General features: G+C 36.2%; 1 pseudogene; it reads right to left on the reverse strand.

Annotated features, from left to right (window-relative positions):
• Positions 1 to 55,902: 55,902 nt before the first annotated feature.
• On the reverse strand, positions 55,903 to 57,887 carry LOC118847194 (annotated as a pseudogene).
• Positions 57,888 to 144,179: the final 86,292 nt, after the last annotated feature.

Below are 144,179 nucleotides of genomic sequence, written 5' to 3' on the forward strand. Positions count from 1 at the left end.
TCTGGGCCTCATCTCCAGCTGATCGCTGTATATCTCTACTTGGATGCATCACAAGTTTCTTAAATTCAACATGTACAATATAGAATATATTATTCCTCATCCTGTTCAACCCAACCTTCCTCCCAAATTCCTGAGTCTTGTTGAAGATACCAAAATTCTTCTACAATGGTTAACAACCAAGGAATGTAAATTCCTTGAGTGTGGGGACTCAGCTCTTAGTATAACACCTAACACAAAGCAGGTACTAACTATGTGCTTGTTCATTGATTATTCCTGAAATAAAAAGAGTTCATCACTGATGCAGTCTAGGGGTGCTAGGAACCCCACAATGCAAAGGTGTGGGACTGGAGTCTACCTCAAAAAATTTGACCACTCAAGCCTTCTTTCAGTTAGAGACAATGTTTATTGTGTCACCAATAGAAGAAGGTGGGATTCTAAGAATATGCCCATTTGAGGAGGATGGGACCCATAATTTTAAACAGAAAAAAAGAAAAACTGTGGGAAGATCTGGATGGGATTAAGGAATGGCAAGTAGCCTGGGGAGGGGGCAGGTGCAGACCAGAGAAGGAATTAAGTGGCCAGTGAGCCACAGTGAAAGGCAGTGAGAAGGAGTATTGACTGGGATAAGCCTCATGCCTCAGGCAAATGGCAGAATAACAAAAGACATAGTCTTTTCCTTTTAGGAACTTAGATCCCATCTCTATCATCACCAAATTTATATACAAAGCTTCTTCACTAGAGTACTGTTTTTCAGTTCTTGGCCTTCCCTAACATAACTTTTAAGAATTAGAGAAACTTCCACAATCTGATACATCAGAAAAAGATATTAGTCAACAATTTTTAACAAGAAATTTTTACTCTTTGGAATCTGTCGAGTCAAGTTTCAGAGTCATAGATGGATTTGACTTAGCAAATTTGTTGGATTTTTCACTTTATCTGGGATCCACTTTCTTTCCTTTCCCCAATAGGTGCTCTAGATATCACACAACCCCTGACACAGAAATGCTAAAGGGCAGGGAGTGATTCAGAAGTAACTTTTAAGAACAAAGCACTGCTGGTGCTGTAATTGACCTATCTTATTGAAATCCTCTTGATATTTGTCCTGTTAAGTGAGCTCAGGCATTCCAACAAGAGAAACAAGTTATCACCATCTCTTCTGGAATGACTAAATAGTAGATAAGAATTGGAACAAAAGATGGTCTAATTTACCATCACAAAAATATCAGTCTGAGAGGAAAAGGCCTTCCAAATTTCTGGCCAAAACAGAAAACAATTACTATTTACATTCATTCTAAGACATCACAAACTAAACAATCAGCTACTGAGGCTTAGGCTGAGGGCTATTATTAGCCATTCAATGAAATTCAGAGTGATTTAGATTTAAAGGCTTAGTCAAGTAGGGCCATTTTGAGAGGTTATGGAACCATATGTTTTAGGGGTGCTCAAGACCCCAAAATACCAACACACCAGCTCCTGCTTGAATGAGTTTGATACAAAGTTTATTACAGATTCATCATAATGGGGCACCATTGGGGCAGCTAGGTGGCACAGTGAGTAGAGGACCAGTCCTGGAGTCAGAAGGACTTGAGATACTTGACATACTTACTAGCTGTGTGACCTTGGGGAAGTCACTTAACCCCAATTGCCTTGCCTTCCCCCTTCCAAAAAAAAATTAATATCTCACCATTTGTGATGCTCATTTTCACAAGCAGACCAGATTCAATCTGAGGCAGATTGAATCTAAGAACATTGATAGAGCCAAGATGAAACTTATATACAGAAAGATTGTGGGAGGGATCTAGGTTGGCCCTGGGGTGATGGGAAGAGGGGGTTAGGGAAGGTCTGGAGGTAGAGTCTAAGGAGGAGCATGATGGGACTGGGGTGAGGTCAGACTACAGGAACCAAAAGAATGGGATTAAGGGTGAGAAGTGTCTGAAGGCTACCTGGAGATGATAGAAAATTGAGGGCTAGGGTAAAAGACTTGGGTATAGATATTTTGATAGGATGAAGGGTGGGAAGTAGCTGGACAATGGAGTCTAGGCTAGGTTAAGAGTAACCCAGAGATTTTGGCCTAGTGATAATGAAAGACTTATGGTGTCATGAAGTGGGAAGATTCAAGGAGTTCCAGGAGAATTCAAGGGGACTCCCAGATCTTATACCCCATCAATTTAAAAACAATGGGCTTTTTAAAAGCCTGCTTTTCATAGCTATGTTTCAATAAATCATAAATTAAAACTGTACAGAACAAAAATAAATTGCCCCAGCTTTTTAATAATGATAATAAAAACAAAAAACCTAGCCCCCAAACCCCAAAATGTGTCACAAAATATAACTGAATAAAAATTATATTCCTACAGAAAGAACACCTGCATTTAAGGATATAGTGCCCCAAGTAGAGAAGAGGAGAGAGAGCAGGAGGAGGAGTAGGAGGAAAAGGAGAAGAAGGAAGGAAGAGGAGAAGGAGTTAGGGGAGGAGAAGGAGACAGAGAAGAAGTAGTAAACAAAAAAATAGCAGCATTCCCCAACTTCTGCTCTAATTGGCAGGTTGGGTCAAATATTCAGGCTATTTATGAGTCCCCATGCTTTGCTAAGAATGGCAAGTACTTCACACAGTCAACTCTGTCATGTAATTCAAAAGCTACATTTAACCTCCAAAGGAAGACTCCCAAGTATTTTATAGATTCAGTAGTGATTTTAAATGGAATTTCTTTTTCCATCTTTTCATCCTGAGTTTTATTGGTATTATATAGAAATGGTGATATTTTGTATTGATTTATTTTCTATTCTGCAACTTTTCTGAAGTTACTGTTTCAATTAATTTTAGTGGACTAAGATTCCTTAAGCATACAACCATATTATCTAAAAAAATGATAATTTTGTTTATCACTAGTTATTCCTTCCATTTATTTTTCTTGTTTTGCTACTATAGCCAGCATTTCTAGTACTTGGTCAAATAAAATTGTTGACAGTGGATATCTTTGTCTCATTCTAATTTTATGGGAAAGACTTATTTTATTCCAATTTTTGTAATGCTTTATCTTGGTTTTAGATAGACCACATACTATTTACGCTGTTCAGTAAAGTTTTGTTTATTTCTATTTTCTAATGTTTTAACAGAAATGGGCAATACCATTTGTCAAAATCTTTTTTCAAAATTTATTGTTAAAATCATTTTTTTGTTTTTGTTATGCGTATGGTTATTTCTAATGTTTTCTTAATACTAAACACCTCAGAAGTCTTAGTATAAATATACCTTAGTCACAGCATATAATATTTAGGATACGTTCTTGTAGCAGATAATATTTTACTTAAAAAATTTGCATCAATATTCATTAGTCAAATAGGTTATAGTTTTCTTTGGGTTGGTTTGCTACCCAAATCAAAATGGCCCCGAGTTCGGGTAAAGAAGTGGCTTGTATAGAAAATACGGGGTACAGTGGTGAATCATCTCTTGGAATTTTACAGGCCAGGTCACAGGGTGGTGGGTGGTCCCGGGGAACAGGAACAAAGGTCCTGACAGATCAAAAGATCCTGACAGGTTATCATTAAGTGGGATAATCTTATCTATTGACATTCCTTGGAGGAGTCACTGAGTCCCAGGGACTTTGGTAAACCAAAAAAGGTCTGAGTGCATTCTTTATTATGCAAACTGGGGTTTTAGTTAGGGGCTGGGGTCGGGGTTCTCCTTAGCAATAACTGATTTTTCCAGTACCACATATGTATGTATGTTTAATTAAAGTGAGATTGTTAACCCCTTAAAGTTGCTTTCCTTAGAAAAGCAGATCAAAGCACCTGTGCTAGGAGCCTTCCTGTATGCTTTTGTTGTTGGTCTTTCACCCCCACAACAGTTGCTAGCAACATTGTTGTTACACCATTCAACACCAGAATAATAAAACAATTCTGTGCTCCAACCACTGATACCAGAGACTTAAGTTGGTAAATCCTAAGAAGATCTATTGTTGAGGTCAGGGAACCATATGTTGAGGTTAGGGTTTCTAGGGGCCCCAAAACACCAATGAACCAGGTCCTGCCAAATGAGTTTAACCCAAGACTTCTTACAGCCAAAGAGAAAATCAAAGTTTATTAAAGATTCACCATATTGGGTAGAGTCTTAAGAAATCTCACCATTTTCAGATGCTTCTGTTGACAAGCTGGCCAGAACAATCTGCTGAGCTAGATTAAATCTGAACACCTTCATGGAAGCAAGATGAGAAGTATATACAGAAAGATTGTAAGAGGGATCTAGGGTGTTCAAATAGTCTGGGGTGATGAGAGGAGGGGGCAGAAGGAGGATCTTGGTGGGAATGGAGTGACTGGGGGACTGGGGTGAGGTCAGACTCCAGGAATGGGGATAAGGGTAGGGAAATAGCTGAAGGCTACCTGGAGATGACAGACAACAGAGATCTAGGGTAACAGACTTGGGTATAGATATTTTGATTGGATCAAGGGTGGGAAATGGCTGGAGGCAATTCAGAGGTAACCAGACAATGGAGGTGGCAGACAATGAGATCAAGGCATGAAAAGCCAAATCAAGTGGGAAGAATTCAGGGAGAGCTCAAAGGGGTTCCCACAGTTTATACCCCATCACCCATCACTATGACATCTAATAGAAATATCATCAAAAAAGATGTCAAATTTATTATAGATGATTAGATTTCTAAAGTAAGTAACCAAAAGGTAATTATAACGATAGGCAAGTTTGGCCTTGTAGTACAAAATGAAGCAGGGCAGAGACTAATAGGATGTTGTCAAGAAAACTAACTGGTCATAGTAAACACTCTTTTTCAGTAAAGCAAAAGGTGACTCTATTCTTGGACTTCACCATATGATCAATATAAAATAAGATTGACTATACATTTTGTAGCCCAAGAGTTAAAACAAGACCTAAAGTTGACTCTGGCTCAGATCATGAGCTTGTTATTGCAAAATTCAGACTTAAATTGAAGAAAGTAAGGAAAATTTTCTACCATATAAGTATTACCTAAATAACATCCATTATGAATATGCAGTGGAAGTGAGGAATAGATTTAAGAGATCAGACTTTGTAATAAGAGTGTCTTAAGAACTATTAACAGAAGTTCCCAATATTGCTCAGCAGACAGCAATAACAAAAATGACAATAAACTATTCCAAATAAAAAGAAAAGCAAGAAAGCAAAATGACTGTCTGATAAGGCTTAACAAATGGCTGAGGAAAGAAGGAAAGCAAAAGGTAAAGGAGGAAGGGAAAGATATATTCGTTTGAAAGGAAAATTCCAGAGAATATCAGGGAAAGATAAGATGGATTTCTTAAATGTACAATGCAAAGAAATAGAAGAAAATAATAGAATTGGAAAGATGAGATCTCTTCATGAAAATTAAAGATTTCAAAGAAACATTTGATTCAAAAATGGGCATGACAAAAGACAAAAATGGTATTATTGAGGTTTGGGGTAGAGGGGTGCTCAAGACTCCAAAATACTGACATGCCAGGTCCTGCTTGAATGAATTTGACTCAAGAATTCTCAGCCAAAGAAAAACAAAGTTTATTAAAGATTTGCCATTTTGGGTTGACTCTTAGGGTGCCTGAGCATTTGTGATGCTAATGCAAGCGGGTCAGATTAATCTGAGCTGAGCTAGATTGAATCAGAGCACTTCATGGAGGCAAGATGAAGTTTACATACAGAAAGATTGTGGGAAGGATCTAGGGAGATCAAGTAGTCTGGCCAATAACACCAGCACACAGGAGGGCTACTTGCACAGGTTCTTTGATCTCCTTTTCTAAGGAAAGCAACTTTAAGTGTCTCCAATCTCACTTTAATCAAACATACATATATCATTCACTTAGTTCAAGGGGGAAAACCAGCACCCTGAACTTCAGAGTAACTACAAACAGAAATTACAGACAGAGAAAATACAAAGAAAATAATACAAATCAACAGACAAGCATCTAGCTATACCAAAAGCAGTACATGCACAGTTACCAGAGAGAAAAGCACCAACATCTGGGTTTTCAAAGCCAGAGGGCTTCTTAGCAGCTACTCAGAGTCTCCATATCAACACTCTTCTAATGGATAAGCCCCAAACAAAATGCTAACCAAAGAGTATATATACACTTCTTCAGGGTCAGAGTGTTTCACACCTTTTGAGAGTTTCATATCTCTTGAGGGTTTCACACCCTTTATGACCTAACTAGCAAAAGGGTGTGGGCCTTCCTACAAACAAAGGCAAGACTCAATCAAAGGCATTTGATTGCCTTAGTGCTGAGAAGCACTTCAAAACAAAAGACAAAAAAGTCCCACTTTGCTTGCCCTTACACTGGGGTGACTAGGGTGAGGTTAGACTTCAGGGTGAGACATAGCTGAAGGCTACCTGGAGGTGACAGACAATAGAAGGCTAGGGTAACAGAGTTGAGTATAGATATATCTATATGATCAAGGGTGGGAAACATTCTGAAGGCAATCTGGAGGTAATCAGACAATGGAAGGCTAGGCTAGGGTTCGCAGCCAAGATGGCATCTGGAAAGCAGGGACTTGCTTAAGCTCTCCCCCAAATCCCTCCAAACACCTGTAAAAAGTGTCTCTAAACAAATTCTAGAGTTGCAGAACCCACAAAATAGCAGAGGGAAACAGGTCTCCAGCCCAGGAGAGCCTGGATGGTCACCAGGAAGTGTCTATAACACAGTGCTGGGAGCAGAGGGCAGCACACTGTGGGCCATGTCAGGACAGACCAGACCGGGAGTGGAAGAGGCTTTAGGGCCATGAATCATTGAGCTGTGGCAGTTACCAGACTTCTCAACCCACAAATGCCAAAGAGCTGGTTAGTGGGAAACTGAGGGATTGAGTTGAGAGAGGTCCAGCCACGACCCTGGGCGTGGCAGTAGCAGGAAACTCCTGAGGCTGCTTCCAGAGCTCAAGTGTCAGCTGCTTCTTCCTGAGTCCCTGGCTAACATGGAGGGATGAATCTAGCAGCAGATCAGTGTGGGAGTGCAAGGAGCACTTTGTGGGCACAAAGGCAGGTTCTCTTTGCCCTGCTTGGATCTGGATTGTGGTTCTGGGTGGTGGTTCTTGGGGGAGGAGGAGCACTGCTGTGACAGTGGAATAGAAGTAGCTCTGAAAACAGCAGCGCATGGACCCTAAAGATTGGGACAAAGTAGTCTCCACTCTACAAGTAGTCACACCCTGACAAAAAGCTCAAGGGTCAAGTAGTTGGCTGGGAGCATGAACAGGCAAAAAAATGAATTCAGACTCAAACTCAAACTCTATATTCCTTTTTTGGTGACAAAGAAGATCCAAATACACAGCCAGAAGAAGTCAACAAAGTCAAAGAGGCTACATCGAAAGCCTCCAAGAAAAATATGAATTGGTCTCAGGCCATGGAAGAGCACAGAAAGGATTAGCAAAAGCAAGTAAGAGAAGTAGAGGAAAAAATGTGAAGAGAAATGAGAGTGATGCAAAAAAAACCATGAAAAACAAGTCAATGATTTGCTGAAGGAGACCCAAAAAAATACTCAAGAAAATAACACCTTAAAAATAGATTAACCCAAATGGAAAAAGAGCTCCAAAATCCAATGAGGAGAAGAATGCCTGAAAGGCAGAATTAGCCAAATGGAAAAGGAGGTCCAAAAGACCACTGAAGAAAATACCACCTTAAAAATTGGATTTGAGCAAGTGGAAGCTAGTGACTTTATGAGAAATCAGAATATTATAAAACAGAACCAAAGGAATGAAAAAATGGAAGACAATGTGAAATATCTCATTGGAAAAACCACTGACCTGGAAAATATACCCAGGAGAGATAATGTAAAAATTATTGGTCCACCTGAAAGCCATGATTGAAAAAGGAGCCTGTGCATCATCTTTCTAGAGGTTGTCAAGGAAAACTGCCCTGATGTTCTAGAACCAGAGGGTAAAATGGAAATTGAAGGAATCCACCAATCAGCTCCTGAAAAATATCCCAAAAAGAAAACTCCTAGAAATATTGTCACCAAATTTCAGAGTTTCCAGGTCAAGGAGAAAATGCTGCAGGCAGCTAGAAAGAAACAATTTGAATATTGTGGAAACACAATCAGAATAACACAAGTTCTCACAGCTTCTACGTTGAGGGATTGAAGGGCTTGGAATGTGATGTTCTGGAGGTCAGGGGAGCTGGGATTGAAACCAAAAACACCTGCACATCAAAACCGAGTATAATGCTCCAATGCAAAATATGGATTTTCAATAAAATAGAGGAGTTTCAAGCTTTCTCAATGGAAAGACCAGAGCTGAATAGAAAATTTGACTTTCAAATACAGGAATCAAGAGAAGCATGAAAAGGTAAACAAGAAAGAGAATTCATAAGTGACTTACTAAAGTTGAACTGTTTTGTTTACATTCCCACATGGAAAGATGATGTGTGTAATTCATGAGATGTTTCTCAGTATTAGCATAGTTGAAGGGAATATATATATATATATATATATATATATATATATATATATATATATGTGTGTGTGTGTGTGTGTGTGTGTGTGTGTGTGTGTACATATATATATATATATATATATATATATGCACATATATATGTAGATGGATAGATAGAGGGCACAGGGTGAGTTGAATATGGAGGGATGATATCTAGAAAAATAAAACAAATTTAGGGGGTGAGAGAGGAATATATTGAGAAAGGAAGAAAGGGTGAGATAGAATGGGGTAAATTATCTCACATCAAAGTGTCAAGAAAAAGCAGTTTTGTAGGAAGGGAAGAGGGGGCAGGTGAGGGGGAATGAGTGAATCTTGCTCTCATCAGTTTCAACTTGAGGAGGGAATAATATACACACTCAACTGGGTATCTTACTCCACAGGAAAGTAAAGGGAAGGGGATAAAAAAGAGGGGATGATAGAAGGGAGGGCAGCTGGGGGAGGAGGTAATCAAAACCAAACACTTCTGAAAAAGGACAGGTTCAAGGGAGAAAATGGAATAAAGGGGGACAGGATAGGATGGAAGGAAATATAATTAACCTTCCACAACATGAGTATTGTGGAAGTGTTTTACATAACGATACATTTTGTGACCTACATTGAATTGCTTGCCTTCCTAGGGAGGGTGGGTGGGAAGGTACGAGGGGAGAGAATTTGGAATTCAAAGTTTTACAAGCAGATGCTCACAAAAAGTTGTTTTTATGTGCAGCTGGTGAAGAAGATATATATGGAATGGGGCATAGAAATCTATCCTTCCCTACAGGAAATTAAGGGGAAAGGGGATGGGTGGGGAGTGGGGTGATAGGGAGGGCTGACTGGGGAACGAGGCAATCAGAATATATATCATCTTGGAATGGGGGAGGGTAAAAATGGGGAGAAAATTTGAAGTAAAAAAATAGGAAGGCTAAGCTAGATTATTTGGCCATGAAAAGCCAGATCAAGTGGGAAGATTCAGGGTAGGGTTCATGTGGGTTCCCACAGTCTAAACCCCATCAGTTTAATGGATTAAGGCAATGTTGCAAGAATATACAGAAGAACTATACTAGGGAGATCTTAACATCACTGATGACCATGATAGTGTGGTTCCTGATCTAGAGCCAGACATCCTGGAAAATGAAATTAAGTGGGCTTTAGGAAGCATTGCTAACAATAAGGCTAGTAAAAGTCATGAAATTCCAGCTAAATTATGTAAAGTCCTAAAACATAATGCTGCTAAAATGCTGCCCTCAACATGTTAGCAAATTTAGAAAACTCAATAATGGCCACTGGATTGGAAAAGTTCAGTGTTTGACTCATCCCGAAAGAAGAGCAAGGCCAAAAATATGTTCAAATTATTAAAGAATTGCACTCATTTCACATGCCAGCAAGGTTACACTTAAATTTCTGCAACCTTTTGTCATTGTTCAGTTGTTTCAGTCATATCTGAATCTTTGTGACTTCATTTGGGGTTTTTTTTGGTAAAGATACTTCAGTGCTTTGCCACTTCCTTCTAAAGCTCATTTTACAGTTGAGGACCTGAGGAAAACAAGGTTAAATAATTTGTCCATGGTCACATAGCTAGTATGTGTTTGAGGCCAGATTTGAGAAGACTGCACCCATTGGAAAGGACTCTGATGTTGAGAAAGTTTGAAGACAAAAGGAGAAGGGGATGACATAGGATGAGATTTATACGTAGTATCATGGAAGTAACAAACATGCACTTGGACAGATTTTGGGAAATAGTAGAGAATGGGAGGGCCTTGTGTGCTATGGTCCATGGTATCACAAAGAGTCAGACACCACTGAAAAATAATAACAAAATCCATTCAGCTTTTGCTTTAAGAAATTAGGTGTTATACCATTTGCTGCATATATTTCAAGAGAAATGTAGTTTCTTTTAACAACTACTCTTTTTGTTGTTGTCGTTGCCTTGTCTGAAATCTTACCCCCACCTACTCTGTGATCCAGTGGCACTGTCCTCCTTACTATTCCCTGCAAAAGACACTTCAATCACTGACTGGGCACTCTCACTGGCCATCTACATGCCTGGAATTCTCTCTCTCCTCATCTCCTGGTTTCCTTCAAGTCTCAATTAAAATCCTTCTACAAACCTACAAGAAGCCTTTCTTGATTCTCTATAATTCTAGTCTTTTTTCTGCTGATTATCTCACTTCTTTCTGGGGATCAGACTGAGTTAAGATCTTTTTTCTTCACCCTGCAACCAATTGCAAAATATCCTCTTTTTCTTTCTTATTTTTTTTTATTTTGAAATGCTAGAACAAGCTATGTAGCTCATTAACTCCCAGAAGTGTGCTCCCCTCTGTGACAATAGGTTGTTCTCATTTGGTCAGTCAAATTTAATTTGCTTTATTAGAAATGGATATCTACTACAGTGACTTAGTTGGAAAAGAGGTACAAAAGATCCCTCCAAAAGAATGTGATTCAGTCTTTCAGAAGTCTAAGAATCCAAGAGAAAATGAGCTCAGTTTTAGAGAGACATATGGCCAATGGGTAATCCACAACTCTTAGAAGATTTTGTTGGAGTCCCCAAGATTATCCCCATGGATATGGTATGGCTTTGTTTTATTTTGCTTTTGTTTTTGAAAGAGTCTTTGTGGAACCTTGAATCTGTTTTCCTCTTTGCATCCACTCTCACTTTGGCTGTTGATATGGACACTACTATCAGATATTATAGGAAATCTTCTTGTTGCCTGAGGGTGAGGTCCCTAGAATAGATAGAAAGGAGGTAGCTTCTGGTGAGGGAGGCTTTAGCCCCCCAGGCCCTGGGCAGACAGGGATGTCCACTTCCAAGGTTCATTTCTGCACCCCCACCCTGCCCCAGGTACCTTCCAATAACATCATGACAGTGTCCATAGCCTAGAGCCAAATGGTCATGAAACCTTGGCCGGGTATAATGTCCATTGTAACACTCTCATGCCAGGCTCCCTGCTGCTGCCATTGCTCCAATACCCACTTTTTCCAGGAACCGGCCAGCATTTCGACCCTCTCCTGGCCCTACGGATCCTCTTTTCAACTAGAGTTACAAATAGCCCTTTCTACAAAGTCAAGATCCTTTCCTTCAACTGGAGGCCTTTTCATCAATTCTAAGATAGCCCCTTCTTCTGGATGAGATTCTGTTGATGACCTTTCCTTGGCCCCAGGGGGTTTTTCTTTGCACTGAGGCTCTGTTCTTTTAGGTAGCAGTTCTTAGCCTTCTCACCCTCCCCTACCTTTTTTTTTTTAAGTTGATCTTGCTGATGTTTTTTTCTCCTGAGCTGTCAACTGTGCTGAGGCATTTTTCCTCATCCTGGTAGTTGAATCTGAGGCCCTTCCCTTCTCTGGGTCTACATCAGAGGTTTGGAGGTTTGGCTTTGAGTCATATAGTAAATTAGAGAGAGGTGAGCTGTATTGCTTTATAAAGGGTTGCTTACTGAGAATGCATTGCAAGAATAGAAAATAAAAAGCATATCCCTAACACCAGAAGTACCCTTCTAACTCTACCACATCAGTCCCTAGAAGGAGTGGACTCAGTTAAATTTGCTCCTACAAAGCATTCATTCAAAAAAGTTTATTTCTAAATGTAGTACCCTCTGGATGAATGGCTTTCCTGCTTTAGCACCAAATCTTATTATTATCCCAGATCAAAGAGGTCCCTCCTTACCAGTCAGGCTACATTGTGGGCAACCTCTGGCATGGACTTCTATCATGGGACTTCGGATGCTTCAGATTTTCAGAGTATCACAAGGGCTCTGTTCTACAGGAAAGAAGATACAAACAGGAGCTGGCCCATTCCAGACAGAGGCCTACCTAAGAGGCCATGAATTCACATTCTTCACTCAATTCTAGGTGAGAAAAGGTCTCAGGGCTTTCTTTTCCAGACCTAAAGTCTCATAGCATTTCTCCTCAATCAAATGCAATCAGTCAGGAAAAGAGACTGATTTGGCTGGTCAGTGCCTTTTGTATGCATACCAAGGTTTGTCTTAATAACCAATCTAAATATACCTCTTTGCTACTCAGTAAGCTGGTAGCCAAGTCTTAGAATACTTGGTATGATTCAAAGCCCATATGGGTAATTGCATCAAATCACGAATCTCGTAAATGTTCATAAGGAATTAGTTTTCATTGGCCAGTCCACATTTTACATAAATACAATGTAATTCTGGGCAGGGGAGAAAGGAATTAGCCCCTTTTGCCATCAGGAATACAGTCTTGCATGAGATAGCTTTTGAGTTGAGTTTTGGAGGAAGCTAGTCTTTCAAGGATTATGAAACAAACAAAAATAATAAAAAAAATTCTATGCTCAAAACTGACATTCTTCATTCTCAGAGATCACATGGAAGCTTATTTTGAGAGGAGAGGGGAGCGGTAATCTAATTTTAGCCATATGTGACTCAGTGCCAAGTGTTGTGTACTGTGACATGTGACAAAAACTCACTTATTGGCTACAGAGACTAAGGAAAAGTCTGTGGATGTCCAAGAGCAACCGGCAGACACTGCATTTCTCTCTTACTTTTTACCTACTAGTTGCGGGAGTCTTGAGACCTTTTAAGGGAAAACTTGCCTAGTCTATGAGGAGGGATCTTCATAGATGTTTCTCCTAGCACAGTAGTCCAGGAAGATGAGAACTGAGAAATAGCCATTAGAGTTTACAATTGAGATAATTTGTAACTTTGGGGAGAGCATAGTTCATTGAGAAATAACATTTAAAGTAAGACTCTTAAAGCCTGAAAAGGGAGTGAAAAGACAAGGAGTGGAAGTAACAAATATGGATATCTTTTCTAAAAGTTTAGCTGTGAAAAACATTGAGTATCCAGGTAGATAAAGCTAATTGTTACTTGATGAGAGCCTGAGGGTGAGGTTGGTACAAGTCAGTGTCTTTTAAAAGATGAGGCTGCCTTAGATTCACTGCTATGATGGATCAAAGAGTTTATCCTTGAGCATATCTATAGGCAGCATAAAAGTAACTAGAATATAGGAAGAGGAGGGGAGGGAAAGAGCCTTACTCTTTCATGAAACTCCATGTTCTATTTATGAAAGTTGTTTCTATTTTTCTTCCATTCTCCTTTGAACTCCCTTTTAGTTAGAACTGACTGGTTGCCTGAAGTCAGTTTCCCACTCATATAGTAACAGACGGTTCAGCTCCAAGTGGTGAATTTGTGTCTATGACTTATGGCCCAAAACTAACCTGAGGGTCATGTTCTCTCTAAAGCCTGTCTATGCTAGGGACTATAGAAAAACATGTGGCCCTAAAATAATGACACAGTCTTCCCATCCCCAAGATTGTTTCATTCTGTTCAATTATCATGTCTCTAATTAGACTTGTAAAGTTTTTATCCAAATGCATGACGGAAAATTAAAAATCTCACTACCATTTGGTTCTTTTCTTTGTCTCATATGTGGCTGATAAGAGCTCTAATAATAATGATAGGGGTACAGTCTCTGGGAACCCCCTTGAACTCTCCTTGAATCTTCCCATTTGTTCTGGCCCTCCCCTGAGGCCATAAGCCTTCCCCAGTCACTAGGCCCTAATCTTTGTTACCCTTAAACTAGCCTAGCCCTGTATTGTCTGTTATCTCCAGGTGGCCTTTAGGTATTTCCTACCCTTACTCTTACTCCTGGAGTCTGACCTCTAGTCACTGGAGTCCCATCAAGATCCTCCTTAGACTCCTCCTCAAGACCCTCCCTAAACTCCTCCTCTAGTCACCCCAGACTACATGACCACCCATAGATCCCTCTCACAGTCTTTCTGTATATAAGTCTCATCTTGCCTCCATGGAGGCACTCAAATTCAATCTAGCTCAGCTCAGATTGATCTGGCCTGCTGGCATAAGCATCACAAATGCTTAGGCTCCCTAAGCGTCTACCTAATATGACAAATCTTTAATAAACTTTGTTTGTCTTTGGCTGAGAAGGCTTGAGTTGAATTCATTCAGCAGGACTCAGTGCATTGTTACTTTGGGGTCTGGAGCACCCCTCCACCCCAAACCCCAATGGCCCCATAATTATTTAACCAATAAAATAGCATCCTAGATTTGAGACATCTCTAGAGATTGTACCTTAGCCTAATAAAGGGTTTTGTTTTGTTTTTAATTTTGACATCCCCTTGGAGAAAACATAATTTTTTCTATTTCCTTTTATCTTCGCTTAACCATATATTTATATGTGTGTGTATAGATATATATACACATATATATGTATGTGTGCGCATATATGTGTGTACATACACACACACACACACACACACACACACATAGTGCTATGTGGGGTTTCTGAGTGGAAAATATATGTACAGAAACATTTTAACATATGGGCAAACAGAACCTGCACTATTGAATCTAGTTTTGCACAGTGGGAAAAAGCAAAATAAAACCACTGCATTTGGACTGAAATATCTGTCTTGTTTGACTAAAAAGGGTCAGAATTCCTTCTTAAATGGGGGTGGAGCTAGTACAATCTATCTTACACTTTGAAGGGAGTTCAATTTGTGAGGTCAGAAATAAAGACATAGCCCATCATCCCAGGATTTAGTACTCAAATGGACCTTAGCAATCATACATTCCAACCATATTTTTTAAAGAAAGAAAGATGAAGTTCAACAAAATTAAGGTTACACTAATAAACATCAGGGCCAGGAACCAAGCCCACGTTCTTTTAGTTCACCTGAAACATATGACATGTAGCATGAATTCCTTATCTCTCTACTGAACTCTGTCCCCTACTACCAGCTGCCTACTGTATATCCACACCTGGACACACCATAGACATTTCAAACTCAACATGTCCAAGAGAGTACTCTTATCTTCCCCCTGAAACTTTTCTGTCTTCCTGATTTCCCTAAATCTGCTGAGGGAGTCAACATCCTTTTAATCACTAAAGCTACCAGTTTCTGAGTTCCTCTATATTTTCCCTCCCTCACCACCTCTAGTCAGTTGCTAAATATTATCTGTTCTACTTCCCATATCTCTTACAAATATTTTCTTCTCTCCACACACGACCACCACTTTAGTTCAAGTCTTCATCATGTCTTGTTAGGTCTATTGTAGTGGCTTCCTAAGATAATCATTCTAAGACACGTGCCTGGCTATGTCACTTCTTGATGTAAAAATGTCTGGTGGCTTCTGCTTGCCTTTAGGGTAAATAGACTCCTTGGTTTCCACTTAAAGTTCTCCAGAGTATGGCATCAATATTTCTTTCTATAAATATTTTAAGCCAAATTAGTCAATTAGCTGATCCCCAAACCTGGAATTTTATCTAACATCTACGTGGCTTCTGCCTGGTTGCTCTCCCTGCCAGACCATTGTACCCCACTCCCTGGAATGAATTTCTCTCTCTGTTGCTGCTCTTTAGAATACTTTCCTCAAAGGGTTACCTGAAATGCTACCTTCAACACAAAATCCTTCCAAGGTGCCTTAGTTATTAATATTCTCTCCATCCTCGGATTATTTTTTACGTTTTTAATTCAAGTATTATAGTAACCACCCCCCATGATGGTCCTGCTGTGCTACATTAAAAGTCACATTCACAGTTGAACTCACTGCACAAGACACAGCAAAACCTACTCAACCTTTGGGTTGGTTCACACCTTCAAGCCTGCTCTCTCCTAGATAGGGCAAGATTCTCAGAGATAGACTACTACCACATAATTACATTCAAATTTTATCAGGATCTGTAACAACAGTGTTGCTTGCAGCTGCTGTGGAGGCATAAGACCAATAATACCAGCACACAGAAGGGCTGCTAGTACAGGTTCTTTGATATGCTGTTCTAAGGAAAGCAACTTTAAAGGGTTAACAATCTCACTTTAATCAAACATACATGTATCATTCACTTAGTTCAGGGGGAAAAGTCAGCACCCTGAACTTCAGAGCAAACACAAACAGAAATTACAAAGAGAGATAATATAAACACAGCAAACACACACAATTATCAACAGACAGGCCTCTAGCTGTCTGACCAAAGAATTACATGGTTACCAGAGAGAGAGGCACCAACATCTGGATTTTCAAAGCCTGGGAGCTCCAGTGGCTACCTAGAGTATCATCTGGTCAAATCACATGACACTCTTCCAGTGAGTGAGAGCCCCAAACAAAAGCTAACTTTTGAGTTTATATAGCTTGTTCAGGGTCAAAGGGTATCATAACCAAGAGACTCAAACCAAGTGAACTAAGCTTTTTTTGTTTCATAAGCAGGTTAAAGACTCTTGATTCAATCAAAGACTCTTGATGGAAACAAATGACTCAATCAAAGGCAGTGCTCCAAAAGAGAAAACAGTAAAAAAGTCCCACCTTAATTACCATTATGGGGTCCAAAGATATGACCTCGTTGAACAAAAATATACTTTCCCTATTCGCCATGCTTGCTCTTAAGTATTAACTGATGTATTTTTATTTATATAACACACCACATACAATGCAATATACCTTCTTGGTGTCTGATATTTCTAGAACCAACCACTCACACTAACACTTCTACATCTTAAAAATGCTACTTTAAAATAAGGCAAAGGAAATAATATCATATATGCATAACAAAGCAAAGACTTTTTTTAAAATCATCTACACATAAACTTGGGTCACATTCCTCCAACAATGTACTAAGTACCTATTGGGGAGAGTTGTCATATTGTTAGGGAAGCACACAATATTTTTCTTGGAAGCTTTTGATGTAGGCTCTTTGACTTTGTTGATTTCTTCTGGCTGTATGTTTTGATCTTCTTTGTCACCAAAAAAGGAATCTAGGGTTTGAGTTTGAATCTGAGTTTGAGTCTGAGTTCATTTTCGCTGCCTGTTCATTTTCCCAGCCAACTACTGGACCCTTGAGCTTTTTGTTAGGATATGACTGCTTGTAGAGTAGAGGGTACTTTTCCCAATCTTTAGGGTCCAAGCCCTGCTGTTTTCAGAGTTACTTCTACTCCACTGTCACCCCAGGGTCTGTCACAGTAGCACTCCTCCTCCCCCAAGTACTGCCACCCAGGACCACAATCCATATCCAAGCAGGGCACAGCAAGAGAACCTGCCTTTGTGCCCACAAAGTGCTCCTTGCACTCCCACTCTGATGTGCTGCTAGATTCCTCCCACCATGTGAGCCAGGGACTCAGGAAGCAGCTGACACTGGAGCTCTGGAAGCAGCCTCAGGACCTTCCTGCTGCTGCCACCGCCACCTCTGCACCACCTCTGCCACCCCTAGAGCTGGTGGCTGGACCTCTCTCAACTCGATACTGCAGTTTCCCCCTAACCTGCTCTTTGGAATCTGTGGGTTGAGAAGTCTAACTGGCACAGCTCAATGATTCATGGCCTGAAGTCTTGTTCCAGCTGGGTATCTCCCAGTGTGGTCTGTCCTGTCATGGCCCACACTGGGCTGTGCTCCACTCCCAGCATTGTGTGATAGACCCTTCCTGGTGACCATCCAGGCTGTCCTGGGATGGAGACCTGTTTCCCTCTGCTATTTTGTGGGTTCTGCAGCTCTAGAATTTGTTCAGAGCTATTTTTACAGGTGTTTGGAGGGATTTGGGGGAGAGCTTAAGCAAGTCCCTGCTTTCCAGATGCCATCTTGGCTCCGCACTAAAAACACACAATAGATGAGACAGAGAGAGAGAGAGAGAGAGAGAGAGAGAGAGAGAGAGAGAGAGAGAGAGAGAGAGAGAGAGAGAGAGAGAGAGAGAACAAGAAGAAGAAGGTAGATTGAATATATATTCATTATGTACTGTGTGCTAGGCACTATGCTAAATGCTAAATGCTAGAATTATAAGTACGAGCAAAGAAAAAAAGCTAGATTCTAACTTCAATGACAGAAGACAACATATAATGAGCATCTAGAACAAACCTGCACAATTTGGCAGTAGGCAGGGGCCAAAATTAAAATAGGTTAAACTTCTTCAGGCCACAGATAGGTTTTTAGCAGCTCACGTTCCATGTAAAGATATAATTAATGATTAAACTATTTTGCCATAAACCACATAAAAAGGGAAATTTTAATTAATATGAATTAATTACTTATTATTTAAGCTTTCTATTTACCGTGAAATCACAATAATGTTTAAAAAACTACTTTGCTAAGCAGTAGAAATATGAATGCATTTTCAGGTTTCCTTCCTGTTAATATTTAGTTGATGGGATGTATCATACTTCTTGTCAGCAATCACTTTATTGTACTCTGGAATCATGTTTGAAATCGATTTCTTTAGAAATCTAAAAACTAACCTTAGTAGCTGCCTCATTTTCTGAGTTTACTTTCTTAAAAGAACAAAAACAAAAACAAAAACTTTGTTCTCCAGTGAAATTTTACAACAATTTGGACGCTTTAATTTTTTTTTCCACTGGTGTCAAATTTGCTTAAGTCAGAATATTTTGATTCAAAATGGTGACAAAGATTGTATTCCTTCAGAATGACTCTTCTTGGCAAACAAAGCATGATATTTTGTCTCTCATGTAAGTAAAACAAGTATCTGTTTGTCCACGCAGGAGTAAACACTCTATGTTCTGATTTGATCTTCCTTTGCTTTTTATCACCCGTTTTACAGTCACCCCCAAAACTTCAATGTTAGCACCAAAAAATCTCCACAGGAACTGCTCACATGCAAAGATATACTGAACTGGGTGTCTGAACTTGGAGAGAGTGTCAGACACTCATGTAACTTGGAGGGCAGCCACACAGCAAGGGAGGTGAAGAAGCCCTTGCATTGTTGCTGCTCGTTGCATAGCAGATGCCAGCTGCTTTGACACAAGGCTGCACTCACTTTGTGCCTGTTCAGTGCCAGTAAGGATTCAATATGCAGCCAAAAAATAGGACTCTTGCTTCTCTCAGACTTGAGCCATACTGATGATCATTGGTTGCTGTAGGTCACATGACAAACAGGAGAGGGAGAGAGTGCAGTGGCAATGCACTTGCCAAGCTACATGATGGGCATAATAGTGACTAGTGGAAGGCAGGTTAAGCAGGGCATGGACAAAGCACTCATTAAATCTTTACTTTCTTTTTGCATCCTCTACATTCTTCACGGGCTGCCCAAAATACTTTGGTGGGCCACGAGCCTTCTTCATGCCATATGTTGTGCAGGCCTGATCTAGAAAGTCAGGATCTGAGGAGAAGGTATGCCTAGTAGGGAAGAGGTGAAAATGTTTAGAGAGTGGGGAGTGGAGCTAGGAGTGAAATAACCATGTCCTGAACTCATCATAAATCTGTCTGAGCCAGAAAATCATGAATCAAAAGATAGAGCTACAGAGTGGAAGCTGCTGGGGTGGAGATACAAGGTGTGGAGTGGCTCCAAGAGTGAATTGAGTATAACCTGTGCTCCTCATGAAATGGTAACCCAGGACAGAACCCAACAATACTAGGGGAGAAAATTCCAAGTGCTTGGGATCACATACCTCTGGACTACAGGCTTTGATGTTATTGCTCTATTCAAGAACATATACAGCATACAAAACTGCTTTTTGGATTGCTTACTATTTGTCGGTTAACTGGCAATTGGGAAAATCCCATTTCCTTCTCTGTTCAAACATTGGATATACAAGCACTTTCAATTAACAAATACTCTTATAAAGGCATTTATAAAGTCTTACCTATTGATATGAAGAGTAAATCTCTTTAAACTGGATATCTGGTAAACTCATCAGAAAGTTTCTATTCTGTACAAACTAGCCTAGACAGACACTCACTTATCTAGATTCAGTGATGTCCAATCAAAACAGAGGACACATTAACAAAGCACAGATAGATACACCAAGATACCAAAGAGCTGCAAAGCCTCCTCAGCTTTTCCTATGACACCAGAGTGCATGGAGGACAGGAGAGGGGGTACAAATTTCAGATACACTGCTCCATCTATAGAATGAGAGGATTGAACTCCGTAATAACTAAAATTCCTTAGCTTTAAATCTACGGTCCTCTGTAACAAAAGTTATATAACCATTATCTTTCTTTACATTTAAGAAAATTCTACTTTTTTAAGGAACCAAAGATTCCTTTAGGTAGGACACTAAGCTTTCCCCAAATAAGCTGGAATTTGACATACACCCCACTGTTTTATTGCTTAAATTTATTGCTGGCTCATTGACTCCTCAATAATTGAGCCTGTCTTTATCAATAACTCAAATGATATAAATCACTAAGTCTAAAACTGTCCTTTTTCTCTAGACTTGTTTTAATCACTTAGACTTCTGGTTATGAAATAGGAATTCACGATTTCACTTCTCAGATTTTTCATTATATGAAATTCAGTGTACTGGAAGATAAGGTTGCATTTTTTTATACTCTTCTATCCATATGGATGTATGCCTGAAATAAATTGGCTCAACTACTTTTACTATGTGTTATACATACAATACAAAAAAGCCTTTTTGCCCTGAAGAAAATAGCAAAGTTGTATAACTTATAGCACTGTTGTTCATGCTTCCTTCTTCACTAGACTGACCACCAGTCCAACCCCACTCTAACTTTACAATCTAAATCACCACAGTATCACCACATCCACCTTATTTTTTTCTCATTTGTTCCAGCCCCAGTGGAAGAGATGATTCTTCTCCTTGTAAAATACAAGCCCTCCAATTTGACTTGATCCCACCACTCCTCTGCTTCATTTTCAATTTCCTCTAACCTAATAGTCACTTCCATAGTTGTGAAATATTTAATATTAAGGACATACTGCTGGACCCTCCTCCACTAAGGGGTCCCTCTGCAGTAGTAAAAAGTACAGGGTCTGGAGTACTTAAAGAGCCTGACCTCTAATGAAATGGGTGAGGAAAAGGACTAGGCTCCATTTCCTGCTTAGCTCCCTAGAGGAAGATTTACTTATTGCTTAGGCTGTGTTTGGCTTATGTCTAGGGCCTTCCTAAGTTGGGGGGAGGAAAAAGCTACTTGATGTACAGTATGGAACAGGTATTTATTTCCTACCCACAAAAGAAATGATAAAATACACAAGGCAAGCTTTGATAGAGCAACTTTCTCAGTTCAAATATGACTTTAGACATTTACTAACTGTGTGACCCTGGGAAAGTCACTTAACTCTGTTTGCTGGAGGAAATGGAAACCCATTCTAGTATCTTTGCCAAGAAAACCCCAAATGAGGTCACAAAGTGTCAGAGATGACTGAAAATGACTGAACTGAAATATGGTCTAGCTGGCTCAAAGACAAGGAGATGGGAGATGGGAAATGTTGAAGAGGGAAAAGACAGGCAGCTAAGTGAGGCAGTTATATGAGTGTGGAATCCTGACATGGGAAGACAAGTTCAAATCCTACCTCAGACACTGAGGTTTACTATAATCTCGGTGACGTTGGGCAAGTCAATTAATTTTTTTCAGTCTCAGTAGCTTCATCTCTAAAATGGAGATGATAAAAATACCACCTAGCTTCCAGGGAGTTATGAGGATAAAATATTTTAAAAGCCTTTTTTAAACCTGAAAGTACTTTTTAAATGTTACTATTATTATTATAATGCTAATTTGGCTGATTTACAGAGTATAGAAGAGGAGTAATGATCAATGAGTCTAAAGAGATAGGCTGGGGCCAGGATATGAAGGAATTTTAAAGTTAAACAGTAGAGTTTATATTTTATCTTATAGGCAATAGAAAGTGACTGGAATTAATTAAATATGAGAGCTTCATAACCAGATCTGTGCCAAAGAATAATTACTTTAACAACAGTATGTAGAATGATCTGTAATGGTGAGAGACTTGAGGCAGGAAGACAAATTAGGGAGTTATTGAAATAATCTAAGATAGTGGTTATGAGAGCCTTAACTAAGTTGGTAGCAGTGGGACTGGAGCAAAGGGTTGTATTTAAATGATGTTGTGGAGGTTGAAATGGCAAGATTCATCAACTGATTGGACATATGGAGGGAGGAAGAGTTAGAAATCAATGATAATGCTGAGATCATAAACCTAGAAGAGTTGAAACATTGTGATGCCTTCTACAGAAATAGGGAAATTTGGAAGAGGTGGGATTTCAGGGGACAGTTGATGAGTACAATTTTGGGCTTATTGAGTTTAAGTGAAGCCTAGGATAAAACATGTGGAATTCCCATATTTATGGGACATGATATGAAGCAAGTAAAAGGGATGGTGATGGAATTGTTAGAAAGATAGGTGAACCAGGAGAAGTGTAGTGTCATGAAAACCCAGAGAGACAAGAGCATCTAAGAGGAGAAAGTGGAGAGAGTCTAAGAGAAGAGAGGAGAAAGGAGAAGAGGGAGGACTGAGAAGAAAAGAAAAGTCAGATTTAGCAATTAAGATAGTATTAAGATAGCAGAGGAGTTTCAGTTAAATAACTGGGTCAGAAACAAGATTGCAAAGGGTTGAGGAGTAAATGAGGGGAAACTCAGACATTGATCAGCAACTGTAGGAAGTTGTTTTTGTTTGTTTTTAAGGAGTTTGATAAAAGAAGAGCTATAAAATGATAACTTGAAAAAAATGGTGGGGTCTAGTGAAGGAATTTTGTTGTTTGCTTTATCCTTTAAAGGCTGGAGGAGACTTGGGAATGTCAGAAGGTAGTAGGGAAGGAAAAAGTAGAAAGGGAATGGTTGAAGTTTATATATAAAGAAAGGAGATAATCTAGTGAGGGACCTCAGAGGCTTCTTAGTTTAGCTCTCTCATTTTACAGATGAAAAACCTAAGACCCTAAGAAATTAATTAATTTGTCTAGTTATATAGGAAGTTATCATCTGTCAATCAATAAATATTTATTCAGTGACTACTATGGAGCAGCTAGGTGGCATAGCAGACAGAGTGCCATGCCTGGAGTCAGAAAGACTCATTTTCCTGAGTTCAAATCTAGCTTCCCGCACTTACTAGCTATGTGACCCTTTGCCTTAATCCAGTTTGCCTTAGTTTCCTCACCTGTAAAATAAGCTGGAGAAGGAAATGGCAAACCCCTCTAATATCTTTGCTAAGAAAACCCCAAATGAGGTCATGAAGAGTCGGACACAATTGAAACAACTGAACGACAACAAAAACAACTACGTACCTAGCACTGTGCTAGGCATTAAGGATATATGTTCACAAAACATCCCTGATGAACAATGAATTTATGGTGCATTGAGTAGGCAAGTATTACAGCATACATATAAAGTAAATAAATACAAGTAGATGCAAAATTGCTTAAATACAAAATAGCATGTGAGGGAGTGTTCCAATATTTGAAGGATCAGAGAAGGCTTCATGAAGAAGGTGCTTGAGCTGCATTTTAAGGGAAGAAAGGACTTGATGGAGTAGAAGTCTTTTCATTCCCACAGCCAGTATTCTTCATATATGTCGTTGTTGACAATCTACTCCTCTTAGACACTATGATTCCTGGGTTTTTATAACATTGCTTTTTTTCTCCAACAACTTTGTATGTTCCTTCTTGATCTGCTTTGCTCGTTCCAACATCTAAGAGTCAATAAACTCAAGGGCTTTGTCACAGACCCTCTTGAATTTTCTCTCCTTGATAGTTCTCTCCTTTTGTGATCTTATCAGATATCATATTTAATTATCACCTGGATGGATTGTTATTGTTTCTAGAGTACATTCTATCTCCTCTTTCCTTGCCTTTCTACATGCTATTCTCTATTCTTGGAAAATGTTGAATTCTCACCTCCACTTCTTAGAAGTCCTTACTTCATTTAAGACTAGGATCAAATGCCACCTGGCCCCCTCTCATCAGACATTACTAATTTATATTTTGTATTTGATTCCCCTGTATGTATTGTTTTTTAAAATGGAATGTAAACTCCTTGAGTGTAGGACCAACTTTGGTTTTAGTTTTGTACCCCCTATACTTACCATAGTACCTACTCTCTGTAATAAATGCTTAATGACTGAATAAATGAACGTTTGGGTGAATAGGTGGATGAATGCATTAAAAAGGATAGAAAGATGGATGAATGGGTATAGTAAATCAAAGGCAGAATAAAATGACCAAAAATGAAGGTAACCACCTGAAGTATTCACTTCATTTTTTTCCCTTTTAAACTCTAATCTTACTGGGCAATTGCTTGAATTAGAAATGGAATAGATTTTCTCTTATTGAACAATAACCAGGGTTTTCAAACGTAAATGGAAAATAGAAAATTATTCATAACCTGAGACATTAATTATCCCTGCAATCCTACCCCTATGATAAATGGATAGGTCATTGATAACCAAGACAATAACTTATTCAACAAAATGTACAATTAGCAAATCAGGATGACAATACCAATGACTTTTTCATGAATCAACATATAAAATTATACATACATATATACCTATACATGTGTGACATGCACACATACACAAATACATACATGTGTATGACACACAAACATATATACACACACACATGCTAGGCATGTGTATGTAAGTGCAGCAGTAGTAGTAGTAGTACGTAGTAGTAATAGTACTAGTTGTAGTAGTAGCAGCAGACATATTGCAGATTCTTTGCCTATTTCCTAGAGTCCTATGGCAGATCCTGGTGCTTTCTAACTGATAAACATTCTTTGAGAATCTTCTTTCCTCCTATTTTCCATGGATAACAGATATGTAACTTATCATATTTCTTAATAATAATAATACCTATCAAGTACTTTGTCTGGAGAAGCATTTTATTTTTGCTAATTCTTTGGGTTGTCACAACAGCTCTGTGAAGCATGTCCCAATTTAGAAATAAGGAAACAGAAAGGTTAAATGTCTGAGACAAAATTTGAACTTGAGTGCAAGTCCATCAGTCTTCTGTGTGTCTAAGTCAAGCAGTTTTCTGTGTCTGTAACACGTATTACTTACAATGTAGAATTCAAGATCCTTGAACTCAGCTATTATTTTTCTCTGTTTTTGTATCCCCAAATACATGTATTTTGTAAATAGTAGGAGCTTCGAAATGTCTGTCGAATTGAGTTGATGAACAAAATAAGAGGCAGAAATAAGATGGACAAAATGAAAAAGTCATTTTGGTGAAAAATTGCTAAAAGTAGCTACTAAAAGACAGACTAAACATAATGGGATGTAGCTATTAAATGCTGACAAACATCGTTTAAAAGTTGGAAGCTAAAAGAGCATCTCTGAAAACTATTAAAATTGATGGCATTAGTGTTAACAGAGATTGGAGTTATTTACCAGTAGAAAATACTTGAAAAGATAAAACAGAACACCTGTGAGTTTGGGAACAGTTAGTCAACAAATTAGATGATGCTGACAGAACTGGCTTTAGAATCTGCACAATATTCATGTCCAAGGTAGGTTCTGAGGATAGGATTTTCATTTTCCCAAGATCACAAATTTCCTTTTCCACATGTTCCCATAAATCTTATTTAGATCTAGAATTATATCCTCAACAAAATGAGGCTCTCTATCTTTGGCCAACAGGCATTAATACATAAGAATTCAGCAGAAATCCAACTGATGGGCAGATGGTCTTACATAGAAATAGACAAGAACTTTTCAGTGTTTTAGAGATTTGATCAAATACTGTTCAGCTAACATGAGATTATATTAACCCTGGAGAAAAGTTAATGGCATCACATTTTTAGGAATGTAACGCTATGACACAGTTTAGTAAAATAACATTTACTGACTTTCCATTCCACCTTGAGTATTCCACTAGGGGTTACAGGGGAAAAAATGATTAGGATATAAGTCCTCTACCCTCAAGTAGTTTCCTATCTAGTAGTAATATAAAGATTCAAAAGTCAATACTTACAAAGCAACATAAAAATGAATTTGCTGGAAATAGAAGACGTATATTTTGAAAGAATAGGGGCATAAAAGGTAGGAGTTTAATATTAAATGAAGGAAACCTAGATTGGGACTGTGTGCACAAAGGAACAGAGTGCAGAAATGCATGTTATATATGGAGAGTATCATCAATTTTTCAGGGCTCATAAAGAGAACACAATTTGGGTAGTAGTAAAAAAGAGTATTAGTGAAGATTAAAGATGAAAGATATTTTCTATTTAAGGGGGAAAACACAAGACAGTGAGAATAGAACCTGGGAGTAATGGGTCTTCCTGTTTATTGAATTTTGGAGAGGCAACTTTTATAAAATAATGAACATGAAATTTTAGTAACCAAATTGGGAAATTTTAATTTGATTATTCACATTTGAAAAAAAAATACTAGACCATCCATACATTCTCTTTGGAATATGCCACGTTTCTCTTCTGATTATGCCATTTCTCTTTTCCTTCTATATCTTAGCCAGTACCAGAAATTTTTGACAATTACTGCTTTATAATACAGCTTAAGATCTGGTACTGCTAAATCTCCTTCCTTTTCATTTTTTATTAGTCCTTTGATATTCTTGACCTTTGATTCTCACAAATGAAATTTATTATTATTTTTTTCATCTCAGTAAAATAATTTTTGGTAATTTAATTGAGATGACATTGAATATATAGAATAATTTTGGTAAAATTGTGGTTTATATTGGCCCTACCTATCCATGAATAATTAATGTTTCTCCACTTACTTAAATCTGATTTTATTTGTGTACAAAGTTTTTTATAGTTTTGTTTTAGTAGATGTATTCCCAGGGTAGGGGAGTCTAGAGTTATTTTAAGTGGGGTGTCTGTAGATTTCTCTTCCTTCAGGATCCTCTTGGTGACATATTGGAGTGTTGATGATTTATGTGGGTTTACTTTATATCCTGCTACTTTTCTGAAATTATTATTTCAATTAACTTTTTAGTTGAATCTTTAAGTTTTCCAAGTAGATCATCATATCATTTCTAAAAAGGAGATAGTTTTATTACCTCATTCCCTATTCTGATTCCTTCTATTTCTTCTCTTATTGCTATTGCAAGGTTTCCACTGAAATATTGAATAATATTGGTGACAGTGGGCATCCTTGTTTCATACCTGATCTTGCTGTGAAGGATTCTAACTTATCCTCATTGCAAAAAAAAAATGCTTGCTAATGGTTTTAGGTAAATGCTTCTTATCAATTTAAGGAAAAATTCGCATATGGCTATATTTTGGAGTGTTTTTAATAGAAATGAATGGTGCACTTCATCAAATGGTTTTTCTGCATTTGATATTATCATATGACTTTTGTTAGTTTTATTATTGATACAATTAATTATATTAATAGTTTTCCTTATCTCAAATTAATATTCCTAAAACATAGATCTTACCATTCACTCCCTTTATCAGAAGGGAAGTTGTTCCTTATTGTTTTTAAGCTAAAATGCACACTTCTCTACTTATCATTCAAGGCCCTTTACAACTTGCCCCAAACCGGCATGTCCAGATTTTTCACTTACCTTCATGCACTCTCTGATCTCGCCTTTCTGGTTCCCTACCTGCTGTTCCTTCCAAAGAAACATTTTATCTCTTTTTTCCATGACTTACTACAGGCTATTCCCCATGGGTAGAATGTTCTTCCTCCTTCATCCTCTTGAATCCCTATTTTCTCTCAAAGTTCAGCTTAAAAACTGATATAAAGGTCTTTATCTCCCCCCCCCCACTCTTTGCTCTCATCTCATATATATGCATATACTCATAATTTCTACCAATAGAAAGTAATCTCTTGGAAGGCAGGAACTATTTTGTGATTTGTCTTAGTATCTGAATTGGCTGACTCATAGTGTTTAGTAGATGTGTGGTGATTTATTGATTTGTTAATTGATTTTCTGGACAAATGATAGTTGTCTTGAAGACTGGAATTTTATCTTTAATTTCTTCATGAAAAAAAGTTGTACTATCTCACAAAGAAAGTCAAGTACTTGCTTACTTCACTTACTGTCACATCACTGTGAGACAGAGTATTCAGGAAGAGAAAGTCATTTATTCTTCTCCTTCCACACCCTATTTCCCTCTGCCCAAGAATTATGAAGAATTGAGGCTGCCCAACAAGACATCTGATTTGCTCAAGAGGTAGCTTTATCAGATTCCACAATATGTAATGTAGTTCTTTCAACAAAATTAGCACTTTGTAAATATTATTTGACCAGCAACCTAATTATACTTGGTTATTAACACTTGGGAGATTAAATATAAACATACTATATTAAGACATTTTTCCACAGATAAAACAGTTCATATTTCTGATAAATGAAAACAACCAATATATTAATTCTTTGAAGGAGGAAAAAAGTGATTTTTTTGCTAAATAAATCATATTAGGTGAGTTTCTAAGGTAACAAATTTAGAATTTCTTTCACAGAGAGTGCTTTTCTTTGAAAAAACTTTAAGTGATGGTATGTGCAGAAGCAGGTAGGAATGTCCATCATCATTATATAGAAGAACAAAATAGCAAATTGGAACTAATGCCAAGAAAATTTAGAACAGGAATATAAGGTATACTATAAACAGTTTCATGGATATTATGGGGTGAAAGTTACAAACAATTTTAAGTAGTAAATGTTTTACTATAGATTAAAATTGGATACATTGCTATATTTAGGTATTGACTTTTAATAAGCCAAAAGACTTTTTAGCAAGCAGCTTTCTCAGGGACATATTTAAGTTCTATATTTGACTAGATATTTTCTTGATCTGAGCTAGAACTCAAAACTATTGGTTAGTTTTTTTCTCATAATTATTTTTTAAAGAACTTAAAGTATTTCAGCTATTATAAAAGGAATGAGAATGTTTCAGTAAGATTCATTCCTTATACTTGTATACTACTTTTAAGTTTATAATTAAATCTGTTTTCTTATCATCAAAAGAATCATGTGTAGAGTCTTCAAATTCATGTTGTAGGACCATAAAACTGCCTTAATCCTATAAAAATGTTTTATAATTTACCTCACAACAATCCCAGGAGGTAAGAAGATATTATGGTTATAATAATAAAATAATAACATAATAATAAATAAAATGAAATGGTTCCCATTTTACAGATGAACAAACTGAGCTTTAGAGAGATAAATTGACTTGTTTGTGATCACATAGCTAGTTCTCAGAGCAAGAAACAAATGGAAATAGGGAAGGGTGAAGGGAATGACAGCTATACATAGTTGGGGGGGGGTGGAGTCCTAGAGCAAGTATTGCAGCCAAGTGGATTATCTCCTCTTACATATGGTCTATGAAGGTTCAGTTTGGAGGGTACAGCAGAAGCAGAAGCATGGAGAACAATGGATGAGGTAAAGAAGCATGGACCCATGATGGATGAAGATGGGGGAGTTGGAATCATACAAACTGTGGCATTTGGCATAATATTATTGTATTTTAAGAGGTAGTAAATATGAAGAATTTAGACACTGGCAAAGATTTTAATGAACTGATGCTGGGTAAAGTAAGTAGAACTAGGGCAGGGGGTGGGGAACCTGCAGCCTCGAGGCCACATGTGGCCTTCTAGGTTCTTGGGTGTGGCCATTTGACTGAATCCAATTTTTATAGAACAAATCTTTTTATTAAGGTGATTAGTTCTGTGAAGTTTGGATTCAGTCAAAAGGCTGCACTTGAGAACTTAGAGGGTTACATGTGACCTTAAGGCCACTGATTCCCCACTTCTGAACTAGGAGAATAATTACATAAAGGAAAATTTAACTAAGAAACGATCAGTACAATCCATGTAGAAATGAAAACCCAACTAGTAACTTACCAAGGTCAGACAATTAGAATGCAGTATAATCAAGATTCCACATCAATTTCTCTGACTCCAAATCCAGAGCTCTGACTACCATATCAGTTGCTATCTCACTCCTTATTTCCCATTCATCAGTTTACATGGAAATTTATTCTCTTCAAACTTGGGACATAATGGAGGAGGGGAAAGAAAAAAAAACATAGAAGGGAGGATTTAAGGCTGGGAGAATGGGACATGAAGGACTAATGAAATCAAAATGATTCAGAAGGGGACTTTGTTCTTATGAATAGTTGTTCTTATAAACAATTTTCCAGAATTGGGAAAATATTTTTCAAAGCCAAGGAGATAATTAACATCTTACAAAAAATATCATCTCGGGCTTTGAAGCATTTTAATTCTATACCCCTTTCTTTAAGGAACATTGATACATAGGATTCATGACATTTTTTTAAATTTATTTATTTTTAGTTTACCACACACGGTTCTACATAGTTTTGAGTTCCAGTTTTTCTCCCCTCCCTCCCCCCTCCCTCCCCAAGACGGCATGAAGTCTCACATAACTGTCATGTATAACTTCGCATTGAATTAATTTATGCTCTAGTCAAATTGTGGAGAAGAATTTTGACCAATGGAATGAATCATGAGAAAGAAGAAACAGAACCAAAAAAAACCCAAAAAAAACCAAAAAAAAAAAAAAACCCAAAAACAAAAACAAAAGAGAAGCAGAAAAGGCAAGCATGTAGTGTGCCTCAGTCTGTATTCAAACTTCGCAGTTCTTTCTCTGAATGAAGATAGCATTCTCCATCATGAGTCCGGATTCATGACATTTTAAAACACCTCTTGAAACTATGCTTTGAGGATTTTAATAACACATTTCTCTTTCTGTTTCTATCCATACTTTTATGTAGAATTATACATATACCTGTATCACAGATTGACAAAATCTGAGAATTGGATGGGACTTTAGAAATAATCTAGTACAAACCACGTGTGAAAGGAATCCCCACTATGCCTAAGAAGTGGTCATCAAGCTTATACTTGAATACTTCCCAGAAAGGGGGGACTTACCACCTCTCCAAGAGGCCCATAGGAGAGCTCTAATTGTTAGGAAGTTCTTCCTTATATCAAACTTCAATTTGAACCTATGAATCTTCCATCCATTGCTCCCACTTTCTTCCACATGAGGCCAAATATAATGATATACTTAAAAAAAATAAAAATAATACCTCTCCAATAATCTTGGGACTCATGATTTAATGATATTTTTTCAATTCTTAACAGCAAGTCATAGAGCAACATTTTTCTTCAAAAATTAAAAAACAAACTTCACAAAAAAATCAATAAAAAGTTTAAAACAAATATTTTATGTATTCTATATTCAGATATTCTTGATAAACCCATCTGTATTGCTTAAGGACTATTGGTAAGTGACCTTAATTTTTTTTCATAAAGAATGCATAAAATGCATAAGATGAGATAATTGTATTAATTTAAAAATGCAAATTTATGGGTGATTTTATGAGGATTCATAATTGCCATCATTTTTATAGTAATGTAAAATTTCAAATAAGCTTTATTCAGGATTAAAATGTAGATCTAGATTTACTTTTCTTAATTGTTATTTAATGGAAACTTGCTCTGTCTCTCTGACTCTGGCTCTATCTGTGTCTCTGTCTCTCTTCACATCCACACACTATATGTGTGTGTGTGTATAAATGTAAATATAATGCATATATATATATATATATATATTTATACATATTGTATGTGTACCCATATACATGAATCTATATTTTCTATGTATCTAGCTATTGAACATTAATTTTGTTGTAGTTTTAAATTAATATAGTTAAGCAGGCTTTTAAAAAAGCTGATTTAAAGCTTCTTTGTGTGTATGAGGTTTACTAATCTACAGTCAAATCCTATCCAGCAAGCATTTATTAAGCTCTTGCCATGTGCAGAGCCCTATGCTAGGATATGAAGATAAAATGAAAAGCAGTCCTTCCTCTTACAATCCATTCTAGAAGTATTTAATCAAAATGAAGCCAGACCCATCATTCTGGTTACTTAATGACATAAGCCAAGTGATTTCTTGACTTAAGATAATGAGACAAATATTTATCATATCTTTGGAACTTTTTTCTTCCCAAGTATATCTTTGCTAAATAAGAGCAATCATCACATATCAATTTATTTACTTTACATCTTATTTAATTTCCTCATTTATAAATTGTGTATGTATGTTATGTATATATATTTATACATTTGTATATGTGGTATAATGTATGAGGATGTTTTCCAATATGATACATATTTTTATAGTCATATTGTGCCCCATCCCCAGCCTCTGTTGCTTTTTCTATAATCTCACAGAAGATGAGTGTTAAAGATGTGACCCTCAGGGATTAAGGGTTGTCCACTGCAGGCACTCCTAATGGAATATTTAAGAAGCTACCACAGGTAGAATTTTTCTCCACTTTTTCAGTCTCAGATGTCTGAACTCCACCTTCCTCTCTGTGACTTAACTTTTTTCCTTTTTCCTCTAGTGTGATTCTAAAAAATCTTCTCTGAGAGTTAGAGAAGGGTTCCCCAAGAGAATGCTTAGGGGGAATTATAAGATGCCTTTGCGATTTAGTACCTCCTTCATCTTCTTCATCTTATTTTACCCTTCTACTAGCTACCTCTTTCTTTCCATATTTATTAAATAGCTTTAAAAAACAGCCAAAAAACAAATAGAAGCAATTCTTGTGTCTGCCTTCAACCACAATTTTCTTCTCTGTTCTTCATTCTCTTCTACAGTATCCTGTTTTTCTTCTTCTAGAACCTGGGGGTAGATTTGATTCCCATACCTATCCCAAATGTTGTGATGTACATTGTTCACATATAACCAATTTCCCATTAATTATGCTAACTAGTACAATAGAAACACTAATTAGACTTCTGCTTCTTAATACATGCAATCAAACATCATTAATCAAAGTGTATAAACAATTATCCCCAAGAGTAAAACACCGACCTGTGGTCCTAGAACTTCCAATGAGCTTCTTTCATATTGAATTCTGACCAGGTTCCCTTTCTGTCCAGCTGGAGACTCTGGGTCTCCCTTCCAGATGGTTGTCTGACAAGTCTCCTTCAGTCATCACTACTCTCAAGCCAACATGGGCTGCTTGAATCGCCTGTGTGGGGAACTAACCTTAGTCGAATGTTAGGAACAAGATGATGGCCCTGCGGCTCTTTTGGATTTTTCCTTTTAACTATGGGTGTTCTTAAGTCGTTTACTGTATAATTTGACTGATATTTTACTTCAGAATTACTGATAAAGTTGTTTGTCATATTGTCTATTATTGATCTGTCTTATCAGACAGTCAACAAATAACATGCACATGTAATTTACTACATCATATCACACAGGTGCTTATCTTATTAAAAAAAAACTCATAGGGAAAAGCCACCTCAAAATAGCTCAGTCACAAAATGAAGGCTTAAAAGTAAGTGGAATCAGTTATGCTACATTGACAAACTTATTCCTATTATTTTATTGAGATATTAAAATGTATTATCCCTGCAAGTATGGAGTATGGATCCCCTATGAGACACTGTTATTGTGTTAACTCCAAAAGTCATTCCAGATAGCACATGCCTGGGATATTTGTCAGGGCGGGATAAGGCATAGAAGGGAATGTAAGCTGATTTTTAGTTTGTTTTCTTTTTTCCTTTAGGAATTATTATATGACATTTCTATAATGAATGCATTTGAGGGAACTGCATCATATGTTACCTCTCAGAACTATTACAAGAATTCCCCATTATCTTTTAATCTTCAACTTTGCTCTAAATAGGCCATATCTTGACTACTTACAGATAACATATCATTTTGATATCATTAATCAGCTTTTTCCTGTATGTTTCAGAGAATGTTCTAACTTGCATTGATATAGGGACACCTGAGAGTTCCATATACCAATGAAATCACAAGTCCAATTCTCAATTCGTTTTCCTTTTTTCTCTTAAGATATAGTCAATTTCGATTTTCTTTGTGTGCGATTACATTTGGTTCTCAACTTTGTTATTGAAGTAAATATTCAAAGTATATGAACATGTAGCTTCTGACTAGTCTATACAATGTTGACTTCTTTTTGAAGAGGAGGGGGGCAAAAATGAGGCTTATTTTCCCATGGGTCTTTCCTGTCACTCTCTAAGCATTTTAATTATAAGTACCAAGTACAGTATATGGTGACTTGGTTTGGAAGATACAATCAAATTCTTCATTGTCTTACTTTACCACTTCATCCTGTGCATCAGATGTTGCTGCATAAGCTTTTTTCTTGACAGTGGTATTTTTTTTATTTGTATTCATCATAAGCTCTACAAGACCAACAAATCAAATGGCATATGAAATGATGCTTCTTTTGCTTTGCGCTCATGAAGAAAACAACTCTATCCACTTTTTTGTTTGCTTTCCAAGGAAAACTTTTTTCTTTTTTTAAAAAAAATTTACTGCAACTTACTTTTGTCTGCTGGTTTGTTTATTGAAAGAATATTAATACTGACATGGCCCAATTCTTTCAGAGCATTCATTGTATTGGTTTTTGAATAAAAGTCTGAAATTTAGAACACTAACAATGGTTCTAGACAGTTTTAAAATTGTTTATTTTTTAAGTACACTGTACTCTCTTTTCTCTCACTTTGTATTTGGGTACTTGTATTCATATATGCATCAGTGGCTGATCTAAATTTGCATATGTCAAGATACCATTAGTTACAAATTATGGTTATGGTGGGAGACTGAGGTCATAGCCTACTTCACCCTAACTTCCCTGGCTGCCCTCTTTTCAGTGGTTGCAGTTTTTTGGACATTAAAATGTCATGCCTTAAATCTGGCATCCAGAACTGAACATAATTCTCCGGGTATAGTTTGACCAGAATAGAATAGTGTATAATTGTATTATAACCTTTCTTGTTCCAAAACACTATTCTTATTAATGTTGCCATTAATGTATATGTATTTATATACCAAAACACACACAAATATACACACAAAGAAAAGAAACTTATAATTCTCATGCTTGTTTGTTTCTTTTTTTAATGTGGGCAGATTGTTCCTTCCATATATACATACACACACATATACTCACACACATATACATATATGCATATACATACACACATATACATATACATACTCAAAAATTTCCTTCTGTAGAGTCCATGGCTTGTATCTTAGCTACACCCTAGTTGTTACTCGGATTATGTCTTGGGTATACTATTCAGTAACCTTCTAAAATATTTCTGCTTTTCTGAGGCAATGCCCATTCAGAATGGGGCAAAGAATGTCCTCTTTTACCTAGTTTATAAAAAAACAATCTGAGAGGGGAAGACCCTCAGGGTTTCTGGCCAAAACAGAAACAATTGCTATTTACACTCACTCTGAGCCATCACATCCCAATTAATGACCAAATGAAGCTTGGGCTGGAATCTATTATTGGCCAATCAATGAGAGCCAGAGTGATTTGAATTTGAGGGATGGTGCTTTAATAAGACACCTAACCTATAAACCTCAAGATATCTTGCAAGGTTTCAGCAATCAAAATTTATATTCCTCTGCCCAGAGCACCATTAGGGTATGATTCCCTGTGTAGATGGAGGGAGAGGAAGGAGGTAACCAGGTGAAAGATGCCATTCTTTGCCTCATTTCTTACCTAGCCTGACAAACTGAGACCCAGGAAAGACCTTAGCTTAAAAAGACCAAGGTCCCCCACTGCATCTGAAGCCATCTCCAACTGTCCTGATCTATATCTTGCCACTGTACCCAGATGGCTGTGGAGGAGAGAATGATGCTGGTGACTTTGCACAGCCCTGCCTCCCTTAAATCCAATTCACTTGTATATCATGGCATCATCTCCCTGATGTTGTGGTCTTTTTCCGGAAAGAAGGACAAACAATAACAACAAACTCTCTCCATCTTCTCTCTCTTCTATTTCTCTTCTACACTGTTGCCTAAATAATATTCCTGCAATACAGATCTGACAACTTTTTCCTCTTCCAAAACCTTCGTTGTCTCACTATCATCCCCAGGATAAAATAGGAACCCCATACTTAGCCTAGACAGGGGTGGGAAACTTGAGGCCTTGAGGCCATATGTAGCCCTCTAAGTCTTCAATTGTAGCCCTTTGACTAAATCCAAACATCACAGAACAAATACCCTTACTAAAGGAATTTGTTCTGTAAAACTTGTACTTAGTTGAAAGGGTACCCAAGGACCTAGAAGGCCACATGTGGCCTCAAGGAAGTATGTTGCCCACTCCTAGCCTAGCATTTAATCACTGTTCTGTATTTTGTGAATATCCCTGTTTCCTTCTGTCCTTTCTTTCTTCCTTTCTTCCTTCCTCCCATCCTTTTTTCTTCTTTCCTTCCTTTTTTCTTCTATCCTTCTTTCCTTTCTAACTTCTTTCTTCTCTCCTTCCTTCTTTCTGGTCTTTCTTACTTCCTCTCTCTTTCCCTTTCTCCTTTTCTCCAATCCTTCCTTCTTTCCTTCCTTCATTTCTCCTTTTTTTCTTTCTTTCCTCACTTCTTTCTCTTTTTTATTTTTCTTATCTTTTAAATCTATGAATTCACACAGAGAGGGCAAGAACTGTTTTAATCATTTCTTTTCATCTTCAATGGTAGCACAGTGCCTTACACATTCCAAGTGCTTAAAAAATGTTTGGTTAATTGGATTAATTCTATACAAATAGACCTCTATAGTTATATAGAACACAAACCTATCACAATGTTATCTATAAAAATTTTAAAGCAAAAGAAATCCTTGGATGATGGTTAGTCTTATTTTAATAACCTGTGATTAATAAAAGTAAACCTTTTGACTGCTTTCATGTCCCTAACAATAAAAACACAGACCAAAATGATAGTGTCTTGCTTGCGGAACAGACAAAAGGACAATGTCATTAGATTAAAGAGTACATTTTAGGAAATAAGGTGTAAGAAGACTAGAAAGGCAAGAGAGGGCTAGATTTTGAAGGGTTTTGAATGCCAGACAGATAATTTTTCATTTTGTTCATGGAGGCAACAGGAAGCCATTGGAGCTGACATGCTCAGAGCTATGCTTTAGGAAAATATTTTAGTGGCTGAATGAAGAATGCATTGGAGTATGGAGAGACATGAGGCAGGCAGACCTACCATCAGGCAATTTGCAATAAGTAAGGTGTAATGTGATGAGGGCCTTCACTAGAGTGGTGGTTGTATCAGAGGAGAGAAGGAGACTTATTCGAGAGACATTGTTGAAGTAAAATTTGCAAGGCTTGGAAAAAGCTTGGGTATTAAGATGGTGAGAGAGAGTGAAGAATCCTAGTTGACTCCTAGGTTGCAATTCTGAGGTAATGGAAGGATGTGGTTGCCTTCTACAGTAATGGGCAAGGTAGCAGTGGGACAGGCTTAAGGGAGAAAGACAATGGATTCTGTCTTGTATATATTGATTTGAATATGTCTACTGAACATTCAGTTTGAGATCTCTTAAAGGCATTTGGAGATGTAAAATTTGAGGTAAGGTGGGAGATAGGTGGAGAAAAGGTAGATTTGAGAATTGTCAGTGTAGAGATTGGTAATAAAATCCATGAGAACTGATGAGATCATCAAGTGAAGTAGTACACAGAGGCAGAAAAGAACAGGGCCGAGGACAGAACCCCAAGGACTGCCTATGGTTAGAAGGTAGGATTTCGAAAAGAATCCAACAAAGGAGTGGTCCGAGAGGTAGGAGAAATACCAGGAGAGAGTGGTGTCATGAAAACCTAGAAAGAAGAGAGTATGAAGGAGGAAAGAGTAATCAACAGCGTCAAAGGCTCCATAGAGATATAGAGGTCAAGGGAAATGAGCACTGCAGAAAGGCTGTTTGATTTGGTAACTAAGTGATTAATACATTCTAACATTTACCTCTTTCTTTTTCTTAATGTGTTCATTATTTGAATGTTCGTAAACTTTTGTCTCTCTTTTATTATTTATACTTTGGAATTATTTTGAATGTATGTTATAGTAAACAGCTTTAAATAAAAGAATTGAGGAAATAAATATTAATTTTGCTCCCAATGGCTGTGTACCTACATTTCTGATACAACTATAGCTTCATGAGAAGTTGTTTAAAGAATAGTTCAGTACTTCCAGGCATCATTCTTCCCTCCCTCTAATTCCCAAGCCTTGTCTGTGAATTGATTCTGCCACAAAAACCTGTTTGAACTATCAGTACTATATTCTGTCAACACAACATTCAAACTGAAAGTTTCTATTGTGCTTTCTGTGGTCATACACTAGTGTATAAATCTCTTTGGTGAATTCTGCTCATTTCTTTTGTGTTGTCAAAATTCAAACATTTATATTCATTGGGAGCAGGAGAGTTTGAATTACAGAATGGTCTGAATTATAGAATGGATTTAAATACAGTTTCACTTCTTTAAATATATATTTCACAATTCAGACTAGTCAGTCAGTCAACAAACATTTAAGTGTTTACTATTTGCCAGGCCCTATAAACATGATCCTTGTCTGCAGGGAGCTCAGTGCAAGCCTAAACCCTTATACCTGTTTTAATGAATGTGTAATGTACATCTTCAATAGGCATTTTACATGGAATATGTGTTTAAAGGACTTGAAAGTAGATCTATATTCAGGGATTTTATATTGAGGAACATAGAAGCATATGAATATCTTGGCTAGGGAATCTCCAGCTGGCTTTGCTGGTTACCAAATGGGCTATGCTGCCTCACAGGCCACAAAGTTTTTTTAAAAAATTTGAAAATGCCATAAAATATTTATTCTCCTTAAAATGTCTTTAACTTTCACCCCCGATTTTGGTTTTTATATCACAAATGAAAAGAGACTTTATCAAACAAAGGTAGCCTTATCAGGAGTTTGGTATTTTAGAAAAAACAACATATTTGGAATCTAATAACCCAAGTTCCAGTCCTAGTTCCGATACTTGATGCCTACATAAAGCTAGGCTCTATAAAATGAGCAGGACTGCACCAGATCTGAATTTTTTGATCGTATCCAGGCTGGTCCTCTCTGGAATACCACAACAAGCAGGATTAAGCAAGTGTAAATTACCAAGATTTTACTGAATCATTTCTTTTTTTTTCCCCAAGTTGAATATTATTTTGCTGAATCTTGGATACTTTTATAACTCCTTTGAGCCACTTAAAATACACTTTATGTTCTAATTGATATTTTCAGCACTTTCCAATTTAGTATCCTATGAAAAATGATTTCATACTCTCTCATTAATAAGATTGGCAGTTATATTGCTAGAATCTTTAAATTTGAGTGGATCTTTCATTGATCTCTCTATATGTTACAATTTGGCTCAATATCTCGTCCAACCAGATGGAGTGCCATTTATTATTATCCTATATTTGTGGACTTAAAGGTTTTGTTTCATTAGGCCTCACAATGTCCCTTTGAGACTTTTGTTTTTGTATTGAGGAATACATCTAGAAAACTATAAGAATTGTTTTCTTTATGAAGATTGATACCATTTTCTGAAGGGATAAGTTACTTTACTATTTTTTCCACTTCATGGAAATGGAAAATTGGAAGTTTTCCAATTTTAACTATCTCAATTTTGATAGCATACTCACTTTTTAACCACAGGGATATTCTAGGGATGTATCATTTACACTGAGATAATAATTCACTTTATAAACACTTCTCTTGTCCAAATTTACCAATGTAAAATATATAATCCTTTCAATTTATTGTTTTTAATTTTAAAAAAAAATAATATAAAACTCAGATATTTTGACAACACATACACAGACATTTTAAAAATTTCCTTCATTGACAGCTTAAAAGTTATTCATCCAAGGGACTTGTGATCAAAGTCTCCTAATGGAAGCAAAAGTTTCCTGGCACTTTCCCTGGGAAATTTTGAATGCCATAAATAGTGTCTTCACAAAATGTGAACTATGGACTTTTTCTCCAAAGAACAGACAATTCCATGGCCCATTAGTTTGCTAGGCTCATAAAAGCTTGCTTCTGTAAGAGCCAGAAGCAGAGGGTCTCATTTCTATCCCTGAAGAGATTTGGTGATTTGATGTAATTCCTTTCATCCAGCTGATGACCTTTTATTGCCAAGCTGTGTTTGACCAATTAACAGAAGTCAGTTATTAATTTAGACAAACACTTTCTTGACACTGATTCTGATTGCTGCGTCTGTTCATGAGTGACCGCGTCGATGTTTTTACCGTGTAGTTCATGTGCTGTTTTATAAGGAAATGATGGATTTCTGATGGATGCCATACATGCACACTGTGTGTACCTTTTATTCCCTTACAATGTATAAATTTCTAAGGGACAGATTTTTACTGAATAGAACATGAATGAGATAGAATAGTTTTCTTCATCTCAAAGCTCCAGCCAATATTGAGGAAAATTTTAGGTACATCTGTTGCCCAGGACCAGTAATAGAGCCATTTTTCTTTTTAGTTGATGCTTTTTGATTTTACTTCACTATGCTAATTTTGAAATATATCCCTACCTGTCCACTCCCCAGAGAACCATCCTTAGTAATAATTTTAATAGACCAACAAAACCAATGTACTGACTATATATCATAATACAATGCAATATTCCACAACCATAGTCGCTGACCTCTACAATGAAGAATAGTTTTATTTTCTCAATTTGTCTCTACTGTTAAATGTAGTCATTATTTACATAATTAACCTGCCTTCTTTTATTGCTCTATTTTTTCCACGTATATTGTTTTAATCTACATATATATATATGTATGTATATATATATTCCTTGTTCTACTTACTGTATCACTTTAAATAAATCATTTCATATTTCTCTATTATTTTCTTATTTGTGTTTCCTGATAGTACAGTAATACTGTTACATTTATCATAACTTCTTTAGCCATTCTCCAATGAATAGGCATTTACTTTATTTCTAGTTCTTTGCTACCACAAAATAATGGAGTTCTATGTTCAATGAAATTCCATTCTTTCTGCCCCTGTTGTCATGCATCCATACCCAGATATTTCAGTTTTTAAGTATGTATGAGAACTGAAATTTCCCTACATTGTACATACACACTGTAGCATTTTGTCCCCAAATTTAATGTATGTTTTGGATTCTCTTTCAAATTTGATAAAATTAAATTTTAAATGTAGTAAGACTGATTTATAATAGTGGTACCTAAATTACTGTTTAATGTTAGTTATTCTCTCAAAGTCTCCACAAAGCCCAGTTTTGATGCCTACTTGCGAGCTAGAGATGGTTCTGGAAAAAAAAAAACACAAATTCTCAAAGGTTCTATCAGTTTGAAAAGGCTTCAATGGTTGAATAAATTGTCCTATGTGAATGTCATGGAATACTATTTGCTGTAAGAAATAATGGTAGGGAATATTTCAGAGAAACCTGTGAGAACCAGAGGAATCTAAACGAAGTGAAGTGGGCAGAAGCACGATGACAATTTTAGCCACTTTGACGAATGTAAAAACTCTGATCACAGCCATGACCAGCTATGATTCAAGATGACCAAAATGAAGCAAGTTGCCGACCTTTTGAAGAGAGAGATGGACTCAGGATGCAGGTTAAGACCTGCTGTTTGAATGTGGACAATGTAGGAATTGTTTTGCTTTGCTATTGGTTAAATAGGTTTTTATTTTATTATTTTTTCTTTTTTTAAATTTTTTTAAATTTATTTAACATATTTAGTTTTCAGCATTGATTTTCACAATAGTTTGAATTACAAATTTTCTCCCCATTTCTACCCTCCCACCCACTCCCAGATGGCGTATATTCTTGTTGCCCTGTTCCCCAGTCAGCGCTCCCCTCTGTCACCCCACTCCCCTCCCATCCCCTTTTCCCTTCCTTTCTTGTAGGGTGGGTGGGAAGGGAAGAGGGGAGAGAATTTGGAACTCAACGTTTTAAAAACAGATGTTCAAAAACAAACAAAAATGTTTTTGCATGCAACTAGAAAATAAGATACACAGACAATGGGGTGTAGAAATTTATTATTTTTTCTAATGGAAAATGTGAGAGAAATATAAAACATTTATTTTTTTAAGTTTAAAGTATATCTTTTATAAAATACTCTTTAGAACTGTGAAATTAAGCTAAAGGAAGAAATATTCAAGTTATAACTTCATAAAGAGTATTTTGACTGTTAAATTTCTCTTGTCCTTCAAGACACAGCTTACGCTTCCCCTGCTCCGTGAAGTTGTCCCTGATCTCCTCAGCTAGAAAATACTTTCTTTCTTATTCAATCTCAAATAGCAGTTTGTTTAGATCATTCTTTTGCATTTATCATATTCCAGCTTGTATCCCAGCTATTCATGAGCATTCCTTGTCTCCATAAATATTATAAACTTCATAAGGGAAAATGTTGAGTATTTTATCTCTGTACCTCCAGTCACAAATATAATGCCTTTCACTCAACAGACCCTTATTAAATGTATATTGAGCTAAATTTATCTCAATTGAATTGAGAGGCAAGTATGGTGGAAATAAAACCCTGGATTTTGAGTCAGGAAGATGGGGTTCTAATTCCACTTCTGTCATAAATTGGTTGTATTGCATTTACTCATTTTCTCTGTGCCTCTATTTCCTCCTCCATGAAGTGAAAAGTTCACCAATGCCATCTCTGAGATCTCTTATGCCTATAGCATCCTTTGGTTTATGAATGTGTTGCTTGTTCATTTTGTTATCACCTAGATAATACCTCTATGGGGATCTCCCAGGGTAGACAATCGCTTTACTAAACTAATATTAGGAATGCATCTTATGCCCTTAGGGATTTTCCTCAGGCAAGAGCTAGGTGGTAGAGTGAATAGAGAGCCTGGCCTGGTATCAGGAAAACCTGAGTTCAAATCTGGTCACAGACACTTACTAGCTATAAACTTCTATTTTCTTCAGTTTCCTTATATATACAATGAGGTTCATAATAATACTTAAGTCCCAGGCTTGTTGTGAGAATCAAACAAGATGATAATTTTAAAGTACTTAGCACAGTTCCTGGCACATAGTCAGGGCCATATAAATGTTAGCTATTGTTATTGTTATTGAAAACAATAAAATTAAGCTAGCGAGGGTCACACAATCCGTATGTGTCAAAAGAAAGACCTGAATCCAGATATTACTGATTCTGACATTAACCCTCTGTCCGTTATGTCATCTTACCTCTGACTAGGAATCTTCTAAGCTTCAATTTGGGTGCTTAGAATTTGACATATTATGATAAAATACCGGTAGTATTTAGTACAACTAGAAGTAGGAACAGAAAAATAAAGAAGTCTCATTCCTGAAAAATATCTTTAAAAATCTGATTCAGGAGACTTTGAGGTCATGTGACTAGCAATATGGAAATTGTTAAAAAATTATATAGACTCCTTTAATTGTCTAACTCTCCAAAAATAGGAATCAAGTGCCATATGTTGAACAATGACTGATAAATCCTAGGACACAGAAGAAATAACTCCATTGAGGTAGGAAAAAAAATTACGAATTTTATAGGAGAATTCTAATCCTTAAAGTTTTCACTCAGATTGTGTCCTACACCAGCTTTCAAATTCCTAGCAGGGACTGATTTGCACCTGGAATGCACATTAAGATTGCTCTGCTATAGAAAATTTGCTAACACACTCCATTCCCTCTCTGCCCTCTACCTCTCAAAAAACACTAGATACTGATTCTGCTCAACCAATTGGGAAGGAAGGCAAGAGTAGAGGGCTAAAAATATAGTACTTTCAAACTTGTGCTTTAGGGAGTTATTAACTTTCAGGCTATAGAGGCTACTCTAGCACATTTCCTCCTACTGTATATCTTTTTAAGAAAAATAATTCATTTTTTTTAGTCAACAACACTCAGTTCCACAGGTTTTTGAGTTCCAAATTTTCTCTCCCCCTTGCCCCTAAAAAACATTTATTAATTGAAAAAATAATTCTAAAAAGGATATGGTCTTGAAAGCAGATCATTTTTAGTCTGTAGACCTGCTAGGGTCAGAGAGGATCCTAACCAGTATGCTGACTTTCTGACCATTTGGTTAATTCTTTGTGGTACTATTATTGATGATGTACAATTGGTGATATTTAGAGCAAAGGACATTGACACATAACAATTGTCTAAAGAAGTTTAAACAGTGTGAACAAATAATTATGAGGAGAAGAAAAGAACCCAGGTAGCAAGTGCTTCATCTCTTTGTGAGGAAGGGAGATATGTTTGATATGCATGAGCAAAATTGACTTAGAGTGTAAACTTATTTGCAAACTATGATGGAAAAGATGGGAAGAATCCACCCATGATTCCTCATAAAAAAATTAGAAAAGGGTGACAGAGAAAACTTTTAAAAGAAAGTTGGGTAAGAGATTTAATTTAAGTAAAATCATTCCAAGGGTATCTAAGGCAGAAAATACAAGGAGGAGAAAAACAGAGAATTACAAAAATCTTTGTAAAGATTTTTTATAATAATATATTCTCTCCATTCAAGGAAAACATAGTCAACACCTTTAGATTCTACCATTACCATCCTGGATAAATTTTGGTAAAAGTATATATGCCACTAAAAAACAAACAAAAATAAAACAAAGATGGGGGAAATTCCTGGATTAAACAAAACATGACAGAAGAGATCTTTGCTAAGGATTAGGCACATAATTTTGTGAGCATTGATACAATTTCTCTCAAGTATAAGAAATGTGAGTGACTATAAAGGGTGTGGAAAATATTCCTTATAAAAGGTGCTGCAAACTGTTGATTCTTATGCCTTGTTTCTCATCTAAGCAAAAATAAGTTTGTGAAAGATCTAAACTTTGAGGAAAGTTATCTTTGAGAAGCGTATCAGAAGGAAATAGCCATGTGACATGTAAAAAGTTCAAGAGACATACTTTATTTTTTGACCAGCCTTGATTTCATTTTTATATCAAATTTAATTTTTAATGTATAGAATGAAACAAGCATTTCCATAACATAATTTCTCTGTAATTACTTTATTAGTAATGTTACCATATTATTAATAGAAGGATGTCCATTTGGCTGCCTCTCTTAGACCAAAGACAAATCATGGAATGCACTCAATGCTTACATGCTCTTGGAAGAGTGGGTGTTCCTGAGGGTGGAAATCAACTCTGGTTTGTTAACAACTAATGAGAGAATGAATACTATAATGAGAGGTGGGCCTATTCTAATAAGGGTTAGGGGGTGTGATTTTGATTATTTCATTTATGGGTTTGGCATAGTAGAGAATAAGGTTTCAGAGAGGGTTAAATCCTGTTTCTCTCCAATATTAACAATTAGTTATTTAATAATCATTTCTCCCAGCCAGAACTTCACACACAATAATGCTAGTAGACCATATGTTGATAGCCACACAAATGAATGAACTCTAATTGGAATGTACTCCAATATTTTGTTGGTTAATTATATATGTATTTAGTAGTGGTTGGGAGTGAACAGGACATACATAATCAATGTATTTCTACCCACTCCTACCAGCCCAATTGAAATAACAAGTAAGAGATGTTTAGGTATGCAGGAGTGGGGAACCTGCAGCCTTGAGGTTACATGTGGCCCTCTATGTCCTCAAGTGTGGCCCTTTGACTGAATCCAAACTTCATAGGGCTGCACTTGAGAGGACCTAGAGGGCCACATGTGGCCTTGATGCTGCAGGTTCTCCACACCAACAAACACTTGTAAATGGAATAGAGTGTCAGCTTCTCAGTCTATCAATATACCAGATTTCATTTCCTCATTGAGAACAAGAGCACCACACCCACTGGAAATAAAAAAAAATCCCCAAACCTTATTTTGAATGAATGTTTAATAATCTGATGAAAATGCATAGATCTTATAGGCTCACTTGAAGTTCTTCTGGTAAGGTGTTTTGATACAGACTTGAACAAAAATAGGATTAAGAATCACTGTTTTCCAATATTTGATACCACAACCTTTGTATTATTTTCCCGTAACATTATGATCTTCATAGCAATTGTTAGCAGCTTTTTTTTCATTTTCTTTCAACTTCATGAAGCCTATATGATACTTGAGAGGAAACATCTGAACAGTGGCTCTAAGCCCCTATATTCCAGATCCTCTGAAGGTCTTTGCTCTTTCTCTGAGAATTATGTTGTTTCCAAGTAGTTATTTGTTAGTTTTTTCTTTTTAATTTTTCATTTTCATTCACATTTACCCTTGATCTTCAATATGATTTCATTATGCGCTTGAATGATCATTGAAATGTTTGATTTCCCTACATCAACAGCTTCTGCAAGATCTACAATAGACATTGAAGTCTGCTTTTTAAGAGCTACAACTTTTGATTTCCTTTGAGTAATAGTCCATTCTTAAATGCCACAAAACTAAAAATACAGCAAAAGTGAGTAATTAAAAATGTGCACCTGGTGTCTACCCTATTATCCAACTGACTGATAGCTAAAAGTGGATAAATTAGCTCAATCCAGTGTCATATGATGATAATCAGACATTCTGAGTCAGCCTAGGATCAGCCTAAGTAATCATGAATGACAATTGCTTCTACAAAATGAAGCATAAAAAATTATTGATTCCCCAGTAATTTGCATAACACTATACCTTTCTTCTACGTAGATATAATGGAAGCTGCTCTAAATCCTAAATGCTTCTCTATTGTTGAAAAAAATTATCATAGAATTCAGGTCCTCCCCAACCTGATACCTTACTACCTTTTCAACATTATTTCATACACTTCCTATCCATGTATTCCCTAAACTGATATATTTATTGTCCCCTATACAGACCTCTGACATTACAGTCCCTTTACCTTTTGTTCATCTTATCTGTCTTTTTCTTTTGAATAAAATATAAATATAAATATCTAGCTATAGATAGGAACCTAGAAATTTATCTATCTTAGTACATAGTTGTCTACATGATGCCCCTCCATTAACCTCTGAACTCTTTGAGAGCAGGGAGTGTCTTTTTTTGTTTGTTTGTTTTGTTCTGTTTTGTTTTTGCATTTCTTAGTATTTCTAGTGATTAAAACAGTGCCTGGCACATGGTAATCACTAAATCAATGTTTGTTTTTTGGGTTTTTTTTTGATTGACTGACATTACATATCAATCGATGTTTATGAACTTTCTCCCTTCAGATCTCACGTAGCACTTGGCTAACATCTTTCTTATGCATTTGCCATGTATTATTTTGTGTTATAATTATTTTTGCATATATTGTGTCCCTTTATTAGACTAACCTCTAAAAAAGCAGGGATCGTTTATTATTTAAACTTCGTATCTTCCCCAGTGACTAGCACATTGGTTGTTGTTGTTGTTCAGTCATTTCAGTTATGTCTCACTCTGTGTCCCCACTTGGAATTTTCTTGGCAAAGATACAAGAGTGATTTGCCATTTCCTTCTCCAGCTCATTTCATAAATGAGTAAATTCTGGTAAATGGGGTCAAGTGAGTTGCCCAGGATCACATAGAGAGTAAATGTCTGAGGCTAGATTTGAACTCACGTCTTGCTGACTCCAGGCCTAGCACTTTATCCACTGCACCACCTAGTTGCCCTTGACACATTGGAGGAGAGACTTAATACATGTCTGTTGAATTGAATCATATTGAAATGGATCTGGTTCATCTATGATATTCCAAGAAATGGTCATCCAGAATCCACTAACATCCCTTTTGTAATGGGTGTTATGCAAGTGAACTAGTATTGGGACTGTTTGTTTTTTTCCTCTTAAACCCAAGAGGAAGATAGTAATATACTCTCCAATATTCTTCTATATAAAATTTATATAAGACTGGTGAGATTAATGTTCTAGCTAAATGTTGTAATGTGGCATCTATAACTAAAGAATGATTCCCTTTGTCTTTTAAGTAGAGGCTGGTTCTAGGAGTCAGAGATCATAATGGGTGAATGAACACATTGGACAGTAGTTACTTCTACTGTAATACTTATTTCAAAATATAAATTTGTTCCAATGCCATCGATATATGATTGAAGAATTTAAATACAACATATATTCCACAATTGCTTATGTGTGATTTCACCCACAAAAAGCAATTAGAGCTCTGAAAACCCCACAGTCATGTATGTATATACACAAAAAACACACACATACATACCTCAAACAACTACCTGCTATTGCAGTTCAATGTGCATGTTATCCTACAAGGTTGTGTTTTACTATTCTTTTGCGTTTGTGAACTTTTCTATAAACAAGCAAAGCACTCATTCAGCATTTTAAACATGTGTATTGGTAATTAAGGTGGGACTTTTTTTTTAGTGTTTTAGAATGCTAAATTAATTAAATGCCTTTTATTAAGCCTTATTAGGTGCAAAGCCCCAGGCCCACACTCTTCTACTAACTAGGTATAAAGCCCCAGGCTCACACCCCTTTGCTGATTAGGTTTGAATCCTTCAGACCCTGAACAGAGTGTAAAAACTCAAAGTTGGCATTTTGTTGGGGGCTCTCACTCACTGGAGGAGTGTTGATGTGGAGACTCTGGGCAGCCGCTGCTAAGAGCCCCCCAGCTTGTAAACCCAGATGTTGGGACTTTGTAAACCCTGGTAACTATGAATTGAGATTTGAATCAGACAAAGTCTCTCTGTTGATGTTTGTAATTTCTGTTTGTATTTGCTCTAAAGTTCAGGGTGCTGGCTTTTCCTCCTGAACCAAGTGAGTTATACATGAATGTTTGATTAAAGTGAGATTGTTAACCCCTTAAAGTTACTTTCCTTAGTAAAGCAGATTAAAAGCGACCTTCTGTGTATTGGTTGTTGTTGGTTTTACACAGCCACAGCAGTGGCTAGCAAGATTTTTGCAACAAAATTAATTAATTTAGCATTTTAAAACAGTAAAAAAAGTCCCACCTTAATTACCAATACAACATATCAAAATGTTATGACTTCTGATGAACTATGAACTGGGGGCAGTAAAGGGATATTCTACACCTGTGTATTTCATTCCCCATGCCTCAACTTTGCCAGTTCATATTCTGTGGGAATGGATGGAACAACTAATTTTTGTTCTGTTCGTGCATTTCTTCACCAATTAACATGTATAAAACTGTGTTAATATTTTTATAATGCCCCTATCATTTTTTTTATTTGTGTCACTGAGGTTTTGGAGTGTTATGATCCTAACACCAATATCCTCATAAGTTTTTTTAATTAAATGATATTGCATAGTACAGTGATTTTTAGGAATGCAAAACTCATTCTGTAGAATAATTGACTGTAGTCACTCTGACTACATGAGGACAAGACAAGCAAGAAACCAATCCCAATAATTGGATGAAGATTTCTATACAACTATGCATCACCACAGGACTTGTACTTTAAGCCCTGGAAACACACTTAATGTCCACATAAACAGTTGGAATATTGGAAAGAAAACTATTGTGGAGACAATGTGAAGTGAGTTAGAATTCCCTTATACCATTTGATATCTCTGTGACCTTTTCACTTTGATTTTCTCAACTATAAGTGAAGGGGTTAGAATAGATAACCTATAAGGTCTCTTCCATTTCTGCATTCTTTGGTACTGTTTCTACAATTCAAATCCTCATGAGAGTGCATGTGGAGGGTAAATGAAAAAGGGAAAAAGAAAGGGAAGGATAATAGTGAAGAATCAACTTTGTATGTACTTGTGTTCAATCAAAAGACCTACTGACTTTTCAATCAGTTAAATAAAATAACCATCTCAGAAACTAATGTAATTCAGTTAAATCAATGAGACTCCTTTGGAAAATTGATAAGATTGATTTTCTGAATGACCATAGAAAAAGTAGTAGATAATGAGTAATTTCTTAAACTTCCAATTTAAAACTCACATGCAAAGTGTGGTGTTTATCAAAATAGCACCCCTAAAAAGCAGAAAAGCTTTTGCTTTTGTTGGTGGTTTAAAAAAGTTGATATTTGTTTACCTAAACATTGATTATTGTTATCAGATTCACAAGTATCCCCATTCTGAAAATTGTTTTTAAATCAGTAAAACAGTCTGACCAGAGAAAATAACATTTCTTTTTGGAATTAGATATTATCTGTTTGGTGATTTTTAACAGAATCACATTGCTAAAACACATGTTCTTACCCTCACATATTCATGAAATTATTTTAAAATAAGAGTTGTACCCATCTCTAAACTAGATTTGTTAAGTCTTCTGCCTTCTTCTTAAGATAATGTTATATATCCCTGTCAAATACGGTTGCCAAGGAAATGCGGCTAAGAGGATCAAAGGGAAGTTGAGAAGAGTTATTGGACTTTTCTGGGACACAGCAAAGTTAAAGAAATCAGATATGTCAGCAGGACCGATCTTTTGCATTACACAATAAAAAATAAAATGCTATTTAAAGAATCCACCCTACATAGTAGAGTCTCACTAATTCTCACAAAACCCTAGCATTTCAGTGCCCTTTCAGACAAGATTTAGTAACACAGGATTTTAGTAAGTTGTCATTACTTTGGAAACTCCATTTCATGGTATACTACAGTCCTTTCATTAGCATACTGTGAAGTATTGTCATAAATAATTTAAACTGTGCTTGTCAAAATAAATGAAAAAGTGCTCATTTTATGATGTGCTCCTTTAATTTTTTTTTATTATATGTGTTTCCTTGCTTACTAATCTACGGAATTCAGTAAATCATGATCCCCATCATCTCAGTGAATTAATGGACATCTACTGCCAACTCTACTGATTGCACTGAAAGAACATTGACATGTCTCTAAGCCCATCAATTAGGTTTTGTTTAAAAAAGGATATGTAAATGCTAAAACATGGCAAATGTTAGTAGAAATATCTTCAAGAAACATATACTTTAGAATTTAGTCAAAATAGGACTTTTTATTTTGATATCAATGCTTCCCTGTCATCCAGGCAATCCCAGAACAGCAGATTCAGAGCAGGGCATAGGAAATAGAAAGTAAAATTGACTAGAAATTGATTAGAAGCAAAAGTAAACCTGACTACTCTATTTTCACTGTGGAAGCTGAGAAAAATGTAAAAATAGCATAGATGGTGAAAATATAAATTGGTTTTTTAAATTATTTTGGTCTAGTGGTTGGAGTGATGGACTGGAAGAATAAAGCTTTCTGGAGTCTCCTTTAACTCTATGACCTACTGGATGTATGACCTTGAGTTAATTTTTTAACTTCCCTTTTGTAGAAAAGCCATTCTTTATTTCCTGATCCTTGCCATACTCTTTTGACACATGGACTTTTGTTGATGCTAATGTTAATTTTGGCAGTCATTTAAGGCTGGCTCTAAGTTCTTCGGTTCAGCATGAATCTCGTCAGGGCATAACTTCCTGGCTGAGGGCCCTTTTGGCTAATGATTCTTAGTTATGGAATTCTTTCCCAGAAGGGATACATGAACATCCTTTATTTCTACCTTAGGGCATAAAAATAAAGACTCTCTCTATTTCAGGAAACTTATCCTTGAACTCATTTGGGCCCATTTATTTTAAATGAGAGACAACATGATCTCATGAATAAAGCATTGATTAGATAGTGAGTCATAATATCTCATTACTGAACTATACTTTGTACTATACTATATATGATGAATTAAAAAAAAATACTTCCATGATTTCCATTTCACAGAACGATTTGAATAAAGGACTTCAAGAGATCAGCACCTCTGCCTTCAGCAGGATGACATTTAAACCTTTCCAAAATGATTGTCTTCTTAGTATCTATAGAATGCCTTGTAATACTCCGGAGTGCTGGCCTTTATCTTGACTTTGGCCCTTGGTCCTTGGGCTGCTGAGGGAATCTGAGCCTATCAGGAAGGCTGGCCCCGCCTTGTGTTCTTGACGTGTGCCTTTGAGATACAAGGATTTTGCTATCTTTGTATAGTGTGTCAATGTGTGCATAACTGCATGGGAGAGTAAAGATATTTTGTATCTCTGGTTTATTCCAGTGAGGAGCTTTTTACAAAAAAAACACACACACAATTGTTGTGCTGTCTAGATAGGGGAAAGGATATTCTTTATCAGAGACTAGATCTTAAAAATTTCCGCTAATTAAAATAGTTAGTATTGAATAGGTAACCTTAAGAATTGAATGTATATGAAGCTATTGATTAGAAAAGGAGATAGAAATTCAAGAATAAACTTATTAGGTGGTTAATTCAGAAAAAAAATATTGCTATTAGGGAAAAAGCTGCCTCACATAGGGCAGTTACATAATAATGGTAAGAACTTTATTTAGGTTCTTTTTCTGCTTTGCCAGGAGGTAAGGGAAGAAACAGGGACTGGAAACCTAGAAAATATGAAAGGGTATACGAAGGTCCTCCTGACTAATACAAGAGGAGTTAAGGCCTATATTTGGAGAAAGCTTGCAAGAAAATTTAATACTAAACTTCTCTATAGCTCAGGAGCACAGAAAACAATGGTAAAAGGTAAATTCACTGGAGAAGGCTTTTCGGATTTACTATTACCACTGCATATTATTATTATTACTATTATTATTGCTAATAATAGCAATGTTACTGTTTGTACTGCTAAAAGCAATTATGATTTATTTTAATTGCTCATAATAATAACAACTAGAATTTACATTAACATTTTGAAATTTATATATTGCTATCCCATTTAGCATTACCATAATCCTGTGAGGTAAGGGTTCTTTGCATCTTTATTTTACAGATGAAGAAACTGAAGTTAAGCGAAGTTAAATGTCTTACCCAGGGTCATACATCTAGTAAGTGTCTAAGATAGGATTTGAACTCAGTTCTGCCTGATTCCTACTATGTAATCACTTAGCTACCGCCAAGTAAAACTATTACCACTATTCCTAATCATAATGTCAACAACCATTTATTAACTGACTACTATGTGCCAGGAACTGTGCTAAGATCTGGAATCCCTTCTCTTAAATCTTTAATCTCTCCTTAAATACAGTTCCTTCCCTGATGCCTACATATGTATACTTGTCTCCCTTTTCCTAAAACAAATAAACAACAACAGCAATGATAATAACAATTCGCAGGAGACTCTACCACTTCTGCAAACTATCTATCTATATCACCCTTCCTTTCATAGACAAATTATTAAGGATACCTATATTCATTTCCTCTACTTATTCCCCCACCAACTTTCTCTAAACCCAATATGATCTAGTTTATAACCTTGCTGCTGGACTGAAACTTCTCTCTACAAAGTTATCAGTGATCTCTTATTAATATAATGGTCTCTTATCCATACTCATCTAATTGTGGCCTTCTCTGCAGTATACCATGGAGCATATTCTCTTTCAGGGTATTCTATATTCTCCTTCTGCGATCGCTTTTTCTCAGTTCTTCTACTTGTCTGACCACTCCTTCTTGCTATCCCTTGTGGTGTAATTATCCACACAATCTGTCAGAATTTTCTAATGTTCTGTTCTTGGCCCTCCTTTCTCTCTTGCTCTCCCACTTTTTGCTCTACTCATCCCCTATGGGTTGAATTTTCTCTATTCTGATAACTCTCAGATCTATATTTCCATCCTTAGTCCTTCTCCCAACCTCTAGTCACACAACTCCAATTACATATTTTACATTTTGAACTGGATATCCAGTAGGGAATCTCAGATTATATTCCTGTCCAAAATTGAACTAATTATTTTTTTTCCTGAAAATCCTCACCCCTCTTCCAAACTTCTGTATTTCTGCTCAGTTTGCCAACACACTTCCAGTCACTCAGAGATTCAACCTCAGTGTCATGCTCATCCGGCCATTCTCTCACTCCACATATTCATTGACTTGACAGATCTTACCATTGCTATCTCCACAACTCTCATATATATCATTGTTGAGTCATTTCAATCATGTCTAACTCTCTGTAACCCTCCCACCCCTTTTCAGGTTTTCTTGACACAGATATTACAGTGGTTTGCCATTTCCTTCTCCAGCTCATTTTACAAATGAGGAATGGAGGCAAACAGTGTTAGGTGACTTGCCCAGGGTCAAACAGCTAGTAAGTTTCTAAGGCCAAATTTGAACACAAGTCCTTTCGACCTCAGGGCCAGTGATCTATCTATTCTGCCACCTAGCTATCGTTCTCACATATGTACCCTTCCCTCTACTCACACAAACTCCCATCTATTTCAGCCTCTCATTACTTCTCCCCTTGGCTATTGCAATATCTTCTTACTTAATCTCCTTGTTCTTCCCTACTCCAATCCAATCTCCACAGAGATACCAAACATATTTTCCAAGAGAACAAATGTGACTATGTCATATATTCCACTGATTATTCAGTATACCTATCAGGGACCTATCCTTACTCATAGGATCAAATATAAACCCCTCTCTTTGCCATTTAAAGCTTTCTACAACTTGGTTCCACTTAATCTCCCAGTATTGTTATTTATTAATCCCCTCCATACACTATATGGTCCAGCCACCCTCTGCTTATTATTGCTTACACACCACAGTGCTCTATTTTCCATGTCTTAACATTGGTTGACCCCCCCATGCCTGGACTGCACTGCTTTTTCAAACCTGCCTTTGAGAACCTTAGTTTCTTTAAATACATAGTACAAGTGCCATTTTTTTGAAAGAAGATTTTCCTATTCCCCTCAGCTATTAGTGCCTCCTCCCTTCCATGGCTGTATTGCATTGGTTTGTACTTGTTTTATATGCACATACACACACACACAAATAAATATACATATATATGTATTTATGTATGTATATGTATATATGAAATATATGGACCTATTGATCTATGACATTATGATAATATGATAATAAAGTCAATAGAATATTTTAAACTTGCACATAATATTAATAAATAAAATCTATGCACATTCTATAGACATATATATATACACATGCACACACGTACACAATGCATATGTATACACACATTTTGTATGTTATATATATTCATATACATATGCACACACACATATATATGTGTATGTCATTTTGCACAGTAACATGTACATGAGGATTTCTTGAAAGCCGGGAATATTTTGTCTCCATATCCTCAGTGCCTGGACATAGTAGTCGCTTGATGAATTCTTATGTGTGTTGCATCCCCTCAGGGATAACTTTTCCAGCTTGCACTTAAATTTCAGGATTGGTTCCCCAAAGAGTCTATAACTATTTTGTGTTCTAAGGTTACTTTATGGTGCTGCCCTCTAAAACTACAATTCATAAACCCTCATCAGTATGCTTAACATTAATTCATAGAAGGCTAACCACAGTGACTGCAACAATGAAAATAAAACCAATATAGAGAAGCAACAAAACTTTGCTCCAGTTCAGTGACTATTCTTGATAACACACTGTCAAAATTAAAGAAATGCTTCCTTTCTGTTAACAAGCAAAACTTTCATTCACTCTTTCAATAAACGTTTTAAGTACCTACAATGAATTAAACATTAAAGTAAATGCGGGGTTACCAATATAGTGAGTTGATTTTGCAAAGTAGCTTTGTTGTTGTTGTTGTGGGGAGGGGAGATTTTTTAAAGGAAATAAATGTTGCATCAACCCCACCTGGATCATTGCCTTGTCATGGCACAGGGACTTGCGTAGCTCAATGACATTATGAGCTATGTTGTACAGAATACTGGATTATGGAAAAGGCAAGGGAGTTACAGAAAAAAAAAATCTACTTCTGCTTCATTGGCTATACTAAAGCTTTTGATTGTGTGGATCACAACCAAATTTTGCAAGTCCTCGAAGTGTTGAGAGTACCAGATCATTGTACTTGTTTCCCGAAGAGCTTGCACGTGAGTCAAAAAGTAACCGTCAGAACCAAACATGGAATAGCAAGTAGGTAGGACTAGATACATAGTAATTTAATTTTTTCTTTTAGTATTTTAACTGTTTTATCATTGAAATATTTTCATCCTATCCCTTTCAAAAGTAAACCACTAATTTTCCTCCCCGTCCTGCCCCACAACAACCTTCCCTGCCCTTCTGTACTTTATTTCAAAATTCTGTGCTCAGTGGCCATCTTGAAATGTGTTCATTGGGCAGCCTTATCAAGCCATTTGTGAAAGAAGTAGCAAGGTAAAGGAGGAAAGAAGCTCTGTCCATGGCTATTATAGGGCTTTGGCTACTAGCTCATAGGCCAGCTCTATCTCCTTAGCATCTGGACAGGTAGAGGCAAATTCCTCTCTGGTATAAGCATTGCACAGGCATCTTTGAACCTCTCAAAACCCCTCTGGGTTAGAAAATCCGCAATATTTCTTACATACAACCTGTAAACATGGACCTTTAGCAATAGGTTGCAATCAACTAATGTAAGCTAATCACCATTCAGAAACTTTCTATGGGAGACACCTTCATCTTCTACACTTGTTTCTTCAATCTCCTCAGGAAGTGGTGATGTCAGATAGTTGTCAGGTACTTCAGGGCTTTCAACAGCCCCTTCTGCAAGTTGGCATTGAGTGCTGGGTTTGAATTCTTGATGTAGGCAGAAAATTTGGTGAAGACATCTGGGCCAGCTCTGTTGGTTTCTGGGTGCTTAGCTGCCAACTTGGGGTACCTAAGGGGACTCAGCACCTCCTCCAGAAACTCTTCAATCTTGTTAGTGTCCATGTGTACTTCAGGGCCATACAGTAAAACTGGGAGCTGACCTCCAGGACACAACTTCTGTACTGTCTTTGTTCTCTTCTTGGTGTCTACAGTGGTGACATTGAAGGTTATGTCCTTAAGCCAGAGCACCATGAAAAGTCTTTGGGAGAAGGGGCAGTTCCCAATCTTGGCACTATCACTGGCAGCCTTGATGAACAACTTGACCTGTGCCTGCTCTTCAGCTGTGGCTGTGACTGAGGAATTTAATTTAGCTCATTTAATAAACTCAGCAATGAAATTTATTCAAGAAAGGACTCTAATTCAATAAAAGCTGATGGGGAAACTAGGAAGGGATCAAGGGAAGGGAAAATAACAGACCTAGATCTACATCTTTCACCTTCTATCATAATAAATTCTAAACTTTAAATAATATGATTTTAAAAAGTAGTGTCGCAAAAGTAGAGTGGAATGGAGTATTATAACATTTACAATTACAGGACAAGAAAATTAATAGACTCAGAGCTGAAAAGAAAATATACAGCAGACTGTCATAATTGTATGAAATTATATATAATTAAAATTCTTTTGTACAAATAAAATCAATGTGATGTTGAGAAAAATATATTTTGGAAATATCTGCAGTTAGAAAATATTTTTGCATTGAATATAGTTGATAAACGTCTGGCATCCACAATCTATAAATAATTGACCGAAATGTACATGATCAAGAGATATTTATCAATAAGCAATTAGTCTAACTAACTGGACAGACATATTTTTGAAGTAAGAAATGAAATCTTTAATCAACTGAAAACATTTCAAAATTACAAATAGTCAGACAAATTTAAATAAAAATAATTCTGAAGTATCAATTCATACCCATCAATGAAATAAACTTGGGTGAATATGGGAAAATTCTGTCAGGGCAGTCAATGTAAGTCGGTTTTCTAATTCACTGCTCATAGGGCTAGGAATTGCTCAATCGCTCTGTAAAACAATTTATCATTTATGCCCTAAATTACCAAATTGCTTGTACCTTTTGACCTAGAGATTCCAATACTGGGATGGCAGCTGAAGGAAAGGAGGTTTTTAACAGCAAGAAAGGACCTAAAGTAGAATTATTTTAATGTTCATAGCAGAATTATTTTAATAAAACATGAAAGCAAAATATATACTCAATGATTGCAAAATGACTGGAAAATTGATATATTTTAATGATAATGTTTGCCAAAATGAATAATAAATAGAAAGAATTCAAAATATAAAATCAATGGTTAAAAATGATGCACTGACAAAAGCAGGAAAAAAAAAACAAGGCTATAAAATAGAGGATAGGGAGAACCCAGAGACATGAAAGCCAAGTCATGTAGACTGTTTTTATGACTGCCCAAGTGACACCTCTACTGACATGGCATCCATCATTTTGGTATAAAAGTACAAGAAGAGAGGGCTATTGTTGCATCTCTCTTCTTCTATGATTCTCACCTTTCACAGGGGCTTTTGCAGTCATGATCCAGGAGGAACATAGTGGCGGATAGCAAAGAGGTATAACCATTGAGCTGCAATATGTATTCCATTTGATTTTTTTTTGGTCATTCATCATTCTTTCCTATGTCCTTTCCTGATTCTTTGTAAAGATATAATTAACACTGTTGTAGTCTGAGTGGATTCATTATTTGCTAGGTTTCAAATATGAGTCTTTAGGGCTAATTCACAATTTAAAAAAAACTCTCCTAGGGAGTCACATTAATGGAATATGGGTAATATGGGTATAGGCGGACCAATGGCTTGTCAATGGAAATTTAGCTTTTACTAACACAGCATAATAGTTTCATTGGCCTCTGCCCTTATCAGGCAAACGCTGGCATGTGTGTGTGTGTGTATGTGTGTGTGTGTGTGTGTGTGTGTATGTTTATTTCCTCATTTAAAGATGCTGCATTTTAAAAGGAACATTGAAAAAACTAAAAGTATTTCAAGAGATACACTCTACAGAAAGAAAATCAGGGTGGAAGGTTCTAGAAACTGTAACCTAGGACACATGGGAGAATGAACTTGTGAAGATTAATCTAAAGATGTGTAGACTATATATAGTAACAAATGGTAACTGTTATATTTGAAGGACCATATACAGATAAAAGAGTATATGTATTGAGCTCTTCCTCAGAATGCAGAATGGGGGGGGGGGAGGGGGCAATTGGATAGAAATTATTCAGAGCCAGATTTTGTTTAAATATATTAATAATAGAAAAATAACAACTACTTCCTTTTACATACATGGTATTTTATATTCATTATATGATTTGAGCCCTACAACAACATTATGGGAGAAATTCCACCAACATTACTCTTCTTATTTTGCAGTTGAGGAAATAAAGGTTCATAGAAGTTTTGTGATTGCCAACAATAATGCAGAGTCATAAGTATGATTTCAATCTTGTTCTCACTGATTCTCAGTCCGGAATTCTATTCATTATACACATTGGTCCACTAATTCATTATAAGAACCAATGTTCTAAAATTGGCTGAACAGTCAGGTAATGAGCTCTCTATCAATAGCTATGTTTCAGATAAGGTTGAATGACCATCCATCAGGGAACTTACAGAAGGAGAGGAATCATGGCGTAAAGAAGCGATCAGCAAACTTGGGTGCAGGGGCCAAACTCTGTCTAATGCTTGTTTTTCTATGTCCCCAAATAAGAATGGTGTTTACGTTTTAAAATATATTTTATCATATTTTAAAATGTAAAGATCATTCTTGGTTCACAAATGTAAAACAACAAAAACAACAACCACAAAACAAAACTGATGTGACTCTCAGGCCATAGTTTGCAGTCCCCCTAGAATGGATAGGGAGCTGCCCTCAGAGCCAGGAAGTTGCAAATTCAAATTCTGCTACAGACATCTTGAACAACACCACTGAGACTAAATTCTTCATCTGTAAAATGAGAGGGTTGGCTACAGGACATCTGTGGACCTTTCCAGCTTTAAGTCTGTCATACTGTGACTTCAAGAACTTTGTAGGATGCTAAATTAGAACATTCCCAAGATCCATTTTGGCACTTGTTACAGTACAATACCCCATATTTACATTCAAGTAGAACTCACAATAGTCATATATTTAAAAAAAGAAGAAAAAAGATTTTTGAGTCACTTTTACACCTTTTGGAATTCCTTTGAATTCAAATTCACAAATTCTTCTTGAGACTTTTCCAAGGACGTGAATCCATGCCTTTCTAATTCAGCTTGTAGGTATTTTAGTGTTTTTGATAGAGTCAGCTACAGAGTGAAATACAAAACTAGTTAAATGGAGGAAAATCTATAGTAAGTCTGCTTCTGAAATTTTCATTTCAAGTTTCCCTACTAAAAATTGAAAATCATCCATTTTAGAAGTTCTACTGATTGCTGTGGCAATGGAATTTTAAATCTGCAAGGTAGCAAGGGAATTGGTCTACAGGTATGAATATCCAACATGAGTACTTGCAAAAGTTTAAACAATTCATTTATACTGTTCTATTGAAAAAGATAATATTTTAATAAATATCATAAGCAACATTTAGAAAAATAGTAAAACATATATTATTGTTGTTTGAGTTGAAAAAAAATTCCATCTCTAGACAATCTTCATTTCTGAATTTGGAAAGATCGGCAGTTTGTTTTTCATTTCATGAAGCAAAGTGATCATCTATGAAGTGATATCCCTTTCTTTCTTTTTTTTTAAATTGTCACTACAGGTAATAATTTCTACAGATTTTTCTGTGGATTTATTTCCTCACCTATGAGCTGACCTCTACTGAAAAGAAATTTTCTTCTTCCTTTTTTTTAGGGGAACACATACAATACATAAACATTGCTTAGCAGAATCTGGTTATTTAAACCAATTCATTCAGCATAAGACAACTTAAAATGTTCATTAAAACAGGTCTTATTCTACATTTTTCATGAAGGACTTAGAGATAATGTTATAATGTGTCAAAGAGATGAGAGTATCAGATCATCTTACTTGTCTCTTGAGGAACCTGTATGCAGGTCAAGAAGCAACTGCTAGATCTGAACATAGAAAATCTGATTGGTTTAAGGTTGGAAAGGGAGCAAAACAAAGCTACATATTGTCATCTTTTTATTGAATTTATTGCAGAGTACATCATATGAAATGTAAAGCTGGTTGAATTAAAAGCCAGAATTAAGATCGCTGGGAAAAATACCAACAATCTCAGACAATATCATTCCGAGGGCTGGAAATGAAGAAAAATTAAGGGTCCTCTTGAGGGTAAAAAGAGAGAGGATGAAAGCTGGCTTTAAACTTAACCTCCAAAAAAACTGAGATCATGGCAACTGGTCCCATCATGTCCTGGAAAATAGAGAGAAGAAATGGAAACAGTGTCAGATTTTATATTCTTGGGTTCAAAAGTTGTTGCAGATAGTGTCTACAGCCAATGAAACTAAAAGACACTTGCTCCTTGGAAGGAAAGTTACTTCAAATCTGGAAAGTGTATTACAAAGTAGATTCATCTTCTTGACAAAAAAAAATTCCATATAGTCAAAGCTATGGTTTTCCAGTACCAATATATGTTTCAGAAAGATGGATGGTAAAGAAAGCTGAGCACTGAAGAACTGATGATTTTCAATACCACTTCTAGGACTGTATTCCTAAGAGATCATGTAAATGGGAAAAGGACCCATACATACAAAAATATTTATAGCAGCTCTTTTTGTGGTGGCCAAGAACTGATAAATGAAGGGATGCCCATCAATTGGGGAATGACTGAACAAATTGTGGTATATGAATGTATAAAAAATGATGAGCAGGTGGACTTCAGAAAAACCTGGAAATACTGACATGGTCTGATGCCGAGTGAAGTGAGCAGAATCAGGAGAATGGACAGTGTACACAGCAACAGCCACATTGTGCAATTGCTGACTTTGATAGACTTTGATAGACTTAGCTCTTCTCAGCAATGCAAGGACCCAGGACAACTCCAAAAGACTCATGATGGGAAATGCCGTGCACATCCAGAGAAAAAAAATATGGAGTTTGAAAGCAAATGGAAGCACACTATTTGCTCTCTCTTTTATTGTTTTGTTTTGTTTTTTTCTTTCTCATGGTTCCTCCCATTCATTCTAATTCTTCTCTACAACATGGTTAATGTGAAAATGTGTTTAATAAGAATGTATGTGGAGAGTCTATATAGGGTTGCACCCTGTCTTAGAGCAGGCGGAAGGGAGGGAGGCAGAGAAAATTTAAAACTTATGGAGGTGAATGTTGAAAACCAAAACTAAGTAAATTATTTTGAAATATTTAAAAAATAAACCCCTATAGAAATAATGCTTTTGAATTGTGGTGCTGTAGAAAACTTTTGAGAGTCCCTTGGCTAGTAAGGAGGTCAAATCAGCCCATACTTATAGAAACTAATTCATACTATTCATTGGGAAGGTCAAATACTGAAGCAGAAGCTTAAATACTTTGACCACATAATAAGAATCAGATACAACTCATTGGAAAAGACCCTGATGTTGGGAAAGTTTGAAGGTAAAAGAATGGGATGGCACATGATGAGATAGCACCATGGGAACAATGCATATGAGCTTGGACAGATGCTGGGAGACAGTGGAGGATACAAGGGCCTGGCATACTATGGGACATGGAGGTATGAAGAGTCAGACACAACTGAACAACAAGAACAACAAAGTGTCATTAGAAAGAGAAAATAAATCCATGTTCTTTAATACAATAGTGTCTTTTGTTATAGGGCACAGGATTAAGTCAAGGAGAAACTGAACATATTTAGAGAAGGGCTATGCAAGATTTTCTTCATCATTTAAATCATTGTTGCACTGTTATGAACTCAGTGATATTTGACATACTCTTTTGAAGGAGGCTCTGAAATTCTGCTTTCCTACTTTGAACACTAGAGTATCATGATTCTTCTACAATGATACGGTCAGGCGAACCACATCATTGTTTGCAGAACTTCTAAGATGGTGCTGAATTACCCCCCAAAAAGTCATTGCATCCCTATCCTATTGCATTGGTAGAAGTGGAAATACTTAATGTACCACATGTGGCAATCTATTAGTCTTGTTTCTAAAAAGCAGTACAACATCTAGGTGTGTGTGGGGGTGGTGGTGTGGGGATGTGGGTGTGGGTGTGTGGGCGGTACATAGAGTATTAGGCCTGAAGTCAAGAAGACTAATCTTCATGAGTACAAATCTGGCCTCAGATATTTACTAGCTATGTGACCCTGGGCAAGTCACTTAACCCTGTTTGCCTCAGTTTCCTCATCTGTAAAATGAGCTGGAGAAGGAAATGGCAAACCACTCCAGTATCTTTGCCAAGAAAACCCCAAATTGGGTCATGAAGAGTTGGACATAACTGAAATGATTAAACAACTATAACATTAGTTTTAGAAGACATTAAATCATGGAATCTAAATTGTAATTATTGACTTGTTTTGTCTCTTTATATATTACTATGATAAATGCAGCACTGTACATTTTCATCTCTTGGTTGACATTGATTTACATTTTGAATGATAAATACTGTATAAAGCCAATATAATACCTTCCTCTTTATACAAAGGGAATTTTACATTTATGTACTTTTTTTTTCTCTACATCTTATTCCTCTACAAAGATAGATAAAAGCGATACTTTCCCTAGAAAATTAAATTCTGCTTTATATAGCTGTGGTCTGGGCATGTATCATTTAAATAGATTTCACCAAGTAAATTTATCTAAGAGAGTTTTTGACTGGGTTATAGAGTGTTATCTGAGTGACAAGTGACAGACATCTATCCTTGGTTTTGCTGTGAAGTCTCCATTTGTTTTTCAGCACTAACCATATAGAAATTTCATCTTATTTTATGTCAGATTAAATTTTAATGTATTAAAGACATTGAAATTTAATGTTCTTTGCTACACAGAATAATTAAAAGCAACAAGCAACTCAGCTACAGAATATTTTGTTTCTTGGAGTTTGATGCTAGTCTTGCTCTGGTGTACATTATGAGGAACGTTTCAACCCACCCCCACCTGTCAGATTTAAAATATGACCCTGAATCCATTCTAGAAACTACAGATGTGAAATGAATATTTAAGAAAGTAATTCAATTGAATTAAATTTTAAATAGTTTTAAAATAAAGTCATTCAGCTTTTGATAATGGAAGGTTAGAATTTTCTTGTGGTATCTTTTCCTCTTCTCTTCTCTTCTCTTCTCTTCTCTTCTCTTCTCTTCTCTTCTCTTCTCTTCTCTTCTCTTCTCTTCTCTTCTCTTCTTTTCTCTCCTTTTCTCTCACAAATTATAACAAAGCTGCAGGGTTGTATTATTATTGAATGAAACAGTGATGTCAAATTCAAATAGAAATGTGTGACACTAATCTATATATAAAGATCTCTGTGGTCATATATTGACATCATTTAAAATATAACATCATGTATATTTTTGTTTTTTTATTTTTGTCAAATATTTCCCAATTACATTTTAATTTGGTTCAGGATTTACTTGGGAGTATATAGCTGATGATCCCACATGTTTTATACCACTAGCATAAAGAAATTATCTCTCTCTCTCACTCTCTCTCTCTCTCTCTCTCTCTCTCTCTCTCTCTTTCTCTCTCTCTCTTTCTTCTCCTTCTTCTTCTTCTTCTTCTTCTTCTTCTTCTTCTTCTTCTTCTTCTTCTTCTTCTTCTTCTTCTTCTTCTTCTTCTTCTTCTTCTTCTTCTTCTCTCTCCTTCCTTCTCTCTCTTTCTAATTTTAAGTTCCAAACATTAGAGAAATCTCAAAAATTCTCATGCAAAAATTGAAAATATACTTTCTACAATAAAGTAGAGGTCCAAAATTGTCCTTCATAATAGTGCAGTTTCTCATTCCCTACCTTTGTGACCCTGGGCAAAGCACTTAATATCATATTTCCTCAGTTTCCTCATCTGTAAAATGGAATCAGAAGCTGTTGTTCTAAATCTACTATCCTGTTGACTTGGGTTAGACCAAGGATATAAGTTTGAGGATTTACAGAAAATTTATATTTAGGGAGGTAGAGGAAACATTAGCTTTATTATTATATGACATAAGAAACAGACAAAAGAGAAAAAGCATTCACATGAACAGCATATAGTGATGCAAGTAGAAATATAGCCACTCAAAGGCAATAGAATTCACAAAGCTGAGAGATGGATACTGTAGGGTAGCAATAGTGTTGGTAGAAAAACACACTCAGAATTGGGTCTGAAGAGGAAAGCTTTATACTTTAGAAATGGATTGAGAACAGGTAATCAACGCTAGATGTGGAAGACGGCATTCCTAATCAAAACCTGATGTGCTGTGGAATCACCTGGGTCTTCTGTAGATACCACTTGGGTGGAGGACAATCGACAAGGTCATAGTCATAGTGAATTTTTTGGAATTTAGTTTTCTAACTGTTCCATTGGACCATTTAGTTATTGGAGTACCTAGACTGGCCTTGTTCTTATCCTCACTTTCCTTATTGAGACTAGATATTGGGTGAGGATTTGAGTTGGTAATCAGAGATCCCAAGAATAATTATAATTTTCAGCCCCTGTACTTGGCCAATCTCATATAGCCAAAAGTTGTGATTGTTTAAATGCTTGACATAGGGTCAAAATAAAAGTCAGGACAGTGTAAAAGTACAAGCTGTCTACCATTGCTTATGAGTTTACAGTCATAAGGACCACTTAACCTAAGTGATTTCGTACTGGAGCCCCACAATTTATAACTACAATATTATACAATATATTTCAAGAATAACAATTATCGCAACCCAATCAGCATTCCTAATGACCATTTAACAAGAATTGTCTAAATGATTACATCTTAACTATAGTACTCATTTCCCTAAGAATTACAGTGTGGAGGAGTTACCAGAGAAACTTAGTGGCAATTATGAATGAGAACACAACAGTAATAACCTCTAGAAGACTATGGGCCCAGTCAAACTATTCTTCTGGCAGAATTCAAGGAAATAAATCCTTAACCTGGGAGGGAATGTGGGGGAGATATTTTGAATAGTCTCAGATTGCCAGTCTAGTGGAACAACCTTTGGGATAATTCATGGATCTTGTGAGTTTTGTCCACCCACATACAACAGAAATTGTTAGCAAGTCCATACATTCCCACCTCAACTGGCCAGCAGGAAGTTGAAGGCTCTATGTTTGGCCATAGCCATAGTAACAAGCCTGCACTGGCCTCCAGGCAGAATTTTTAGGCTCTCACCCATTCCTGAGATTTGTTTCTGAGGAGCTGTGCCATAGCCAGCTTTGCTTCCTTGAGAGACTGCAGAGTGCTTATGACCTACTTTTACCCTCACTATGCCAATAGTGTCAGCTAAGCCAACTACAACAAGCACAAAGGCACCTTCTCATGCAGTGGGGTGTTCCTAAAGTAGATTGTTAAAAAAAGGGTGTGGGGTGCGTTAGCATTATAAAAGGACAAGTTCAGGTCAATGGTGGTGAGAATACAGATGAGATTAATAAAAAAGGGAAGTGGATGTGAGGGTCGAACAGATACTGTGGCTGGTAGGTCACAGGTCTACCAAACACTTGGAGGGGCCTGCAGTAGGGTTTTATTAATCTGCACATTGGGAGTTTACCTAGTGTCCCAGGTGACATTAAGAGAGGTGAACATTAAAATGGCAAGATGAGTATAATTGTCAGAAGTGCAGGCAAAGTCAGTATCACTTGGGGGGCTTGCACAGTAGGTCGAGCAGTGTGCCAAGGTGTTTGGAATAGCCCCAGAAGGAATAGTAAGCAATGTCTAGGTTGGAGTGCTTTGTAGGGGAATCAGGTAAACGTGATTCCTGCCAAATCAGCAAGCTCAGCAGTTGGTGAGGTTGGCAGGCCAAGGTGTGACTTCAGCAAGGTGGATATGAAAATTGTATAGTTCTGTGCTAGATCTCTTGGGATGGTGGCCCCAAAATGTCACATGGCTAGTGGTGTAAAGGCAATGTGCTGCCAAAATGTCTTACAGCTCTTGGGATGGGTATGGCATAAAACAACCACAACAACAAAAAGTGGGAGCATTGCACAGGAAAATTCTCAGAGACAAATGAAAAGTAAAATCATTTTGTTATGGGCATACAGGTTCCAGGAGAGGGCACAAGTGAAGGCAGCAAGAGGGCTGGAAGTTGGAAACAGTTAGCAAGAGGTATGCACATTCCAGGAAAGAATGATAACCACCAATTTGACAGGGGAAGAAAAATCCCCAGGAACCTATGTCAGAAATGACACTAGATCAGGTCAAGATATTAGTGAATTTTTTGAACTTAGATTTCCAGCTGTTACAACAAGCCCTTTGGGTGTTGGAATTGCTGGGTTGACGTTGTACTTGACCTGAATTTACAGCCAGAGGTCTAGGGTTGGTTTTGATGCAGTCGGGTGTTTTCAGACTGGCCCCACCATGAATTTGGGTTACTATGTCAACCTTGCTTGAGGCCTGCTTTATAGGCTGGTCCTGGCCTGGGATTTTCTCTGCATTCACATTTCCCTGTGAGGCTGGGACTGATGACTTTCAAGAGGGGTTTGATTGCTTAGTTGATTCTAATTAGACTTTCTGTGGTTCTTAGGTTGCCAGGCTGAGGGTCAATTCATTACTCATTATCATTTCTAGTAAGGTATGGTCAAGGTTAGAATTGTCAGTTTTATCCCTCACACTCCTTGTTCCCAGGTCAGGTTTAGGACTTGAGGTTAGAGGGAGGAAGGGGTATGAAGGGAAGGAGACACAATGGTGAGTTGTCAAAGGCTCTTTTATAGGATGAACTGGTAATGTGGACATGGGCAGTTGCTGCTCAGTCTAAAAGCTGTTTTTTGGTGGCTGGCTGACCTTTCTTTCCCAATTAGAGGATCAAAGTTGATGATTTTGCCTTTATCTAGGTGCTAGATTTTTTTTTCCTGCCCCACTCCTTAATCTTGGATCACTGAAAAGAGAAAGCAGAAATGTCCAGGTTCCATCTTCTTCCCTTGGGGGATGTTGAAACAATGCCCATCATAATGGATTCCCTCTTCCATGCTCCTCAGAAGGAAGAAAGGGTTAAGGGATGAGGAAGTATAATTTGTGGGAATAGGGGGCCATACGGCTTGGCACTCTGGTAGCAGAGTACAACAGGAACCAATTTAGTCCGTTTGGGGCCCCCAAGTCACCCAAATATTTAAGTCTAGTTCCTTTTCAAAATCTATTAGTATCCACAGTTGCTTTGACAATCTTTGCCATGGAACTACCTAGAAGAATATAATGCATGTAGTATCACTTTCAAGAAAATATCAAGGAAAACCACTTTGATATCCTTGAACCAAAGTGCAAAATAGGCATTGAAAGAATCCGCTGATCAACTCAGGAAAGAGACGTTAAATAAAAACCCAAGGAACATTATAGCCAAATTTCAGAAGTATCAAGGCAAGGAAAAAAATACTATATAATACTTATAAGTGGCCAGAAAGGAACAATTCAAATATTGGAGAGTTACAATCAGGATTAAACAAGACTTGGCAGCTACAACATATTCCAGATATTCCAGAAGGCAAAGGAGTTAAGGCTACGACCAAGAATCACTTACTTGGCAAAATTAAGCATGATAAAACAAAGGAGAAAATGTTTGTTTAATGAAATAGCAGGATTTCAAGATTCAATTAGGAGAAGACCAGAACTAAACCAAAAATTTGGCTTCCAATATCAAGATCCAAGAAAAGCATAAACAGGTAAAAAGGGAAAAGAAAACATAAGGGATTCGATAATGCTAAACTGTTTATAGGAAGATGATACTTGTAATTCTTAAAAAAATGTATCACTAATATTACAACTAGAAGGAATATAAATAGACAGAGGGAACAGGCTTAAGGTGAATTTGAGGGAACAACATAAAAAAATTAAGGATTGAGAAAGAGGGGTACAATGGGTGCAGAATGAAGGGAGAGGTAGAATGGGGTAAATGAGTTCACATGAAAAGGCAGGAAAGACATTATAGTGGAGGGAAAGATGGGAGGGTGAGAAATGCCTATCAGTTAATGATGTATGTTTTCCGACTGCTCTACTCACTATTATCTTTGTCTCCTCAGGCCTCCCTAATCCTTGAGTCAGAACTATATTGAAATTATATCAATTAATAACCTTACAATGTCATCTAAGAGTTCAAGTAAAAGGAGGAGCCAAACTGTGCAAACTTTATTATTGACTTATTTTAAGACATTGCAATAGCCACTCCAACCTTCAGCAGCCAACATCCTGATCAGTCAGCAGCCATCAGCATAGAGGCAACACTCTCCACCAGCAAAACGATTGTGATTTGCTGAAGGCTCAAATGATGGTAAGCATTTTTTAGCTATAAGGTATTTTTTAAATTAAAATACATACATTTTTAGGCATAATACTATCACACACTTAGTAGACTATGGTATAGTATAAACATAACTTTTATATTCACTGGGAAACTAAAAACTTTGTGTGATTTACTGTATTGCAATATTCACCTTACTGAAGTCATCAGGAACTAAATCCACAATACCTCTGAGGTGTGCTTGTATAGCCACTAGGATGGCTTTTCCTCAGGTTCCTGCATTAGGTCCTTGATAGAACCTGGAGCTCAGTGCAGGTTAAGGATCTATTTTTCTCCTGACATTCAGAGGGTATGCCAGCCTCTGTCTTGGTGACCCTTCTTCTGTTGTCACCAGGTGAGCTTGGGGCAGACTTTGGAAGCAGGTCATGTTATCCTCTAAGAGTTCCTATCTACCTCACTGGGGTGAGGATCAGGATTAGGGGTGTCTTTAAAATGATTATTCTTATCCAGTCTTCTGATAGCTATAACTTGGGTAGGTGAAAGAGCTACAACACTCTTCTTCCTTCCTTGATTATCCTGAGGGAAGGCAACTTCAGAACGGGTTTTAGGAGAGGTTGGCGCAAGTATTTCCTTGACTAGTTTCTTAAGGAGAGACAATGCAGGCTCATGTCAAAGGTTTTGGGGGCTAGATACCTCCTGAATTCGGTTATCTCATAAAGGAAAGCAACACCAAAAGCACTGTGTGCAAACTAAACTAGTACCACCTTCCCTCCTTACTCTATGACTTAAGCACAGTGTGAACGTCTGAGTCGTCTGATCATAAATCTAGTGTCTTTTTTACTATTACACGTATAGTTTGCTTTGATACTCTTTCATACTGAATTAATTGGCTTAAACATCTACTCTTTTTGCTTGTGCTCTGTAGTTACTAAACTTCATTTCTTTTTGTCTGTAAGGATGTACAGTTTGGTTTTCTAGAGAGCTTTGCACATTTTATTTTAGATGGATTAGCTGTTCTAGATATTCATTTGTATGTTGCCATTAGAGCCGCCTGTCTTATCAGGATCTCCTTGAAAATTAAACTCTTTTCAAAAACTCTGCTCTTGATTAAATAAATAAAATGTAACCAAAGATGTAACAGAATTATCAAAGTCAGAGTCTGAAGGTCTACGTGTGATTTATTTGGACTAGACTGACATTACCATTCATCCTCCACTTTATTGCATTCACCTTGCTCCATAAACAACTGGTATGCTGCTCTTTTCATCCATTCATCCATTCATGTAGCACTGAAAAAGGTCCTACTATGCAAAGTCCTGTGCTAGGAGCTCTGGAGGGTACAAATATGGATAAGGAAAGTTCTCTTATTTTATTAACTTTGGTGATAGATGATATTGTTATTAGTAATTATAAATGCTTTTTGTACAGATATATGATTTTATCATTATAGGAAACTCTATTAAGGAAATTCCTTCAATGAATGTTGACAAGCAGCTATTCCAACATTTGGATTCTCTGCAAATTTTGTCCCTCTCCTAGATGCTTTTTTTCTCTAGGTTTCTCGACATTGTTTTCTCCTAGTTCTCCTACCTGTCTCATTCTCCCTTCTTAGTTTCTTTGATAGATCTTCAACTAAGTCATATGTGTTAACCTTGCACATCTCTAAGAGTCTACCAGAAGCTTCTTTTCTTCTCCTTCTATACTATTTTGCTTAGTGATCTTATCATCTCCTATATGTTTATGTACTATATCTATTCTGACTCACATATCTATATTCCAGCCCTAACATTTCTTCTCTTCCCCAGTCTCATATCACCAATGCCCTTCTGGACAGCTCAAACTGAATGTCCTGTAGGCATCTCAGACTCAATATGACCAAAACAGAATTCATTATCTTTCCCCCCAAGCCCTATGTTCTTCCTAACTTTCCAATTATTGTCCCTGAAACTACCATCCTCCCAGGTTCACAACCCCTTTGCCAGCCTTGACTCCTCACTCTCACTCTCACCCCAGAAACCCAGTCTGTAGTCTATATCTAATCTACTGTCTCTGAATAATAGTGATGACCATCTCAGACATGAGGAACAAATGACTATACCTCACTGCCTTTATTAGAGAGTTGGTGAGTGCACCATTATACCATATAGGTATAGATTGTTGAATACATTTTGAAGTGTGCTCACTATATCAGGTTATTTTGCCTTCAATAACTGTTTTTATTTATTGAGATGGGGATCCCATTTTGAGGTATGTGGAGTATGTTTTGAAACCTTGATACACATAATTATTTTTATATTGGCTCTCCCAACAAGATGTGAGTTCTTAAGAACAGGAACTGACTTTTTAAAATTTCTTTTCTTTGTATCCCTTGTGTTGAGCATATGTATGCTCATTTACTAACTTACTATGCTTTCTCTTCTACACATTTGCAATTCTTTCAGTTGACCTACTGTATCACTACATCATGGCTTTTCATGTCTTCCTCCTCTGGATGCTTGCAAGATGGTCAGTGTCCTTCCTAAAATGTGGTAACTAAAACTAAATCCAGTATTCAATACCTAGCTGCCATTTTGTGGTCCTGGCTCATATGGAGTTTTCAATCCACTAAAATTTCAAGTCTCTCTTTACATGAGCTGGTGTTTAGCCATACCTACACTGTCCTATATTTGTGCAGTTGATTTTGAAACCAATTTAAGGACTATGTACTTGATCTTATTAAATTTAATTATTAAATTATATTTCATTTTGTAATACTTCTTCCATAGCTTTGTCATCTGCAAATTTGATGGGTTAGTTATTATCTGGTAAATCTCAGTGGTTAATAATGATCAAATTCTTCTGATAATTGCTTCTCTCTTTTTCTTTTATAAAGGGGCCTTTTCTGACTTACAAACAGATACTATTATATAGATTTATCTTTATTTTAGTAGTAGAAAATTAGGAAAGAACATTTATGGGGGGAAATGTAAGACATCCTGGTTATGTTCTTGGCTCAGCCCTCAAATGTCAGGTTAGCATATAGTGAAGATGATATACTTTACATCTGTAAAGAAATATATGTAGCAATAGAAACAATAAGTCAAAACAGAAATATCTCTGAAAAAGGAATAACTTTTATTTATATTATGTTCTGTTGCTTAAAGGAATATTGTTTTACTACAAAATGAGGAAGTTGAAAGGAGAATGGTTAAGCAAATTGTATATGGAAGCATTCACATAATGAAATGTTACTGTGCAAAAGAAACAACAGATATGATATTTTCAAAGATGTATAGGAAGATTATTATGAACTGATGCAAAGAGAAGTGAGAAATCAGAAAAATAATATAATAATAACATTTATATGACACTTCAAGGTTTGCAAAGTGCTTTGTATATATTATCTCACTTTATCTTCATAACAACGTTGTGTTGTAGATATTACTGTAATAAAATTAAAACTGTCAAAAGGAAATTATTTGTCCAGGGTGATAAAGTTACTTAAGGGACTGAAATGGGAAATGAACTCAATTTTCCTGATTCTCAAATCCACTTCTACGTTGTCTATACCACATAGATGACTCACAATAACCAACAAGCATACAACACTAAAAACTTTTAGAACAACAAAAACAATCAAATTAATTATAATTATACAAATATATGATAAATATAATTATGAATATGTAATTATACATTATATATGTTATACATAATTATAATGGGTCAAGCTTGAATTGATACAAGTTTGGAGAAAATTCACTACTTTCCCTTTATTGAAAAGTTGGTGGGCTTTGGATCTGGACTATGACATATACTGTCAGATACAATGTGTTGATTAGTTTTGCTGGGCTGATTTTTTTTTCATTCTATGAAAATCTTCCATCCAAGGAATGGGTCCTTGAATAGTGAATGTTGGACAGATATATTAGAAATGTATGTGATATAAAAATAAAAGATATCAATAATAGTAAAATAAAAGTTAAAATGAATAAAACTAGAAAAATGTGAAGATGAAGTTATAAAGATTTATGAAAACTCTGAAATACTTCTAAGTATCTTCTTTAAAAAAAGTTTTATTGATGAATTTTTCCACATCAAAGTTATTTCAAAAAATGCTCTCCATACTTCTAAATGAAAACTCCCTTGCATCAAACAAAAACAGCTATAGAAGGTGAAAGAAACTGACATAGTGAGCATATTTGAAATTGTTTTCAACAATCTGCACCTATATGGTATAATTGTGCACCCACCAAATCTCTTACAGAAGGTTCCATATCCCAGATGATCATTATTATTGTTCAGAGACTGACCTTTATATAGAGTTCTTTTTGTTTAAATTAGTGTAGTCCTTGCATTTATATTGTTCGCTTGATTCTACCTCATTCTGAATCTATTCAAATACATCTTTCCAACTTTCTCTCAATTCTTCATATTCATTATTTTTCATGATGTTATAATATTTCCATTCCATTTATATCCCATTGTTCTTTAAGCCATTGCCATTTATGGCCATGTACATTTTCACTAGATTTTGGTTATCAGAAAAAGTGAGGATACTAATATTTTGGCATATACATATTAGGAACTTTTGTTTCTTAATTACAAATTAATTTCCTAAATAGTTAGACAAATCCATAATGCTATGAAAAGCATATTGGGTGTCTCTTACACCACAGCTCCTACAACATTCTCTCTGTCTTTTATCCTATTTTGACAATAGATGAAGTAAAACTTCAAAGTTGTTTTAGTTTGCATTTCCCTTGTCATAAGTGATTTGGAGCAGTTATCCATTCAATGCTGATACTTTAAAATTCTTTTGAAAACTTCATGTCTTTTGATGACTTGTCTAATTTATCTAGATAGTTCAATGATTAGTCAATTAATATTTATTCCTATAATTAGTCAAATAATTAGCCAGTTAATAATCATTAATAAACAATATATTGATAAATGATATTTGTCAATATTTTATTTATTAATGAATTAATTAATAACTACATGCCAAAGACTGTTTTAGCATCACTATTGAATTTAAGAACTTGAAATTTTGCTGTGACAAGATATACATTATATCATAAAGAACTTTAAGTTATGAATCTTTCCTTTGCACTAATGTTATCTTGAGGGATGTGGATATGGGTATATAAGACTTACCTGTCTCTTACCTAGCTAAATATCATCCCCAGTAATTAACACTATACTTTTTCCAGAGTGAATATTTATTAAATGCATTAAATTCATTAAATCATTACTGAACTGCAATTTAATCAGTTTCTTAATGTGCTACAATTTTAGATAGTCTAAAATTATTTTTTAATAAAGGCATAAAAAGTATTAAAAAAATAAACTCTAACATGAAAGCTGAGGAAACTAAGGCCGCGGACGTTACCCAGCTTTTTGAAAGTCATATACCTAGGAAGGAGCAGAAGTAGCATTTGAACCCAGATCTTCTGACTCCAGATCTGTTAACTAATCAATTGATTATCACTTATTAAGCACCAAATGTGTGCTAGGCACTACGCTAAGCACTAGTATTATTCTAACTATTTCATATTGTGCTAAAAGGAGATGCAGTAAGAGCTCACTAGGATTTGTACTCAGAACTTCTTATTTGAAAGGCATATTCTTTGGCCAGATAAGTAATGAAGTTCTATACATTAGTAGCAGTGAAGGGACAAGTAGCATTCAAAATACTTGTGTTGCATTGATGCTAATTTCAGCTGATTTAAGTTGGGCATCAATGGAGAATTTTCACAGATCCTCAAAGGGTATAACATTACTAGAAAATGAAAGCAAGCAATTTAACTACATTGCAATACAACAAAGATTCCTAACCTAAAAGCCTTCCACAGGCTTCTGCATGCCCATGTGGGGTGCCGAGGAGGAGGTGGTACTAAGGCTGTGCTTTCTATTTTGCTACAACCCACTCTAAATGAAAATCTTCTGACTCATTTGGTTCAACATCAGAAATAGATAGGATTTTAATAATGAAAATTATACTAAAGAAGACACGATATTTTTGCTACTGCAATTTAAGTACCACTGGGCCTTTCCATATGACTTACAGCTCAAACAACTTATATGTGTTGTTTCCTCCAATAAAATGTGAGCTATTGAGAAAAATGTTTTCTTTTTCCTTTCTGTATCCCTAAACTTAGCACACTGCTTTCCACCTAGCAAGTACTGAAGAAATGATTTTTTTAAATTATTTATTCATTTGTCCCATAGATGCAAGGCACCCTAGACTATGAAGTATTTAATTTTTTAAAGACAGTGTGTATGTTAACCTATCCCTATGTTTTAGAATTTGGGTACCAGTTTAGAGGGGTTAAAATTTGGCAGTTATGTTCTTTGTATGAACTCATGTTCATCTCTGCAGCGAAAGTTTCTCAGTGTCCAATCTAGATAATGAAAATCAAGTACCTTTCTCTGTAGAAATTGAACCAAAACTAGTCCTAGTGTGTCAGACTTGTTGCTGTTATCTCTTTCTCACTCCATTAACTAATTAAAATGCTCACATTCTCAAGCATATATATATGGAAGCAGAGGTAACAGGTAACTTGGTTCCCCTCTTGTTATTGTCCAGGAAGCCAAGAATAGAAGAAAGATAACTAAGAAATATCAGGAATGGGATTTTTCCTGTGTTCGGTGATATTGAGAATTTCACCTACAATTTTTTTTCTTCAAATTTTGAAGACCTCTCTAATTAAATCAGAAGGGAACACAATGATAATTTCACCAAATAAATTAACCACATCCTAGGGAGCACTGAGTTAAATGGCCTGTACAGGATCACTCAGCCAATATAACAAAAACAGGATTTGAATTAAGTTCAAAGCTTAAATAACAAATGGAAATTAAGTTTCAAGTTAACATTACACAAATGACAATGTATACTCCCCCCAAAAAGATCCTAGTATCTATCAATGAGTTATATATTCCCAACTTAGTGATTATGTTTAAAATTAATGTATTGAGTTCATTACTGTCTAGTTTCAAAGGGTATGTAAAACCTGCCCAAGGAACTATTAATGCTTAGAAATCCAACTATGAGTGAATTATGCTATTCAAAAAAACAAACTTCATAGTTCCATACTTTTGTTCTGTGCGATATAATATAAAGGAAAATACTGTTAAAACAGAACTTTCTCATTTATTAGGTCTGAAAAAATCCTGTCTCTGCTACTTTTAAACTTTAGTTCAAACCTGACTGTGGACTGTTATCTGGTCATATTGTGTGGCATTTAAAAATCTTTCAATGATGGGATTTGGATCCACTTATTATGATAATATAATTTGTTGACTGATGCATGAATTGCTTTCAAGGCAATTTATGCACCTAAACTTCAACTGATGAATCCACAGTTACAATCCTATAAGCCATTTAGTGAGTTGGATTTTCATTATTGTATTTAGTCATCATCACTGATTATCTAGGGTAAAATCTACTTTTATTAATCATCATAAATTACTTTTTATCAATTGTTTTGACAATGCATTTTAACATAATTTTGGTGATAATAAAATTCCACTTGTCTTCTAAGGAATTCACATTCTTTGTTTGATAGAATACAACAGAATTGAAAATGCTATCCTTGCAGTGCAATTGTTTTCACAGTAACACATTTTCTTGTTTCGCATAATGACTTATGGCACTGACGGCATTTAATAGTTAAAACTTAAGTATATTAGATACTTTGTTTTCAGTACCCTGTGGCTCCTTAAAAATTGTGTAATGGTAATATTCAGGGGTATGCTGGAGTCTGTGACTAAATCTTCTTCATGGCAAATTAAGGCTTTATTTATTATTTTGCTGATTGTCCAGACTTAAGAAAATGATGGAGAAAATGGTAATAATGCAGATTAAATTTAAAATCTTATTTGTGTGTATTTCTCTTTTGGAGGATTGGAGGGTAGCTGGTTGTTAAACATTTCCTGGATATTTTAAATGAGCTATTGCATGGAATTGTTAGCACAAATTTATTTTGTAAAGGAAGTGCCCCAGGGAGACTTCAGCAAAAACTGAAGGTCATGAGTGATTAAAAGACAAAGATATAGAAAGGAAAAAAGAAAAACTTGCATATGGAAAATGTATATTTTCTATTTGCAAAAAAGGGGGTAGGGTTGGTAAATTCCTTAATTGCTTGTAAAGAGGCTAGCAAGACAATGAATATCTCCAGATGGTGGTTGAAAGTAGAAAACATACTGTTGGCTCAACATTGAAGAATGAGCTTGCGACCAGTGGATCAACCTGATCAGCAGAGACACCAAACCCAAGAAGAGTATGACAGCTTAGTGTCCCAGATAAAACTAGCAGCAGTGGAGTTTACTGATGTAGAGTTGAAGTTAATTGAGCAACTGTACCCAAAGAGTAGTCATTAATAGATTGATATCAACCTATAGGTAGAACTCTAGTGATATTGCCCCAGAGTTATGTCTTTGGTCGTGCTCCATTTAGCATTGTAATAAATTACTAAATATAGACATTAGACATGCTTATCAAGTTTGGAAATTATACACATCTGGGAAGGCTAGAAAATACTTTGAACAACTGAATGAAGACCTATTTAATCACAGTCTTGTCTCCACCAAGTCTCAGCTAAAGTTTCACCCTCTTCAAGAAGCCATTCTCTTGTTCTCCTTAATTTTAATATCTTCCCTTTGAGATTATCCTGGCTATATCTCCTTTGTACATAGTTGTCTGTATATGTCTCCTCCGTTAGAAGGTGAACTCCTTGAGAACTCACAATATCCCTTGCTTCTGCTATGAAGTTTCTGTGGCCTGTTTGCTGATCATCCCAGATGATCCTCTATCTTCTAGCTCTGGGCCCTTTGACTGGCTGTTCCCCTCACCAGGAGTACTCTGTTAGCTCACCTCTACCTCTTGGTTTCCCAATTTCCTTGACAACTCCACTAAAGTTCTGCAGGAAGCTTTGCCTAATCTTCTCACTGATGTTGCCTTTCCCTCTGAGATTGCCTTCCATCTACTCTTTCTCTATCTCATACATACTCAGTTATTGACGTGCTTTCTCAAAAATTTGGTAAATTTGTAACAACCAGCTCTCTGAAAATCAGGACACATTTTAAAATTTAATCTTCATTATTAACATTTTCTTCATCATTTTCTTCAGTCTACATAATCATCAAAAGAATAAATCCAGCCCTCATTCGTAGCATTTAATGATTGCCAAGGTGTAAATGCTCACTGAAAATTTAACCATCTCTCTAGAGATGATATAAGCTGGTTCCAGCATCTTAAAATATATCCTCCTTGAGGGCAGAGATTGCCCTTTTTCTCTTTGTATACTCAGTTCTTAGCATAGTACTTAGCCCACAGTAAATGCTTAATAAATGTTCATTGCCTGATTGATTAGAATTCAAAACTGAACTTAGTCCACCTACACCTTATCATTACCTTAGATACAGAAATTAATTTATACATATACGTAATAAATTGTAAATAATCAATAATTACCTTTCCATTGAAAAAAATGTTCCCCACAAAAAGGTATCTCGTCCTCCCTACCCATAGTGGTACTCTATGATTTAGACTGACCTTAGGAAAAATTGAAACTGGAGTTGCTGAAGAATGAATATCATCACATGACAGTGAATCCCATTTATGCCCAAGAGGCATATATAGCTTTTTACACTCACAATGTCTTAAGGTTTTGGACTTTCCCAGAAGAAAAATCAACCTAGAGCTGATTAGACAGGCAAGCTCTTCCTATTGGAGCTGTACTATATTAGTATGAACAGATTAAAATGTCCTGTTTCTTTATCTCTCTTTATCATGGCTCAGTTATTTATGATTGAAATGTTGAGGGTGAGAGACTAAGTCCAGGAACCCCAAAACTGGAGTTCCAAGACAAGGTCATTGGAGGGTACCCCTTAAGGACCAGTGTACTGGAGAGGTTCAGGGCGGTCTGGAATGAATTCATGATCTCAAGCATTCTTTAAGTCAAGGTGGCAAAGAATTATTACTCTTTTCAGTGGGCAAGAATTCTTAGGGAAACTAACCTTACAGGGCTGCAGGTAACGTTTATATAGGTTAAACCTTAGTAAAGCATGTGCCAAATATGTTAATTAGGTGATTCAGGGCAGGATTAGGGAGTGGTTAAGGGGTGTTCTGTTCTTAAAGTAACATGCACTTTTTGTATCTACTGCACAGGTGTCTTATCCAGAGTTCACTAGGAAATAGCCCAAAGTGTGGCTACATGGAAGTGTGGCTTTAGGCCTGAAATGTCACTAAGTCAACTAACAGTCAAGGATGACTGGGAAATAGCCAGGCTGCTCCCATCAATGTCTTATTAGAGAAGATAAACGTAAGGGACTATATGTATGTCTAGGTCTAGCATGCATATGATAGGTCATTGAGTAGTAAATATCTCTATGACCCAGTACACAGCCAGTTCAGCACATACACAGCTGGTTCAAACTAATAAATTCTATAGGTACGGCTGGCCACTGTAACTGGAAGAGAGATAAGTGTTTTGCTAGGGCATGTTGTCCTGTTTCGCTAGAGAGAAACTGCTAGGGACAGTGTTTTGAGGCTAGGGAGAGATGCAATTTTGGAACCGGGTGAGATTTTGGAACTGGGGTCCAAGCACAGGCACCCAAGCACCCCATCACCTCCACTTCTACCTAGATACACTATGTTTTTATTTTTAAAAAGTGTTTGTGTTAACTCAGGACCTGTTACTTGTCTTTTTTACTCTTCTAAATCTCAAGGAACTTGACATTTTCAAGAAAATTCTCTTTTTTATCCAAGGAGCTGGGTCATAGAATTCTCCAATAACTTGGTATTTTCTAAGAAATACCTTTTCCTCTATTTAGGAAGCTTTTGTATGTCTCTTCCTCCCAACAGTATTTCCAGAGAGGTAGTTGTCAAGATCCACAGGTTTTTCCCTCCTCAGAGACTGAGTTCCACTTTTAGATAATTTGTGGTTCTCTGCTCTGTATTCTGATTTTTATGTATGGTCAAAATAAAATAAAATCTGCCCCAAAGGCTTTGTTTTATATACTTACAACAAAGAGGTGTCTCTGACATTCAATATTCTGAACTGTCAACTGGACCAGTACCTGCCTCTAACCTGTGGGTGGCCAGAGCTGAACAAAGCAGACTACAAATGAGAGAAACAGGAATCAAACAGAAGTTTGATTTCAAGGTGAGAAAAATAGCTTTCAAGCAAGGATGTATTTGCCAGAGCCCCACTTCTGGAGGAGGGTGGAGGCAGTGTGGGAAGATCTCAATACTTGTACCAATGTCAGTACAGTGAGCTACAGCCCTGACAATGAGGGATAAGAGCAACAATGTGACAAGTTTGATTCATAGCAGGACTTCATGACCAGAACTCGAGTACTATAGGTTTGTCCAAGACAATCTGATGCTGATTTGAAACAACTCAGGAATTTTTCTGGGGCTGAGATCATCCAGAGGATGAGTACAAAAGATTTTTTTTATGCCAAACTCAGGGCACAGCTTGCTTGCTGGGCCTGACCTCTGGAAAACAGAGTATCTCCTAATATCTTGACATTTCCCAATTTTGACCAAAGATAGGGGGTCTGAAGGATCCCCTACCCTTATGGCAGATAAAGGAGAGGCAGGCACAAGCCAAGAGAGGCCAGTTAGGCCGGGATGAGATGTTTCCAGGCAGTTAGTTCCTTGAGAGCACCTGGGGGAAGTGTGTCCAGGGTATCATTGCTAGCCAGTGTTTGTTTGCTGGCAGAAAAGATAGGGGATCCAAGGATGTAGAGGGAGAAAATGCCAACACATTATTGAATGAGGGCCTTGGTGGTTGAGCACATAATAAAAGGGAAGAGGAAAAAAAAATTAGGAGAGTGTACTCAGCCCTCATCTAGATTCTTGGGACAGCTGTCTCATCGAAATATTGGCTACTTCTGTGTCTACACTAGATGAACTTTGAGATACCCAGAGGGTTATGCTGTCCACTGAGAAGCAAGGGCTTTCTTTGGATGATCCAGGAATACACACCCACAAGTTGGCAGGTGTGGGAGTAGATGGGTCTCCTAGGGGCCTTAAAGAAAACTCCTTGCATCAAACCTTGAATCTGAGTTTCTGGTCGGCATAACACAAGGCATTAGTTAAGAGTCTTTAAACAACACATAGAGATGATCCAGCCACAGCTCTAGATTCAAACAATGCAATAAAGTTTTGTTTGCTTTTTTGTTTTTTCAGTTCCTATAATTGCATAATTACATTAAGTCAGGTATAGATCCAACTACTTAGAGGTCTTACAATGGACTAGTTCTGAGAAGGGAGATTTACATGTCACCAAGATAACCAAGAAAACTTAAACATAAACACCTTGAAACGAAAGACCAAAGCAATGCAACAGTTCTCACGAATATTAATTAACATCAAGTTTCCTTGTATCCTAGTAAACCATTCTCAATATCTATTTGACCAGCACATTTGGAGTCCCTGATATCTCATGTAGTTATCTGGTCCCTTTATAGCTTTTCTTGGACAATGGGCTTTAATCTCAGGACAGCTCTGAAAGGGACTCTGCTTCTCCGGTTCTAAATCTAGAGGTTTCTAGGTAATTCTAAGTATGCAAGGCTTAGTACAATTTAGTACAATCACTTAAATTTGGTTCTCCAATCTTGAAACTTTCAGTTTATATACCATTTGTTGTTTCTATCCTTACCTAAAAAGATGAGAATCTTTTTTAAACATATGAGTTACTTTTCTATTTATAAGCCAGAACCAGATAGTTTTAATAATTACTGTCTTATAATATAGTTTAAGATCTGATACCACTAAAACTCCCTCCTTTACAGTTTTTATTAGTTTTATTAGTGACCCTCGACTTTTTGTTCTTCATTTTTATTATATTGGCCCTCACTACTCATGAATAATTTCTATTTCTCCAATTATTTAAATTTTGCTATAGTTCCTGGGTTTGTTTTGTTAGATATATTTCTAGGGATCTTATCCTATCTAGAGTTATTTTAAATGGAGTATCTCTTACTCTCTCTTCTTGTAGGGTTTTGTTTGTGATATATTTCCTGCAAAAAAATATTACTTCATTCCCTATTTTGATTCCTTCTATGTCTTTTTCTTCTCTTATTGCTTTTTCTAGGATATCCAATACAGTATTGGATGATATTGGTGACAGTGGGCATCTTGTTTCACACCTGATCTTACTAGGAAGGCATGTTATTTATCCCCACTACTAATAATGTTTGCTAATGGATTTAGAATCATAGGTTCCCAAAGCAGGTGATGCCGCCCCTTGCAGGGCACTAGGATGATCCAGTAGGGGGGTAGTATGCTCTGGAATAATTGGGAAGTGGGGTTGAATAAAAATAAGGGGGCAGCAGAAGCATAATAAAGGAAAAGAAAATTTTCATACTTTTTCATCTGTTGTGTAACAGAGTTAAAGTCACAGCGATTACATTATTTTCCTAATAAACACACAAAATACAAGTTATAACCAATCAGTGCTCAAGTTGGCTGACAAATCTTAATAAGCAAGTGTTGACAAGTGAGCATGTAGCACATGGTTGGTAAGTCCAGTTTGCATTGACAGGAATATACGCATGTAATGAATTATTTACAATATGATACAGTTACAAGATACAATATTGCATCATCAAAATTTCAGTGCAGGAAAAAGCCCCACAAATTTTCAATAAGTTATTAACTTTCAGATGTATAATTTAAATATATATGTATATATACATACATATATATATATATGTATATATATATATATATATATGTTAGAGTTAAAGAAAGTAGATTTCCTGGGGAGTGCTGAGTACTTTCTTTTCTTTCTTTTTGAAAAGGGGGCAGTAGGCCAAATAAGTTTGGGAACCTCTGTAAACGTGTTTATCAATTTAAGGGGAAAAATCCATTTGTACATATATTTTCATATGTTTTTAATAGATTTAAATGTTGTACTTTATCAAAAGTATTTTCTGCATCTACTGATATCAAAGTGATCTATTATTATTATTGATTTAATTAATATTGATGTGATCTAACTATTAACATAATAGTTTTAAACCATCCCTACATTTTTGATATAAATCCCATTTGGTCATAATATATAATATTTGTAACCTATCTTTATAATCTTTTAGGTAGTATTTTATTTAAGATTTTTACATTCATATTCATTAATGAATTTAGTCTATTCTTTTCTCTGTTTTTTCTTTTTCTGCTTTTAGGTGTCAGCATTATATTTGTTTCATGAAAGGAATTTGGTAGGATCCCCTCTTTGTGTATTATTATAAAGAATTTATATAATATTGGAATTAGTTGATCTGTAAATGTTTGATTGAATTCATTTGTAAATCTGTCTGGTCCTAGTGCTGCTTTCTTAGGAAGCTCATTTATGGCCTGTTCTCTCTTATACAATTATCAGACAGGTGTTTTAAATATGGGCAAATAATTTAACTTTCCTTACTATTACCAGTACAATTTATGTGTAACTTCCTTAATCCTTAATTTATAAATCCTTAGTCCAATTTTGAGATTACGTTACTAAAGCATACTCCAAGCCTGGATTTCTATGATAGATAAATTTGGGAGCCAATCATATAGATGTGTATAGAGCTCTTAGAGAAAACAGATTAATCCTGTTGTTTTTCTCAAAATTTACTATTCCATTTAATTAGAAACTTTTAAATACATTTTTGTATTATTACATTGTCTAATCATTTCCCCCTTTGGAGGATATCATCTCTATATTATAATTTGACCAAAAATATAGTTTAAAATTGTGAGATGTTCATACTTGCATCCTATTATAGAAATTCAGAGATTTTCCAGTATCATTCTATTATTTAATAGATTTAGTATTGTACTTAGGAAACTTCTTGATTATAGAGATTTTCTATAAAAGGAAAAATAGAGATGTATTTATAACAATGTAACATCTCACAACAGGAGGAAAAAACTCCCTTAGCTCTGTTTGATTACAGGCATGAGTCATATCTGATAGCCAATCCTATAGCCTCAGGGTATCAAAAGCAAGACTCAGGATAAAATAGGGGGAAATTTTCTTTTTCAGAAAGGAAACAGCATAATGGGGAAATAGAGTCAGGAGAATCCTCCCCAGGCTGTGTCTGAGGTTGGCCCCAAAACTTTTCCCAAGCATAGACATCCACCTTTAGCAGTTTCCAGGCTGCAGCACATGCCATTTTCTACTACTGGCTTCATCACAATTCAGACAATTATCCCTGTAATCAAAGCTCAAAGCAATAATAAATTATATTCCCAGTAATTTTTAGTTTAAGTAGCAAACCTTAACTAACCACATCTTTTCTGGTGTTTCCTTAACAGTTAATATTTAATTTAGCCTTTACTTATAAGTTAAAACTATCCATGTTTAGGAGCTTTGAACATAGAGCAAATATCTGATATTTGACTCATCATTAATATGTTGAAGCTACATCTGTAAACTACTCTATACACTTTCATAATGGCCAAAAATTTCAAATGAAAATTTGCTATTATACGTCATTATTATCCGCTTTATAGCAAAATATACCTCATTAAATATTTAACCATTTGCAAATATCTGTTTTTATTACATCCTTTATAAAGCCCAAATTATGTGCAACAGCATCCAGATTAAAAAGTTCCTTTGTCTAACAGCATTTCTGTTATAAAGGTCTCTCAGATTTTACAATACAAGATAATTTAGAAATACAGTAATAATACAAATAATAAATTTCAGATGACATCAATTGCATTTCTAACTTATTACATATAAAAATCAATGGATCCTACTTTTGACATTTTAAAACCACTTAGAATTATCAGGTATGGCAAAATTATATAAAATTAAAGAAATAATGATACTTTAATGCTTAGCATATGCCAGTCACTGTGTTAAGCACTTTATAGCCATTATATCATTTTGATCCTCACAAGAACTTGGGGAGGTAGGTACCATCATTATTTTTTTCTCTATAGATCAGGAAACTGGGGCAAACAGAGATAAGATAACTTGCCTAAGACTGCATAGCTAATAAGTTTCTGCAACCATAAGAAAAGGCAGAGGCTGGCTGGCTCCCTTCCCACCTTGTGCTACTACTCTAGGTGCTGCCAGGCAGCACCAGGACCTCTCCAGGCAGCAGCTTGGTGGGGCCTTCTGAGGGATGGGCTTGCACTGAAAAATTTGATTAGGCTTTGCGGGGTGCAGCAGAGAGCACTGATTACAGAATACCTGGGGCTGGGGTAGTTGATGCCAGGGCCTTCCCAATGGAGGCTGTTCCTGGTGGCAGGGCAAAGCAGATGTTGACCATGGGGCCTTAACCCACACCCCATCCCTGGCCACTGAAGCTACTGGGCCAGGCACTCATGGGGCTGAGGTCACTTGCAGCTGCTGGGGAAAGGTGGGCAGGATGTACCTATTGCAGCTGCTGCCTCCTTCCCCACCCAACCAGGTGGGGCAAAACATAATTCAAGTTTCTCTAAATTTTCCCAGAATTCTTTTTTTAACACATGTATTTGGAAATCTCATCTGAGATGAGAGTGTTTAACAAAGAGAGAAAGGGTCTCTGACCTGGGAGTGTTACAAGGGATCTCTGGTTTATTGTTCAAGGAAAGGTTAACAAGAGTTGCTATAAACTGCAACCTGTTTACTTATTTTTTTTTCTTTTTCATCATTATGGAATTGCTTCCAACTAGCTACATTACTTCACTGCTCTAGAACAATGAAGCTATTAATCTTGCAACTTACTTTCAAAATCTTTATAAATTTTAGCCTTTATTTTTCCTTAAAACAAATTCTACACAGTGGTACCCCAAAATTTGCTTAGATATTTCAGAAGTTCCTCGAATTACCCCTAAAGTTTCAGGAGTTCTCTCCTGCAATCTTAAAATAATAAATCTTCAAACTCTTTAATGATTAATTTCCAAACTGCTAGAATCTGCTAAGATATCTTTAGTGGTTCTACAAAACTTGATTATTTGACTTTATTTCTGTAATTCCAACTTGTCCAATGTTGAAATGACAGTAAAAAAGAAAAGTATCTCACAAATTTTTCTCCTCTTTTCTTATAATCTAATCTCCTGGAGAAAGCCTAAAGTGGGGACTTCTGGGGGCAGAGCCTAGATGGTGGCTGAAAAGCAGGGACTTGCGTGAGCTCCCCACCAGGTCACTCCAAAAAACTATACAAAATGGCTTTGAAAAAAATCTAGAACTGCAGAACCCACAAAATAGCAGAGGGAAGCAGGGATCTAGCCCAGGACAGCTTGGATGGCTGCTGGATGAGGTCTATCACACACGGAGTAGAGGGGAGTGGAGCTCAGCGTGGATGGCGGCAGGACCAACCAGACCAGCAGCAGGCTGGAACAGGCCCCAGCACCCTGAATCAGTGAACTGTGGCAGTTACCAGACTTCTCAACCCACAAACATCAAACACAATAGAGAAAGTTAGTGGGAAAAGCTGTGGCGGACAGAGTTCATGGTTCAGCCACTGCCCCAGAGGCAGCAGGGGAGGTGCAGCTACAGAACTACAGCTGCAGTTATTTCCAGCCCCAGGCCCACGTGGTGGGAGGAATTAAGTGGCAGATCAGAGCATGAGTGCAGAGCCTGCTTAAGATTTGCATCAGGTCCGGGTTGGTGGTCCTTGAGGAAGGAGGAGTGCTGGTGTGGCAGAGCTGGCTGTATAGAAATAGCTCTGAAATCAACAGCGCATCCCCTCGAGCATGGAACAAATTACTCTTTGCTCTACAAGCAGTCATACCCCAATGAAAAACTCAAGGGTCAAGTAAGTTGACTGAGAACATGGCCAGGCAGCAAAAATGTACTCAGATTCAGTCTCAGACTTTGGATTCTTTCTTTGGTGACAAAGAAGACCAAAACATACAGCCTAAAGAAGTGAGCAAAGTCAAAGAGCCTACACCAAAAGCCTCCAAGAAAAACATGAACTGGTGTCAGGCCATGGAAGAGCTCAAAAGGGATTTGGAAAAGCAAGTTAGAGAAGTAGAGGAAAAATTGGGAAGAGAAATGAGAAGGATGTGAGAAAACCATGAAAAACAGGTCAATGACTTGCTAAAGGAGACCCAAAAAATATGGAAAAAATATTGAAGAAAACGACACTTTAAAAAATAGACTAACTCAAATGGCAAAAGATCTCCAAAAAGGCAATGAGGAGAAGAATGCCTTGAAAGGCAGAATTAGCCAAATGGAAAAGGAGGTCCAAAAGACCACTGAAGAAAATACCACCTTAAAAATTAGATTGGAGCAAGTGGAAGCTAGTGGCTTTATGAGAAATCAAGATATTATAAAACAGAACCAAAGGAATGAAAAAGTTGAAGACAATGTGAAATATCTCATTAGAAAAACCTCTGACCTAGGAAATAGATCCAGGAGAGATAATTTAAAAATTATTGGACTATGTGAAAGCCATGATCAGAAAAGGAGCCTAGATATAATCTTTCAAGAAATTATCAAGGACAACTTCCCTGATACTCTAGAGCCAGAGGGTAAAATAGAAATTGAAAGAATCCACAGATGACCTCCTCATATAGATCCCAAAAACAAAACTCCTAGGAACATTGTCGCCAAATTCCAGAGCTCCCAGATCAAGGAGAAAATACTGCAAGCAGCCAGAAAGAAACAATTTGAGTATTGTGGAAAAACAACCAGGATAACACAGGATCTGGCAGCTTCCACATTAAGGGACTGAAGGGCTCGGAATACAATATTCCAGAGGTCAATGGAGCTAGGATTAAAACCAAGAATCACCTACCCAGCAAAACTGAGTATCATGCTCCAAGGCAAAATATGGATTTTCAATAAAATACAAGAAAGACTTTCAAGCTTTCTCAGTGAAAAGACCAGAGCTGAATAGAAAATTTGACTTTCAAACACAAGAATCAAGAGAAGCGTTAAAAAGGTAAACAAGAAAGAGAAATCATAAGGGACTTACTAAAGTTGAACTGTATTGTTTAAATTCCTACATAGAAAGATGATGTGTATGATTCATGAGACCTCAATATCATAGTAGCTGAAAGGAATATGCATATATATATGTATATATATATATATATATACATATATATATATACATATGTATGTGTCTATTTATGTATATATGTAGGTGTGTGTGTGTATATATATATTATATATATATGTGTATGTATGTATACACACACACACAAAGTGGGCACAGGGTGAGTTGAATATGAAGGGATGATAGCTAAAAAAATAAAATCAAATTAAGGTATAAGAAAGGAATATATTGAGAGAGGGAGAAAGGGAGACATAGAATGGGGTAAATTATCTTGCATAAAAGTGGCAAGAAAAAGCAGTTCTCTAGGAAGGGAAGAGGGGGCAGGTGAGGAGGAATGAGTAAATCTTGCTCTCATTGGATTTGACCTGAGGAGGGAATACCATACACACTCAATTGGGTATCTTAGCCCACAGGAAAGAAGGAGGAAGAAGATAAAAAAGGAGGGACGATAGAAGGGAGGGCAGATGGGGGGAGGAGGTAATCAAAAACAAACACTTTCGAAAAAGGATAGGGTCAAGGGAGAAAATTCAATAAAAGGGGATAGGTTAGGAAGGAGCAAAACATAGTTAATCTTTCAAAACATGAGTATAGTGGAAGGGTTTTACATAATGATACACATGTGGCCTATGTTGAATTGCTTACCTTCTTAGGTAGGGTTGGCAGGGAGGGAAGAAGGGAGAGAATTTGGAACTCAAAGTTTTAAAAACAGACGTTCAAAAACAACAACAAAGAAAAAAGTTGTTGCACGCAACTAGGAAATAAGATACACAGGAAATGGGGCATAGAAATTTATCTTGCCCTACAAGAGAAGAAGGGAAAGGGGGATGGGACGGGAGTGGGGTGACGGATGGGAGGGCTGACTGGGGAGTGGCGCAACCAGAATATATGACATCTTGGAGTGGGCAGGAGGGTAGAAATGGGGAGAAAATTTGTAATTCAAACTCTTGTGAAAATCAATGCTGAAAACTAAATATATTAAATAAATTAAATAAAAAAAGAAAGTCTAAAGTGGGAGTTAGTCCTGATTACTGAGACAACTGCTTCAGCTTTGTTCACTAATCTTTCCCAGTGTTCTAAACTCTTTGTGTACAGAAAAACAGAACAAAGCCGGAGGCACATAGGCCGATTTACAAAGATGAGCATTAAAGAAATGATATTCATACCAGAGTGATCCAGGCCAAGAGTGCTGCCCTGAAGTTTTGTTCACAAAGAATGGTGAGCTCAACCAAAGCATGCCCCAAGATTGGAGCTAGGAAAGGTGGTGGAGTCACCAGATTGGGAGGGAGAGAGGAAAGTTTAGACTCCAGAGAAATCTTCAGTGGTGCCTAGCGCACTCCCACTGATACGAGAAAGTCCACTCATCCCAGTTCTGTCCAATCCCACTTCTGATACCAATTTAAATGTCAAGCCGACCAGAATCAGCCTCTTACCTATGGGTGGCCAGAGCCAAATAAACCAGGCTAGAGACAGGAGAGTCAGGAATCAAACAGAAATTTAATTTCTAAGAGAGGAAAATAGCTTGCAAGCAAGGACACATTTGCCAGTGCCCCCATCCCTAGTGAGGGGCAGGAGGCAGTGTGGAAAGATCTCAATACTTATACCAATGGCTATGCAGTGAGCTATAGCCCTGGAAATGGGGGATAACAGCAACAATGTGACAAGTTCGATTCATAGCAGAACTTCATAACTACAACATGGGTAATACAGGTGCTGGTCCAAGCTCAGAGGTCACCTGATAGTGGTGTGAAACAACTCTGGGATTTTGATTGGTCTGAGATCATCCAGAGGGTGAGCATAAAGGATTGTTGTTATGCCAAGCTCAGGGAACAGCTGGCTCATTGTACCTAAGCTCTGGAAAACAGTGTATCTCCTAATATCTTGACAAAAGTAATCAATTCGTATCCAATTTCAAAGCTTTTCTCACTGAGACATATCTTATAAGGGATAAAAGACCTACACACAGGTATTCTCACATTCTCCACAGGAAGACACAACAATACAGAGTTTTGATTCCTTGTAACTCCATCAAAGTGAATAAGGAACTCTCCTGATCAGCAACAACAGAAAAATAACTATTCTGCATACATTTTAAAGGAAGCTAATATCAACATCAAAGCTTTCAATGTGCTACAGAGCAACCATTCTGTCTACAAGTCTGCACAGAGTATGTGTGGAGGCTATATCAACAATGTATTAATATTGTTTTTAGAGAAAATTATCTGCCAATATTAATAGGATCTCGGTCTGATTGCTGAAAAATAAGGTGTGCTGTGTGGTTATCAGCAAAAAGTTGAGGGACAAGCAAACCTTCAAAATTCAGAAAAGTTTCTGTTATAAAATTGCTCTGGGCAAATCCTCAATCTGTGACTGAAACAGAGTCAGAAACTCTTGGAAATAGAAGAGATCTCAGTATTCACCTAACACTATGGAAAGAGCATTGAATGTAGAATCAGAAGATACTTTCAAATTCTATAACTGTTACTTGTTAGCTATACGACTACATGTGAATTATTTAATTTCTGTGAACCTCAATTTCCCTTTCTGCAATGTGGGGAATAATGTGTAATTTTACTATGTACTTCCTAGGTGTTGTTAATAAAGCACTTGGAATATGTTAAGCACATATTTAGCACACATAGCACAGTTTTATCTTTCTTCTTAGATTTTAAGTTCCATATACTTTTCTTAGACTGTAAGTTCTTTTGCATAAACTTTGTACCTAGTTTCTAGCCCTATGCTACTTAAATATGAGGTACTAAGTAAATATTTCTTGAACTGAATTGAATAAACGAGCCATGAAAGTCATATGGGATTTGCAGCTATAGCCCAGCTGTACTGTGCCCAGAATATCATGTTGAATTCTTTATGCCGCATTTTAGAAAGGGCATCAACAAGTTGGAAATAACCTAAGAGGGTAAGCGGGAGTAACAAGAATAATGAAAAGCCTTCAGTTAACAACACGTGAGAGTCATGTGAATCTTTGCCTCATAGATTTAGATCTGAAAGGACTTTTTGGTCATCTATTGCAACATCATCGCAGCTGAACCTGGAAATTAAGTAACTTACCAAGGATACATAACTTTTAAGTGACAAGAGGCAGGTACAAACTCTGAATGTAATCCAGTACTCCTCTCCATATACTACCTTGCCTTATCTTAGAGGAGCGCATGAGAATTCAAGTAAACTCAACAAGAATTAATTAAGCATCTTTGTGTCAGGCATTGTGATAATATGGTCTGAGACATGGTAAAAATATTATGATTGTTCTGTATGACCATAAGGAGTAGAATTAGAAGAATGGTAAAAGTTTCTAAGAGGTAAATCTAGACTCCGTAAAAATCAGAGCTTCATAAAAATATAATGGGTTGTCTCAAAACATCAATGGGGATCTTGAAGCAAAAGTGGGATGCCCAATGGTACAGTACCCAGTAGAGTAGGTTCAGAATTTGGATTGCATTAAATGACTTCTATGATCCCTTCTGACCCTAAGAAACTATGATATTGAGACTCAAATGATAATAAAAAACAAAAAGTTAAAAAAAAACTTCATACACTGGAAAATTAACTAAAAGTGTTTAAGCACCTTCTAGGTTCCTAGCATTGGGAATGAAAAGACAAAATTACATATTTCTTGTCCCAAAGGAATTTACGTTCTACTCAAAGGGAGGGAAGTAATGAGCTTAGCATCTAAACAAAAAAAGAACTTTAATTTTTAAAGTGAGATATTTGCTTTCAATTCAAATTATTTATAGATGTTAAATTTTGTTTTTTAATACTAATTTCAAACTGTAATTGCCAATGTACAAGTTAAAGAGTATAATTTTTATTCGTATAGTGAGATCAAAGGAGACCAGAGAAAATATAGAAGAAAGTTAGTTTACAAAATATTGAAGCCAATTCAGGATCCACTTTCTCATTTAAGAGATTATAAAGCATGTCCAGAGAAAGGAAGTCATAACTGATCTCTGGTCACGTTTGCCAGAACCGAACATCCTTTGCATCTTTAAAATTCTAAGCTCGCGTTTTTTTTAATGATAAGTATTCACCCAGTCAATGCACAAGCATTGAATTTTTCACATAGGTTCTTCTTGATCAGGCAAAAGGAAATTGTGGAATTGTCTGAGGGCTTGGGAAGTGTTTCCATTGTGGAATTAAGGTAAGCATTGAGCTATATATTGAATGTAATAGGTTAGCTCTCTATGTGTGTATGCACACATCCATATATTTTCTTATCACTATAAAGAGTGGTCAAAGGCATAGACTGGACAATTCTTTGGAATAGGCTGAAGTGAGCAAGAAAATATGGAACTGGAGGATAGGATGATTTAGCTCTCCATTGGAAGCTGATTTCCTCTCCACCCCCCATACCCTTAGAATAAAATGGAAGTCCTGGGAATTCTGTCCTGTGATAATGACATCAGTGAACTAAAAACAAAAACGACACTAGGTGTTCGGGGTGTCAATGGGTCTAAAAGGCAAATCAAATAAAATAAAAACTAAAATATTTCATGTAGTAAGTAAAGGGAAAAATAAATTTTAATATCTTTATTCAGTGACGGCATATGCTAATGTGGAGTCTTTCACAGTTTTAAAGGAATTTTCACAAAAAGTTTTTAATTGAACCTTTTAGTGATGTTGTAATATTACAAAGAATTAGTGCAAGAAATCCACAATAGATCCTTTTTTACCTAATAGGAAAATCCTGATAATGGAGGCAATATGACTATATTTTCTAATACTGTAATGCCTCAATGCTGTCCTGAGTCCTTGAACACATGCTGCCTATATACCTAAGGAATTTGCCCTGTTTGAGTCCTACTAAATTACTAACTAAATAAAATCTCCAATAGCAAATCTCTTCATAATGCCAATCAGTTATGGTTCATTTATTGGCATATAATTGCAAAGGATGTTTATCCTTTTTGTGTCCCTTTAATTTTATACAAACTGTTTTAATGTTATGGATCACAAGTAGGGTGGAACTATGACTAAGATCTCTTATGTGGTTACTTAAAACTGAATACCTTTCAGGAAACAAATTGTTGAAATAACTTGTCTAATCACTGGGAAAGAGTAAGGCTTATTTGTGAGGATATCAGGATATTTAACATGGAATACTGTGGAGTGTGATGAAAACTATCCCAACATCTCAGAACCTATAAACCCTTACTTTCTTTTTATACCCGCCCAGGCATGAAACCACAGAAATGGAGAACTGAAGGGGCCTTAGAAATGATCTAGCCTACAACTGCATTTTACAGGTGCAGAAAACAAGGCATAGAAGATTAAGCAAATTGGACAATGTCACGGAACTATCGAAATTGGAAAACTTGCTCAAGTATCCCTGTTGTCTAACTTACTCCAAGGAGCTTTCCTCTATAACATATTGTATTTCACTCCTACCTCTAAAATAATTCCTGAAAAAAGGAGAATATGTTCTGTGATATAACAGAGAGTCAACAGGGCATAGAGTTTTAGAGTATGAAAAATAGAGTTAATGTCTTAGTTTTAATACTTTCTATTGTGTGACCTGGAACAAGGCCCTTGAATTATCTAAACTTCACTCTCCTCATGTGTAACATGGCAGTGATAACATACAGACTCCTTAATTGATAGGACTATTATTAAGAAAATGATTTATTTTCATAATAAAATACCATATGAAAGCAAGGTATTACTTTAAAGAAGAATAAAACCACAAATATATGTATTTTTAATATGAGGAGATATGGATGTAGGGTGGTATGGAGAGGAAATTGGCTCCCAGTGGAAAGCTGAATCTTTCTATTATCTAGTTCCCATCTTCTCTTGTTCATTTCAGCCTATTCCAGAGAATTCCCTAGTCTCTGCCTTTGGTTGGTCTTTTTTAATGATAAGACAACTACAGGATTGGTCATCTTTACATAGTTAAGATACCTGTCTATATCTACCTAGCTTCATAACTATTATAAAATAATATGACTGATATTTTAATAGAATCATTTATGCATCAAGATGAGTACTTCAAAGTAAGAGGACACTAACAATTGGTGAGATCAGTAAAAGTTTTATTTAAGAGTTGGCACATAACTTGAGACTTAAATGAGGTATGTCCAGAAGTTGAAGTGAAGATGGAGACCATGCCAGGTAGGAGGAATGGTCTATATCAACTTAGAAGTAGTACCATGTTAGAGATAAAGTATTAAGGATGGAAAATAAACTTCGAGATAATGCGTGTAAATAAATTTGCAAATTTAAAGTGCTATACAAATATCTACTTAGTCCCATTAGCATCATAGTCCCATTGCCTCTTATTGAACTTAAAGAAGGATATGGATAAGAATCCTAAAAGATGGACCAGCATGGATGGGTTGTGATTGCCATTGCTGAAGAAAACTCTGAAATCGATGTCACAGATCCATCTGTATATTTGAAAGAACTGAACATCTGCCACGTACAAAAGCTGAAGATTTGTTCTGCTAAGCTCCTAAGAACAGAACTAAGTGCAGTGGGTGGAAGATTCATAAAGTCAGATTTAGACACGATATAAAGAAAAAAGGTTTTTTTTGAACAACTAGAAAAAAAAGTGGAAAGGGCTGCCTGAGGAAGTAATGAGTTCCCCTTCCCTCCAGTTGCTCAAATAAAAATTGGATGGGCACTGATCATCACTTGTAGAAGAAATTTTATTTAAGCATGAGTCGGACTAGGTAACTTCTGAGTCACCTTTTAAATATGAGAATCTGTGAAGTATGGTAAAGTAGTATAAACAACAAACAAAAACGAACAGGTCCTGACTTTGTATGTCTCTTCTGTACAAGGGACAAACTAATCTTTTCTGTATCATCTAATTTTAGCACTATTAGCAGCTGTTCATCAAGGGCTTTAGTTGGAAACAGCAGTTCAGTACAGCACCATATCAATCACTCCTTGGAGGGAAGATGGGAAAAGGAAGGATCCCATTTTCCTTCCTGCCCTTGTGTAAATAAGTAGAAGAACCTTAAAGGTGTTCTGTTATAAGGCCCCCAAGAACTCCAGGGCACTGCCACTATGCCCAAGGAAAATATTGGTATTTATTTTTTATCAAACTTAGTTTGAAGGGAATACAACATAGGCAAAATTCTATTTAGTTTATTTCTTTTCTTTTATCTGATTACATTTTATGGATGCATGCTTTCCCACTATGCTTTGCATTTTTGTCTTTTCTTTTAGTGAAATGACAAAAGAAGTGGCCAGTGGCAGGAACACATTGTGAAGCATAGACTGTGCATGTCTATTTGATACCAAACACAGTTTTTAGAATAATTTATAACTACTGAAAACTAGAGAACTTACCCTTTTATCCTGAAGTAGACATGACAGTATACTCTTTCCTGGCTTCTCAGGTTTCCTGGAAGGCAGCCAGTAATTGAATTTTATGTTACCTCATACAGTATTAGAGAGGAAAAGAATTTCACTTAACCTTGTGAAATAATTTGATGCCTTTTGATTTTTTCAATCTGGAATATTCTGAGCATTGCATTAATATAATACTATGGTAGGTATATGCATACATGTGTACATATAGTCAGAGACAGAAAGAGATACTCTCTCTATATGTGTACTTATAGACAGAGACAGATGGAAGAGAAAGAGGCAGAGAAAAAGACCATCACACACACACACACACACACACACACACACACACACAAAACACACAGGCAGAAAGCATTTGTTGATTTAGGGGTCAATGCTGTAGGTCCTATAATGATTTAATAGTCAATTTACTGATTAAAGATTACATATAGTATTTATGAGACACAAAGTCTATCTTTTTCAAAACTTCTATAGACAAATTTAGAAGAATGGTATATTCTCATCTACAGTGAAAATAATTAATATAAAGAATAAACAATTTTGCAAGACTTACATATTTTGAGGCAAAACTAAAATTTAAAAGTATCATGCCCAAACTGCTATTTGTTTTGTTTTGTTTTTGCATGGGGGGGAGGCAGGGCAATTGGGGTGAAGTTACTAAGGTCACACAGCTAGTAAGTGTGTCAATTGTCTGAGGCCAGATTTGAACTCAGGTCCTCCTGACTCAAGGACCGGTGCTCTACTCACTGCACCACCTAGCTGCCCCTCAAACTGCTATTTGTACAAGAAAAACAACACAAAACATTAGTTATGATGGCAACATAAAGTATTACCGCTTTCTAAAATTTTTAATAACTGGAATGAAAATTTTAAGGATGATATTTGTAGGCACTTTTAGAGAATGATTCATTTTATATATACTGCAGGTCCACTCAAACAAGTCCAATCAAAAATAAATAAATAAAATCAGTATAATAACTGGTATGTTACAGCCTTGTCTATAAGAAAGCAAATCCATTTTTTTCCCTGTGGGAAACTCAAGTGTGGGCTCCAGTAGTACCTTAATAATTGAATTGATTCCTCTTGGGAACATTTCATTACAATATTAATTTGTAAAGGTTAAAGGGGAGTGGAAAGGGACCTGAAAATAGTAGCAGGTATGAAAAGGTGGTCTAGATCTGTCTTGCTTTCTTCCACTATTATTAAATGCATTTATGGAGGGTTACTTAAGCTTTACATAGTGTATATAGTTGTGCAATATCCACTAGGGTTAATTCACTCATCTCAACCTAAATAGGGAAATTCCTGCTTGGGGAGTTGGTGGGAGCAAGTATTGTTAGGAAGAAAAAAAATCCTAACCTGAGATTACCTTTTGTGGGAATATCAGCTGAAAGGATGTTGATAACTCTTGAGCATCTAAGACTACCTGTTTTACAAAAGACAGATAAAAGTCCAATTTTAGGGGAAAAAGTAGCTAAAGGCAGCTCTAACAGATGGCAGACTATGGAGTTTGAGCTAGATATGACAACAACCTGTCAAACAACTTCAGGGGCAGAGAGGAGTGTCAGATACAAATCTGGGGGTAGCAAGAATGAAACTCTACCTGTATTCTGGGAGACACAAGTCATAGGAGTTTGAGCTGACTGGAGAGTGTTCACTTTCCCACATCATGAGAGTCTTTGAGAGATTGTTTGCTTTCCTATTCTGCCTTAATTAAAACTTTTTCCATTTGATTTGTGGTTCCTGATCTTTTGGTAGAAGATGCACTAGATAGGGGTTTTCCCATATTTGCATAAATATGATTATTCAAAAAATCTCAAAGTAAACCTGATGTAATAAGGGGTTATAAACTTGTATGAAACACATAGTCCATTTTGGGGATTTATCACATTATATGCCGATATAATCTTGTTATTTCAATCCTAATATTGCATTGAATATTTTCAGTCTTCTATATCAGGGCTTCTTAAACTTTTACTACCCGTGACCCCTTCGGCACTTCTTAAACTGTGGGTCCTGACCCCACATGGAGTCACTATCACTATCATGCCTGTTGTTTTGTTAGGTCATTTCAGTTGTGTCTGATTCTTGGTGACCACATTTCGGCTATTCTTGGCAAACATACTCGAGTGGCTTATCATTTCCTTCTGTATCTCATCGTACAGATGAAGAACTAAAGCAAATAGAGTTAAGTGACTTGCCCACAGTCACACTATTAGTATAAGTCTGAAGCCTGATTGAAACTCAAGTCCTCCTCTCTCCAGGACCTGCATTCTATGCACAATGCCACCTAACTGCATCTACCATGCCTAAGGCATATGAATATCTCAATCCTCTTATTTAAAGCCTAATAGTTTACTGCCTCTTCCCAGTCTTCTGCATAATTATGGGTTTCCTTTACTAGCACTACTTTCAGGTTTTTTATTTGGTTCTAAATCTCAAATAAAGCCATTTTCTAAAACTGCTCTTGAAAATGTCAAGAATTGCTGAGATGAGTTTTATATGGGTTGGAAGGATACTGCACTTCCTACTGATGTAGTGGGAACACAGTGACCTCATTCTAAGTTCCTCATTCAAATAATACCTTTCACCCCCTCAGTCGAAGGAGATCTCAAAAGTCAAACTTGTAAAGATACAGTTGCAGGGTCCAATGTTTTGTTGATTCTCAACGCCAGCTCTGTCTTCTATCTTCCTGTAACCTGCCACGCAAGAGACCTGGATTATCAGGACTGAGCTCTATTATGTAAACATACTGAAAAGGCTGAACTTGCTCCCAACTGGTGACGAAATTATATGTGTTTGTTTGTTCTGGACATACAGCATACCCAGTAACATTTATAATGTCACAAGGAGGCTTTCAAATCAATATGACAGATATATAAACCAAATACGGGTATTCCTTCTCATTCACTTCACTTGGAAATAGCTTCAAAGTAAGTTAGCAGGGCAAATGCCCTTCATATGTCTTTAATCCTAACTATTGTATGGAGTCCTAAAAATATAAATAGAAGAAAAAAAGAAAGATAAGTGCATCAGAAATTAAGAACTTTCAAAGTTTGGAGAAAGTCCAATCCCATCTATTTTCTGAGGTTGATTCAATGGCTTTCAGCTTCCATAGGGGTATGCTCCAAAAGTGAAACTGTCAGTCTCCTCCCCACCCACCCCACCAAAAATTAAGTCCCTGTATCACAGGCCTAGTTCTACTGATACGTTGTTTGGCTGCTGCTATTGCCCTTCATTCCTTGTTTTCAAAGGATTAGAATTAGTTTCTCAATTATGCATCATTTCATTCTCATATTACCCACTTTCAAAGGTCTACAGCGCCATTGTGCTGACCTCATTGTTGTACGCCTATGAAACCTGGACAGTCTACCAGCACCATGCCAGGAAACTGAATTGCTTCCATTTGAAGGTCCTTATTCGAACTAAAATGCCAGGCATTCAAACTCTGCTTCAGAGAGCACAACTCCGATGGGCTGGCCACATTGTTTCAATGCAAAACATATGCTTGCCAAAAATACTGTTTTATGGAGAATTCACACAGGGTAAGTGTTCACATGGTGGTCAGAAGAAGTGTTATGAGGACACCAAGGTCTCTCTCAAGAATTTTGGAATTGATTGTGTGACATGGGAGACGTTGGCACAAGACTGCTCAGCATGGTGTTCCCACATCAGAGAAGGTGCTGTGCTGTATGAGCAAAACAGGATTGAAGCAGCTCAAAGGAAACACAGTATACGCAATTGGAGTATCCACCACAAATGTTCACATGGACTATTTGTGCCCGACCTGTGGTAGAGCATTCTGAGCTCCTCTAGGCCTGATCAGCCACAGTCTGACACATTGAATCTTGACTCAAGCATAGTGATGTCATTTTGGTGCTCTTCAAGAATGAAGGACAAAAACCAACCCACTTTCTGGAGTGAGGCATCCAGAGAAGCAGTGGATAGGGCGCTGGATTTCAAGTCAGAGGAGGTCTTACATTCAAATCTAGCTTCAGACACTTTCTAGCTGAATGACCATGGGCAAGTCAGTTTGGTTCAGTTTCCTTCACTGTAAAATGGGTTGATAATAGCATCTGCCTTACAGGGTTGTTATAAGGACCAAATGGCATAATATTTGTGAAAAGCACTTAGCACGGTACTTGGAAGATTATGTCACTTATCTTACATGCTTGGCACACTAGAAGGTAGGAACCTGGGCACAGAGTTTTCCAATTGCCAGGGATACATTAAGAAACACTAATTCATCTGGGATCTGATTGAATGACTTGTTCAAGGTCATAAAGTGAATTAGAAGCAGGGCTGGAGGTAGAACTCAGTTCTTCTAACTCTTATCATGTTTCTTTTTTCCCAATACACCAGGCTTTAGTTTTCCAAAAAATAGAGGAACCTGAGAAAGAGTTTTAAAAATAGAGAGATTGGACAGAGTCAAGAGGTGGAATACAGGCAGCAACCCAGCCAAACTCTCCCATCATTCTCCTGCAAACCACTTAAAAATAACTCCTTGAATAAAATTTTGGAATGGCAGAGTAAACAAAAAAGTCAGTAAGACAGGTTTTTCTAGCCTAAGACTACTGAAGAGGTTGGCAGAAGAGATCTGCGACACCAGGGTGGTGCCAAACCAGAGTGCACATCGGCAGGCAGCACCAACAGCAGTGCATTTCAGAGATGGCTGTAATGGCAGAAGCAGAAGCTTTTGAACCTCTCAGACCAGAGGCAATGGTAAGACTTAGGACAACTGGTCAGAAAGAGATAGCAGGGAAACTTTTGCTGGCATTTAGGTGCAGCTGGTGTTTATTGGCAGCTCTACTGCATATATATATAGTTTGGGATCACAGTTCTGGTATAAAGAAGAAGGTTTCTGGTTGGTCACAAGGGAGTGGAGGACATGATCTCAGTTTCAAAGTAGAGAGGAGAGCGAGTACTTGCACTTGCAGGAGGACAGAGACCTGGCCATAGGTCCAGGGCCAAAAGGAATGCTAGCTTTTGCAGCTGCAAGGACGGAGGGTCCTTCCTGGCGAAAGAAAATAACACAGACCAGGAGGGCACTGACCACAGTTCTCTTTGCATCTAGCACATTAAAAGCACCTAAAACTTATAGTCCTGCAGAACTAGTTCTAAAAACAGCAGCATGAAAAAGGCTGATGCTTAGGACAATACCTCCATACTCCAGGTGAGCACAGACAAATTAACATAAGATCCAAAAGTCAAGAAATAAGCAAAGAACAACAAAAATAATTTGAGAATAAAAAGCCACCATGGTGGCAGAGTAGACCAAGACATTAACTGAGATGTAAACAACAATGTAAAAACAGCTAACAAAATCAATCAATCAATAATAGCCTCAAAGAACAATCATAATTGGAGACAAACTCAACAAGAATTTTTGGAGGAGTTAAAGAAAGAGATGACTGGCAGAAGAAAAATCGGGAAAAGAAATGACAGTGGTGTAAAAATATTATCAAAAGAGTATTAACAAGTTGGAAATAGGTTCATATAAATGCTGAAAAAAAACAACACCTTAAAATCAGAATTGGCCAAACTGAAAGAGGTACAACAAAAATTCACTGAGACAAAAAGAAACCTTAAAAAGCAGGATGGGCTGAATGGAAAAGGAAGTGCAAGAATTCAGAAAAAAAATTTTAAAAAGTAGAATGGAACAAATGAAAGAAAGAGTTATAAAAGCTCACTGAAGAAGATAATTCCTTAAAAATTAGAATTGGACAAGCAGAAGCTAATGACCATGAGACATTAAGAAACAATATAAAAAGTCAAAGCATGAAAAAAATTCCAGGAAATATGAAATCTCTTATCAGAAAAAGAACTAACCAGAAAAATAGATTGAGGAAACAACATTTAAGAATCGTTGGGCTAGCTGAAATAAACAGCTTATAAATAAAAGAGCATAGACATAGTATTTTAACAAATTCAAAAGGAAAACTGGCCTGATATCTTAGATCCAGAGGGTAAAAGAGAAATCAGAAGAATCCACACATCACCTCCTGATAGAAATCCCCAAAATGAAAATTTCCAGGAATATTACAGCCAAATTTCAGAACTCAAAGGTAAAGGAAAAAATATTGCAAGCAACTAGAAAGAAAATATACAATTATCATGGAGCTATAGTGAAGATCAAACACAATTTAGCAGCTTTCACATTAAAAGATCAGAGGGTTTGGAATATCATATTCCAAAAGGCAGAGAATCTATGATTACAACCAAGAATAACCCAGAAAAAGAAGTTGAATAAGGAGAAAAAATGTATATATAATGAAATAGAGTACTTTCTAGCATGCCTAGTGAAAACACCAGGGTAGAATGGAAAATTTTGCATTGAAATGGAAGACTCAAAAGAAGCATTGAAATGTAGACCTGAAAGCAAATAATAAGGAAGTCAATAATATTAACTGTTTATGGGAATATGGGAAGATGATACATGTAACTCCTAAGAATTTTATCATTATTAGGGCATATAGGAGTATATATAGACAAGAGTGTATGAGTGTAAGTCAATCATGTTGAGATGGTTGTTCCCCCACCCCCCAAGAAAGAAAGGTTGAGAGATACCAGAAAAAAAGGGGAAAGGAGAGGTAGAATGGAGAAATTTTTCTCATGTAAAAAAGTATGCAAGGAAAACTTTTATAATGAAGGGGAAAATGGAGGGAGGTGGACAATGCTTGAAACTCATTCTCATCAGAATTGGTTCAAAGAAAGAAGAAAATGTGTGTGTATGTGTATGTGTGTGTGTGTGTGTGTGTGTGTGTGTGTGCGCGCGCGTACAGGCACGCAGACACACACACACACACTCAATTGCTCACAGAAATCTATCTTGCTCAAGAGGGAAATATGAGAGGAAGTAGATAAGATAAATCATGACAAAAGGGAAGGCAGATTATGGGAGGCAGTGGTCAGAAGCAGAACAGACTTTGGAGAAAGGACAGGATAAAAAAATTAAAATCAAAATTAAACAGAATTTAAATTAAACAGAAATAATTAAGAGAGACATACACAGTAATCATAACTGTGAATGTAAATGAGATGAACTCATCCATAAAACAGAAGTGGATGACTGAATGGATTAGAAACCAGAATCCAACAACATGTTGTTTAGAAGAAACACACTTCAACAGAAAGACATACAGAGTTAAAATAAAGGGCTGGAGCAGAATCTATTATGATTCAGCAGAAATAAAAAAGACAGGAGTAGCAATTGCAATTTCAATAAAAGCAAAAATAGACTTAATTAAAAGAGATAATCAGGGAAACTACATTTTGCTAAAAGATACCATAGACAATAAAGTAATATTTTGAAAAAATTCCAGCCAGTTTCTCTGATAGGAGTCTCGTTTCTCAAATTCATAAGGAACTGACTAAATTCATAAAAAATAAGAACCATTCCTTAATTAATAAATAGTCAAGGGATATGAACAGGTAGTTTCAAGAGGAAGAAATCAAAGCTAACTATATTCATAATGAAAAATGCTCTAAATCAATATTGATTAGAGAAATGCAAATTAAAGCAACTTAAGGTACTACCTTACACTTACCAGAAATGAGAAATGCTAGGAAGGATATGTGGAAATAGGCATACTAATAAACATTGGTGGAGTTATGAACTAGTCAAACCACTCTATAAACCCAAAGGGTTATAAAATTATACATACTCTTTGACCCAGCAATACCACTACCAATCAGATCAAAGAGATCAAATAAAAAGGATAAGAAGGCAAAGAATCAGAAATTGAAGGGATGTTCATCAATTGACAAAATGCTGAACAATTTGTGGCCTATGATTGTGATGGAGTATTATTATGCTGTAAGAAATGATGAGGTGGGTGGTTTCAGAAAAAAAATACAACAAGATTAATACAAACTGATGCAAAGTGTACTAAGAATTGCGAGATCATTGTGCACAGTACCAGTGATAGTGTCATGATGAAAGACTGACTCTGAAAGACTTGGCTACTCTGATTATTACAATGATCCAAGACAATTCCAAATTCCATGATGAAAAATGTTATCTACCTTGAGAGAGAGAGAGTACAAATGAACTCTGAGTGAAAATGAAAGTATAATTTTCTTGCTTTATTTTTTTGTGATATGGTTAGTATGGTAAAATGTTTTGAATGATTTCCCATGTATAATTGATATAATTTTGCTTGCCTTCACAGTTCATGGGGGAGGTGTTGGAGGAAAGGAGGGAATTTGGAGCTCAAAATTTAAAAATAAATGAATGTTAAAAATAAATGAATAATAAATATGGAAAGAAAGAGGGGGGTGAATAGAGAGATGCTGGCTGAATATTTAACACTGGGAATGGTACTTTCTGAAATAACTTTGACGAGTATAATTCCTCAGTATGTGAAGGTACTTCCTTCCTAATTAAGCAATTCTTAGAAGTTGTGAATGTTGAAAACATTATTCTGTCCTTTTCAAACCCTATCTAATTTCTTAGTAGTTTAAGACTAGATGTAAACTTTTGTTTCTTGCTTAGGTACAAGTTATATATAGAATGCTTCAAAGGCAGAGAAGTTAGCGTCCTTAATATGCTGTTCAGTAAACACCACAGTGCCTAAGGTTAATGTGATGTAAAAGACAGAGTTATTAGTACATACTGAGAACAAAAGCCTAGGCATTTTCTATGCTATGCTAAACATTGGATAAAATGGGAAAATTAAGCATATGTAAGTTACAGGACAACAAGAACCTAACATTAAATCAAAGCAAATATAAATACCTACAATTAATTTTTAACCTTTGATGTTTTGGGGTTTTTTTAGTACTGTAAAAAGCTAGAATTACAAATACTGGATATCTTGTAATCTTACTATCAAATTTTCTTTTCCTTTTTTTTTGAGCAGCAATCCAACGCAAGCATATTTACTTTAAATGCCTATTATGTGCAGGGAATAGTCCTAGATGTAAGGGATACAAAGACAAAAATAAAACCATCCCTCATCTCAAAGCCCTTATATTTTCCTAGGGGACAGAGTAAAAATCATGCACACAAATAAGTAATTAATACAAATTAATTTTAGGAAGGAGAGAGTGCTAATAATAAATAGAATCAGAAAGATCTCATTGGGGAGGTAGGTCCTTAACTATGGTTTGAAGGATAAAAATTAGATGAAGTTTAGGAGAGAGTACACCCTAGATATGTGGGGATCATGTGTTCACAATATGGAAGGGAAGAATGAAATGTCAAATACAAGGAATATCTAGCAGTCTAGTTTGATTACATTGGGGCACCCCTGAATGTGACTCATGTGAAATCATATTGGAAATGGAAGAAGGAGCTAAATAGTGAAGGTTTCTAAATCCTACACTGAGGAGTTTATGTTTTATCCTAGAGGCACTCTTGCCACTGGAGATTTTTAAGTGAGGTGAGGGCAAGTACGTGACATGGCCATATCTTTGTTTTCGGAATATTACTTTGGCAATTGAGGAAAGAATGGATTGGAAAGGACAGAGAATGGTAGTAGGAAGACCAAATAGGAATCTATTTCAGTAATACAGCTGTTTGATATTCCCAAATACTTTGAAGCAGGAATTTATTATTTGACAAAAATCTGTTGGGAAAAACGAAAATCAATCTGGCAAACAATATGTAAAGAACATTTCACATTTTATATATATTAAAGTATTTCCAATAGATGCATAACTTAAACATAAATGGTGATGTGATAAAGTAGAGGAATAAGGAATAAGTAATTGATATTTATGGATAGGGGAAAAGTTGATGATGAAGCAACCTATATAGAGAATGACAGAAAAGATAATGGACAGTTTTTATTATATAAAATTATATATTATTATATATGTTATATAAAATTATATAAAATTAAAAAAAAACTATACCAATGAAACATACTGCTAAAATTAAAAGAAAAATTTCTAATTGTGGAAAAAATTAAAACATGTATTTCTTGCAAATGTCTTATTTCCAAGATATGTAAAGAATGAGTTCATATTTAAGAATGAGACAGTTTGGGGGTGATAGAGGGGAGGGCTGACTGGGGAACAGGGCAACCAGAATATATGCCTTCTTGGAGTGGGGGGGAGGGTAGAAATGGGGAGAAAATTTGTAATTCAAACTGTTGTGAAAATCAATGCTGAAAACCAAATATGTTAAATAAATAAATTTAAATTTAAAAAAGAATGAGACAGTTCTCCTTATTAATAAATGATTTAAGAATATGAATAGGTAGTTTCCAAAGGAAGAAATGCCTGTTATAAATAATACATAAAATATTCTAAATCACTAATTATTTGAAAATGCAATTAAAGAAACTCTGAGTTTCTATCTCACATTCATCAGATTGGCAAAGATAACCAAAGAGGAAAATAATAAATGTTGGAGGGGCTGAGGGACAATGGGTATAATAACATACAATTGAAGGAATGGTGAATTGGCCCAACAATTGTGCAAAGGAATTTGGACAACCCCTCCCCAATTACCATACCGTACATATTTTTGACCAAATAATACCACTACTAGCCCTAGAGCCCAAAGAGATGAAAGAAAGAGAAAAAAAGACACATATGAACAAAAAATGTTTAGAAAAAATATTTTTTGTAGAGGCAAAGGAGTGGAAACTGCCCACCACTTGAATAAAATACAATATATGAATATAATGGATTGTTATCATGCTTTAAAAATGTTAAAAGGGATGGTTACAGAGAGACTTGGGAAGACTTTTATGAAATGATGTAACATGAAGTGAGTAGAAGCAGAAGGACAATATATACAAAAACAAAAACATTGTAAAGATAAATAACTTTTCTTTTTTTTCTTTTCAAATTAATTAATTTATTTATTTATTTTAGATTTTTTATTTTTAGTTTACAACACTTGGTTCTACATAATTTTGAGTTCCAGATTTTCCTTCTCCCGTCCTCCCTCACTCCCCAAGATGGCATGGAATCTGATATATCTTGTACATATAACTTTGCATTCAACTTATTTACACAATAGTCAAGTTGTAAAGAACAATTTTGACCAATGGAATGAATCATGAGAAGAAGAACACCCCAGAAAAACAAAAGAGAAAAAAACAGATAGGGGAAAAATGGCAAGCATAAGGTGTACCTCAATCTGCATTCAGAATCCCTAGTTCTTTCTCTGGATGTAGATAGCATTCTCCATCGTGAATCCTTTGGAGTTGTCTTTGCCCCTTGTATTGCTGAGAAAAGAAAAATCTATCAGGGTTAGTCATCACAGAATCCATGTATCTGTAGTTGTGTATAATATTCTCCTGGTTCTGCTCTGCTCCCTCAGCATTATATCATGTAGGTTTTTTGAGGTTATTATGAAGTACGTATCATCCCCATTTCTTATCACAAAATAGTATTCCATTATCTTCATACACCACAACTTGTTTAGCCATTCCCCAATTGATGGGCATCCCCTTAGTTTCCAATTCTTTGCTAGTACAAAAATAGCCACTATAAATATTTTTGTACATATGGGTCCTTTTCCCACTTGTGTGATCAATTTGGGATACAACCCTAGAAGTGGTATTGCTGGGTCAAAGGGTATTCTTATAGCCCTTTGGGCATAGTTCCCAATTGCTCTCCGGAATGGCTGGACCACTTCACAACTCCACCAACAACATAACAATGTTCCAATTTTCCCACATCCTCTCCAGCATTTATCGTTTTCCTGTTTTGTCATTTTAGCCAATCTGAAAGGAGAGATGTGGTACCTAAGAGTTGTTTTGATTTGCATTTCTTTTTTCAGTATTGATTTCGAGTATTTTTTCATATGCCTATAGATATCTTTTATTTCTTCCTCTGAAAACTGCCTGTTCATATTCTTTGAACATTTCTCAATTGGGAAATGACTTGTACTCCTATAAATTTGGCTCAGTTACCTATATATTTTAGAGATGAAGCCTTTATCAGAGACACTAGTTGTAAAGATTTTCTCCAAATTTTCTGCTTCCCTCCTAATTTTTGTTGCATTGACTTTTTTTATACAAAAACATTTCAATTTAACATAATCAAAATTATCCATTTTGCATTGTGTAATGGTGTCTATCTTTTGTTGTCATGAATTCTTTTCTTTTCCATAAATCTGATAGGTAAACTATTCCTTGCTCTCTGAAAATGCTTATAGTATCAGCCTTTATTCTTAAATCATGAACCTATTTTGACTTTATTTTGACATATGGTGTAAGATATTGGTCTATGCCCAAATTCTGCCCTACCATTTTCCAATTTTCCCAGCAGTTTTTGGAAAATAGTGAATTATTAGCCCAGAAGCTGGATTCTTTGGGTTTATCAAAAAGTAGATTGCTATAGTAGTTGACTTCTGCATCTTGTGTACCTATCCTATTCCACTGATCCATGAATCTGTTTCTTAGCCAGTACCAGGAAGTTTTGATGACTGCTGCTTTATAGTACAGTTTAGTATCTGGTATGGCTAAGCCACCTTTCCTAGCATTTCTTTTCATTAATACCCTAGATATTTTAGACCTCTTGTTCTTCCAGATGAATTTTGTTATTATTTTATCCAGCTCTGTAAAATAATAATTTTTTGTTAGTTTGATTGCTATGGCACTGAATAGATAGATTAATTTAAGTAAAGTAGTTATTTTTATTATATTAGCTCAGCCTAACCATGAGTAACTGATATTTTTCGATTTATTTAGGTCTGATTTTATTCACATGAAAACTGTTTCATGATTATTTTCATATAGGCCTCGGTTTGTCTTGGCAGATAGACTACCAAATATTTTATAGTGTCTACAGTAACCTTGAATGGAATTTCTCTTTCTTTCTCTTGCTGTTGGGTTTTGTTAGTAATGTATAGGAATGCCAAAGATTTATGTAGGTTTATTTTATAGCCTGCAATTTTGCTAAAATTGTTTATTATTTCAAGTAGTTTTTTACTTGATTCTCTAGGACTCTCTAAGTAAATCATCATATCATCTGCAAAAAGTGATAATTTAGTTTCTTCTTTGCCTATTCTAATTCCTTCAATTACTTTTTCTTCTCTTATTGCTACAGCTAACACTTCTAGTACCAAATTGAATAGTAGGGGTGATAGTGGACATCCTTGTTTCAGCCCTGAACTTATTGGGAATGCATCTAGCTTATCCCTATTACAAATAATGCTTGTTTATGGTTTTAGGTAGATGCTATTTATACTTTTAAGGAAGGCTCCATTTTTTCCTATGCTTTCTAGTGATTTTAATAGGAATGGATGTTCTATTTTGTCAAAGGCTTTTTCTGCATCTATTGAGATGATCATATGGTTTCTGCTAGTTTTGATTTTGATATGATCAATTATGCTGAGAGTTTTCCTAATATTGAACCAGCCTTGCGTTCCTGGAATAAATCCTACCTGGTCATGGTGTATTATTCTTGTGATAATTTGCTACTATCTTTTTGCTAATATTTTATTTAATTTTTTTGCATCAATGTTCATTAGGAAAATTCATCTATAATTTTCTTTCTCTGTTTTGACTCTTCCTGGTTTGGGTATTAGTACCGTATTTGTGTCATAAGAACAATTTGGTAGGACTCCTTCACCTATTTTCCCAAATAGTCTATAAAGTATAGGAATTAATTGTTCTTTAAATGTTTGATAAAATTCACATGTAAAACCACTTGGCCCTGAAGATTTTTTCCTAGGGAGTTCATTGATGGCTTGCTGAATTTCTTTTTCTGAGATGGGGTTATTCAGGAATTTTACTTCCTTTGCTGTTAACCTGGGTGATTTATATTTTTGTAGATATTCAGCCACATCCCTAAGGTTGCCAAATTTATTGGCATACAATTGGGCAAAATAACTCTTAATTATTGTTTTGATTTCCTCTTCATTAGTGGTGAATTCACCCTTTTCATTTTTGATACTGGTAATATGATTTTCTTCTTTTTTTCAATCAAATTGACCAAAGGTTTATCAATTTTATTCTTTTTTCATAATAGAAGCTCTTTGTTTTATTTATTAATTCAATAGTTTTCTTGGTTTCAATTTTATTAATCTCTCCTTTGATTTTCAGTGTTTCTAATTTGGTATTTAATTGAGGGTTTTCAATTTCTTCTTCTTCTAGCTTTTTTAGTTTCATGCCCAATTCATTGATCTCCTTTTTCTCTATTTTATTCATGTAAGCATTTGGAGACATAAAACTTCCCCTAAGAACTGCTTTTGCTGCATCCCATAAGTTTTGGTATGTTGTCTCATTATTTTCATTCTCTTGAATGAAGTTATTAATTGTTTCTATGATTTGGTATTTGGCCCACTCATTCTTTAGAATTAGATTATTTAGTTTCCAATTAATTTTTAGCCTATTTTTCCATGGTTCTTTATTGCAAATAATTTGATTGTATCATGATCTGAAAAGGATGATTTGACTACTTCTGCCTTTCTGCACTGGACTGTGAGGTTTTTATGTTCTAGTACATGGGCAATTTTTGAGCATGTGCCATCTACGACTGAGAAGAGAGTTTATTCCTTTTTAACCCCGTTAAGTTTTCTCCAGAGGTTGATCATATATGCCTTTTCTAAAATTCTGTCCACCTCCTTAACTTCTTTCTTATTTGTTTTGAAGTTAGATTTATCCAGTTCAGAGAGGGGATGGTTGAGGTCTCCCAATATTATAGTTTTGCTGTCTATTTCTTCCTGTAACTCCCTTAACCTCTCCTCTAAGAATTTCCATGCCATACCACTTGGTGCATATATGTTAAACAATGATATTGATTCATTGTTTATGGTACCTTTTAGCAGGATGTAGTGTCCTTCCTTATCTCTTTTAATTAAATCTATCTTTACTTTTGCTTTGTCTGAGATTAGGATTGATACACCTGCTTTTTTTACTTTAGCTGAAGCACAGTATATTTTACTCCAGCCTTTTACCTTTACCCTGTGTGTATCCCCCTATTTCAAATGTGTTTCTTGTAAACAGCTTATTGTATGATTATGGGTTTTAATCCATTCTGCTACCCGCTTCTGTTTTATGGGAGAGTTCATCCCATTCATATTCACAGTTATGATTACTATCTGTGTCTTTTTCTCCTATTTCCCCCATTCATATTTTTATTTTTCCCTTTATCCTTCCACTCCTCAACAAAGTTTTTCTTTTGACAACCGCCTTCCTCAGTTTACCCTCCCTCTTCATTCCCCTCCCTTATCTTACCATTTTCCACTTGCTACTTCTTCCCTCCCTTCTTATCATGCCCCCTCCCTTTTCCCCCCTTTCCCCTCCTACTGCCTGTAGGACAAGTTAGATTTCTGCACTTATCAGGGTATGTTATTCCCTTCTTGAACCAGATGAGATGACAGTAAAGCTCAAATACTGCTCTTCTCCCTTCCTTTTCCCCTCTACTATAGTGTGTGTTTGTGCCTCTTAATTTGATGTAATTTACACTTTTCTACTATCTCCTTACCTCTTCTCCCAGAACTCTCCCTTTACATCTCTTAATTATGTTTTTTATCCTTATATCATTTATTTTGTACAGACATCCACAGTCTACGTGAATCACTTTCAATTGTCATTATAACTACTATTCTCAAGATTGACATATACATATATATATATATTTAAAACATACAAAAGATGATATAATCCTATATAAATATGTAAATAATTTTCTCTTATTGATTAACAAGATTTGTTGCAGTTTTCCCCCTATTTACCTTTTAATGTGTCTCTTGAGTTTTGTATTTGAAGATCAAATTTTCCATTGAGTTCTGGCCTTCATCAGGAAGGTCTGGAATTCCCTTATTCCATTGAATATCCAGGTCTTTGTTTTGAAAATTTATGCTGGGTAGTTCATCCTTGATTGTAGTCCCAGCTGCTTTGCCTTTTGGAATATCATATTCCAATTTTTCCTGTCATTTAATGTAGAAGCTGAAAGATCCTGCATAATCCTGACTATAGTTCCATGATATTTGAATTGTCTCTTTTTGGCTGCTTGCAGTATTTTCTTCTTAACTTTGTAATTCTGAAATTTGGCTATAATATTTCTTGGTGTTTTCAATTTGAGATCTCCTTCAGGGGGTCATCAGTGGATTCTTTCAATGACTATTTTACCCTCTGGTTCTAGGACCTCTGGGAAGTTATCTTTGATAATGTCTTTGAAGATACTGTCCAGGCTCTTTTTTTCATCATGGATTCCTGGTAGACCAATACTTCTTAAATTGTCTCTCCTGGATCTATTTTCCAGGTCAGTTGTTTTTCCAATAAGATATTTCACAAGAAGAAGAGCACAAAAAACTGAGGACCGTTAATTGGTTAGTTTTTTCCTGGCTTTACAGTGAATTTCTGCTTTGGGGGCTCAGGGCTTTCTGTCCCAGGTTTCTTGTTCTGGGGATTGTGAGTGTAGTTACTGGCTTTGTGTATTATAGCCTTCAGTTTCCTGAGGTGTGGGGGAGGGGTCTGGCTGCCTGAAGTCTCCTCTTCCCCTGGGGCTGCTCTCCAGCACTGTTGCTCTTCAGCAGTGGTCTCAGCTGTTTGCTGTCTGTGCTGGTGTCTGGCACTTCCCCTGACTGTGCAAAGGTACGTCTGGGTTCCTGGTGTTGACCCCTGCTGGCTTTGCCCCTCGAGACTCAGGAACTCCCACTGCTAAACCATTGAAGCCCCACTTCTGTCTCCTCTGTTCCAGCATTTTTTCTTGAGGAATTCTCTGGGTCAGGGCGCAGAGAGATTAGAGCCGTTTACCTGACCATTATGTCTCCCAGAAGGTCAAGAAGATGCATGACAATATCAATAGCAAATGTGAAACCCGGTGAATGGTGGTACTTTATTCAGATAAGCAAATTCAGAAGGTAAAAATTTAGAAAGAAATATAAGCTCAATTGGGCTGCAAGCCTCAAGAGTTGATGTCCCACGGGTGGTGGAGTTGTGCCGCTGCCTCTCATTGCTTCTACAGACCTGTGTTGAGAGGCCTGGGGATCTCTGCTGGTTTGCAGGCACCCAGCCTTCTCCCAGCCTGGGTCGTTGGCTGGTTTCCACAGCTGCTTCCGCTTTGGTGCTGTCTGGTGCAGCTCCTCACGCCAAGTGCTCTCCTAGCCTATAGATCCAGTCCATCCACCTTTCAGACTCTCCTGGCTTGCAAATTTGCCACACTCAGACTGCTAGTGGCTTCTAACTCCAAGATAGATAACTTTCAAAGCTTTGAGAACTCTGAACAATGTAATGACTAATCCTGATTCTATACAATAATTTTGAAGAATGCTGAAAGACGCATATTTTTTTTTTTGTACGTGGTCAGTGCAGGACTTTGTTTTGCTTAACCGTGCAGTAATTTCTTTTCTTTTTTCTTTTTTTTCCTGGTCGGGGTTTGGGAGAGAGAAATGATACATCTTTGTTCATTAAAAGAATTACGGAAGAATATGTAAATGGAACAAAAGGACAAATCATAACATCGTAGAGGCAGAAGACAAAGATAAATTTTATTCCATTATACTCCTTTGTTTTATAAATAAAGAAACAACCTCAGTGAGATTAACTGGCAACCCAAGTCACATAGTTAGTCAGTGGCACAGGCAAAATTTGAACCCAGGTTCTATAACTCTAAGCCTAGTACTTTTGCCTTTGCACAGTTCTCCATTTCAGTGAAAATTCTTTTGGCAGAGTTGTACTGCCTTATTTAAGTTACAACATTTTTAAATTTAGGCGAAAAACTTAGGAAATCTTGTAGGAAGCACTAAATGTGAACTCTTTATTTTTGTTTCTTTGGTCTTTATACATATATATATATATATATATGTATGTATGTATATATATATATGTATGTATGTATGTATGTATTGATACTCTCAAGCCCTATACATCTTTCACTGCCTATAGAACCTCTCCACCTGGATAGTACACTACTACCTCCAACTCAACATGTTCCAAATTGAGCTTATCTTTCTTTCTAAATTTTTACCTTTTGAATTTGCTTATCTGAATAAGGTACCACCATTCACATGGTTTCACATTTGTAATCTTCAATTTTGTTTCATATTAGCCCCCTTCAAACACTCTGGATGCATCTGTCCAAATACTCTTTGGCCTTCTGAACTACACTGTGTTCTCCTACTTTAGTGACTTCAGTCATGACTTTCCTTATCTCTGAAAAGTCCCTTCTTCCACTTTTTGCATGTTAAATTCTTACCCATTCCTTAAATTCCAACTCAAAAGTCACATCCTCTAAGAAGTCTTTTTCTGATTTTTCCAGATGAAAGAGATCTCCTGCTAATCTCCATGACTTCACATGTTATTTTGGTTCCATAGCTAAGATGTTTATATTATTTATGCTATTGATATTGTCATGTGCATTTGATACTGCATTCCTAAAAAAGTTCCATGAGAGCAGGAACCATGTAGTATCTAAACTTTTTCCTGTAGTAACGGGGGTTTGAGGGTATAGTTTACAGTGGTATATACTCTTCCCTTGGATTAGAATAAAAATGGGCCCAAGAATTTGGATGAAGAAAGTTTGCTCTTAATAATTATTTTGAGAAGGTATTACCATAGAGTGCTTTCTGACAAAAGGCATATCATATCCTTAGAGAATCATCACTGTAGTTTCAATTACTTGGCATAGCATAGCCTGAATGTTAGAGATTGAATATCTAATTTTTAGGAATTGTCTTAGGAGTACACATTCACTAGAAGAGTAGAAGTTCAAAGGTCTTAGCTAGAAGGGATCAGAAAAGTCTCTGGGATGTGTTGGAGTTCTCAAATCTTCTGTAGAAAGTGGTGCTCAGAGCTAAATATAATTCCCTGTATGTGGCCTAATATGCCTTTAGTAACAAAGACTTGGAAATAAAGGAAATGCCCATTGATTAGGGAATGACTAAACAAATTGTAGTATATTAATGTTCTATAATATTAATGGATTGACTGTAAGAAATAATGGTTATAAAGGAGTATCATCAGAAAATAAAAAAGTAGAGTGAAGTACATTGAATTAAGAATAATACACACATATGTATACATATACATATATTTCCAAAATGAAAATGGAAAGAAAAGTCGAATTAAAAACAATGATGTGTATTTACAAAGAATTAACTTAGTACAGAAAAAGAGATGAGAAAATACACATGCCTCCCTTCTTTGCTGGAGAGGAGAGGCCTGTGACTGCAAAACATTGTGCACATTCACTTTCTCACCTCCACCCCATAACCAATTTATTGTCAAGCATTTTCTATTCTTCTTTACCAATATCTCTCATATATGCCTACTTCTCTCTTGAGATACTGTCACTACCCTTTATAGGCCCTCATAACCTCAGATCTAGAGTATTGAAATAGCTTGCTGGTTTCTCTCCACTCCTGTCCATCCTCCATTCTGATATAAAAATTATCCTCCTAAAGCATAGGCTTAACCGTGTCATGCTGCTATTCAATAAACTCCAGTGGGTCCCTATTATCTCTAGAATCAAATATAAAACTTTCTTTTTGTATTTTAAAACATTGCAACCTGACTCATTCATACATTTCCAGTCTTCTTACAGTTCATTTAAATCCCCATACCCAGTGATCAAGTGATACTGGATCTCTTGCTGTTTCCCACCTACGACACTCCAGATCATGACTCCTTGCATTTTCCCTGGCTATACCCATGACTGGAATGCTTTTCTTGCTCTTTGTTTCCACATCCTATCATGCCTAGCTTCCTTCAAATTTTGGATACATTCTTAGCTACATTCTTACATTCTTCAAGAAGCCTTTCCCACTTCATGTCAGTGCCTTCCTTCAGATTATCTCCAGTTCATACTGCATATATCTGGTTTGCATAAAGTTGTCTACATGTTTTTGTTTTGTTCGTTTTTGTTTTCCCCATAAGACTATAACCTCCTTGAAAGCAAAGACTATTTTGCCTCTCTTTTTTTTATTTCCAGTGCTTAGCACAGTCTAACAAGCAGTAGATACTTAAGAAAAGCTGATTGACATAATCTCAGACTCTTTCGAAATGTTGTTTTGTTCTGCTGCATGGCTTGTCTGTACTCTCATTGTTAAAGGGCTGGCTAACTGGGGAAAGAGGAGGGAGAAGTATATTTGGAACAAAGGGGAAATGATAAGGCAAGAAAGAGAATAAAGCAATTATATAGTGACTACTGTATGCCAGGAACTGTGCTGAGCAATATTTTATAACTATTATCTCATCTACCCTGCAGGGTAGATACTATTACTATCCTCATTTTATAGTCAAGGAAATGGAGGCAAACAAGTAAGTGGCTTGGCCTGGAAAAGTATATGAGGTCATATTTGAACTCAGTTCTTTTGGACTCTAGGCCTAGCATTTTATCCACTCTATTTCCCAGTTATGTCTTTATAGCTCATTTGTTGACCGATTTTTTAATGTGAGTAGTAGTAGTAGTAGTAATAGTAGTTGTAGTAGTAGCAGCAGCAGCAGTAGTAGTAGTAGTTGTAGTAGTAGTAGTAATAGTAGTAGCAGTAGCAGTGGTAGTTGTAGTAGGAGGAGGAGGAGGAGGAGTAGAAAAATCACTGCTCATTTAAAACTAGAAACTGCCCAGAGTTGGGGGAAACTAAAATAGACTTTAACACCTTAGAAGAGGGATCTGAAGCTGTGGCTACGTGAAATTCCCTTCAAAATTATCTTAGTAATACAAATAATGAATCTTCAAGTTGGTATTTCCTGTGGCAATATAGAAATACAGTTGGCGATATCTTTCTGCAAGTTAATGCCTGATTGAAGTTTTAAAGAGAAATCCCAACATATTTTATTTTTAGGAAGTTCAGAGTGACCTCAAGCATTTCTTTAAAATAAGTATGGAAAGTCAAAAATACTTCTAATTTCTTTTTCTAGAGAGAGATACTGTAGTAATAGTTCAGCATTCATTTCATTTTCCCCTCCTTTAACATGAAGTTGTAGCTGCTTAAAGGAAACTAAAGAAAGGTTGAGACCAAAACGCTGAATCCCACTTCTAGTGCCTCTTTCTAGAGATGACATTGCTGAGGGAATTTTTAACTATCATTGCTTCCTCTCCCAAGTGCCTCTATACAGTAACTTATCCCTGTTATGCAACTTCGAACCTTTAATGAACACTCAGTGGAATCAGTTCCCTAGCATTTGGCATTTAAAAGGTGACCTTGCTATAGGTGCTAAGAATAAATAGACGTCATGGTCCCTCCCGCAAGAAATCTTTTGTAGAAGATCTTAAGTGTTAGGAGAGAAGCTCAGCAGAGAAAGTTTTTTTTAAGTCATTGCATAAGTATGAAGTTTAAAACAATTGAAGTAAAAATAAAAAATACTGGAGGCAAAAGATACATATGCAAAGATTACCTTGTGTTAAATTAAAAGTTTGGTTCAGGAAGTTGCATTTATAAACTTTCTCAGTACTTTTTTTTCGCTAGATGTTAACTATTACCTACCTACTGCAATGGGTTTGCTCCAGGTTTCCTATATATCATTTGAACATACACGGACATATGTTCATGCACACATATGAAAACTTAAAATATGAACAATATAGAATACTAGAAACATTCCACTTCAATTATAGATTGTGATGCTCATCAGATTTTCTTTCCTTTTCCTCTTCATATTTCATTTTTAAGAGGAGATTAGAATACAAAGGAGAAAAAAGTCTGAGAGGATAAGATTTAATGAAATATATGACTGACAAAAATAATGATGTAATATGAATGGGACCAACTCAGTCATAAAATGGAGAGTAGCAAAATGGATTAGAAAGCAGTATTTGTCAACATGTCTTTTTCAAGAAACACATGATATAAAGAATCACAGAGAGTTAAAGTGAGGGGCTGTTTCAGGCAATTAAAAAAAAATCCAGTGTACCAGTCATGATCTCAAAGAAGTCAATAGTGAAAATCAATATGGTTAATGTGGATAAGCAGGAAAACTATATTATGCGTAAAGACATCACAGATCATATTGTCGTTGTTTTGTCATGTCCCACTCTCTGTGACCACATTTTGGGGTTTTCTTAGCAACAATACCAGAGTAGTCTGCCATTTCTCCAGCTCATTTTACAGATGAAGAACTTCCACAAACAGGGTTGAGTGACTTACCAAGGGTCATACAGCTGGTAAGTATCTAAGGCTGGATTTGAACTCTGGTCTTCAAAGCTGATTTGAACATGAGTCTTCCTGATTTCCAGTGCTCTGTGTCACCTACCTGCCCTCATGTATAATGAGATAAAATCAATACTACATACAATAGCACCCAAGTACTAGAAGGAAAAATTAACTACATTACAGAGAGAAATAGAAAGCAAAATTGTATACTTATGGGTCTAAATGTATTCCCTTCAGATCGAGATAAATATAGCAAAAGCAAAATATAAATAGGAAGGAAACTAAGGATCTAAATAAAATTTTAGAAATATTTAGAAAGGTTACATGCAGGTGTTTACTAGAGCCAGCTTGAATCAGTTCACGTGAGCTGATTGCTGTTTTCATTGTGAGCATTTATACCTCAGAAACTGAAAATTACCACAAATCATGCCTTAATATTGTTTTGTTCATTGTCTAAACTTAAGAAAGTGATAAAGAAAATGTTAATAGTACTGATTAAAATTAAAACTGTATCATACATGTTTTTGAAAACTGTTAAACATTTATCAGCACGTTCTTGCTTATGTCTCTGGTAATATTGAATGTGATCAAAAAGGAGTATGAATATTTCTAATGTATGCATAGAACCTTAATAGAATTGACAATGATCCAAAAACTAGTAAAATGGATCCACCACTTGTTTGTTTGATAAAAAGAGAAAACTATATTGTCAAAATTTTAAAAAGCACCATAAAATAAGAAGAAATAAATGGTAGTATTAGAAACTATTTTGTCCAATTATATGCCAGGAAAATGATGATATTGCATTATAATTAAAAGATTTCAAAGCAGGATATTGTAATTGTGTAAATCTGTGGCTGCTGACCACAACAAAGCCCTGGAGCTGCTCTGGAGACCCTTTATTCTTCTGCTTCATGAATTTATGAGAGAATTGGTATGCCATAGTGGATGAAGCACAAGTTTTGGAGACAAGAAGATTGGATTCAAATCATAACTTTGTTTGTATTGTGCTTTGATAGAATATTGCAGCTTTGAGATCCTAGCAACCTTAAAAGGGCATGTAGCCTGTTCTTAACAGGAAGATATCTTCTTTCATGTTAAAATCAATTGTTCCAAAGCTCTATTTTTTTCGGTTTTCATGGGATGTGTTGCATTGGAGTCTAGAGGCCATATATAAGGTGAATACATCACCATGCTTTTGGAGTCATCTTGCATGTTTTAACTAGAGTTTCATTCATCAAAATCTTGGCCTTCTTGTTATGTCTCCACAATATATGGATTCTTAAGCCTTCTCACTTTAGCAATGTAGTGATTATTTTTTTCTTTTGTCCACTACTCTGATCAACTTGGAAATCTGCCTCTGAGTTTTTCTTTAAATTGTTGGCATCAAACATTCCTTTGAAATAAGCATAGAAAGTACAAAAAAAGACCTAAATTTCTTTTTCTAGGGAAAAATACTGTAGTAATAAACATTCATTTCCTTTCCCCTCCTTTAATTTGAAGTTGGAATTGACCTTCTTATTATTTACTTGCATTATATGGATTCTCAAACCTTCTCATTATAGCAACGTGCAGATTTCTTTCTTTTGTCTGCTACTCTGATCAACTTTGAAAAGTTCTTCTAATTTTTTTAATAGTTGGTGTCAAATGTATTTTATACAATAGCACTTATCAACCTCAGCCTACTCCTACTATACTTCAACATGATTTCTGATGTGTCCTCCAGTCCTATAGCCAACCTGCTTATGAGCCTCCCTGAACTTAGTTTTGTTAGTTTTGGGATGGCAGATATACATACAGTCCCACCCCATCCCCCACCTTTACTTCAGGCTGATATTCAAAGTATTAGCATTTCTTTATATCATAGTGGGACATCAGAGTAGGATTGCTTGGAGCTCTTTCATAACCAGGTGTCAAGAATGCACACAATAGGCTGATTATGACTGTTCCATTTCATCTCCACTTCTATTTACCTGTTAATTCAATCATTCCATTGAATTAAAAATATCAATTGCATGCTTAGGTAGAACGTGTTTTCTTTCCTGCCTCCTCTTATACAATTTTAGTAAGGATATAGCTTGTTACTTATGTTTAGATATATATGTACTTTATAGAGCACAATTTACCTTTTCTCTATGTAGATCCTCTAATAATTTGACTCAGTTTTTCATGCTTCGTAAGCAGGCCTAGAATACCTTTTGTTTGATTGTTTTTGACATACCAATCTTCCAAGGTTTTATCTAACTTCCTTTTGTTTCAAACATCCTATAAACCATCTTTGGACAGAATATATCCACCTTAAATATTCACAGATGGTACCTCCAATTATTCAGTTATGTTACAGCAGATTGAATATCTGGTTTACATGCCATCTTTCCTTTCTAATTAGTCTCTCCCAGCTGTATAGGCCACACACTCTTCTACTTTTGGCTGATGCTATTCATTTTCTTATGCAGTGTTTGAAGCTCGTAGCAGAACTAACCAATTAGTTAGTCATACAGAAATATGAGGGATTTTTTGAGTGCTTTTCTATGATATAAGATGTAAAGGCGAGTACAGTGAAGGAAAAAAAGATGAAGAACAGAAGAAAATTTTAAGTAGGCAATTATAACAGTAATGTTAACATGGTAAATAGATAGCTCAGAAAAAAATCAATTTAATGAACATTTTTAAGTGTCTAGTTTCTTCTCTGAGAAAAATATAAAATTTATGTCAAACATAGTCCCTGCCCTCATGGTGTTTGTAGTCTAATATCTATGTAGATAACTACCTTTTAAAATCAGAACTGTAATTTCATTTGCATAATGATCTCTGGAGGGAGGAAACTGCCTTTATTAGTATAATTGAACAAATTAGCAAAATTTCTGCACTTTACAGGTTCAGTGAATTTAAACAATCTTAAGGGGCACAAATTGGTTATGTATGTATGTATGTATGTATTTATGTGTGTGTGTGTATGTGTGTATGTATGTATTATACGAAATGAATATTTTGAGAATAGAGATGATGCCCTGAATACAGTAAAAGTGATACTATAAAAAATATTTTAACATATTTAACTTTTTTTTGTTTTTATATCACTTAAATTTCTACCAGTGTATCTTACCTTCCTCATACATTTTAATAATAAAATTTTATAGAAATAATTTATAAAATAGTACTTTATAGGGAAAAAAGAAAGAAAAGAAGAAGACAAGGAAAAAATCAACAAAACAAATCAGTGAAGTATCATGTTCAGAACCATGCCTTAGATAGATTATTTTGTAAGTCACAAAGTGGATAAGTGAGAGAAGAAAGAGAGTGGAATAAGGAAGCCTGGAAAGATTATGTATTGTTTTCTTTCTTTAAAAAAGTTGTCATTGTCACCTTTTGTTTATACATCACCTAAATTTCTCTAAGTATTGCTTTTCCTTCCCCTAAGAGAGAAATGTATTAAGAAAAAGAAGTAAAGAAAAGAAAAAAGAAAAAGAAAAAAATCAGTAAAAATGATCAATATATCAGTAACATCTTAAAATTGATGCTATATTCCATAGCCTTGGATTGCCTAACTCTGCAAGGAATTGGGGGAAGTGTCTTCTTGTGTCTTTTCTTTGTGACTACACTTGTTCATTGTAATTCTTCAATAACTACTTTCTGGTTTTTTTTGATGGTTATCTATTTATATTGCTGTAGTTACTGAATGTGTGTGTGTGTACATATATATGCTATAGTCATTGTATGTATATGCATATATGTATGGCATATTCAGGGAGGACTAGGATCTCTGGTGTGAGGGCCTGTTGAGCCCTTTTCAGGGCTGCTCATCCGCCTTTGGCATCCACCTTTCTCCCAACTCTTACATCTAGCTCTAAGAAGCTATAGCATGTGAAGTGGCCACACCCACATAAAACCATCTTGGCAGATGGGCTAAACCAGGACCCTCAAACCCACCAGTGAGTTAGGAATGTGTCTACTTGAAGAATGTGAACACTTTGTTCTAATGGCTATGAAGGCAGCTGAAACAGATGTAAAACACTTAGAGACTGGTCATATATCAAAGATACAAAGATCATCCTGCATCCTCACTAGTTGTCTTGACTTTTGTCTTGCTGCTGGACTTCAATGACTTTGGGAGAGTGAGACTGACAACTTTGTGCAGCTCTTTCTCACTTAATCCGATTCAGACCAGGTCAACATTTCATCCTTGTGATGTCATTTGTCCTCATTGAGCAACAATATATAGACCTATACACATATAATAAAAATACATCTTTATGTATGTATGTATGTATACATGTACATGTATGTGCTCCAAACTGAAGTTGTGGTTGAGTTGTTCAGTCATGTCTAGCTCTCCATGACCCATGGAACCTATTATCCATGGGGTTTTCTTGGCAAAATTACTGTAGTAGATTGTCATTTCTTTCTCCAGTGGATTAAGGCAAACAGAGGTTAAAAGACCTGCCCAATGCCCCACAACTACCAGTCTGAGGCCAATTTAAATTCAGGTCTTCTTGGCTCCATGACCATCAGTCTATCTACTGAACCACCTACCTGATTCATGGGTAAACAGAGGTTTAATGACTTGCCCCAGGTCACAAAACTCATCTTAGGCAAAATTTGAACACAAGTGTTCCTGACTCTAGGCCCAATGTTCTATTCATCCTGAGCCATTTAGCTGCCTTTCGCTCCAAAGCACTAATTATAAAATACTACTAATTGTATAAATCAAAACAAATCAAAACAATTCAGTGGTTTCACCTTATCCCCAGTAAATTTGCAAAGCTGACAAAAAAATGGCCAATATATTAGGTATGGTGGGAAGATAAGGATACTATTATATTGTTGGTAGAACTATGATTCGTGCTACTCATTTGGAAAACAAGTTGAAATTATTCAAATAGAGGGGTGATAATGTCTATATCCTTTGTCTCACAGATTCCACTGTTAGGTATAAGCCCCAGAGAGATCACTGAGTCAAACAAAGTTTCCACTTATACTAAAATATTTATAGTATCATTTTTGTGGTTATAAACAACTGAAAGCAAAGTAGATTCTAATTGGGTGATAACTAAGCAAACTAAGGTACATGAATGCAATGGAATATAACTGTGATGTAAGAACTGACAAATATAATAAATACAGAGATGCATAGAAAGATAGACATCATCTGATGCAAAATAAAGTAAGCAGACCCTATACGCACAGACACATGCACAGTTAAGATAATTCCAATGTGACATATGTAAATAAATTAATGAATTTGACCATGGAATTGAATAAAACAAAAGATATTAACATAGAGTATTACCATTTTCAATATTCAGAAAAGTTAATAATATCCTGGGATTTGTTTGTGCTTAGTAATTTGTTGAAGCTATATATTATCTCAGGCTTATTTTTTTTTCAATGATCCTACCAGGATCATAGAAGAGTCATTTTGAAATCATCTAGTCTAACCTCCTCATTTTAGAGATAGTTATAGAGTTTTTGTTTATATAACTATTTTTGTTATGCATTTTTTGTAAAGATATATACATTTCAATTAAGCACTCAGGCTTCTTGGCATCTAATTTCATAAAATAACTCAATTTTTCTAGTTGATGTGAATAAATCCTTCTCACTGTCAATTTAAGTAATCTAGCTTTCTTTTCTTAAAAAAATCAATTTAGGTAAAACCTTATCTATTTTATCAGTTTTCAATAGCTCTTAACTGTATTTATCATTTAGCTTTTAACATTTGATTTTTAAAACTGGTACTTCTATGCTTATTTTAGAATTATTAATTTGATGAGTTTCTAAACTTTTTTATTAAAATCATGGAATTGATTTTTCTTTTGTTAAAGTAAGTAGTATAAGATAATAATATTTCCCAAAGAATTGTTTCAGTTATATCAATACATCTCAAATAAATTCAATTATCACTTACAAAGTACCCTATATGTACCAGGTGATGTGCTCAGAAAAATAAAATACAAAGGTAAAAATTGAAATAGACCCTACCCTGAAGGAGCTCACATTCTACCAAAAGGAAACAACATATACACAGACAAGTAAATATAACATACATGTGAAATAAATGCAAAGTCATCTAAAGGGAGGAATGACTGGTACAAAAGTGACACAAATGGAACTAGAATTTTACAAGAGATAGAGGTGAGGATTAAAATCCTTCCAGGCATGGGGGACAGCCTGAGCAAAGACATGGAGGCAGAAGATACAGTAATGTTTATATAGGCATGTACAGCAGGGGGCAACCTTTCAACTTCCCTCTCCACCTTTAACCAGGGTAAAAGGGAAGGGCACATGGGAAAGGTCCTCCAGTTCTGGCATACCTGGCCCACAATCCATGCATGTGTTGAGTGCAATTGACCAGGCCTGATCCCAGAGTTATGAATTGCCTGAAGGTGATCAAAACCAGTTAAAAAAAAGAATGTTGAATGCAGACATCAGAAGGGCCTATCTGATTGACTTTGATCTCAACTGACCCCAATATTGGAGCAAGTCCAAAGCAGTTTCCTTTTGTTGCACCAGGAGCCAGAACCTGTTGTGAAGACCTGATATCACCCCTCTCCCAAACCCCCTTTCCACCCTGGCCTTCTCTATGGATTTTCATTGTTAAGTAAAACTTCTGCCTGGTTAAAATGTATTTAACTTTCTCCCTTTGGGCACTCCAGTATCCTAGAGCTGTGTGGTGACCCCAAATTGAAATTCCCTTTCCTCCATGAAAGACCCTAGTTTTTTGCTATTTTGGTAGTCTTCTTTATTCAGGTTGACAAATGCATATGGTTACATATGGAATCCAGCAATCAGGATAGCTTGGTTAGAATATAGATTGCATATAGTGTTATCTGGGGTAACTGGGCAGGAAATAAGTATTTTAACCCTTTGACACCACCAGAAAAGTCAAACACTGACCACTTTAGGCAGTAACAAAGATGCAATCAATTCTGGCTACATAGCCAAGGGGGAAAAAAGGCTGCTCCTAACTCTTCATAAGCCAAGAGCAGAATTTCCATGCATGCCTGCCAGTTGTCCAGCATCCCAGAAGCATATCCCTGAACCTCCCATGTTGTTGCCTCTATTTTAGGTAGTCTAAGTATGCGACAAAACCTTGTTTCCACTAGCATATGACAGACAGGTTTTTTTATTTCTAAGCCAATCTTCCAGTTTTGTCTCTTTTAAGTATAAGAACATATAATTTCCATTCATAGTTATGACTGTTAAAGCTTCTTTTTTTCATTTCTTGAAATTCTGTTACAGTATCTTCTACTTCACCCTTTCCTTTAAAAATTGGTATTAACTTTTGAAATTCATATTACTTGGAGGAATCCTATACATTTTTTCCCTGCTTTCACACTCTTCTTCCAGGCCAGACACTTATCTTTAGGGCCTTCTCTTTTCTTTCTTTTAGTTTCTTTTTTTGATAATTAAATTTTACTCACCATTACTTATTTTGTTTGAAGCTTTTCCTTCACATAGTCTATCCTCCCTCTCAAATAACCTTCCATATCTTTCCTTACTAAACACAATTCCTTCTTACTTTATGATAATTCTACTATAATTATTTTTCTATAAACTGTTTCTAGTTCAAATCAGAATGAGATTCAGGAAATTCTTTTCTCTACATTTGGCTAAATACTTCTGTGGCCACCCATTTGTAAAAAAGAATAACTTTACCACCTCATTTATCCTCCTATAGATTATTTCATAATTCCTTTTTGTTGTTTTTTCCTTGCCACTCAAGCCCATAATTCCCCTCTTTTTCTTTCTCAACAAGTTTTTAATAAAGGTGGCTCTTCAAAGGGATTTTCCTTCAAAGACATAAGCACTGGATTATCAATGAGGCCCTTTGTGTTCTTTGAACTTTGTGTTCTTTACCTTTCTTAGGTCGTTACTACTGCATTTCCCTTTTGATGTCTGATACTTCTAGTTTTGTAGACAAGAATGTTTAGAATCTTCAATTCTTTTAAAATTTAGCTTTAGCAATTTAGTATTATAATAGTTCAGCTTTGTAGGATACTATTCATAGGTACAAATAATTTCTTTTTCCTAGTGATGGAATCCTAATAAAACTGTTCCCAGTCCCAATATTCTAACTTTCTTGTAAGCTCCACTGCATAGCAGGCCCACTGCCCCTACCTAGTCACTTACCACTCACCACTCACCACTCACCACTCACCCCCCATCCCCATTCAGTATCCTAACTTCTTCACAGATGCCTCACTGCTCACTAGAACAACAGGTGTTTCCATGAACTCACATTTCTCACAGAAACAGCAGGAGTGTCCATGTGATGGGTTCCCAACCACTGCCTCTAGCTAGCCACTGCCCCCAGACCCGTTCCTCTTATTTCCCACAGAAACAGCAGGTGTGTCCATGCACTCAAACACAACCACATCCATCTAATCTCAGAAAAGACCACAATAGTCAGCCAATCAGAAAGCAGCACCCCCAGGATGCCCAAGTAGGATTAGGACCCCAAAACGTCAGAAGGAGCTTTCTGTAAGTAGGCCCTTGCACGGTAATAGTAAAGAACTGACTTCGACAAAGAGAGACTTATTATATATCATTATCATATATACATACCCCCCAATATGTTTTTCTGTATGCATTGTGGGTAATTTCATGAGCAGTTCCACTGCGGCTGGAGCCCTTCTCCTATTACCAAATCCCTTAACAAACCCCTACTGCATTTTTAACATTTGTAATTTCTGGTGTATAATTGCCTCTTTACTCCATAAAAATCCATCTTGTTTTCTCTGAAGTTGCTGGTTCCTCTTGGAAGTTAGCTTGCTTCATGAGATGAATCAATCTCAAAAAATGCCTAAACAAGGATTACAGGTGGTCTGACTCTGAATTCTTTGAGAGGGTTTCACCATGGCACATCATGAAACTACAACACTAGTATATCAAATTCAAATCCTTTCTTTCTTTTTCATTTTTGATTCATAATTCTCTGTAAGTATGACTGTGGCTCCTTGTGGAACAATCCATTTCTTACTAGTCATTGGCAGCATTTCTTTTCTTTAACCAAGAAGGTTTGGATCTTAGTAATCGTATGTCTGGATTGGTGGTTTCACTCTACTAGTGATTTGTGGTTTCTGTCTACTTCTAAATTATGATCTGGCTCCAATATTTCTGGGCAATTTGCTTTTATTAGTTTTTTTAATGGTATTCAGGCTTTTTTTGTTTTATTCTGTTCTTTTGCCATCCTGATGATTCTTAGAATTTATCTCCATGCCTTCTTTCTCAGGCCAATTTTTTTATAATAGATAACTTACTCGCATTTTGCTATTCTTTGACTTTCCTTAAATATTTAGTTGTTTTTGTAGCCATTACTTTGTTGAAATTCTGAGTTTATCTGCTTCTGTTTTTAGGGTAGTCATTGCTTTGCTTCCAGCTTTTAGTCTGAACTTTCTATTTTACTTTCACATTTTCATTAAAAACTCTAATTTGGGAGGGGGGGCAAGCCAAGATGGTAGGAGGAAAGCAGGGACTTACTTAAGCTCCCCCCCAAATCCCTCCAAATACCTGTAAAAATGGCTCTGAACAAATTCTAGAGTTGCAGAACACACCCACGAAATAGTAAAGGGAAACATCTCCAGCACAGGAGAGCCTGAATGGTCTCCAGGAAGGGTCAATTGCATAGTACTGAGAGTGGAAGGCAGCCCAGCATGGGCTGCTCTGGGACAGACCAGACCCGGAGTCAGCCAGCCAGAAAAGGCCGTGGAGCCATTAAACAGTGAGCAATGGCAGTTGCCAGACTTCTCAACCCAAAATGCCAAAGAGCAGGTTAGCGGGAAACTGTGGGATTGAGTTCAAAGCGGTCTGGCTGCCAGCTCTGATGGTGGAAGAGGTCATGCAGTGGTGGCAGTAGCAGTAGCAGGAAGCTCCCGAGGCTGCCTCCAGAGCACCAGTGTCAGCAGCTTCCCAAGTCCCTGGCTCACATGGTGGGAGGAACCTAGCAGCAGATCAGAGCAGGAATGCAAGGAGTGCTTTGTGGGCACCAAGGCAGTTTCTCTTGTTGAGCCCTGCTTGGATCTAAATTGAGGTCCTGGTTGGCAGTTCTTGGGGGAGGAGGAGCACTTCTGTGAAAGAGACTGGGGTGATGGTGGAGTAGAAGTAGCTCTAAAAACAGCAGTGCTTGGACCCAAAAGCTTGGGACAAATTACTGTCTACTCTACAAGCAGTCGTATCCTGACAAAAAGCTCAAGGGTCAAGTAGTTGGCTGGGAATGTGAACAGGCAGTGAAAATGGACTCAGACTCAAACTCAAACTCTAGATTCCTTTTTTGGTGACAAAGAATATCAAAACACACAGCCAGAAGAAGTCAACAAAGTCAAAGAGCTCACATCAAAAGCCTCCAAAAAGGATATGAATTGGGCTCAGGCCATGGAAGAGCTCAAAAAGCATTTGGAAAAGCAAGTAAGAGAAGTAGAGGAAAAATTGGGAAGAGATATGAGAGTGAAAGAAGAAAACCATGAAAAACAAGTCAAGGACTTGCTAAAGGAAACCCAAAAAATACTGAAGAAAATAACACCTTAAAGAATAGACTAACCCAAATGTCTAAAGAGCTCCAAAAAGCCAATGAGGAGAAGAATGCCTTGAAAGGCCAAATTAGCCAAATGGAAAAGGAGGTCCCAAAGACCACTGAAGAAAATACTACCTTAAAAATTAGATTGGAGCAAGTGGAAGCTAGTGACTTGATGAGAAACCAAGATATTATAAAACATAACAAAAGGAATGAAAAAAATGGAAGACAATGTGAAATATCTCATTGGAAAATTCTCTGACCTGTTAAGTCAATCCAGGAGAGATAATTTAAAAATTATTGGACTACCTGAAAACCATGATCAAAAAAAGAGCCTAGACATCTTCTTTTAAAATATTTTCAAGTAAAACTGCCCTGATATTCTAGAACCAGAGGGTAAAATAGAAATTGAAAGAATCTACAGATGGCCTCTTGAAAAAGATCCCAAAAAGAAAACTCCTAGGAATACTGTCATCAAATTCCAGAGTTTCAAGGTCAAGGAGAAAATACTGCAAGCAGCCAGAAAAAAAAACAATTTGAATATTGTGGAAACACAATCAGAATAATACAAGATCTAGCAGCTTCTACATAAGGGACCGAAGGGCTTGGAATATGATATTCCAGAGGTCAAAGGAGCTGGGTTAAAACCAAGAATCACCTACTCAGCAAAACTGAGTATCATGCTCCAAGATAAAATATGGATATTCAATAAAATACAGGACCTTCAAGCTTTCTCAATGAGAAGACCAGAGCTGAATAGAAAATTTGACTTTCAAATACAAGAATCAAGAGAAGCATGAAAAGGTAAACAAGAAAGAGAATTCATTATGGAGTTACTAAATTTGAACTGTTATGTTTACATTCCTACATGAAAAGATGATGTGTGTAATTCAGGAGATCTTTTTCAGTATTAGGGGAGTTGAAGGGAATATAGACAGAGGGCACAGGATGAGTTGTATATGACGGGATGATATCTAAAAAATGAAATAAATCTAAGGGGTGAGAGAAGAATATATTGAGAGAGGGAGAAAGGGAAAAATAGAATGGGGTAAATTATCTCACATAAAAGTGGCAAGAAAAGGCAGTTCCATTGGAAGGGAAGAGGAGAAAGGTGAGGGGGAATGAGCGAATCTTACTCTCATCAGATTCAACTTGAGGAGGGAATAACATACACACACAATTGGGTATCTTACTCCACAGGAAAGTAAGGGGAAGGGGATAAAAAGGGGGGATGATAGAAGGGCGGGTAGATAAGGGTAAGAGGTAATCAAAAGCAAACACATTTGTGAAAGAACCAGGTCAAGGGAGAAAACTGAGTAAAGGGGGACAGGATAGGATGAAAGGAAATACAGTTAGCCTTTCACAACATGAGCATTGTGGAAGTGTTTTGCATAATGATACATGTGTGATCTATGTGGAATTGCTTGTCTTCCTAGGGAGGATGGGTGGGAATGGAAGAGGGGAGAGAATTTGGAACTCAAAGTTTTAAAAGCAGATGCTTAAAACAATTAATTGTTTTTTGCATGCAGCTGGGAAACAAGATATATAGGGAATGGGACATAGAAATCTATCCTACTCTACAAGAAAGTAAGGGGAAAGGGGATTAGAGGGGAATGGGGTGAAGGAAGGGAGGGCTGATTGGGGAATGAGGCAGTCAGAATATGTGCCATCTTGGAATGGGGGTGAGGGTAGAAATGGGGAGAAAATTTGTAACCCACAGTCTTGTGGAAATCAATGTTGAAAACTAAAATATTAAGTAAAATATATATAGAAAAAATTTTTAAAAAGAACTCTACTTTCAGGGTACAACTTGTTTTAGTTATTTTATTAGAACATCCATCTGTTCTTGGGATCTTTTGACCATTTCTTTCAGTATTGGGAGATTCCAGGTAGCATTATTACTAAAGAAGAAACTTTTGGAGTTTTATTCTCTGATAGTATTTCTTCAGAGGTGTTCTTTGGTAGATCATTTCCTCCAACTCTCTTCTCCCCAGTATCGCCTTCCTACCTCCCTTCCTGTTGACTGGTAAAATAATCCAATTTGTAAAGTCTGGCTACCAGTATAGGACTTAAGCATAGATCTGTTTTACCTGCTGTTATTCTCAGAAGTTTTCTGTCTTTGTAATTTCTATTGTCCCCAAGACATAGAGCAATTTCCTGGGAACCACAATGGGCAAACAATTGTGTGTGATTTGTCCTTCATTCTCAAAGAGGATCAAGGAGATGATGACATGACTTGCAATTGACTTTTATTAGAGAGCTATGCAAAGTCACCAGCCTCACTTTCTCCTCCAGAGCCATCTGGGTCCAATGGCCATATATCAGTCAGGATAACTGGAGAATGCCCAGGATGCAGTGAGAGACCTTGGCTATTTTAAGCTAAGGTGTTTTCAGGTTCTCATTTCGAGTGAGGCAACACCCGTTAAGTGAATAGGCCTCTTTAAAAAGTGAGTCAATGGATGACCCCTTTAACAAAAAAAATCAAACTGTGAGGATAAGACCCTCAGCGTTGCTGGCCCAAAGAGAAACAGCTACTATTTACGATTACTTTGAGCCAAGAGGGCCAAAAACTAACCATTAAGTGGTGCTTGGGCAGGGACCTATTGTTGTCCAATCCATGAGTTTCAGAGTGAATTGGGTTTAAGGCTTGGTCTTTGAGAGGGAAATCTAGCCAGCAAACCCCACATTAACTAGGGAGAATTCCACCCTGAATGCTCCTGATCTTGGAAGCTAAGTAAGGTCAGGCCTAATTATTAGTTGGATGGGAGCCTGCCTGGTAATACCAGGTGCTGGGCATGAAAATAGAGCACAGATGAAGTATAGCCCTCTTCTCTTCTCTAATACTATTTCTCCCCAACTCCTCCCTCCTGGAAGTGTCTTCCCAGGATCTATCTGTCTTTCTTTCTTTCCCTTTCTTTCCTTCCTTCCTTTCTTCCTTCCTTCCTTCCTTCCTTCCTTCCTTCCTTCCTTCCTTCCTTCCTTCCTTTCTTTCTTTCTTCCTTTTTTCTTTCTTTATTTCTGAATTATTGTTACTATTTATTATTTTTATATTTATTACTATTTATTACTTTGATTGATAATATTACTTATTATTTTGAGATGGAAAGGGTTAGCTGGCTCAGTAGTCACTTTTGTCTTGGTCATCATTCCAGAAATCCCATGGCACATAATCTATTTCTGATTAACCCATTCTGGCTCTAAGAGAATGCTGTTTCCCTTTTCTAAGTGTTTGTAATGTTGATTGTAAATTGTAATTGCCAATATGATGGGAACATTTTCTGTGTAACTCTTTCAATAGAGTCTAGGAGGATGCTTTAAGGTAGCAGATATGTCAAAAGTGCTTCTAATTTCTGATTGTGGCAATGATGACATATAATATAAATAATATAATATAATAAACATTGATATAACTTTAAAACTACAACATAGGAATTTCAGCAACAAAATAAATATCAACATAACAAACAAAAGCTAAAAGATACAACAATATACCATTTAAATGTTTTCACTAAAAAGAAATTCATTTAATACTTGAGATATTAAATGGACTAAAGTCAATATACTTGCTGAATTAAATGTCAGTGAACGTATTTTATGTCAAAAGCATTTGTAGTAAAGAAGTGTAAAAAATTGATTCAGAAAATCAGTTTCTAGACTGATGGAATAATGGAATATTATTCAAGTTTTTAATTAGTCCATAACACATTTATAAGTAAATGTAGATTTCTTAATGATCCAAATTGCATATAGAATTCTCTATGACAGCAAGAAGGTGCATTTATGGCCTAGATCCTATATTGATCTCAGTAGTCAATGATGGGTTAACATTATAAGAGTTTCTGGCCTCATTATAAATAATGTCACATAGAATAATAGCGTGCCATTTTCTGTTCAAGTTACAATCTTTGTCACAGGACAGCAACATCAGAATTTTATTGCCTCATATATTCTCAGAATTGTAATAGAGTGCTACCACATTGACCTTTACAATATTCTGTTACTTGATTGGCCAGACGTCCAACTTATCTTTTTGTGTATGCACCCAAGAAGCCAATCATGTGACTGTGTAGATTTAGATAATATAGCAATAGATACACAGACAACAATCATTTCAAAGGAATGAAAACCAGAAGCAAAGTAAATGATATATATATCTACTCTACATATCAGTTTATTTCATGATGTCCCAATTATTTTCTATGAATTTTGCTTCTATTATTTTCTAGTTAAAACTAAATATGTCCATTTTCAGCCTTTTAAGTGAAAAGCTATAGCAAATGATATTATATAGTGCTTGTAGATGGTAATATGAAAAATAATACAAATACACATTTTTTAAAAATTCTCCTTATTCAAAACAAGCCAGGAATGCCTTTTTTTTTTAAATAATGACTATTGGAAAGCAGAAAACCAATTCTCTTTGTATGTATGCCATTTGGAGCAAAAATATCTTTTCTCCTCATGCTTACATAAAGACCTGCTGAATAATATGTCTCCCAATCAGAGTCTAAGTTTTGTGGCAAGATTTGAAAAAAAAAAGGAGGCGAAGGAGAAGAAGGAGAAGGGGGAGGAAGAGGCGGAGGAGGAGGAGGAGGAGAAAGAGGAGGAGGAGAAGGAGGAGGAGAAGGAGAAGAAGAAGGAGAAGGAAGAGGAGGAGGAGGAGCAGGGTCAGGAAATGGGTAAGACCAAGGAAGTAGAAAGAGAGTAAGTTCTGTCTGTCTTCTGTTCCTCCTCAAATCAAATCTCTGGTAACTTCAACCATTATAGCAGCTCAAGGTTCTGAACCTTGTTAAAATGTGTTATCTCCATCCAAGGAAATATCTTATTCAATTATTTACACTGAAGTTTTGATGAATTTATGAACTTTTATCATGAAAAAGTTTTGAAAAGGAAGATTGTAGAGAAGCTGGTGGCTGACAGTGGCAGATTGGTACAGACAAGCTTCAGTTCAATGCAATTTAATTTCTTATATGTTTTGGTATGGCATTACAAATATTGGTAATACTAAAGTGGAAGTACACGTAGAACCTTCCTTTGGGATGCTTAGAATATAAGAATAAAATACGTATACACAAAATGGAATTGTAAGAGAATAAATTGAGAGCTGAAAAAGAGCTAAGAAAATTAGTCCAAACCTTTCCTTTTACAAATAAAGTAAATGAGGCCTGTGGAGGCTATGAGACTCACATAAATTACATAAGTAAAAAGTCAAAGACCTATCATTCCAAGCAAGGTCCTCTGACTCTAAATACAGTGCTCATCCTGTTGCATGATAGATGGTTAAAAAGTGGTCCACATAAAGTGAAGTATATAGTACCTGTACTCATATTACTTTAAAAATATGAAATTTCTGATAATCTTGTAGATTTAGGTATGCAATTATGCAAAGGTTTCATGGACAATGTGAGACTTGAAGGAAGAGAAAAATTTCAAGACATGAAGTTGAGATGATACTGGGGTTGAGAAGCCAATTACAGGTATGGTGGACAGCTTCAGGAAAGGCACAAAAAAGGAGAGGGAAAGCTGTGAAGAGAGGATAATTAGTGGTACAGTTGGGTCTTACTATAGTGTGTGAGAATGGATGCATTGTGGCATAAGTTTGGAAAATTAATTTGGAGCCAGATTGTGTGTGGGGGGGGGGCATTTAATAATAGGTAATTTCCATTTAGTTTAGTAGCAGTGGGGAATTGAAGAATTTTTGAGTTAAGGAGTGACAGATTGATACATTTTAAAGAGTACACTGGCTGCAGTATGAAGGATGAATTGCAGAGTTGAGAGATTAGAGACATTCATACCATTTATGCAATAGTTCAAGCCGAAGAGGACCTGACCTATGATGGTGTTAAAAGGAGTGGTAAGGAGAGGAATAGATGTCAATTTTATATGAATTTAAATGGATATATACTTTTCAAAGAGTAACTCAACAGAACTTGACAAATTATAATACATGAGAGAAAAAGTAGAAAAAAGACTCAAAATAATTGAAAAAATTAATAACGGAGTAAAGGATGATGCTATCAAAGGAAATCGAGAAGTTGTGGGAACAAAATATTTAGGAAGAAAATTGACAAGTGAAGCTTGAGATATACTGAGTTTAATGTGGTGTCAGTAAGGATGTCCAACAGAGAGACGGAAGTTTAATGAAAGACTAGTTTTGAGGTGTCAATATAGATTTTAAGATGATAATACATAGAGGCAATAATTACTGTCAGAAAGGCAGTGGAGCTAAGGATTACCATAGTTTCTTGGAATCTGTGTAAAAGAAGGATAGAGTTATCACAATCGTTTGCATACTTATATATTGCAGAGACCAAATAAAATATAACTAGTATATAAATGGAGACATCTAAAGTTGATGTGAAACATGGAGAAATATGTCACTGTCTTTGTGAATTCAGAGGACCAAGTGACTTAACCTGAAATGTGCAGCTGAGAATCACGCGGGTTTCCTGGGAAAGGATGTGGCAAAGGTTAGTAAAATGAAGGGTATCCATTTTTCTATACAACTTAGAAGGCACACTATAGCTTACTCTGAAGCCCTAAAGGGAGAAAAGAATAGAATATGCTTTTTTATTGATATATTTGACAGGATGGTCACTAGATCATTCTCAAATGTATTTTAACACCTCGTAAATATTATAGGGGGGAAATATCTAGAATTTCTTGTAATACTAGGTAGTGCAACACGTAGGTTTCATCATTTTTTATTTAATTCCATTCCTAGATTTCACAATTGAACATAAGATGGAAAGGTGAGTATTTCATAAATACTATAGAAGGATATTAGTGAAGATTTCAAAACTCCAATTGAGAATTGTAACACTGAAGGTGAATAAGATAATAATAGTTTAGTTCACATCAAGGAAGTGATGACTAGTGAATGTAACTTTCATCAATAGAACAGAAGCCCACTGTTCTTGTTTCATGCTTTCTGATATATAATAAAATGGGCAGAATACCATCTCTAGAGTAAAGTACATGAATTAAAAATCATGTTTCTATTGTTCACCACTTGTGCCACATTGGAAAAATTGCATAATTGCTCTGGGTCTCACTTTCCTTGTGTATAAAGTGGAAGAGTTGGTCTAGATGGTTAAGAAGTATTCCATTTCCATATCTCTGAATCTATGGTCCTAATAGAAGCTGACATGCTTAGATATTATACTGGCTACAGTATCAAGGATAGATTGCAGATGGCAGAAAGATTAAGGACAAGAAGATTATTTAGATGCCAAGTTGCTATTTCTAAAGTAAAGGTCTGACTATACTACATCTCTACCCAAGAAATTTTGATCACTCCTTATTGCTTCTAACATTATATCACAAATTCTCTTTTTTTCTCACTGAAAGTCCTTCATATTCTGGCTGCAACCCATATTTCTTGACTAATTCAGATTACTTCCCCTTATGTGAACACTCTGTGTCCCTGTCAAGTAGGTTACCATGCACAATATTCAAGCTCCTGCTTGTCTATCTTTGCACAAACTTTTCCTCATGCCTGGAATATCCTCTTTTATTATATCCTCTTCTTGGTACCTCTAGCTAATTTCCAGTTTTATCATTTATACAGAGCCATTACTGATTTCTTGGTATGCAAAAGTGTCCTTTCTTTGGCTTCACTCACAGACACACAGACACCAAAATTGTTTGAAGATGGAATGTCATGTGTGCAAAGTGACAAGGTGGCTAGTTTGCCTGGGAAAAGCAAATGCATAGTAATTTCAGTAACAATCAATCAACAAAATCTTGTTTAGTAGCTACTGTGCTTCGGGCACTGTGTTAGGTGCTGGGGATGTAAAGACAAAAATCAAACATTGATAAACATTTATATTATTGCCTGAATAAAATCACGATCATAACCTTTGCTTTTAGGAATAACAAGCATACTAAATTTTGTTCAACTTCTCATTTCAGCTACACACATGTTTATATAAACAAGACATATTTCTTTATTTTCTTGCCTTTTCTACTCTCATTTCCCCCTTTTTATTGAAGAGGTTGATCCACTCACATCTAGGATATAATTGTTTAGATTTGTGTTTTCTCTCATTAAATTATTGTATGTTATTTTCCCTCATCATAATGATTGGACTCATTCCTTGTTCCACTAAATTTTCTATTAGTGTGCCTATCCTTACCTACTAAAACTGATTATTCCCATATTTTGCCTTCTCTGAACATTTGCTGTGTATGAGGTGAAACTCTTAGAGTTCTTTTTATTTTTATGTATTGTATTGTTAGTTATTTGGAACAATCTTTCATACAATTGATAATAGATTGCAATTATATTGATAAAGTTTCATATAATTTTTATCTTTTATTCTTTGGGTAGGTGAGTGAGGAGTTATAATCAGTCATTAAAAAATCCATCTCTCTTGTGGTGTCTGAGTCAGTATTTAATATTTAGAATCTCAAAGAATTCTTTACATAAACTCATTTTATGGCCAACTGGAGAAAGGATTAGAATGCTGGAGGGCTCCAAAATTGCAATGAATTTGGGGTCATGATATTGGGGTTATGTGTGATTCCAAAAGTGGATTCCCTGATTTCTTTTTTTGTACTGGAAAAGTATCATCTCTGACATGTGTTAGAGGTGCCCCTTTTTTTCAGGGATTCTAGGATAGAAAATGACAGGAAGCTGCTACTTGTTTTCTGCTATTTACCTTCCAGATCTATGCTATCAGAAAGAAATTTTTCCTGATTTGCCCAAAGTTAGCTCAACAAGGGGGCTGGGTAGGACCTTATCTATGATTTCAGATCTTATGTGATTCTATGATCCTGGATGGGCACCTTATCATAGGAAAAAGAGGGACAAGTGTTCTTGTCTGATTTTAGGAGGTGAAAGCAAGAAGGAAAATATAATTGTCACTTACAAGTTATAAATGAATGGATACAGGCATTAGTCTTCCCAAGAATTTCTGCCTCTCAAATTATCTGGCAAAAGCCTGGAATCTGACTTTGGGCTATTCTATCAAACGAAAAAAGAAAAAAAAAACAACTGAGAGAAATGCTTATGGGAAAAAATCTCTTGAGATTCTTAATGTGAAGTACTGACAAACTCCATGAAGTATGGATTGGAAGAGATGGAGAGTAAAATTACATTACCAATGATTCTAACAAGAGGGTAAAGGTCTTATTAATATAGTAATGTGTTCATGTACACAGAAAGGAAGTATGGCATAATGGATCGCAAATAGATCTTGGATTAAGGAAGAACTGAGTTTAAATCTCAACTCTGACATCCTGTGTGGCCCTGGGAAATCCACCTAACTACAAAGTGTTGTGGTCTAAACAACTATCTAAGGTTAAAAATTTCAGAGAACAGACCAGCATTTCTAGAGGGAGTTTTCTAACATAAGAGTTTCCTATATCAATGAAAAAACAGGTGTAGCATCATCCCTATCTCTATAAATGTGCATGTATATATATATATATATATATATGTGGGGGGTGGGTGTGTGTGCGTGTGTGTGTACATATATTCTTTAGCAGTTATTTCACAAAGTGAGAAAGGATAACATTTAAAATTTAAAAATTCTAAAAATTAAAATATATCCTTACATACATAATGAAAAGGGATAAAGAACTATAGCTGCCAAATAATAGGAAAGGCATTGAAGCGTTTACAGTTTTATTGAGATGTCCAGATAAATGAAGCATCCCATTCTTACTATATCGTGCCTCTGCCAGACTTGTGATCTGTTTCCCAAACTCCTCATGTAACTGTATGTCCTCTTTCTGTCCTTGTGAAATGTTGTTGACACCAATTTCCTTCCTTGATGTTTATGCACACATTCTCTGTCATACATTCCCTTTCTGTTTCCTGGATTTCCTCATGTGAGTATATTTTATTAATCTTAATGTACAGTGTTATCATGTACTTGCATTTACTTATCCTATTTCTTTTGAATAAGGTAAACCATTTGGAATCATATTTCAGTCATATGCCACACCCCATCATGTCTCATTGTTGCCTGTGAAGTCAAATTTTCCTCCATATGTAAAGACCTCTGCTACCTCATTTATTAATTAGTTTTAGGGCATTTTTGCATAGATGTGTGTGGCCAAAAGTTCTATAACTATCTTGTGACCTTCTGGATGTCTCAGCTACTATTTGTAGTTATTTTCTGTAGTGCATAGATTGGAGTCAGGAACAAACAACAGAAATTACAAAGAGAAAATTTAGACTTAAAGAAGGGGGAGAAAAAAACCCATAACTTCCTAACAGTTATCCAAAAGTGGAACAGGTTGCCTAGGAAGTAGAGGATATATCTAGCAAGCATTTGATGGAGCCAGCTCACAAAAGCTGATTATTAAATTTTCAGCACAAGTATTTAAATCTCAGAGAATAATAAATGCTACAAATGCTACAAATAAATGCTTTATCGTTGTGTTCACTTTCTAAAATTAAGACTGTGGTGGAGAAAATGATAAAAATGCAGACTACATAGTGTGTCATACATACTTGGGGGAGGGGAATACCAAAGACAGACAATTATTAAACATTTGACACAACATTCCCTGAAGCAACTTCACTGGAGGTCTTCAAGCAAATATTTAAAAACTGCATGTTGGGTAATTTGTAAAAAAGGATACTTGTTCTGGACAAGAAGGCTTCTAAAGTTCCTTGAAATTTTAATATTTGAGATTGTCAATACCAGTGCCCTTAGAAATTGTAGCAGTTACCTGTTTGAAAGTCTGGAAAGAATTATTATCACAAGAAAAAGTGGTGGCTATTGCATTTTCATCAACTGAGGCAGAATACATAATATTGGTGTGACCATTTCAGTTGGTTATGTGCCTTTTGACTACTATTACACATAATGATTATACGGAAAAATCTATAGTCTATAAGATTGTCACAAGTTAAAAGAATCAACCTATGTACAAAGCATGTTGCTGTTAAATATAACCTTTTAAGATAAATGGAACAGCAGGTAATTATCAATATCTTTTATTGTCCACTAGATGAAATCATTAGAGGTATATTCTCTAAGCCAGGGCCTGGAGGAGAGCACAAGAATATCTGACAGAGATAAACAACATCTAGGAGAACACATTGTTGAGAAAAGCTGCTCTAGAAGCAATAATTCACAAATAGTCTATAGAAAATCTTCATTATTAAAGGCTTGGTCAATACAAAAATTCCTCCGTCCAGTAGATGGAGCTGCAATATATCATTGTTATCCATTTGAGTGGCTTGTTAATTCCTTTTTTTTCTTTACTTTTGATGTAGTATAATAGTTTTCTGTTTCTCCTGTGCAATATTATATCTCCAAAAAATGAGAAGCCCTGTGTGAGCAGCTTAACTGTTAAAAGCACAGACATGTCAGGGAATGTTAGAAGTCGAGCATCTTGTTTTCATCTTTATGAAACAAAGAAACCAGAATTAGTGACCTATTGATCTTTCTGCAGTCACCATAAGGCAGAGGGTTAGGTGATGTTGGACTCACTTGAGGGAGTTAGGTGGTACTGTGGATAGAGTGCTTGACTTGGAGCCAAGAAGACCTGAGTTCAGAGGTGACCTCAGATATTAATTATTTGTGCAACCTTGGGTAAATCACTTAACCTCTCCCTGCCTTAATTTGTCATGAGGATCAAATGAGCTAATATTTGTAAAGTGGTATACAAACTTCAAAGCACTATATAAATGCTAGCTAACAATTGTTATATTATTAGTTTTCAACCTGGAAATTTGCTCTTGGTTTGTTGAATCAATAGAGTTACAGATTACAGAATATAAGATTTCTTAGTGGGAAAGGGCTTCTGAAGTAATCTAGTTCAATCTTTGCCTCAATGGAAATATACTCTGTGCCATCCCCAAGAATGTTTTTCTAGTCTCCCCTTAAACACTTCCAGTGATCAGGGATTTAGTAACTCTTGAGGCTCATCATTCCACTCGTATACCTTTAATCATTATAGAGTACTGCCTTTCTTAGCTTCTACTTGTTAGTCCCACTTATGTTTTCTGCCTCAAATAAAAGAAGTTTAATACATCTTTTACATGATAGAAGCAGAATGGTCTAATGGTAGAATATATGCTGAACTTGGAGTCATGAAACACCCATGATTGTGTCTTGACTCTGACACACAGTAAGTATATTGTCTTGGACAAATTAGGGCATCTGGGTGGCACAGTGTATAGAGTGCTGCACCTGGAGTCAGGAATATTCATCTTTCTGATTTCAAATCTAGCCTCAGACTCTTACTAGCTGTGTAACCCTTGGCAAGTCATTGTTTACCTCAGTTTCCTCATCTGTAAAATGATCAGGAGAAGGAAATGGCAAACCACTCTATTATCTCTGCCAAGAAAACTCCAAATGGGGTCATGAAGAGTCAGACATGACTGAAAATTGACTTGGTCAAATCACTGAACCCATCAAAATCTGTTTCCTTAAATATAGAATAAATATAGTATGTGCAGAGGCATAGGGAATAGGCCACAAAGCCAAGGGGATCTAAATTCAAGACCTGCCTCTGGCACACCCTTGTTGTTGACCTGGGCATCATAGAGTCTCTGAGTTCTGCGGCTACTTTATATGATTAAAAGTTATGGAAGAAAAAAAAGATTACTCACATGGACTAACAACAACAACAACAAGAAACAACAAACAACAACAACCACCAACAATAGTCCTTCTATTCTGGGCTGTTATCTGAAATATTTGCAATCCATAAAATACCAGGGAAATGGGAGGCATTATTAACATTACATGTTTTGAACACTTTAAATCACAATATTTGACATAGTATCTGAATTTAAGGACTCTCGGATCCTTAAAATATTCCTCATAGGGATATAATTTGCCATCTTTTTGTCATCTTAATCACTTTTCTATGGATGTTACAAATTGTCTCTGTGTTCTTCCTAAATTATGACACTTAGAATTGAATATAATATTCTGATGCAGTCTGATGACATAGACTAATATGGTAGTATCCAGAATTTGACTGTAAGAGTCATACAGGTATCTTGAGAAATAAGTTCTATCACTGCTATGCTTTGTGTCCCTATCCTCATGAATACATAAGGGGTAAGTATCCCTATGTAATTGGGGCAGCTGGGTGGCACAGTGGAAAGAGCACTGGGCCAGGAGTCAGGAAGATGGAGTTCAAATCCACCTTTAGCCACTTACTGGCTTGTATGGCCTCGGTCAAGTCACTTAACCCTGTTTGCCTCAGTTTCCTCATCTGTAAATTAAGCTGGAGAAGGTAATGGCAAACCACTCCAGTATCTTTGATAAGAAAACCCCAAATAGGTTCATAAAGAGTTGGACATGACAGGACAACAACAACAAAAATAATATCGCTATATAATTAAGGTAATTGTCAATGAGATTGGAGAGTCATAAAAAGAAATGAATAGCAAGCAAACTTATTCAGAAAATTAGAGACTTCATAGAGTGTAGTTGTATTGACACTGCAGGGAGGAAGTAGTTGAAAGATTAAAGTTATAGAATTATATAAATTTAGAACTTGAAGGAGGATGGGCATAGTGTTACACTTCTGAAATTTCTGCTACTAGGAAGGCTGAGTTTGGTGGACTGTTTGAGCTCAGTAGTTCTGAGCTGCAGTTGGCTAAAGCCAATCAGATGATTGAACTAAGTCCGACATCAATGCTTGGGAACAGGTCAAAACTCCTGTTCCAGTCAGTAGTGTAACTGGGCCTGTAAGTGAGCACTTTCACCCTGGGCTAGAGAAAGACAACAAGTGTCAAGACAAGGAAAGGAGGAGGAGGAAGAGAAGGAGAAAGAAGAAAAGAAGAAGAAAAAAAGAAAAGAAGAAAAGAAGAAGGAGAAGAAGGTTTAAAGATTGTGTAGTCCAATATATTCTTTTTTATACATAAGAAAATTGAAGCCCACAGTGATTAAGTAAATTATCCAAGTGCAACAACTGTTGAATAGTGGAGCCATGACTTGAACTCAGATCTTCCAATTCTATGCCCAGGTCTCTTTCCACTATACCACAGTTTCCTGAATGATCAATGGATGAGAACATCATTTGAGATGTGGAAGAGACAATAGAGGGTCACAAGTAGCAGAGTGTCAAAGCAGGAATAATTTAAACAAAAAAATCAAGCGCCATAATCATCCAATGAAGGACAGCTTTCATGAAGATGAGGCTTGGTTTTATATGTACTTTTTCTTCAACCTCAGTTCAGAAGGGGGTAATTCTTGTGTATCTTCCTTCATGCTGCAAGTATGGACTCTTTTACATCAAATCTCTAGTTAGTGTTTTGTTTTAAAGATAGACACCTTTAGCAGTTCCCATCAAATTTTATTAGACTCCTTCTTTCCCTACAGAAAACTCCATGATACCACTCTAAAGCATTCCATAGTGTAAACTAAAATAAGTCTAAGGGCAGAACTTTTGAGCTTACCTTTCCAACATAATTAGCCAATCAAACAGCAGCAGGAAACAGATAAATTTTATTATCTTTCTACTTGGTACAGCGAAAGGTTCACTACACCCTGATCCCTAGTATAATTTGACAATGTTAGAAGATGCAGTATTTTATTTCCTCATTCAATAAAACTGGATTCTGGAGACACATGGCAAACATTAATAACACTGAAATGTAACACAAAAATTTACAGCATGTCCTTCAAGTACTACAACTCATTTAAGAAATAGCACACCTCAAGCATATATTACATTTTCATAAATAAAGTTTGGGAAGGGATGCATACAGAGAATTATGCGTTCTAGAGTAAAAATAAAATACACAAGATGTAGAAAATGATAGTAAAATGAAATATCAGTCCTGCAGTGAGGGACAGAGAACATCTTTAGGCCAATTTATTACTAACTGGGGATGGACAAGAGCAGTTCAAATATTGGCTCATAGAAATTATTTTTTCCCTCCGAAGGATCATAGGAATGATTATTATTTAACTGGGAAGTGGTTCTTGTTATAACCATTGCAGCTGTTCCCAATTGCAAACTTTAAAAAATACTTTCTTCCATATGCAGTTGAGACAAATAATAATTCACCTTTCAGCTGGACTCTAAAATGTTAAAACACATTTCTCAAAGCTCTGTGAGGTAGATAGCACTATATATGCCAGTCTTCATTTTTTACTGAACATGCAACTGAAGGTAAGGAAAGAGGAAGTTGAGTTTAAGTGGAAAGAAAACTGGATTCGGAGTTAGTGATTAAGGGTTCAACACCCAGGTCTGTCACTGCATAGTCTTATATAAATAACTATAGTAAACCTTTATGGGTCTCATTAATCTTAACTGTAAAATAAAAAAGATTCAATTCTCTGATGCAGAAATTCTTAACCTGAGGTCTATAAATGATTTTTTAAAATGTTTTGGTAACTATTTTAATATAATGTTTCTTTTGCTATCCTATGTAGTTTATTTTATGCATTTAAAGTACCATTCTAAAAAAGGATCCAGAGTTTTCACTAGATTGCCAAAGGGGTCTGTGACACACACAAAAGCTTAAGAAAATCTACTCTAATATTTCTCTCAGCTCTAAATATTTGAACAAATTCAAATAGCTTATAAAGCATTGAAGAAATGATTTAAACCAGGTTTCCAGAGGCAGTTATGGATAGAATATGGGGGTAGTGATTCAGAAAGACATGAGTTCAAATATGACCTCAGAAACTTACTGTGTGATTCTGAGCCAGGTACTAAATCAATTTGCCTCAGTTTCCTCAATTGTAATAACATCACCTACCTCGAAGGGCTATTGCGAGGATCCAATGAAATAATTGTAAGGCACTTAGTATAGTGCATTGCATGTAGTGGGCACTACATAATGCTTATTTCCTTCCCTTTCCCTTTCCTTTTCAGATTCTAGACTTTTTATCATTTCCAATACAAAATTCTCCCTCTCAGGGAATACAGTACATTACATATTAGGAGTGTGAATAAGGAGTATGATGCATCAGAACCGATCTAAAAATGTGCATTAGGGTGGATAAGTAATTCAAAGTAGATTTGGAGTAATTAAACAATTAACAAGCATTTCCTAAGTGCCTACCATGTACTAGGTACTTAGAATACCTAGACAGAAATTATCAATTCCTACTATCATGGAGCTTGCATTTAGTTGGAATCCAGAAAGTATTTGGAATTTGGATGATAGCTCATAAGCTAGACCATTATTTCTCAAAGAAGTGGAAGAAGAGCTAAGATTTTTGTTTAATACCATCCCCTGCCCCTAGATGATGTCATTTCAGGTTTCATTCATTCTCAAACATTTCAGATAGTGGTAATTTTCCTGCATGTAAAAACTTTGCTATGATTATGACAGTGAAAATAGAAATTATGGTTAATGAAGAGTTAATTCATTTTTAACTATTTCAACTTTTTATACTGTTCCTTCAGTAAATATGTATATATTTGATAGCAGATGGGGTAATCAGAAAGGCAAATCATCTTCAGCTACCTTCCTCATCTCCAGACTAAGGACACCCTTAGGGTCCTACAAGATCAATGTCAACACAGTTTAGTGATGATTCCAAACACATCTCTGTGTGCTAATGAGGAGGAAATTCAGGGATGTCTGACAGGCACCATGGATTTAGTGATATAGGTATTCAGAGAAAGTATAGGTAGGAACCTATGAATTAAAAATCTGTAGGAAACATCAGTCTAAGAAAGATTTAAGGCTTGTAAAAGAGAGGAATATTTTGAAGGTACAAGACACAGAAAGAATCAGTTCTATTGAGGAAG

Source organism: Trichosurus vulpecula, chromosome 4 (assembly GCF_011100635.1).
Source record: "Trichosurus vulpecula isolate mTriVul1 chromosome 4, mTriVul1.pri, whole genome shotgun sequence".
Taxonomy (NCBI): domain Eukaryota; kingdom Metazoa; phylum Chordata; class Mammalia; order Diprotodontia; family Phalangeridae; genus Trichosurus; species Trichosurus vulpecula.